The following is a 144,179-nucleotide window of genomic DNA, read 5'->3' on the forward strand; positions in this document are numbered from 1 at the left end:
AACACTCCTGTGGGAAGGTGAATGCTGTTTGTGATATTCACCACAAAGTGACAAGGTTTTTAATGCCCAGAGGATCAGAATTAATAAAACATTCTGAGTAAAGTTCAGCCAGAAACACTTCGTAACATCCATTGTGCGGGTGAGAGGTAGCCTCCGCAGCAGTAGTCATGTTCAGCTCTCTCTATTGTAATAATGCCACATACTTGTCCTTCCTCCTCACTCTCCACAGAAATCAGCTTACCAAAAACGCCAACACTATCTCTGAGGGATATACAAGTATTATTTTGTAAGCCAGAGAATGGTGTACAGTAATCTTCACTTCCAGATTTAAGCATAAGCTGGCATCTTTGTATCTTCCCTTTTTCTCAATTTGTAAGATACAGTTTTACTTTAATATGCTTGAGTCCGTTTAGCGTTGCTGTTTGTGTGTGTGTGTGTGTGTGTGTGTGTGTGTGTGTGTGGGCGGGTGTGTGTGTGTGTGGGCATGTGTGTGTGTGTGTGTGTGTGTGTGGGCGTGTGTGTGTGTGTGTGTGTGTGTGTGTGTGTGTGTGTGTGTGTGTGTGTGTGTGTTTATTGGCTAATTTTCTAAAAGCAGTGCCACACATACATAGATGACGTCACAACCAATTGAAGGTTCAATTTGACTTAATTGTGTGGTGACCTGGACATATACCCATTCCAATTAGTTGATGAGTTTTTCCATGCAGTGGGTCAGTATTATAGAGTTGTAATCAGCATGATCACTTTGAGGCTTTTGAGAAGAGGGTCTAGTGAGCTATTTAGGAGTCCTTGCTGCAGTACTTTTGATTAATTACAATACAATAATGAAATGGCTTTGATGAAGGAGAGGCAAACACCAAACATCAGACTAGATTTGCAACAATCACACATTAAAATGAAGGATACAATTCTGCATCCCAAAATATCTTCATGAATTTTACATAGATTTTCTAATTTGAACATTAGAAAATTATCATTGAAACACTTGAACACTTCTATGATTCTTCTCTCAGTCTTTCCCCTGTAACATATTTTGGGGTTTCTTGGAGCTGAATGGTGAACCAAGGTTTTTGGCACTGAGAGTGTAGACCCTCAGACTGTCGCCATGTGTCCCAAACCTCCACACCACGAGCCATGAGGCTCTTTTGTTTCCCTCCTGAAGAATTATCCCATTCATTCTGCTCCCAGATGCCTGGCCCCTAGGCAGAGAGACAGAGAGACAGAGAGAAAGAGAGAGAGAGAGAGAGAGAGAGGGGGGTGTGTGTGTGTGGGTGTGGGTGGGTGGGTGGGTGGGTGTGTGTGTGTGTGTGTGTGTGTGTGTGAGTGAAAGCCAGTGAAACAACAAACGGGCCTGCGCCCTACAGGCCGTACCCATCATTATCTACACGAGAGATTAGGTGTTTGTAATGGAGTTGACCGGCTTTATTCAAATGTAGGGAGTTGCATGCTACAAAGCCAGTGATAACGGATTGCAGCTTTCCTCTGTGTGGTGTTGGACACTGAAGCAAGCTGTCCCTGAGCAGTACTAGATCAGTCACTCTTTGAGGGCAGGCTTAGAGGGGACCGCCAAGTCTCCTCAGTGTAGTGTTGTGGTGTTTGTCAGCAAGTGAAAGACTCATTATAGCATTACCATGGAAAAGCTCCGGTGCCACATTCCTTTAATGAGGGTGTATGTTGTTGCCCGCTCCTTTATAGCTCGGAAAAGCATCGGCTCGGCTCGACATGACCATGTGATCAGAGATGTCTGGCAGGCTGGCATAGTTTATCCTTGGAATGAAGATATATAATACAGAAAGATATAGATTGTGGACACTTGCCTTTGTTATTACATTCGTCAATGCTAATGAAGTTGCTACTTGCTGCGCTATGCTACCTCAACTGTGAATAGTCAGAACAGCTACACAACGTAGATGCAGTAGGACCTAATTCATGTTTATCAACACGAACACGGTAGGATGAAGCAATGTGGTACACCCACTGATACCACCTGAGTTGTGATATTCCTTTAAGATGGCAATTATCAGAAGATTAACAGGTTCAAGCTGCTACGAGTGGATGCTGGGAGAATGGATTTCGGTCCAAGAGTTCTTGGCCCCGTGCCATCTCTGAAGGTGACAGAAATCTTGCCGATCTTGCACGACAGGAATGGGGGATGGACAAACCAGGCGGAGAGTAGGGAGGAGGCTGTAGATCTGAAAGTCAATGCTGTTTAGGGCTTCCACCACCACCCTGCCCTTACTGGCCTAGTCTAACAGATCAGCTTTACTCAGCAGATTCCTCTCCCTGTGGGAAAAGGAAGAGAGGAGAGGAGAGAAGAGGAGAGGCGGGGGAGAAAAAACACTTTAACATAGCTTGGTCAAAGCCCACACTGTCCTGGCGCTAATTATTGATCAGATGATTAAGGCAGATGAAGAGATGTTTTCTCTCCGTGCACGGAGAGAGCCGCCCATGAGAGATCAATACTCTCAATCACGCTGGAGAGCGCTCTGTCAGTCATGCTGAGTGAGGTGATTAGAATTGAGTCTTAAGACAATGAAGACCTTCGTGGGGCTTCCACCGGCACTCGCAGCCTCCTCACGGGGAGCCTAATGAACTCAGATCCACTAAGTGGGCTGGCCCAACGCACCGCCTGAGAGAGATCGGGCCCTGCCGTCCTGCTGCTGAGCTGCCTACCTCTCACCTGCACACGTGCACACACACACACACACACACACACACACACACACACACACACACACACACACACACACCTAGAGACACAGACCAGGAGCAGCAGAGCTGTAACCTTTCATTATACAACACAGAGAGATTAATAACCAACAGCAGGGATTCCCATTGGAAACTCACACAGAGCCCTTTCAGGTAGTGTTTTCTCTAGTATAAGGAGTTTGGAAAAAGAAAGCTATGTGTTAGAGGGGGGTTGAATGGGCAGTCACAGCAGGGTTGACTGAAAGGTGTTCTCTCCTTTCTTTCCCTGCATTCATTTCAGAATCACTATAATAATAAGCAGTGAAGCAGATTTATGAAAAATGTTTTCAAACTCACATTGTGGCAGCTACGGTATGTCAGGGTTCTAGAGGTTTATGCTTTTGAATCTGGTAGAATATTTTCCTCTTTTGTCTACCTCTCAAAATTTGTCTTTTTAAAATATTGAATATGTTAATTAAAATGTTGGATTTATGAAAAAAAAATCTACTAATACCATTTCTGTTGGTGAGATTGACAGAGAGATTACAGAAGCCTCTGTTGCTGTCTCTTTGTGTGGTGCCTGCCTGTCAGAAAGGGACAACGACGACGACGACGTCTGTGCTCCCTTCTAAAGCACGTGTGTGTGTGTGTGTGTGTGTGTGTGTGTGTGTGTGTGTGTGTGTCCTTGTCAAGCACTGAAAAAGGACTCTTTGCCAAAACTCCCATTGTGAGCAGACGATTTTTAAATCAGACACCACAAAACACGACGAGCGTACAATGAGTGAGTCCCCTAAGCCCAACTAAAGGCACCCAGGACCTCAGCCGAGCGATTATACAGGATAAAGCTCTCCCACAAGTGTGGAGAAGGAAAGGATCTGATGATTTCCTTCCCTGAACCCTTCCTGTAACATGCTGCTATGTCTTTAACAGGCAGCATGCATCAACGTCGGCCCATGCAGCCTTCTGCGGCTGACACCAGCCTTTCAGGGAGCGAGTGACTTGTTAGTACTCTAAGCAACAACGGGAACAGATGTGTCCCTGACAGGGGATGGATGGTCAGGGTCCATCTGGTCAGTGCAGCCCTGGACAGGAATGATGAATACAGCTTCATCAGTGAATGGCTGTCATCAATCGCACGCCGTGGCTATCGGCAGTGACAGCCACACGCCAGCCCCAGGCCCCAGGTGTGGCAAGTGGGAGAGAGGGGGGCTGGATCCAGAATGCAGGTCAATCAGCCCAAGCCAAAGCCAATATTATATCTCCCAATGTATATAACCTGTATGTATTACTACAGCACAGATGAAGTCCATGCTAAGCCAGACTGGGGAGAATCAGTGGGGCTTTGATTTAGACATAGACTTGGGGCGTAGATTTATTCGAGCGCCAGGGCTGTTACTGCGCCGTGGGTCTGAGGGCGAGTGTCAGGTGTCTAGACAAGTCATGGCTCTACATTGTCTTCTCTGGCAGTCCCAAATGAAATGTGCCGCATCCTTGCCTGCCTCGGTGCATAGACGTGCAGAGGGATTGGAACACTGACCTTGCTACGGACCATTTTGAATATGTTATGGGTCCGTGTTCCCTTGAACTGTCACAACTTCAAATCGAGGACTTGTAATGCTTTTATACAGTGTGTAGGTGATGACAGATACTGTTGCTCTAGGGCTGCATTTAGAGAGGGCATTTCACCTGGTTTTTAATGAGCCTTTGAAGCGTATGAAGTATCTTTTTAAAAACAGTATATCTCTACAATTGTCTCCAATTTACTTGTTGTCATCGAGAAAACTATTGGAGCAAAGCCTGCTGGTCCTAATGACTAGGCAAGCCAGGGGAGGGTGTGTTCTAGGACCTTGATGTCGATGAAACGAGGACACTTGAGTCCGTAAAGGGGTGGTTCAATAAACGCACACATTTCTAAATGGCAATTGCAGCAGCAATGGTAAAAGGAAATGACAGGCAGGGACCCTGAACCAAACATACAGTACCATGTATCTCCAATATGACTGAGCAACGACATCACAGAACAGCTTCTAGATGTTTCTAAAATGGGCTACCACATAAAGTATGCCATGTTTTATGTGTTGATTTTAGGGCTGTACAGATTAATTAGCTCATTCTTTAGTTAACAACTAAAGCATCAACAACTAAAACAACAACTAAAGCTTGGAAAAAATAATCTGATTTCTATATATCAGAAATGAAATGTCAAGAAATGAAAGCTAGAATGAGTGACATGTAGTGTAGTGTTGTACCAAGGAAGCTTGGTTCAAGCAATTAGCACCCATTGTCTTCATCTATGGGATTGGGAATGGCAATTCACACCTTTGATTTGGAGGCCATTATTTTATTGTTACAGAAAATTGTAACAATAATAGTACTTTATTATTCCCCCACTCATTCTTTAGGCACCACTTTGGGCTTCTTGTTTAGGAATGTCGCAAGATGAACAATAATGTGAAGATGAGATTAATCAGCATATTAATCCACTAACAGGAACATTTTAATCAACAAAAATGTTAGTTCATTTTGATATTTTTGAGAAAAGCTACTTGTCAATAAAAAAATAAATAAAGTGTTATATGTCACATCTGTCCAGTTGTGTGGAAACCCTTCCTTAATGTCACACTGAATGGATGTTCTGTCAATTACAGATTCATCCTCATCTTTATACAGCTGTTGTTGATGTCACCAAGGCTTCAGTGTCAGCTATAAATAGCCTGGCCATATATAGTAAGCTGTCAAGGAGAGGGCCTAAAAACAAGTTCCCATATAACCTATTAGAGAGCTGGATATTAAAGTCTATTACATATTTATCGGCACGTTTCACCTCCAGTCCTGCTGACAGCAAACCTGAGCTTTAAATGGCAGTTTCAAGTCCGCAAGAATGATAAGCCTCACTTGAGGCTGGGATATTCAGTAATACAATATACTCTATACTTCTACATGTAGAATGAGTATTTTTGCCAACGCAAATTTCTGTGCAAAAATGTTTCTCTTATCTTATCTACTCCCTCTCTCAGCTCCTTCTGAATGTTTTTTATCTCGCTCATAACTGATCTTGTCCACTAGATTGTAATTATAACAACTGAAGAGCTGAATAGGAATGTAGAAAAAGAGAACGAAAACTATCCTGCTTAAACTAAAACAAGGATAATGATGTTTGCTTCAATCTTGAAAGTGGATTGGCATCGGTCCAGAAAAGCAAACAATTCTCTCATGATAATAAATTAAAAACTAACACATTTGAGCAGTATAGACAACATTCAACAGTATCTGCTTCCAAAATAATATGATGGTTTTCAAATCAAATTGTGTTCTTATAATGCATTAGGAGTATTGGTATATGGAATTATTAGTCTATATAAGTATTCATGTGTGTCTATAACTATGTTTATACCACATTAGTACATGTATAATGTATTGTGTATATGGGCTTCATTGAAAGTGTTACCCTAATTTTTCCTATCTATGCATTAAACACACTTTATAATGGCATACATATAGTGATAAAAAAAACAGCTAACGAAATTGAAGGAATGAGGAGAACACCGTGACAGATGAAGGTTCATGTAATATATACTCATTGTTTTGTCATATTATGACTCAAAATGAGGGTGTAGGAGTAAAAATTGCTCTTCAAATGTCACTTTTTCCCCCTTAGCTCAGCTCAGACATTCTCTCTAAGAGAAGAGAGAGGTAGTGCCAAGAGGAGAGAGAGAGCTGGTTTTGTACATTTTTGCTGCCCTGTCGTTTTCTCAGCAGGATGTCTCTTGGGAAAATCAGGAGGAGGAAGGGAAGCCATAGGGGGAGGGTCTGGCAGAAAACACACACAGCCATCACATCTACAAAACACCTCGAGATGCAGGGTGTCTAATGCTGCTTACATGTGATTAAGCTCTGGCTTCTAAAGAGACTGTGTGACTGCAGTGTTTGATGACCCTGGTGGTGCGTGTGTCCCTGAGCGTGTGCAGTGCCAGCCCGGCACTCCTCAGGCTCCTCAGATGCCCAAGTCGGCAGGCGAGTGCCTTGAGAAGAAACAGGACCCGTGTTCAGCGCTCCGCTCCGCTTTGTGAAGCCTCCCCGAAACTGTCAGTAATCCGCTTTTTCTTCTGTAGACTGACAAGAGCAGGGAATGGAGGTGTCACACTGCAGACAGTGGTGGGGGGCAGTGAGTCTCTGGCACCGGTGCTACAGCAATGCTGCTGTCTGCACCAGTCAGAGCACTGCAAATTGGAAATCCAGAGGAGATCATCTGTGAAGAGCAAGTCCACTGGTTGAGAAATAAGCACACTGAGAGAGAGAGAGAGAGAGAGAGAGAGAGAGAGAGAGAGAGAGAGAGAGAGAGAGAAAATAAGGCAAACAGACTAGCAGAAAAACAAGATAGAGCATTCCAATAAATCTACCTGCAAAATGTACCAGTGCAATTTTGAGGTCACAATACTACTATATACAGTGTATATATATATATATATATATATATATATATATATATATATATATATATATATTATATATATATATATAAAGGAGGCTCTCTGCAAACAGTTTCCCACAGAGACACATGTTAGCCAGAGAATGTGCAATGTGCACTGTTGAACAGGTAATGCGTTCTGTCATGTTTAAATACATGTAACCTCCAGCCTGTTGTCAGGAACGTGTGGTTCCCATCCAGAGAGCCTTCAAACAGAAACCCTCAATCCATGTGACATCTGCTTAGATGTTGAGTTTGACCAGAATCCCTGTGTATTTATTGGAACATATGGGGCAAATTGCATTACCTCAAGGAATTTGACCAGGTCAGATTGTCAGGGAACAAAGATAAACAACTAGTATAAAGTTCAAAAACAGCCTACCTCCTCTTCTGCTGCAGTGTATTCCTATTTAACCTAAACATTTAATTACCTTTTGAAAATAATTAGCTTTTGATCATATCTATTATTTCCTTTGACTGTACTGTACAGTAAGTACATAAAATGTGTTGAGTCAATAAACATCAATGCTTAAAATCCTCTACTATTCAAACACATTAGGATTTGTTGTACTGCTTAAAGGGTCACTTGCATTCTACAGAAAAATAGAGATTTGACTGCATCATGATGTGACATAAGAAATAGCTATGTTTTATCCAACAAGTGGCTTGGCACACCAGTGGCTGCAGCAACAGCCATGCCTCTGCCTCTGTGATCTAGGTTGAAAAATCTCTCCAGTTGGAGAGAGGCAGTGTAGTCATTTGGATGCCTTGCTTATCTAATGGTGTGGTGATGGCAGAAGCCTTCACCCTGCATTAAAGCACACATGAGCCTGGGAGGGAGTGGCCCGGGAGAGAGCCACAAACTAACAATGGCAGCTCCACTTTTTTTATATTTATAGCGCCCAGCAGGTGTCAGCCGCTGCAGTCTCGCTGCCCCCTCCGACACCCTGTGGATGCCTTGCTCCGTGCTATGAAAGAGAGGCGCGGGGGAGGGGGGGCAGCTGCCGACTGGGATTAGGTACCTGAATCCAATCTTGAGGAGCAGTGGGCTCCAGTGGCGTTAAAGTGTTTTCTGGAGAATTTCTCATGTTCCCTGCTAGCTGATTACTTCCAGATTTTAGTTCTGCCTCAGCGGAGATGAGCTGCACACAGTTTTGTCGGCTGTGGTTAAGATGTAGTTTGACACACTGGGCGCCCTGAGATGAGCTGTATAATCACATTTGGAGAGCAGAGAACCATAAGCTAATCATCAATCCAAGAATGTACATTAACATTACATTTTCCAAAAAAGAGAAGTTGCATGGGTTAGGGGTCTTTTGGAAGGCCAATTAATTTTGTTTGCAAAATTAATTATATTTCTATTGAGAAAAACATGATATTATCTTTCATACAGTAAAGCGTCACTCCCTGTGGTTAGCTTATACAGTGTATTTCATGATTCCAGTTGTGTAGTAATAGATACAATTTGATAACTGATATGTAGGCGTAAACATAACATCAGAATGATGTAAATTAAAAATGTTTTTTTTTTCTACATTACACAATACATTAACTATCAGCTATGTTTCTGTAGGACTACACAGTTGTAATTGATGAGTGTGTAACTAGTCTACGTGTGCATCAATACAACCCAATCTCTTATCTCTGTTTCAGCCATCTAAAACCAAAGGCTGTCCCTCCTCCCCTCTCCTTGTGTTCTTTATTCTACCAATGTCAGCACTGCTCTTTCTACTCTCTCTCTACTCTCCCTCATTAACCTTGCTTGTTCTTCCACTTCATAGCCTTCCTAATACACCCCCTCCTACACTTAGAAGATTCCAAATCCCCCTAAAGAGGCTGTGGAAGACAGTTAAGCTACACACAAGCTTTGCATTGGACTCCAGTAACAATCTCTTTCCAAAATGTTTCTAGGGCCAATGCATGTTATAGGACAAATATCTACTCTATTTCCTATTACTCTCCTATTTCCATTTTTCTAATAACAAAAGCCGCTCAAATTAATCACTATGTCATTACGTGGCAAACTCATGGTCGAGTAATTACAGGGTTAGTACACATTTAAAGATAAACTTGAACAATGAAAAGTGTCACAGATCGACAATTTATCATCCTCTGATCCCCAGATAGAACCTATTTTTCTGATTCCATCATGAGTTGTAAATCCACGTCTGACACATAATAGCTCACAGGTTGCAATGTAACCCATGCATCAAGATAATACTGTTTTGTATTAACAATTAGCTGCTATCAGATCAACATTGTAACATCATAGTTTAACAAGATTTTTCATCTTTTTGATAATCAACAACCGGTTGATAATGACACAATTAAACATAAGGAATCAAGTTAGACAATTATTTCCATTTATTATAAGCAGTCTCCAGCTCTTCTTTACACGTTATTTTATATCCAATCTTCATTTGTATCTATAGGCACATCTAATTGTGTTGGTGTGCAGTATAGTACATTCTGATAGACAGCATTTCTGATTTCCAGCATTGACAAAAATCTGTTTTAGTCCCCAGATGTCAATCTGTGTGCGTGATTAACTCATCAGTGAGTTACTATAGTAACTCTATAGCTACACTTGGGTGCTGTCATTATAATTAACCTCTTCCAGATTGTATTTTCTCATTTAATCTAGCTTAGTCTATGTAACTATCAGGGAAAAAACCTCTCACCCTGCGGCTGTGATTTTTTTAGATCAATGAATACACATGATTAATGGATTCACTTGTCCTGAGTTGATAAGAGATCGGCTGGTACTTGAGATGACACATTTATGACAGAACTCCTAGATCTCTGAAAACAGATGAAAGCCTTGTGCTGAAGACATGTTTCCCACAGCAAACAGGCAAGCAGGGGAATGACAGTATCATGATTCTCAACACAGCTTTGATAATCTATTGTAAATTGTACAGTGGTGTTGGAACACAAGGTTTTCTCTGATTGCATTTACCATAAGTCATTTTGTTGATTGTAAATGTATCATAATCTGATGTTTACTCCTTTACACAGTGCTCTTAAACAATAACAGACGTGACATTACTAAGGAACATGTCATTGCGATACATCACAATTAGTGTGACACAGAAATATACATGGTTTCATTTGATTTTCTTTGCATGATCATACAGTAAACTGTATCTTTGTGAGCAGGTGCAGGTGGGTTGTATCTGTTCACTGGGTATATACGCCACATAAACCAGACTCCCCCTGCCTGAGACCAACAATGTCCAGACACTATTCAGTCTAGATAAACTCAACCTGACAGGTACGCCACTGCAGGTACGTTTACTCTCCAGACGCCCTCAAGAAAGTCTCTGCATCAGTTGTCTAACTGATGTCAATATCAGTTCATAAAAGTTCTCTGCCTCATTCCCCTTTTATATCAAACTATCAGAAGTAGCTTTGAGTGAGCAAGTAAGTACACTAATCTAATTAACAAGTGTAGATTTGAGTTACAGAGTGAAAAAAAGAACATTACAACGGTACCAGATTATTATGTCAGAGATTGGAATCCCCGGGATCAAGACCGTCAGCCGTTGCTGTGGTTAAAGCCAGAGTGAAGAATCAGAGCTCTTTGATGTCACAGTTGAATGTAAAATGATGGCACTTTCACAACGTGCTGAAACCTCAATGTACTCGCTAATGATGACAGAGGAGGCCAATATGGCACACAGATTCTGGGGAATTCGACAAAACGCTCATTAATAGGTCTAATAATTAAAATATTGATTAATTAGTCCAACATTGATTTACAGTCACACTTTATCAAGTCGAGAGGCTCTAATTACTGTGCCATTATGCCACAGGCTGACCCGCTCATTTTAGTCGCTTGTAATGAAAAAGAACATTTCTTTAACTGCCTTTTAAATTTTTGACCTGTAAAATTTTAATAGGGAGTACAGTGGGTGTCGGATGTGGATTGGCAGTAAAGTCATGGGTGGCTAATGTCTGTGAGTCTGGTTAAGTGGCTGTACACCGAGAGCTGCAACGCCTCTCTGGAGGGATTGGTCAGGGCTGCTCTGCTTTAACGACAAGCTCAAACTGATCCAACAAAAGCCAAGCTTAAGAGTCAAGCACTGCCACTTGGACATTCTAATTATTACATTTGAAAATATGCTCAAATATACCCAAAATTCTCCAAAATGTGATTGAGATGTAAGGGATTATACAATTATCACTGTACTTTGATACAAGTACTTTTTTGTGGGAGGTATTCAGCGGTTAGTTAATGAAAAAGGCGTTGAACAGGAATTGAATCCTATTTTCCACTCCATAGAGTCAGAAAACTGTGCTTCAGACACTTGTGAGTGCAGTCAGGAATCCCAATTTGCCTGCTGAAATTGGAAATGTGGGGACATTGAGGTGTGATGCCAATAAAATCAGCTGGTTTCTACAAGACTGTGGCTGTGGCTGGCCAACAGGAGGATGGGCTGTTGGAAACTACAGTTCACAGATAGGCTAACGACACGGTAACGTTGGTCATGATGAAACAACCCTCCTGTCCTTGGCCAAACCATAACACACACACCCAACAGGAGGACATTTGAAGTTTCTGGTTGTTAATGTTTTCCCCATTAAATGTCAAAGTGTCAAAATTCAGTATTTTCAGGTTCAGGTTGTTTTAGCTCACCTTAATCCTATTATATCACATCAATAATTTGTCACTTGTTTTATAACTCTCTCAAAAGGTAATAAAAACACTTATGTAATAACAAAAACAATTTAACACTGTAACTACAGTTATTACAGTATATATGGGTACATATCAGCAACTTGATGTAAAGACATACATATACCCCTTAATTTGCTAGCTTTCATGTCTTTAGAGCATGTGATTAAGAGATTAGTTATAGTGTTGCCACTACATGGTCCTCTGTGGCTCAGTTGGTAGAGCATGGCGGTAACAACGCTTAGGTTGTGGGTTTGATTCCTGCTGGGACCATATTTACTGAAATGTATGCACTCACTGGAATGTAAGTTGCTTTGGATAAAAGCGTCAGCTAAATGGCATATATTATATTACATGTACTGTTTGTTTTTGTGGAGACATGGTTGTAATCATTTTATGAACACACAAGGATGCTCGATGTAGGCGTGACAGAAATTGACTGAAATAATGTCAAACCTGAAAGCAGAATTTAAAAAACTAATTGCAATATATCCATTAATGAGGGGCTGGAGGGACATAGCTGCTGTCTTTCACATTTTAATGAGATATAACCAGTATCACACCTCTGTGATTCTGCTGCATCAGAACCTACATCCACCCCACCTTTGTTTGCACTCTCTATTTGCATTTCAAAGAGAGCCCATGGGAACCTGCTTTGCATATTTACATCTGATTAACAACTTTAAATGAACATGTCAAAATCCGTAAAATGTTCATCACCGGCGGTGAGAAGACCACACTGATTCAACACAGAGCTTGATGATATAAAAATGCCAAACAAAGACTTTGATTAATGTTACATGGCATGAGACTACGACACAGAGAAATGTTGGATTAATCCATTTGCATGTCTCAGTTTATCAAAACACATTTCTTTGAGATTAGAATCTGTGACTTTTGAAGATTACAGTGACTAAATAGATAAAGAGGCATCATATTAATGAGTATATTTTACAACACAAAGTCTGCAGTATGAGAAAGCAGTGTGACAGAAATAAACATTGCCTTAGTGGAATGACACCAAGGATGACTGTTATGTTTTGCTGTGTATTCCTCCACAAAGACTGGATCATTCAAACTGTAGGACTATCCCTATCCCTCCGTGGTCCCATCATTATGTATTTTTCACACAATCTGTCCGTATTAGAGAATAAAAAGGAGGAGGGAAGAATGGCCTACCTACCCCATCGTTAAATAAACTCACTATTCTGGCATACAGAGTAGAGGAAAACATCAAAAGTTCAAAATGTTAAGGTAAAGCTCGGGCATGATGAGGAAAAACACACTCCATAAATTTCTGATGCAAACTTTGTTCCATTGAGCATGGTGCAAGGTATGAAATATGAACTAACTATGTGATTATTAATTGGGCCCATTTTAATTTGAGGATTCTGGGCTGCATATTGTTGGCAGCTCTCCACGGGGTCTGTCTGTGCAGGAGCGTGTCGGGGGGGGTACCAGCCTGGATGCCTCAGCCATTTAGAGAGCAGCTTGCCACTCGCACATCGGCATACCAATGAGTGGGGTTAAAAAGGCACGGCTCCTCTCGGAGACGGCTCTCCTTCTCCAGCTCGGCTCCAGAGGGTCTCCACGGACTAATTTCCAAAACCACCTCTTAATGTGGGCTTGTGTCAATCACCCGAACAGACAGCTTCATCCCCTGATATAGAATAGTCATACATTAGAACCAAGCCGACCAACCAACTCTACAATAGCGCCTGAGCGCTCACATATGGAAAAGGAATAAAAGGTTCTTTAATGCCAGTTGGGTCTGAAATCATACTTTATTCATTTTTGTTCACATTCACATTACAATGACAAAGAGTGGAATCAAAATGTGTCATAGAGTCACAACGATAAAGGCAAAAGATAGATTCTGTTTTTTCATTTATGCTTTTGAAAACCAAACAAAGAATTAAATGCAAGAAGTGAGAATTTCCGAGACCACAGAAGTTATTTTTCTTTTTCATAAATGACCAGCCCGTAAACGTTTCTCTTTTCATGCTGCACATTTACTTTAAAACTTCATCTTATGGCATGGCGCAGTGAATATAAACTTCAAAAATAATCTCTGGCAGATAAAAAAGAATTCTGTGGGACTTCATTTTACTCGTAGCTGTCTGTTGTAGTCATTTAATTCTAGACTTTATCATCCACTTTCTCAAAGCCTGTGGGTTTAAGAGAAGACTAGACCAGAGGGACAGACACAGTACTATCTTACAGACACACATAGATATTATGTTACAGTATGTCTCGTAATGTTAGGCCATATGAGCAATAACAATATTGAGTTGTTACTTTATTAAAGCCATCCATAAATTAACAAATAATTAGGACAATGCTAAATAGAAATGTGATTCTCTTTGTCTCAAATCTCTCCAAGTTAGAAATCTCATTAGTTTCTGTCAGACATATGTCTCTAGATACCAAACATGGTTACCTTTTTAAATTATTGTATTCCCCTTTTGGTTTTGGAAGGACTTTGAGAGGCTTTATATGAGCTGGAAAGGAATGAAAGATAAATTCTCATCAGTGTGCGTGTCGGAAAATGCAATAATAGACATGGAAATGTCCATTGAAACACACTTAGAAACAGATTATGAAAAGAATTTCAAGGACACAGACATTTTCTCTATAGAATTCACCTTTTTACCATTGACTTGAGAATGAATGAAAATTACATTTGTTTGCAGAAAAATACAGCATGTAAAAGTACACTCTCCTTGTGTGTGAGCTGTTGAATACAGAAATGTAAATTCAATTAACATGCTGTTCAATAGCAGGTCAACATTCCCCTTTCTGGAGCCACCACATTGAACTCACTTAACCATAGCTTTAATGAAAACCCAACCAGTCATGTATGTAAATAAACCGTAGGTTAAGTTCGAAATGCTTAACAAAATGTTGTGACATGTTTTATATTTTTCGAGTGGAATCTCCCCTTAAGATGAAAGGCTAATAGGAAAAGGTAGCAACCTGTTTGAACGTTGAAGTGTGGAGATGTGAGGGGTTAATACATTAGTTGTATGGAATTTGACTGGTGAACGATAGAAGTCTTTGACGTGTCAGCACTAAGTGTAAATATTGATTACAATACGATAATGCTGAGTGTGTTCTGGTCCCCACAGTCCAATCTGCCGATCAGCACATTCTGAATGAAGAAACAGGGCACAACAAATGTGGCCACTCACTGGGAGAGGTACATGGGAAATCTCAATGACTTTGTGTAGAGAGATGCAGTACATGTCCATGTCTGTATCATTTCTCACATGATTTCCCCCCCAAAAACAGGAAGAGTACACACACTAAGTGCACACACTCACTCACACACTTAATGCCTAAAACACAACTTATCCGTTTCTTCTAGTGAATCAAAAGCTCTTTCACGCTCTATCTTCTCTTAACATTGAACGGCCCAGAAACCATCCCACATACTGAGTTTTGCTTTTCGTGCTACAATCCAAGATGACATACGACACGAGAAATGATGGGAAAGCTGTGGGGAGGCTTCCAGTAGATTGATTCTCCCATAGCCTCATTCTTTTCTAGTTAGTCTTTTATTGACTACAAAGGTACAGTGGAGGCGAAGCAGAGAGAGGGAAAGAAAACCGGCCTGCCCTGTTTAATCCTGAGGGCATTGGAGGAAGGTGATCACTTCTTAAGAACGCAAAGGCCTACAAGGAAATCAGTGCCGCGTGTGAGACCCTTAAGCTGATTTAAACAAGAGATGGCCCCAGTTGAGCTCCTGGGCTGTTCAGGGGAATAAGGCCATCCCATCCTGCAGAATAACTCTGGGAAGCTTTAAAAACAGGCAATATGGTCAGACAAGAAGCAGTTAGTCTGGATGGCAACCTGGTGTAAGAAAAATTTCATTGTGGATTACTTTACTCTCATAAATATGTTTTAGCTGCCGCCTTTGATGGTGTAATATACAAGCTAATGAGTACGCTAACTAAAGCCCCAAACAGGATAGCACAGGTCTTGAATAGCACTACTAACTAAATAAAGCCCTGAACCTGTACAGTTGTAGAAGTTTTTTAACAAGCTCTATAAAGCTGATATTATATAGTTCCACCTGATTTCTTTTAATTAATCACTGGTATTTTCAACATTACTTCAGCTATTAGTTTCTTTTTTTTTTTTTTGCTAGCATGAGCAATCAGGACAGCTATAAACTAGCTTACATTACCTGTACTATTGAAGGTTATATTGACAATAATTTCAGCAATGTTTTTATTTCACAATTAATTTCATGACATTTTGATCTGAGGAAGTTGACATAGCCATTTTCTAAAAAGTGAAGTGCACATTCGGTGCACGTCAGCTTACCATGTACAGTAAGTATAGTAGGCAATACTTCCCCACCGTGTGAGTCATAGAGATGATGATCTTATATTAGGGCCTTTCCGGCAGTCTTCATTGTTTTTTACATGTGCGGAGCATAAATTGTACAATTACAAACTAACCAAACATATTTTAAGTTGGAAACCATGTATATATTACTTTATATACAGCACCAACTACATAGATATTTCAAAGGATCCATTATCTGCTACTTGGACTTAAGTAGTTTGCAGACAAGTCTGCTTTTGACAGAGCTGCCCTTTATTATGTCACTGCAAAACATCCGGTTTTCTTTCTGCATCATATCTAAACATAATTATGTATTTCCATGCAAAACTTTGTTGTTGTTTGATATCAGTGATTAACCTTCTGCCTTTGTCAACTTTCAATTCAAATATAGTATCTCCCGATGGTCATGTCACGCACCTCTGATTACATCAAAGCAGTCTGATAGGAGGGGAGGAAATCCTATAAACTCTGGCTATACGGCTAATGCTCTATTCCACTTCCAGGCGGATCAAGTCAATATTTATTCAACACCAAGCAAAAATGTGTTTCCAATTGTAATTTAGTCATCAAGCCAGAACTGCAGAACTAGAAGTAAGAACAGGAAGACGTATATCTGTGGAGAAGGGGAAATAGGCTTATTTCTCTGGATGTCAAATGTACAATTATCAGCTTTAAAGGGATTAGATAACAGTTTGCAGTATCAACACAGCATACTCCTTGTATGTTGTATGTCAACACACAATATTACTCTGGATAATCAATATGAGTTAAATCATCTTTTTTTGTTTATGCTTGCTGTAGGCTAACTATCTTTAACAGACTTTCAATTATGATTCCAGTATCGCAGCTGTACAATATATTGAGCTTATAGCTTGTGTCTACAAGTGTTGTTCAGTGTCTGCATTGCTCAGCTCGTGAGAGCCCTACAATAAGACGTATGTCTCTAATAAGACTTTTGTGTCTATTTCTTATCTCTAGTGGTAGGGGAAGTAGTGGTGATGTGGTCAGCTGTGTTAAATATCTCCATGCCAGATGCACAGTGAAGCACATTTATTTACTCCTTCATAGTTATATTGATAACTGATATGTTAGCTTGAATTGATGCCATATCCCATTTCCACTAACTTTGATATTGGTCAGAAGAATGTCATCTTTGTAAGTAGAGTATGAACAAGATATCAAGAGAAACCTAAACCTTCCTTCAAAAGGTATACAATTACAAGTTCAAAATTCCAATTGAGTCCAATACCACCTATTTTTGGCAAGGCTGGTGTTGAACCATTTGGACCGGAGAGACTGGTGCTACCGTCTACCGTTGCGCATTTCCAAGTCCAAGAGAGTGACTGTAAAATTAATGAAGGGGGAACTCTGACTTTTAGTCAATGTAAAAATGTCATTAATGTTATTATTCAGTCATCGGGATGGTCCTGAATTTATATCACTGAAGCTTCACGCTTTGAATTTTGATATCCTGTACTCTCAACATCAGGGGATCTGTCTAGTTGTCCACCAGGGATGAGACATCGTGAGATGGGTATGAGTGATATCTGTGTAGAGGAGAGGTCCTCTCATGGCTACACTTTTGTGCGGTGACTCATTTGTGAGTCATTTGCACCATTCATTATCTTCATTAAGTTATTACACTTGTTTTGTGTACAGTTAAACTTCTGTAAAATAATCACACATGCGGTTGTGTTAAAACCTTTTTTTTTTTTTTTTTTAAAGCTACAGCTAGCAGCAAAATATCAGGTGACACGCTCTGATACTGTACCTATGTAAAAAGCATTTGTTTACACTGATGTGGATGACACAGAGAAACGTGAACAGAAATAAATATGGACAGAACAATTACAGCACAATCAATCAAACACTCCAATCAAACACAGATCTTAGTCATGCTCTCCTTACAGACAAAGTAAGTGAGAAACATACTAACACAGAGAAAGAGAGAGTGAGAGAAAGAAAAAAAGAGAAACAGAGAGTCCTCTTCAGAGGCCCCTGAATCTCTTCAGAGTTTCTGTATTACATTTGAGTCTCAGTTATTACTGGGTTTTCCCCCTCAATTTGTCTTTGAGTGCTGGGACTTGATGGAGAATCTTTAAACAAATCAACAAAGCAAAAAGCCGCTGAAGAGCCATGAATCAATTCTCCACAGAGTTTAGGACACTGGTGACAGATGAAGTGCATGCTTGCACTTGGGGAGTAAATGGTTTTCTGTCAATTGTGTTGAAATGTCCTTGTCTCAAGTACTGCTTCACATCTCAGAGGAGTGGCCTATTCTGTGGAATTGATATCAATGTTTTGTAATTTCATTTCCAATAACAGGGCTCTTCAGTCGGTGGAAAACAGTGTGCTCTTGATAAAGTGTTTCATAGGACTACTTAGGGGAGGAGGCAGATAAGAGTTAATTCAGTACACTGTACATTTGTGGAAAGTCTGAAACAAGGTCCTTGTTAGACAATGTAGTTTGGTTGTGAACATAGGGAAAATAAGTAAGTTAAGTACAGTACAAACTTAGTTAAAGCTTGCATAAGGGCACTTGGTTTCACAATATGGTTGGCAGGTTACTGTAGCTGGTTACTGTGTATTTCTGAAAGCAAGTAATTGCAGCACTGATACCTTAAGAGTAAGACATGCAATTTAGACAAACACACGCACACACGCACACACACACACACACACACACCACACACACACTTTACTATGGATATGAGCCAATGCACTTAAATACTATTGTCCTTCTACCTGGAGGTAGTTCTCAGTGTGTGATAGTTGTCAAAGCTACAGTCTATTGACCCGGAGGGTTCTCCATTCCCGCACTAACACACTGTTGTCTTTAATCTTCTGGATCAAAGACTGATCAATAAAAATCATCTTAGCATTTGATGTGAAGAGGAGAAGCACATTTGGTTCAGCACTAATTGGGGCAGACAATATATTTATCCTAAAGAGTACGTAAGCCCATTTAAATCCTAATCAGTTTGTTGATAAATGTTGGTTTATACACCTTCAAGATAGCAATTGTACTGTATACCTTGTAATGTGTATTTTGAGAAATATCTACAGTACAATGTAATGTGAAATGTAATGTGAAATGTGACGTGAAATGTGCAGTCATAGCTTTTGATAAACCTTTGATAAACAAACTGTTGTCAGAGGCAACACTGCTACAGTACAAGCTACTATGACCACAGTCTAGACATCAGTTATGTAAGCTGCCCTCTAATTGCACTTACAATAGATGCAGTCGAGTGCATACTTGCATTCCACAATCTCTAATATGTCATCAGTAACGGTTAAAGAATAAAGCACTATTCACAAGCCCACTTCCAATGCATGGTCTACTGATGAATGATCTCAGAACTGAATGATTCCACTTCAAGCCAAAGGTTGCCTGTGTGGAAATAGCCCATGTACCAGTGTCTTCATGAAAGTACATTTTGATGAAGTCAAACTATGTGTGAGGCACTTTAACAAAAGTCTTTATCCGCAACACAGTGTGTTATGTGTAGTACCTGCAACATAACCTTTTGGCTTGGTGGCTATGGATCATTCCCCAGGCTGAATTCACGTCAGCGGGCCTGAAGCTTAGAGATGGAGTCAGTTCATAAACAAAAAGGACCATAAAGAAAGTAATAGTAATGATGAATATCTTTTAGTATGTCGTTTTTCTGACAGAATTAGAATTGAGGTTAAACCTCACCTTGACTTTATGATCATAGAAGTCTACAACATTCTATCTGAACTTGAAATGACTGTACTATAGTATACTGTAGGTAATTGAACATCTTTGTGCAATTAAAGAATGAAATATCTGTCACTCAGTTAGAAAATTGTTAAGGGACTCATAAGTTAATGGCGTTGGTCTCACAATGTCAAAAGATCAATCAGTATGCCACGCTTTTGCTTTGCACAGACACACACACACACACACACACACACACACACACACACAAACAAGCATTACAGTATAACAAACCAATTCAACTGTATTGCACTGAACCTATCTTTTGTTGTGAGGAATGTGACTGCAATTACTGCCATGTGAGTTTACAGTAGCACCTCTGCAAGGCAGCATAAACAAATCTGTGATGATCTGTGTTCAACACTTAGTTATAGGCCAGGACACATTCCATTGCTCCTAATATGCAGTGGATTCCGCGGTCACGGCCATTCTGCCCATTTCCCCATTAGCAGATCAGTGTTTGTATATCTGTATCACACCATGTTTAGAACGCGCATTGTGGCTAAGATTGAGGCCCCTCTTCCCGCTGCATCAAAAGATTGGTGATATATGGTTCAAAGTGGAATCTTTTGAGAAGAGGATGATAGAAAAGCATATAAGCCTAGTGGTAGAAATGAAAGGTATTTACAAAGCCAAATATACCAATCTTTCAAATGAATGACCAGAGCAAACTGATCCTCAATGGGAATGAGTGTTAACATTGCTACACCTGCTCTATCACTTTTATGTCTGTGTACAGTGGAGCATCTGGAATGGTGCTTTGGACTCAGATTCAATTAACTTGTCTTATAATAAGGGGCAACATGAGTGAGCTAGCTATACAAGACTAAGGTCCAAAGGTATGATTGATGTTAGCCTCTATTCAACCCCAGCATGAAAGGAAACGCCTACTGTAAGTAAACAAATAGCATTCTAAATGTTCTCTGAAAGTCCAAAACACTTTCTCGAGGAAGGAACCTCATATTTTCTGGTATTTCAGAATACATACATGTCCAAAGACAACTATGATGAAGTAACTGTCCAGAGGATCAGAACTGAGATGGGCATGTATTGTGCTTGGCTGATGAATTGAATACGTCAGTGAGCTATGCCATAAATCTCCAGGATGAAGGACACACCTTAGCTTGCATTGCAGGGCCTGCTGCCTGATGGAGGAGAACATACAAGAGGAAATGTTTAAAGAGAGAAAGGCAGAAGGAGCTTTTACTTTACAGTAAAAGTCAAATACAGTGTACTGAACAGTATGGTGTTGTTTATCGTCAATATCAGCAGAGCCCACAACATGCTTATTATTTTATTTTCTGCACAAACATTACAAAGACTTTCTTTGATGATATTTGGCATAGCCAGACATGTGTTACTTGTAACTGCTTGGACAGTAAATAAGTTGCAGGGGGTTTTGGTGACGAATGGGTTTTTATCTGTATGTTGTTGAATGACACAGTGTCAGATGCTGTCTGGAGCCTTTCATGTTTCACTCCACTGCACATTTCACAATCCTTCCCCTTCCCTAGGCAGCCGCAGAATACATTAGTCTTGTTGTTCTGCCACTTGTCATGTTTTGAAGATGTAGAAGTACTGTAAAATGTAGAGTGATAACGGTAACCAAAATAAAGTAGTTTAGGGTAAGATATTTCTTTCATTCTTTCATCTGTACACTGATAGTATTTAGCATGGAATTATAGGTAACAATTACATTCAGCTGCTCTTACTGTATGCTTGTGTGGTGATGCTGTAATTACTCCAGTGACAAAAGTGTTTGGACATGTTGTTACAAGATAATTTGGTTTATAATTGGATAGTAATGAATAGTCTTTTTATTAGAAATGTGGTACATGCTTTTTTAAGCTTTTGGTTTATATTATAAAACATACAGTGTTACTCAACACAATACATAATCACATTGAAAAGGACCCTGCACAATTTTTTTGGTGTTGTTTGCAGTTTTCTTGCAATGTGTTACATGTAATATTATTCAAGCATTTGGTTAATCTTGTGTTACCCAACACAATATCTAACCACCACATTGACAGAGCACCGTTCACCATCAACAGATGCGTAGCAACAAGCAATCACCTTCAACAGCTAGCCAACGCACCAGCCAATGGATGGCTGTTGTCCAAGACCGTGTCATTAGAAAGAAAATAATAGCTAATCAATTGGGCTGTGTAATATATGGGTGTGTTGCTTTCATTCTGGCCATTTTCCTGCAGCACCTGTGGGACAGTATCCACCCCAGAGGACATTGATCACTATTGGGGCTGATCAGTCAGCAGCACAATCAGGGCTTTGTCAGAGAGGACTGGAGTCTTGCATAGCGCTACACTCACACTGCATGGCCATACAACACAGGAATGGAGAGATGCTGTTTCTATACGTTCTATACATAGTAGTGCCAGTTTGTGTTTCCTCTAGTAATTCATTATAGGAACCCATTTTCATCCCAATTTTTGATGATTTTGATGATTTTTGCCAAGTTTTGTACATTTTCCTTTTCTCCATGTCAATTTTGATAGAGTATATAAATGAGTGTTAGAAACACAAAACTGTTCTAATCTTACTGTTCTATTTTCATATTCATATTCAGATTAATATTCAAATTCATATTTATTTGTTGATATATTTCATTTCCACTCCTCATTTCCAGAGCTACACACATTCACACAGTTGGAATGATGATATAGTATTTAGTACCACCACAATCACCCTTTTAATAGAGTGATTGGGTATTTGTACTGCATACAGCTGTTTGTTCACATGTTATTTGACAACAACATGTGAAATTATACTCTTACCATCCCCTTAAGAACCATTAAACGTTGTGAGCCCATCATCTTGACATCTGTTCCACCCTAGCAATCTGTTCCATAGAAAACCTCCTAAAATTGACTGCAACCACCAAGCAGGTTGACAACAGGAGGTCATTAACAGTCATTTATGAAAATGATCAATTATTTTTGATGTTTCTTATGAAATTATATACACAATATGTGTTATATCAGTGTTCTTTGTTTCAAACCTGACAAAATGCACATACTGTAAGCACTCTAAATATAATTTGAACAATATAAATTAAATTTGTTTTCTGAAAACAATCATAAAAAATAATTGTTTCAAGCGGTTTTGTCTTTAGGTATAAGAAATGTAAGTAGTTTGACCATATTGTATTATTATTTGATGGAGTTTGACGTTTTTCTGGTCTGACTTGCTTGTTGGGCATTTCCTGCCCTCTAGTGGTGTTCTGTGAAGCGCAGACAGACAGTAAAGTCTCAATCACAGGAGAGAGGGGGCTGTTAGACTGGCTGTTCTCCAAGGTAGCACTGGAAGAAACATAATTTACCATGCATCAGAATGAATACACTGAAATAATAATAATAGGCTTCTAAGGGTAAAATCTTGAAGAAAAAGTACATACAATACAGATACAGTATGTCTTTCAACAAATGTGTCCTTTGTTTGTTAAAGTGTAAAAAATAGCTGTAGGCATCATTTTGTAACACACTTCCATAGTTGTTTAGCTCCCTCTGTGTTTGATTTGTACCTTTAAGTATTAACATACACAGAAATATCATGAACCTTCCTGCAGTTGAGTTTGCATATCCTGACTTCTCACACAAACAGAGACCAGTGTTCTCATTACAGGAATAAACATTTGCATACCTTTCAGAGGTATCTTTGTTTACTTTGTAATACTGCATTTGACAAGCCATTGTAATTAAGGTTACTTACCTTTAATTATAACATTCAAAACATAGTAAACCTGCAACAAAAACAATACATAAATTGAGCAGTTTTTCTGGTTTGTTAAATTAGAAACAGTACCACTCAAAAGAGAGTATGATTGCGTTAGAATCAGCGTACATGGTGCTGTGATTCGCCATGCCTCAGAAACAGGGGAGATGGGGAGACGGAGCGTTCACAAATGCCCAGTGAAAGGTCAGCTCTTTATCGAATTTCTTCGAATATTTTTCAAAATACCTCCTGGCGTTAGAAATATTTTTGACTACTGCCTAGTACTTTGGGGAAGGATGACCCCCCACACCCCCACCACCACCACCACTCTACAATGCTGAGCACTGTTCTACCAATCCGGCCAGAAAAACAATGCTTTGGGTTATTCATCGATTGACTATTCAAATCCCAACATATGCTGCTCTGCTTCCACTCGGCAGCGCTCTGAGAAATGGTCTATTTCCTAGCTCTTCCACAAGGCTTCTTGCTCGGCTCAGGAGTCACTCGCACACCATGTAAATGAGAAAAAAAAAAGTTGGTAGAAATGTAAATAGATCCTATGTGGTGTGTGTGTGTGGGCTGCTCTACTGCTCTACTGTTTGTAAACCTCAAGTCTGTCTTTGTGTGTGTGTGTGTGTGTGTGTGTGTGTGTGTGTGTGCGTGTGTGTGTGTGTGTATGTGCGTGTGTGTGCGTGTGTATGTGCGTGTGTGTGCGTGTGTGTGTTATTATGTACTTTATGACCTTTTTTCAGTGATACTATAGAGATGCTTTAGTTATGAATGCATGTTGTCCCTTGAGGTATCAAAGTAATTATCTTGAAGTGATTGTTACATAATATCATATGTCATATAGTATTCTACTAACCAGTTGTGTTGATTACTCACACAGTACCATAAGTAAATAAGCATTGATTAGGGATTCAACTCAATTTGTTTGTTGTTGGTCTCATAATCTATGGCAATTATGCCGTACTCTAACTTTGATCACAAGAAAAGCAATTGGTTATGTTTCCAGTTGAATACTAGCTGTGGTTTTCATGGTGATATACTGTACAGTCATACTCAGTATCCGGCTGTCAAAAATCGAAACTTTGTTTTGCCTTTCAAGTTTTATCCTATAAAATACCCGTAAAAATCCAAATGTTTCTCTTCAAGACCCCTTCCTGTGTTTACCCTGTCATTTTCCCTTTTTTATCCATGCTTTTGATCACCTAAAACATCAGTCCATCTCGGCTATAAGCTGTCTGTTATGTCTCCCCGCTGTCCACAGCTCACTCTTGGCCTCCCAGTGAGTGCACCTCCCCGCTGGGCCACGGCCGCGCTGCCAAACTCAAGTGTTTGTGGAAGAAGTGAGCAGGTTTTACATGGAGGACTGCCTTAATGTTCCGCAGTCGGTGGGCAGCCACACAGGGAGAAGCACTTCTGGAATCACTGTTAGTCTCTACCTTGTCTGGGGATGGAGCCTCTCTCTCTCTCTCTCTCTCTCTCTCTCTCTCTCTCTCTCTCTTCCTCTCACTCTCTCCCTCTCTCCATCACAGAAAGAACCTGCCCAGTCCAGACAATAGGCGGAATACTGAGGATAGCCAATAGATAACCCTGTCTCGGACATATCATCTATTTGATAATCACTGAATTATTGTGTGATCTAACAGTAAGAGTAAGAGTCCTAAATACAAATATCCTCTTCACTCACGTCGGTTCATATCACACAAACACTTGGCTTGCTGTGATGTTTCTATCTCCTTTGAGTGGTAAAGGTATGCCTTTCAACTGGGGATTAGGAGGGGGAAGTGGCCTCTCGCCGGGCTCCCTCAGTGCAGAGCTACTCTTCCCATGTTAATTTCTCAAGGTCAAAGATGCCCTCTGTAATGTTGCTACTTTTGAAGGTGGACTGAGAAGACAATAACAACTTTCCAACAACAACACTAGGATTTGATATGAGAAAGCCCATTTGATACTAGTTTACCAAGTCAGAGGAGGCTACTAACCACATTTACTCTTATTCTTACTCTTATTACCCTTATTCTCCCCAAATAAACCATTTTATTTAATATGTGATAACATTGCAACCATTAAGTGTTATTATTTTTGTAAAGACATCTAGCAAACTGCCTATAGCTAAAAGATTAACGGACAAATTAAAGACAACATTTTATATTTTATATTCATTCTAAATGGCTGCGTTGAACAGAGGATCTGCAAGACAAAATCAGTCTTTAAACTATCATTTTGTTTTTATCTTTTTGTAAGAACTAGCTCTAATATGGCCATCGTATTCATCACCCACCACCTTAAACAGTATTTCACAACCTGAACCGTCCAGGTCTAATTGAGCTACTTTACATTGTAATAAGGTAAGGAAATGCATCGCATTGAAGCAGAAGCTGCTCCCTTATGTATTTAAAAATAGGGCTTTGGAAAAAGCCACATTACGTATGTCTCGCCTTTTGAGATTTAATGACTCTCTTGTGACTCCACAGAGAATTACTGTCAGTAATTGATTATTAAAACTTGAAATTGCAAACCACATCCATTATTTGACGAGTGAATGTGTTATCCTTGTAATTAACAAAGCTGGGTACTTGGCGTCCACCAGTACCAAGACCCCTGGAAAAATATATCTGGGGTTAGCAGGGAGACCAGAGAGCCAACACTGAATCTGGGCAATTAGCTGAGACACAATATATCAGAAAAAAAACTCTATGAGGTGAAAATCACCTTTATGAAAAAAAGTCTAGTACAATATGATAATATAACCATAGAAAACTTGCAAATGTAGCTGTCCATTAATCTTACCATTACCACTAAACTAGCCCTTTCAAATTAATGAAGAAAATGATCTATATTCAGCTATTCAGCTTTTCTTTTTTTTTTACCTTGTCTAAAAGTGCAATTCACATTATGTTATATAGAAAGCAATTTATGTTGGTATAAATTAGTCAATTACATTGTCCCCCTTATATTTTTCTCAAAGTCATACTTTTAACTCAGTTCTGTACTTTGCTGCTTTGGTTGACTGTTGCTGTTAGAAGAATGTGACCTTCTCTCATTACCAATATGTTTTAACTCCGGTGTCTTCATGCTGTTTAACTGTAATGATGCCTCCTGCAAGCAACTGCCTTTTAACAGATTTCTCTGTCAAACAAACACTATTTGTGCGCCAAATCTGTTTTTCATCTCAATGTCTAATACCAATTAAATCTCTAAATAAATGGACAGGTTATTATTGACCCATGACAGAAAAAATCAGCGGCTCAATCTGTGAGTCAGTATGCTCATTAATAATGTATCACTTATTTTAAGCTACACTGTGTGTATCCCAGGGTGGATAGAGAGGTTCAACACAAGTGTTGCACTGAGGAAAATGTCATTAGTACAACGTGGGTGTAAATAATGTGTTGAGTGGAAAGAGGTATTTTTGAAGAATTGGTACACACTATAATTTAACAGTCTTATTGAGGTCTTAGGATGCATTGCTGTAGTAATATAATGTCCTGATACAATACTAACATAAAGATGCACATATACATGTACTGTACTGCATTTCTAGTTCATTAGTAGAATTGTCTCTCTCACAGATATCTGTGTTATGAAAATATTATTTCTCAAGGCAAAATAAAGGTGAAGCTGAGAGAAAGACAGGAAAGACAGGAACTCATTTGTGTCCATTTCCTCCAATCAACCTTGATGAACTTTGTGCCAGTGCTGCTCCTGCAGGGCTATAGTGGCCTCAGCTGAGAGACAGAGCTGGACCTGCCTATGGGTTTGGCCTTGGCCTGACCTGCTGGGAGAGAGACCCTCCTGCTGAGGCACAATGGAGTCAGTACAGTACAGTACAGTACAGTACAGTACACCCACCCCCAGTCTACATTCTCCTACAGACACCAAGCGTAGGCACAGGCCCAGGTTGAACTCCTTATTATGGTCCGGTAGAGTGTAGGAGTAGAGAGTAGTAGAGAACAGGGGAAGATAAGAGCAGAGACTAGGTGTGGGGAACAGATGTAAAGAACAGCAGTAGAGTAGAGTAGAAAACAGCAGAGAACAGGAGTCAAAAACAGTAGAGGCGGAGTAAAGAGGCGGAGTAGACTCCAGTAGTAAACAAGAGTAGAAAACAGTAGAGACCAGGAGTAGAAAACAGAAGAAGAGAACCAGAGTAGAGGCCATTAGAGAGGCGGAGTAGAGAACAGTAGTTGGTCATGTGGGCCCAGACACAGAGCCCCTGGCTGGGAAGGGAGAGGAGAGAGGTATCCACAGGCTGTTTGGGCTGTGTCTAGATGGATGAATTCATTAAGGGAAGCACAGTCTCTCCCAGCTGCCATCTCTCTCCCTGCAGCCAGACGTGGATCAATGGCAGGAATACATCCAAGAGAGCGTTTAGCAAGAAGACCTCGGAAGCAGGGGTGCGTTTAAGACTTCAGTGTGCACAGCTCCCCTGGATGTGAGAGTGCAGTTTCAAAGTGAGATATTGAAATAGCCGTGGTCAGGAAGCAGTGAGGCGATTCGTTTATCTGACTACAGAGACACTTTTGTTTTACTGGTGTATGTGCATGAAGTGCCTCAAGACAAAACACTCTGCCGTCTGGAATGTACAGTACAGACCGGTAATCCATTTAGCTATCAAGGTTATTCATAATCTATCCATACATACCGTGATAAAAATTCAGGTAACAAACATATAAAGGAAAACGGGTTTGACTGGGTCCAATTCATGAATTGTTTCCTGTAATATTGATTGTCACATCAATAGTGTAATATGGATTGGATTTCTTATTATTTACAAACATTTACTAATTCCAGTAAAACGACATGTTATGGCGAGAAGGATCATTTCTGATCTTTAGAAAACAAATTGGGAAACATTTATGTTAGTTGGATAATTAAAATGAATTGAATGTTTATAGTTCAGTAATTCACCCCCTTATCTTTCAGTGATTTGTGTCTATCATCACCTTCATATTATAGACTTACTGACTCTGTTTATTAATCAAATGTGTTGCCTAATACGTCCAGGGAAACAATATGAAAGTTAATGTCTGATCATTCTGCTTAAGCCATCTAGTGCCATCTAATGGAAACAACATGAACAGCAGTGCTTTCACTGTTGAGGCCAATGGGTAGGGATGAGATCAAGGAAGCGCAATAGGCCTGTTGCCATTTGCCCAATCTGTCTATTAAAATATGTAAGAAGTGTAAATATGAACGTACTATAGCCAACAACAACTCGGCAGAGATGCAGATTAAGAAAATATTGGACACATACAACGGTTTATACTGTAGAAGGCATAAAGTATACATAGTAATTTTAAAGAGATACTCTAGACTATATACACTCACCAAACACTTTATTAGGAACACTATACTAATACTGGGTAGGGCCTCCCTTTGCTCTCAAAACAGCACAAGATGTTGGAAACATTCCTTTGAGATTCTGGTCCATGATGACATGATTGCATCACGCAATTCCAGCAGATTTTTCAGCTGCACTTTCAAGCTGTGAATCTCCCGTTTTACCACATCCCAAAGGTGTTCTATTGGATTCAGATCCGGTGACTGGGAAGGCCACTGAAGAATACTGAACTCATTGTCATGTTCATGAAACCAGTTTGAGATGACTTTTGCTTTGTGACATGGTGCATTATCATGCTGGAAGTAGCCATTAGAAGATGGGTAAATTGTGGCCATGAAGGAATGCACATGGTCAGCAACAATACTCAAATAGGCTGTGGCATTCAAGCAATGATTGATTGGTATTAACGGGCCCAAAGTGTGCCAAGAAAACATTCCCCACACCATTACACCACCTCCACCATGAGAAGGTGTACAGGTGTTCCTAATAAAGTGTTAAGTGAGTGTAGATTTGTATAAAATGGGAGCAGAGTTTGTATGACCTGGTGCACTAGGGAAAAATGCAAGCATTAAAAAAAACGACACGTTGTCTTTAAAAGTCAGTGTAGCTCATTGTTATCAGTGTTTCAACTACAGTGCAATTAACATGATGTCATCTACAACAAATGCAATCTTTTCATGAATGTAATTTGTGTTCACCTTGCAGCTTAACCTAAATACGTAACAATTATACAACTGAAATCATACAGTGCAAATAACCATTGTTTTTCTTTTCTTTATAAAACATTGGAGTCCATGACATTCATTACTGTTCAAATGCACTGGTCTCTCCCTCTATGTTAAAAGAAACACATGAAATGCATTGTTAACATCTTGGTTATTTCACTTATTTCAAAGTACATTACAACTTGTTTCATGATGTCTTACTGGTAAAAGTTGCTGCATGGTTACCTTTTCCAAAAATCACAAAGCAACAAACAGTACATGATGTAAGTCCATGGTAGTGATCTTGACATCAATATTCAACCAATCCAGGTGCTGCACAAGGTTTACCTGAATCTTGGAAAAAAAAGACTACAAAACATAAATTTCAATATACAATAATTCAGATATGATCAATGAAATCACAATATATTTCTATCTTAAACATTGTGGTTTTTGAATCTCAAATTAGTCAAAGATATCTTCTGCTGCTCCTCTAACAAAGGGAGCAGCCTACAGTACCATTTATCGATTCAAATGCAATCAATACATTTCGAATGAATGTACAGTGCGGGCTAAGTCTGTGTGCTGTGCATGTTCTCTCTCTACAGCTTATACAGCATGCACCCACTTAGCATTCTCCTCTGGTGGTCAGCATACCTCTCAAATAGAAAACAAATAACAATCATATTTTATAGAAAATACCTGAATACCTTGAGATGTGATGAAAACAACAAACAGCTTAGTTTACCCAAGAGATGAAGGGCAGAGGTCAGCTGTAAACACTACAGCTCCCAGCATGCCCTCCTCCCCAGCTTGATAGAGATACCCCCTGACTAGCTAACTAACAGGTTCAGCTTTACTGTGCCAATAACGCTCAATGATTATGGCTATACCACACCAGTCATTCTATTCACATGGTGTGTGAACACAGTCAAATAACCAGCTCTCATTCTATAGTTTTAACTGTTCCCTACGGTAGATTTCCGTACACACAGACAGTTCTTGTAACGAGCGAGTGAGCTGATTACACAATGCAAACATATTCACCTCTACAGTATATACAGTACATGAACAGAAGTTTGGACTTTTCACACATGACTCTTTGTGACGTTGGTGATTTTGTCTCCACATCTAGGCTAACCTGCAGCTATCAGTAGACCCTCAAGTCTACAGTAGATACGCTTTACCCAACTTTATCCAACAACGGCTTTCTAAGCAACTTTCTGATACAGTATCTTAACCTCTAATTCATCTTTTATTGAAAGTAAAAAAGTGGTTACAAAGACAGGTTACCACGTTTCCATTAGAATGGACTATATAGTGGGTGATAACAGTGGTTTCAGTTAGTATCATGGCTGCGTTGTCTGTGTGTCTCCTCTCTTTTTGTCAAGGCACGGGGCACTGGGGTGGTTCTCCAGTGAGGCCCTGTGGTTAAGGTGCATGTGGGGCCCTGGGCCCCCCAGAGGGGCCCTCTGCTCAGAGGGTGATGCGGGCACAGTGGTGTTTGAGCTTGCAGGGCAGCACCCCCCGGTTGAGCTGGTAGAACTCCACCAGCTGGATCAGGTCAGTGAACCGCGTGTGACCGTCGTCAAGGCTGTAGAACAGTTCCCCCTCGTCATCCACCTACATAAACACACACACATGCACACACACGCACACACACGCACACACACACACAATCTTGAGCAAGATGTTGTGTAAGAGATAAGAGAAGCACATAACAAAACAAGGGGTTCTACTCACAGGTAAGATCTGAAAGTGTTTGATTCTCTGTGTGTGGCACAAAGACAGTACAAATGTCTTGGGGTTGCTTTGGCTATCCCTTAGAAGAAATACTCTGAAAACAAAGAAGAATCTCTCAGCATTCCCAGCAACAACTTATGACTTTTATACTGAATATCGACTATATCTGTTTGCAACAGGTGTTGGGGGAGGGGGGGGGGGAGAATACAAACATTCCATGTCTTTCGCATATCACACTGAGTCACATGACTGTCAACCTATACCTGTAGGTAGGCCACACAAGTAGAATTACATTCTGCAAACCCTTACATTACAGTACGTGTCATGTAGCAACCAAACACTGATAGAGAACTGCCTGATGCTTACCCATCAATAAGACCCTGTTGAGTGATGAGACGTTGAGCTTCGTCTCGAGACAGTTTGCTGTGGAACCATGGCTGGGCCATATGGATGGCTGGAATACAGGATGACACATCAGACGGAGTGGACACTGGATGAGTTAACAGGTTCACTGTATCCTGTCTGGGCAGTTAGTCCGATAGTCTGATTCAATGATGCAACTTCTACTCACCGATGGGACTCTGAGAGGTGGAGGGGCTTCCATGAGAGCTCAGACGATGGCAGCTTTTCCTCTGAAGGAGACATAAGTTCAAGAGTCACATGCTTTGACTACTTCCACATACTTCACCATAATTACACACCTTACATACATTCAAGAGACCCATACTTAATGTTTGACATTGATAAAGTATCTGTAGTCAGGTGTTCAGTCATGGTAAAATAATAGTCTGTGCTATGGTGCCCTAGAGAGGTGCATGATAGGAGAAAAGCATGGCGTACCCTCCATGACAGCCCTTCCTCCACGGCAACAGACAGTGCCTCTGATGGGTTCTCTATCACCCTGCTCTTCTGGCCTGAGAAGTCCATCGCCACCAGTGAGTTCTCTGAGATGCTTCTCTGGAAAAAGACAGTCATTGGGAACTTATTATGAATTTAGGTTTAACAATAACAATGGATATTAAAATGCCCATATACATATCTAGTGGTGCCGCAATTACTCAATAAACTGGAGTAATAATAGAGTTACTACACCAGTTTGACAGCAACTTAATATAAAGGTATTTGTTTTCAATTCACAAATATACAGCATACTGAATAGTTAAAGGAGCGTGTGTCAGCTCTGCTTTATCTGTGCAGTGCTGTGCTGCCCTCTACTGTCTTAGAAATGTGGCTCCATAGAATTTCTAGATGATTCCAAGCAGCAGAGTATGCTTCATTCAATGGGGATTAGGGAGCATTTGAATGGAATGACACATGGGCACATAGCATTGATTGTAGTCCTATAAGCTGTCATAGTCAGTGGCTCTAAATAATCACACACGAAAGACAATGCTTCTTATCAGGATTACTGAGAAGCCTTTAAATCGCCAGTTGCCTCTCTACCACCCCTAAGCTCAGGATCCTTAAGGGCAGTTGTAACAAAGTGGCCAGTGTTTACTTTAAGGATAGAAACATTCCAAGCCGTCTTAGACTCTCTGCCCTGATTCAGAAGATGTAAAGACAGCTCTGGACCTGGACTGGCCAGACAACATCATGACACAAATAAACCTATTGCTCCTTGACATGTTTAAATTTTCCTTTCACTTGGGGTTTTTGATTTGATTCTTGGTTGGGCGGCCTATGGTTAGCAGAGTGCTGAGCTCAGGGCTGTACTAACACTATGTCAGCAGACAGTGGAAATTCAACCCCCCTGACCCTACTCTACAGATCCTGTACCCTAACTTCATATCCATCATATCCAAGCCTGTTCCCAGAGACGGTCTAGCCCTCCTCTGTACCCTTGCAGGGTTCAGGATCCCGGTCGGACCACGGTCGCCCCTGCTCATCTCGGACACTCTTTGCGTTCCTCTGACAGCCAACCAGAGGTGATGAGTTGTTAAGTCTGAGAGCAGCTGATCAGAGGCTATTTTTAGAATGCTGAGGCTCCTCGAACATGTTCCAGTGCCATAAATAGATCATGTGTTTACTCATTCAGAATACCCGCATTTGAGGACGAAATTCTGGCTATTCTAGGACATGAGACACTGTATCAATATGGACTGGGGTTGCTTTGTCATGTCGTTTTCTAGTGTATAAGTACGTTGGTTCAGTATTTACAAATCAGTATTTGCAGTTACAAATCATAGCATTGACCATAAAAGTACCTTTTTCAGAAGAACTAAGATACCAACTACTTCCTGGACCATAGGATAGTCTGTATCTTAACTGCAAAAGGAAGAAGATGATAAACATACCATGGGTGAAGCTTTCTGTTTCTGGTGTGGCTGGATGAAGTTTTGGTACAGCTGCATCCCATACTGCAACACAAAACACAAACATGTTTCCGACCCCAGATGAACTTGATACACATTGTACTATAAAGGACAACACATGTTGTATCTAGATCAAACATGATTGGGGTTACTTTTATTAAGTGGCTAGATGGAGTTAGGAGGGACAGTAGATGCTGTGCTAGATGTGTAGACAGAGGGATGGTGTGATAGGGAGAGAGCAGCTCGGCTAACCTTAAACAGGCGCATGGCAGTGACCCAGCAGGTCCTGGTTTGCTCGTCATCTGCACACAACAGCTTCAGGTCCCGGGGAGAACCACACTTACTAGACTGGCCCAACACCAGGATGGACAAGAGAGACATGAGTTTAGAGAAAAGACAACAACATTTTCAAACATGCCAAATCTACTAATGGCATGATATCCAATGCCGTACAGTATTTGTGATATATATATTTTTGTTTTTTTTTGTTTGGTAATACTACTGAACTATGATACAATATGCATGACATTTGGAAGCAACTATAGCCTACTGTGTAGTGTAGCCTATAGAGGTTTGAAAGTTTACTGAAAGAAAAAGCAATAATACCTTGACACAAAAGCCATAGTCTGTAGGTGCTCCATGTATTTTTCTTGCTGATAGCAAAGTGTATACATCACTGTCACTGAACTCTGCAATGAATTGGAGATGTCGTGGTTCCTTTGAATGAAACAGAAAAACTGCTTAAGGTCTGCACATCTTTTTGTATTCATTATCCTTTGCCCTTCATGTCACAAGCTGCCCACTACTACAATGTGGGGTTGGGTTCTCCACATTCCTGTGCAGAGTAGACTTGAGTTCCATTTCAAATCCAACTATGCGAGGGATGGAGGTTAACATGTGAACCATGCAGGGCTGCCCTCTGCACAGACAGATGCTAAGTAAATAAAGACTGTAATATAATATGGCCACCACCATCACCATACTGTACAATCTGTGTGTGAGTCAGTTTGTCTGTGTATGGAGAACAGGGCAGCTGAGGCATGGGGTATGCTGGTCAACAGTAGGTTGGTCACTCTGAACGCAGAGGAACCAGCTTTGACTTTCTAATTTTCAACCTGGTCTTTTTGCAGTCACAGAGCAAACAAGCTGGATGTTTTAGCCATCTCTACGCTGGAGGATTTGGAGTATTGTTGGCAGGCTTCAACGTAGTTACGCAAATAATATTGGCCTATCAGTTACACCTCAGGTGTGGCTAGTATGTAAATGCAGTGTAAGAGATAGGACCAAGTATGTGACCCAGTGATAAGGGCTTTATTTAGACATTATGCATACTGTCAAAGAGCCAGGGCCATATAGATTTCCCAAGCAGAGGAGCACAAAGGCGGCCATTGTTTAAGCCACTTTGCGAGACGACATTCTTACTTCCTTATTGCCGAGTGTAAACCACAGGACAGGTACAGTAGTCAGAGTACATGTTGACTGACTGACTGACTGGCTGACTGGCTGTCTGTGTATGTGTTTGACAAAAATGGACGAGCAGCCGTCTAAACTGGAGTCTGACTTCTCTTAACTAATTGAATAGCCTATATTGGAGATGGCAAAGTAGATGGCCTTCGTTTGCTCTGTACAAAAGCTCTTCTGTTGTTGGGAATGAAAAAAACAAGAGAGGGAGAAGTGGTTGGCAGTGTTGGCACAGCACTATGCAGGTATAAGCTTCACCTGTCAGCAGTGTTGAGGGCTCAGTCCCTTTACTCCCTTGGCTTGGCATGCCAGCTGACCTTAGGGAAATCTAGCACAACCAGTTCTACCATACAGGGGACAATAGAGAGAGACTCCCCACCAAACCACACAGGCACATTCAGGCCCACTGTGCATAGACTGATCTATGATCCCGTACGGTAGATAAGCCGGTCAAATAAGTTCCATTCTACCCAGATTTAAATACCATATTAAAGCTATTACACTTCTGTAGATATCAATACCTACAATACCATGTCAATACATTACCGACAAGCATGTGAGATGCAACAAAAAATCTAACACCACCTTTTAAACTTTTTTTTTTTTTTTTACCACAAACAAACTAAATGTAGATGATTAAGCTATGTATCAATGCTCTTTACTGACCTTTGAAGTCCCCTTGTTGGAGAAGTAGAGACCAGACCTCCTCAAGACAAAGTAGAACTTCTTCCAGGACTTCCTGCCTTGCTCTTTGGCATGGAGGTGGCCATGGATCTCTGGACAAGTGCTCGAGTTGAGAAAAGTCTGAAGGACCATAAAACAGTCCATAAAAAACGCAATCAACTGGAATTCTATACCTTAACTATAAAATGTGTATGGTTGCACAAAGTGTATACCTGTATAAGCTGAGAATGATTCATCATCCCATTGGTTTCACTGGATATGGACACCATGTGATCTGGGAAAAAATCCTACCAATATGAAAACAACATCAGTCATAACAACACTCAAGGTCTTTTACTTCTGCTGTCACTTACTGGTCCAGCTGAGTGCATAGAGAAGATGATGCTATGGAATACATAGACAAAAAAGCAGGAAGACACTGTACTATGGGTACATTTTGCAACACAAAATACAACAATAAATAAATAATGTATATAAAAAAAGGACAACACAGAAACAGCCTAAATCAACATTCCACAATCTACTTACCAGGGGTTTGTTGAAGAATTCATATTTGGCAAAGTTCTTCCGGAAATATAGCCGACTTTCCGTGTCCATGCCCCAGCCAGACAGCACCTCCATAACAGATTCATGGTCTTCTATGGTTCTCTCTGAACACAAGAGAAAAGACAGTCAATACGGTTGTGCTTTTTTTACAGTCTGCGGTGAACCAGGTATTTACAGTACATGTACATAGAGGTTACATGGTATAAACCTAATAATTACATATTAATTACACTTTGGTTTGTTTGGCACTAATTCTTTCACACAAGCACTGTGTACCATTTGGAAACAGCTTGTTACCCAATTGTGTGTAATTCTTTGAAGTAAGAGGGCCTAATGACCACATGAGTAGAACATGAACGAGGAGGGGATAGAAGTGAGAGAGAGGTGAGGAAGACAAAACGATCGCACCAGGTTCCTTCCACAGTACCAGCTCATAGAAATACAGAATCAAGGTTTAAAATAAGGTTATCAGTAGATCGGTAGATCAATCTGACAACAAAGGAACTCTCAGAGAGCATAAGCATTATAAACCTACAGTATAATCGGTTTTCATTATAGATATTACAGTAGTTATAGTGGTTCATAACAACAACATCATACACTCGCGCCCACACACTACTGTACAATCAGACTGGCATCATAGAGACAAGTGTCACATAGCCATGTGCCATTATGCCATACAGATTAATTATTACAACCTTTAGATAGATTGTTAATAAGTAACCTGTAGAGGGTATAATGACTGCTGGGTCCATGGCCATTATTTCTCTTGTATTATTGAACATTACTCAATTCCTTGAAACCCAAAATGAATATTTATTGGATCAGTGGAATCCTGCTGTTTGCAGGCAGCCATCTGGAACAGTGTTGGAACTGATTTCATAGTATGACCACATCCAAGCCAAGCTGGTCAAACCACAACCCTTAGGGTGTATTACAGCCAATAACACAACGACTGTATTTCACCATCGGTCTCTGTTGATACGCATACATTCACCAGTGGCTCTCATCCCATGTCTAAAAAAAGCATCCGATCACCCCATGGGAATCACACAAGCACTACATTCAGCCGTGAGAGGGGTCACAGATACAGACTGAATGAATAATGCAAGAATTCAGAACTCAAGTTGAGCATAGCACTTCATTAATTCCAAACTCTGAAAAAGCAGATACACAAAGCGACTCAACAGTACTGTATATCAACAACAGGGGAACAAGCAGTTGATTCCATCCAGATGACGAGGGAATCAGGCTAGTGACTGTTAGTTTGACTGTGAGCAGAAGTTCAAAGGGCTCTCAAGGCTGAGCGGAACTCAGTGTTGTGTTGTGTTGTGTGGTGTTGTGTTGTGTTGTGTTGTGTTGTGTTGTGTTGAGATAATGGAAAGGCAGTCAACCAAGTGCTCATCTATAAATATGGTGTAGCATAATTGTGCCCACAGATATCATAATACAGTCCTTGTTCTTAGAATTCAGTGATTGTTCCATGGCAAAACAGCCTTGAGCTTTTGTGAAATTAATATTTTGTGATTTTTTTTTTGCTATCATTTACTTTAAGATAATTTGGACACAGTAGGAGCTACATTCATTTCATTTTATGAAACACGTTTAATTTGAGGCATTTGCTTTACTACTCTACTCAACATTCATCACGGATAATGATGACATATGAGGAGGAATGTAATTATTAATTTCACAATTATACTGTAATTTACCTTATAATTGTTTATAATTTATACCATTTACAGACATAAAAAAGGACAGAAACAGGGGAGCAGTGCAGACTTCAACATACACTTTAAGGTACTGTTTGAATGAGAGCAGCACATATTTCTCTAAAAGACGCTGACAGATAGAATGAAATTAGGGAGAGCACAGATGGGTGAATTACGCAATGTATGCAACAGTGTGAAGAAAATCTTCCTCTGTGATTGGCATCACTGCTCCTGAACATTAACCCTTCACTGCTTACTGTAAACCAACCTGTGGTGTCATTCATCCATTCACGCTCATTAGAGGAGCGTAAGTGCACTGCAGTAGTGATGAGACTACTGTGTTTTTTAACCACGTTTCACTGGAGGACTAATACTCTTGTTGATACAGTGATCCCATTGGTGATTCATCTTTAGAATGTCCGATGCGTAGTGTTATGGACCTACACATATTAGCATCAGTTTGAGCAATGTAAAAAAGCGTAAAACGTGTACTGTACTCTATGTAGAAAAACCTGACAGTCAACAAATCAGAATTATTTTCTCAGGACTCTTCAAACACTTAGGCCTAGTGCATAATCACTACGCAGAATACAAGATGACAAACTGGAAAGAAACTCTTACCTATGCCTAAATGGGAGAGATGCTCGAAAAGTGTCCAGCTATGGTCATCAATGCAATGGTTCTTCAGGACAAACAGCTGACATATGTCCCTGGCCGTGATGTCAGTGGGGACCTCTACTGCTCTGCTTGTGTTGTCTTCACTGTACACTTTGATTACCTGCAAAGAAAATGGAATGAAATCGTTAGGAAGAGTTATCCAAAATATTTGGGATATTGAAATGTTTCTTAAGCCTCTTAGGATATCGTATGAGGCATCTATTTTCACATCATAACACGTGTCCATGACACCTCGACCTCCATAAGTGTTCAGCCCGCATATGTACAGCACAGCACCAAATTCACACAAAATACCCAAAAGTCAGTCAGTTGGTCCACGTATCCTTGACAAAGTAGTATAGCTCAAATGACCTTTGTTTTTATTTTGCATCTATGTTATAGGTCTGTGGCTCACAGAGAAACAAGACTGTTTTGCAATATCACAATAAAACATCAAAAAAGGATATACAAATAAATCCATCTATCATTCCAACTTACCCCTCTGTTTGGTGCCAAGCAGACCTGTGAATCTGGGCTAGCTCTGCAGCCTATATAGGGCTGAGTGCACAGCATTGTAAAAGAGGCTTTTTGAGAGGAACATAGAAACATGCATCAGACAACGCAGCGAGTGTCAGCTTGGAAGCGACAAGCCCTCGCTCGCTCTCTCTCTCTCTCCCTCTCTCTCTCTCTCCCTCTCTCTCTCTCTCCCTCTCTCTCTCTCTCGCTCCCTCACTCTACTGCAGTGGAGCTAAAATGAGGTAATTAGACGGCACTGCCTCTTCGCACAGCGCTTTCCTGACTCCACAGATATATGTCACCAGGGCTCTGCCCAATCACCTGCCACCTTTTTCCTAACTAAAAGAGGCCAGGATCAGTCTGCTCCACAGGAGGATAAAAAAAAAAAAGAGAGTCACAAGGCTGGCTCCCCCTCCCTATTCACATTCACACACCCATGGCAAGTAGAGCTCCCAGCAGAAAGCCCTGCGTGAGCTCACAGAGCAATTACAAAGGTGCTGGTTAAATGTAATGCTAGTTGGGTCAACTCTGTCTAAAGTTGACAGAGGTGGGCGGGGAGAGAGGGAGGGAGAGAGACACAGTTAAGATAAACTGGCTGCCTGGGCTCTTTCTCTGTGAGCCTGGATCTTGGTTTTAAGGCGGATCGGCGGGGCAGGACAAGCCAGCCCTCTATTGTGGAGAGAAAGGAGGTCAGAGCGCTCCAGCAGGGCTGGGGTTAGTACCCTTAAGGAGCCAGCAGCGAATGAGAGCCTCCAGCTATGACATCACCCCTCAATGAAGTAAACCATCTAGTGTTTAATCAGTCAGTGTGGAGATTTACAAGACAAAAAACCCCTGAAGGATCTCCCTTTGCAGGCACATAACAAAAGCCAAGGGACTGCATTACCCAGATTACTTCTATCTGCCAATGTTCCTGTATAGTACAGACAGGCTAGTAATAAGACACGGTTATAATGCCATATGTTGCACGACACATATATGGTGCAAATTAGATTAGAGAAATGAAAAGTCCAAAGCGAAAAAGCACTTTTAGGCACAGTGTAAAAGATGCATTTCAAGTGTGTAAATGGTAGCAGAAAAGGGGTGGAAGAAAGCATGAATAACCCTCTAAATCAGGCTGTGGAAAATGCAGCTCGGCAGGACTCCAGTTGTGTCCCTGTGTGGAAGTCACTTCCTGAAAATTTGCCAAATCAAATCTCTGAAGGATCGTGTTTCATGAGGAACAGGGCAGGGTTTGTGAGAAGGTGAAGAAGCCTTTTAGTGCATTAGTCTTGCAGATGTTGGGTTGATGTTACTCAGCACAATTTAACTGAAAATAATGCTTTTACACTCACTGTTAGCTTTGACTATTTGCCAGTTGGATGTCAGAAGTCATTTTATAGTGATTTAAATTCGTATCATAAAACCATTCAATAAAGCATACAAACCATACAGCATGTAGACATTTGAAGTCATTGTTTTCTGAGAAAGATTAATAGAGAGCTGCATGCAGTCATATGCACTCACTGAACACTTTATTAGGAACACCTGTACACCTTCTCATGGTGGAGCTGGTGTAATGGTGGGGGGAATGCTTTCTTGGCACACTTTGGGCCTGTCAATACCAATCAATCATCGCTTGAATGCCACAGCCTATTTGAATATTGTTGCTGACCATGTGCATCCCTTCATGGCCACAATTTACCCATCTTCTAATGGCTACTTCCAGCATGATAATGCACCATGTAACAAAGCAAAAGTCGTCTCAAACTGGTTTCATGAACATGACAATGAGTTCAGTGTTCTTCAGTGGCCTTCCCAGTCACCGGATCTGAATCCAATAGAACACCTTTGGGATGTGGTAGAACGGGAGATTCACAGCTTGAAAGTGCACCTGAAGCACAGGAATTGCGTGATGCAATTATGTCATCATGGACCAGAATCTCAAAGGAATGTTTCTAACATCTTGTGGAATCAATGCCACAAAGAATTGAGGCTGTTTTGAGAGCAAAGGGAGGCCCTACCAGTATTAGTATAGTGTTCCTAATAAAGTTCTCGGTGAGTGTATACACTGCATGCAGTTTGCCTCTGTATCTAACAAGTTATGCTTTCATATTCTCATTAGCCAAGCTGGATATAGAGTGAGTATCTCTCCGTTCATATATATGTCTATCACCTTCTGAGGTCTTTCAACAAATATTTGATGAGGTACTTAAAAATACATTTAACAGTGAGAAATGATTATGGCTCTCTCCCCTTTTAGTATCTTATTTTAGTACTCTTCTCTTTTTTGCAGATGCTGCAGAAGAGGTTCATAAGTAAGAAAGAAAGTGCTAAGTCAATCTGAATGAATCCCTCTTTACATCTGGTGTCCTTCGATGAACAACACTGACTACAATCGTCTCTGGAATTACAAGCTTGCCGGCACTGTAAAAGATATTGCACAAAAGTAATAAAGTACATTGTTCATTCATCTCTTATTCTTTTTGACCCACCATTATTTTACTGCGGCTCTTATTATTTGAACATTCTTTTTATCAGTTGGATGTTTTAACGAGGGGTGAAATGACTACTTGCATTATCCCATGATAAATCATTGAAACACAGAGTCTAATGAACAGACGGCCAGGTAAAATGTTGCAGTGAACCACTCCTGCCTGTATCAGTGAGTACAAAGAGCTGCATTCATTAGGGAGACCTTCTCCATGTGCAGACTTGCACTTGCTTTTATTTCAACAGTCCAACTATGTCTGCCAAAACATGACATACTATATGTATACTGCATATACTGTGCAGTTATAGAGGTTTTAGAACCTTTTAAGGTTTTAAGACACACTTAAGACACCTTTTTCAAATTAACCAGCCTTTCATTATACAATATACTAAATTAAAGCATGCCCCTTAAAAATATCCTGAAGAGGAGTGCTGTTTAATGTCTCCATTTAAGTAAAATGCAGTGCAGGTGCAATGGGCAGGGTTCAAACCTGGGTCTCCCACATGGGAGAGCAAATCATCTACCATTAGGCCAAGAGGGCATCCTCATGGTCTGAGTGCCACATTTGAGTTGAAATGTCTCAGGCAGGACTACCTCATCATGAGAGCGTGATTCCAAACCACCTCCACTACACAGGCAACCCAGCCTGTGCAACTAAATACCAGAGTGCATTTCAGTCCAAAGTAAATGTGAAGTGTGTCCGCGATTAACTTGAGATAATCACTGTGGTTCTGTAACTGTGGGACTTAAAACAATGACACAGTGTGCAGGAGTTGACAGAGGAGTGGGCTGAGGGAAATAAGATAGGAGTTGGGCAACAGTGATAATGGTGATGACAGAGCTAGGCAATGCTAGGAGCTAGGATTCAAGACTAACTACTGCAGCCCAGTGTCTACGTACCTCCAGTGCTTCCCCTTACTGGCCCTGTTGTTGAACGTACTGTACAAGTTGTACCTCATTCAGAGCGGAATGGAACACGATGTGCTGGATTTCAACATTCTCTCTCAATAAACTACAAAATAAAGACAGGATGGGGAAAGTAAGGGAGGAGAAATCCAGACATATTATATATACTGGCCTAAATATAGCTTGTAAACTGTTCTATAAGTCTTCTCATCTCAAGGACAGGATTGCAGAGACCAGTTCACCAATTAGTGTGTTGTGGTTTTACCTTGAACTCTGCTCCCACAGCTGTGGCTCTATCTGTGAGTGGCACAACAGTGGCCTCAGGCCTCCTGTGTCTGTGGAACCAACCACCACACATCCACAGTGCCCTTCACTACAACACATCTCTGGATAAGCCCAGAGTCACTCTTCCAGATGGACACTGTTTTTCTACGGACACAGAAGTACACCTGGGCCTGTGCAGGCTGTTTCTCTTGCTCAAGTTGATTTAGTATGATATTGCGTGACCATCTGTTCTATAAATATGCCACAAAATGACTCATCTTCTATTTCATAGATGCTTAACGTTTTTGATAGGTACTAAAGCTGATTATGAAACCAAACCAAGAGTAGCCTATTTCAGAGTCACCATATACTGTAGCTAGGCCGAAACGTCAAATATGTATATATCTATCTTTTTTAATGAATGTTAAATGTGGAGGTTTTACTTGTAACTCTTCAGTGGTGGTTTAACAACCAACCGCCTAACATATAACCTTGAAATGGTTCACACTCAAGTGTCAGTTTTGTCACACAGGTTTACAGACCATTATAGACACATATCTAAACTTGTCAGATGGTTTGCATTCCAAATAACCTCTACAGTGACTTCATTGTTAGTGTGATATCAGCATAGCATAAACTTGTCCCAGTCATGGGTTCACAGATTTTTTTGGTGGAGGTTTGAGAATAGAGAAAAAAGAATCCTGGCATCTTCAAAGGGGAGCATATCCTTGAATTACGCTTAGCTACAGTATCATTGACTACCAGTCAAAGCTAAAACTTTTCAAGTCATCTTGTCCAACCGTCAACGATTTCAATTAGTGCTTAGAGTCTGAGCCAACGTGAAATTTAACAGATTATTCTGCTACCTCCACCCAAACACACAATCCACAACACCCTAACCTTAGGCCCTGGCCACACTAGTCTGTCAGATAACTGACAAAAATGTATACTTTTGAAGCCACTATCTGATTTGATTCGTGGAATTCGAGCATGACGCTTAAAACTGAACACTGTGTCCGTGGAAAAAAAACGACCAATGGACATGTACTGTACTGACCCTTGTCATCTCTGTTGTCCATCAACGGATGACTCCCATAGAGAAACCATTGGTTCAATCCGTAATTAAGGGATACAGTGGACCAGTGTGGTCGGGGCTTTAGACACCATGCAGATTTCTCCATTATGAAACGCTCAAGATTCTTGACAAAAGTCCCCTCTGTCCCTTTTGAGCACAACATGTTCCAAGTGTCATGTTTAATCTTTGTCATATCTAAACTTTTTTCACATGGCCCTGGTCTTAAGATTTTGGTTGGTTCTAATTATGCGCCTTGTTAAAGTACGGTACAGTTTTGTATTCATATTAGTAGTTCACAGTGTTGGATCAAAAATAACACAATTCAAAGGATGCTGTCAAAGGCCTAAATTGGGCACCAAATGGTCTTTGACAGCTTTCACACACAAGACCCTCAACAGGTAGCAAGCCTCAAGGGAAACACCAGAATTTCTACCCATCATTTTGGAATTCTTAGTCTCAGTAATTCAATTCAGTTGTACAATTTAGAGATGGAAACAATAACAAATAAGTCAAATAAAGAAAAAGAACAGCCATGCACATGAGAGCAAAGAGAGCACATTCCAGGTCCATTTCCTACCCGCTTCTGAAGACAAAGTGGAGTAATGGCAGGCAAGGTGACTCTTCTTGCATGGAAATTCATGCTCTTCTCTTCAGTACACAACTATGATGAAAAAAAATCCATATATTTTAATTGCAAATACTAGTATTCTATGAAATATGTCTTTACAAGAATCAAATAGCAATGTTGCACTGGAAACATTCAGACCCAAACTCTGACACACTATCTACTGAGTGATTCTTCTGTACGCTATACTGCAGAATACACCTTATCGTACAGTATGTGCTGAACACTGGAAGTGTGAGACACAGACACAGAAAAGTCCTGTCCTAGAACTCAAACTCCTCCTTTGTCCTTGGAAATGTAAAGTTTGTTTCTCTCTCTCCCTTACAGAATGTAATTTTTGACAAACAAGACTTGATAAAAATAGTTGTGTCGGGGAATAGAGAAAAGGTCAGAGAAAGTGAAACTCATTTTGGATAAATTGTACCCAAACGTGAATAGATATGATCTGCTCATTTCTACAAGCTCAGAGAAAATGTGGAGCTCTTACAATAACATGCAATAAAAAGTTAATTCTTATTGCTAAAAGAGGAAAACTACAATGTTAATTAAATGTTCAGACAATTAGACATACATAAATTACACGTTAGTGAAATGTTGAGCTTCATAATGAACCAGAACAATATGTATACATTAACAGATTTTTAACAACAATATTTATCAAAACAAATATAGTGTACAATATCATCTAATTTTCCGAAGGCTTGTAAATTAAAAGCAAATGGATGATTTTACACATGTGCAATAAAAACAGGACAAGATGTGCTTGAAGCAGCTTTAAAAGACTGAGAGCTACTTGGTCTGACTACTAGGCAGGCAGAGAGGACGGGGGAAGGGTTGGGGTTGGGTGGGAGGCTGCGTGTGTGAATTGGGGGGTTCAAAATAGCTCTGCACCAAGTTGTTCCCACAGCCACAATTGCCACAATTCATTATCCCCATCTGTTTTACTGTAAAGATGAACAAAGAGGGCCTTATGAAAGGAGAATGCTGTTTGCATTAGAGTTAATGATGTAGCGACCAAGTCAATATCCATGCTCTGATGAAGATAAATAATTACAGATCAAATCAAGAAATTTCAATAGTGCGCTGTGTGTGAAGTAATGATTTAGCTGAGTCAAAAATCTAATTAAGTCCCACAGTAGGCTATTTTAGGCTCAATAATCATATAAAAACTCTTCAGGCTAGAACATTCTATCCAATTCACTGTTGATGGACATCACTTTTCACTCTGATGGTGATGGCGATGGAAGACAAGTTCACAGAGGAGGTAAGAAGGAATTTCATAATAATAATAATTATAGCTATAATTCTGTTGGAAGGTTCAGGCTTGTCTAACATAATGATGTATTAAAGCACAGCAGAAACGCGTCCTTGAACACAAGACTAGAAACATCCCGGAGTGATAGATCTCTTTTCATAAAACCCACTAATGCATGTACAAGCAACAAATGGTCACAGCCCACAAGGAACCAGAAATGCATTGTCTGATACAGACCACACATACACAGCCCAGTTTGGCCGGGGGACATATTACTGGCTCTCCAAGTGCAAAACATCCACAACTCATGTCAACAAGTAAAGGCACATATGATTATGAAGATCATACAGTATTAACCTTATAACCCAAGTGACTAACAGATATACATTTCTGTGTTCAACAAGAAGAATCAACATGCACCGTGATGCACCGTGTGTATATTAAAAACAGTTAACAACACAAGTGACCGGAACATACCATGTACTTTACGGCAATTTAGACTAAATATGAACACACTACAATGAGAGACCCCCCCCCCCCCCCCCCACACACACACACACACCTCTCCTTCACTCTAATTGTCCTGCATTTCCACTCATGAGAACAAAGAATGAGTCTGAAACCCACAGACTCTGAGTTTATCTGGAGTTGCAGCACAGACAAGCAGACGCTGGCAGTTATCACAGTGTAAAATGAATTGGAGTTAATGGAGCCAAATTGATAACAGAGTCTCCGCAACTCTCATAACAAAGCTGGCTCCAGACACACTGTCCTTGACCAACCCGGTATCATTGCAAAACTTCCTTATACTACATGTAGGCAATGTCCTATTTCATCAAAATAGAAGCCGTCTAGGGAATCTCCTTTTTCATCAAAATAGAAGATAAATAAAAAATAAATTTAATTTAACAATGAAATAGGTGAAAAGTGCTTGAGTGTCAATATTTGCACGTGCAGGTTATGATAAAGGGCTGCCTTGACCAGAGCTGTGTTCAAACAAGCCCCCTTCCACGGGCCCTGTCAAAGTACCAGGCCTGACACTCACCAATCGGCAGGATCACACACAGACACACAGACACACAGACACACAGACACACACACACACACACACACACACACACACACACACACACACTGGGGCTGGTGGAGGAACTGTATCTGACCTCAGATGATTGAATGCCTTCAAACTCAAATGGAGACAACGCATGAATGTCTCGAGGCATTTCAATTGTAACCCATATCACACAAATCGTCTCAACACAGTGCCTTCAGTAAGTATTCACCCCCCCTGGACTTTCGATGATTATTTGACACTGATCTACACAAAATACCCCATAATGTCAAAGGGAAAATTATTTTTTAGAACAAAACTGCTCAGGAATTCTACCCTGATGCCTGTGAAGACTTATAAAAATACACAAAGTTGAATGGCTGACAGGCAAACACTATAGACAGGATAACATACACCCAGTCACTCTACAACATTGGTCTATAGAAAGTCTACAGACTAATTTTGGAGAGTGACTGGGAACATGTTCTCCCATCTACAGTTTTTTCCCCCTCTCAACTTTGTTGATTTTGTTTAAGTCTCAGGGTAGCATTCCTGAGCATTTTGTTCCTCTCCATTCACTCAGTTTGTGACAACCTGATCCACACAGTGTGTAATTGATTCCTACTCAAGTCAGGGATGCTACAAAAATAAAGAAATCTCATCAGTTCCTTTCCTTGCACTCAGATGAACTCAATTTAACTTATTGAGTAAGTTGTTGAAGACATTTGTTTCATCTGAGCTAATTTTAGGAGTGTCAGCAAGACATTTCAGCTTCTTATTTCTAATTAATAATTATTTAAATAATAATTTGTAAAAATGTCAACAACAAAAAATTATATTTGACATTATGGGGTATTTTGTGTAGATCAGTGTAAAACAATGACAATGAAATCTATTTTAATCTCCACAAAATGTGGAAAAAGTCCAGGGGGTGAACACTTACTGAAGCACTGCACTGCTTTTGAGGTCTGAAAACATGTGACAAACTTTGATTTTGAAGTGAACTGTCCCTTTAAAATCACATCATATAGTCTTCCTTTTTCTTTTTACAGTTACTTGAAAATAGTGCCCCATTCCAGTCTCATGTCCGTGGCTGGTGATTGACTTGAATATGTTGGCTGAACCATCATCATAAGGCCATCAATCGTCTACCTAGACATGTGTACACAAGGTATAAGTTCCTTCTGATACGACACTGATAGCTTTAGACTGGTGCAGACATTCCCTGTGAGTCATATGGGTGAACTGAACACCGACACTGTCTGGAAGCAGCCGAGTCTGTCTGATGTCTGTCTGGTCAGAGGCCAGACATGACTGTCCCTCCACTCTCCCAGTCTGGTGCACCTCAAACGTTCAGCAGACGTGTAGTGTGAACATCTACTCATTTAAGTTTCTCTGGTGTCCATGTCAGAGTTACTCTCATTGACATGGATAGAAGAATTCTTGATAAAGTCAACATTTACAAACTTTCAACAATGGATACTAAATGACTATGTAGAAAAGTAAACATAAGTTATAATAAGTTGTAATACAGTATTACCATCAGAATTAATAACAGAATAACAATGACAAGCCTGTAAGTACAGTAGGTGTATCGACTCTCTCTACATCAAGATTTTACATTCTCCAATGGTTGGCCACATGATACAGAAAGTTCCATACCACAACAACAACCATAGCATCTACATAGCGTAGCTTGCTAATGCTACTGCCAAGTATGGTTGGATGGATTGAGGGGCTTTAGTGTTGCTGAGGGCCCTTGGTGCTGCATAGACATGGTAGGAGGCTAGCAGCTATGTCCCTGGCATTGCCAGTGCTACTCACTTGAGGTCATGCTCCAAAGTGCAAAAGGATTCTTTTTCACAAGGCAGTCACATAAGTGCCTGTGATATGGCTGAGGGAGCAGAGGTAGTATAGGACACATACTGATTCACTTTGCTCCATATCAACACAGCTTCCCTCACAATTATTCTCTGCCATTATACCACTTAGTGACTGTGTTTTTTACATTTCAGCCTTTGATATACGCAGACTACAGGAAGAAAAAAACTGTGCCAAACACCATCACTACCAGCATGACACATCAAAAGCCATATACAGAAAATCAATATATACTGATTATTATTATTAGATTGCAATAATCAGTGAGGACACTTTAAAACACTGAAAAAAGTACAATATTCATGAAGTGTCTTGAAGGAACTATTATGTGGAATTATTATATAATATTGAGTGGGTCTTGACAAACATAACTTCTGCTTCATATCACTTAGAAGACTAAATCACATTCCTCTCCATTTTAAAAACAGATATCATGATCTATAGAACACTCTCACACAGAAAGCTATGTAGCTAGACTCTTGTCTCCCATAAGATATCACATAGAATTGATATGGACTGGGAATAATATTGTGCCCAACAGAAACTGATAACAAATGAACCCATCCATGTGTAAGAGAGAGAACAAAACCATGGTGTATTTCTCTGAGTGGTATTGAAGCTGATGTGATGACAGCAAATCTATTTACCCACAGAGGTTTGTGGCAGTCATGACTTGGCTGCTTTGTTATGTAAATGCACCATGACACTGCAAACGCATGCAGGGCTGACAGGGTCTCAGGCAAACTGCTTCTCACGACTGGGATAGCTTTTAAAGCCCATGTAAAACAAAGCCATGTCAAGCAATGGGGCCTCGCAACAATTCAGAGAACCCATTCAGTTCAACCCCAGTAAACTAAAAACCCCAATAAACTAGTCAGTCAGGCACACTGGCTGTTGATATTGCCACGGCAACTAGCACTGAGGCGCCGGCCACACCAAACTATCAGAAAACTGATGAAAAACGTATACGTATAAAATCACTATCTGATTTGATCTGTGGAATTCTACCAACTGAAAAATGTAACCAAGCACCTCAACAAGAAACCTCATTTCTAATTGGCTAAAAAAACTGCTAAAACGTATGAAATAGAGATGGACAGACCCTTGTCATCTCTGTTGTCTGTCAACAGATGGCTCCCATAGAGAAACAAGTGGCTCAATCTGTAATTAACAGATAGTGTGGATAGTTCTAGTGACATTACCACTAGAACTATCCCTATCAAGACAATTTACCACTATTGTTGTGTTTTGGTTGCTTTTTTGGGAGTATCTGTGTGTCAAAACAGGGACGTTTAGCACCGTTTTTAATCCATTGCTTTGCTGATAATATAGGGCTTATACTGTATGTGGCTTTCATTTTGAAAGACTTTTTGCCAAGAGAAAGACTACCTTTTAAGACAAAACAATTCAATCTTGCAGCCCCCATTTATGGGGTTCAGGGGCTAGAGGGCTAGGGGGGTTGAGGGCAGTGATGTCATTGGTTTCTCAAGTGCTGCTGAGGATGGGTCGCGACCCTGCGACTCTGGGATTGTGACAAATAATCAGCTGTTCACTCTGACATATTCCCTTTGTCTTCCTCAATGGTGCAGCTCAAAAGGCTGAGTGAAAGGCTGTCAACCCCGTCAGGTGCAAGAGCAGCGCTCGCCCGCAGGGTTATGTAAGGATCACATTGAGACGGGCTAACAAGGAGCCACACTGTTCACGCCTGAGGTCACTGAAGGTGTCATTCTACTCCTTCGCTGAGAAACCTAAGGATTTCACTCTCACTCATCCAAAGAGAATGCCAAATCCATGCTAATCCCTGGACTGTTTCAACAATAGAGCGAGGAGGGCATTAGAGAATTGCAATCACTCTCTAATTTTCCAATGTGAATCCTGGGTCAAGTAGGGAGGGAATCGGGTAGCGGGGGCTCATTTGAGACTCCCATATCGAGTGAAGACATTACACTGAGGAAGGATAATCAAACGCTACAGCCATCTGATCAGACTATATACAGGAGAACAAGCAACAATCTGATTAGCCTCCCTTTACAAATCATGCAGTATTCTGAAGCGCACAATGACGGGCTCCAGAGTAGACTGGCTGAGAGAGTGATAAATACAAGCTGAGAGCAACTCATTAAAAGCTGAGCGAGGTCTAATACCGCTGATATTCTTTGGTTAGCTCTGAGCACTGTAATTTCAGGCTTTACCATGAGTCAGAGGTCTGAGCTGCACCCCCTCCCTCCCCTGAGGACTGAGCTGCACCCCCTTGCTCCCCTTACACACACGCACACACACACACACACACACACACACACACACACACACTCGCACTCGCACTCGCACACGCACACGCACATGCACACAGACACACACACGCACACACACAGACACACGCACACTCACACTCACACTCACACTCACACACACACACACCCTCTCCCCCTGATCCCCAAAGATACAGAGTAACTGTAATCAACACCTGCAGTAAGAAAGCCACTGCCAGGGAATGGCTGGTTTGGTCAACCAGCCACAGACTGACTTGTTCTGTTACACAGAAGGCAAAGTTTCAGTCTTGAAATTCATTCATTTCTAAAGCATAGCCATAATTGTTAGCTTTTCAACATAATGAATGTGCTCCCTTTTTAGTACATGGCACAGAGCATGAGTTCTGTAAACTCTCATAGATCATAAACTAGGCCTGGAGATGAAACCTTGGCAAGAATATAATCTAATCTGCACTGTGGAAGGAATAATATCACTCCTGACCTGGAGGAAAAGCATGTTTTATCAAAATCAAAATGAGTTTCTGTTTAATTTCACCCAGTCTGACAGGTTACAGAACATTAAAACAGAAACAGTCGTAGGCATACATCTTAAAAAAACCTGATGTTAGTTCAAGTAGTCCATGTGTACTGCAAGGCGTACTGTATGTCTGTGGTGAGGTAAATCAACAAACTTTGGCTTGGTTTATGATCTCCTCTCTGTTTCAGGTGGGAGATAGCTGTACAGTACAGTATCTGCTCTTACACAAGCATGCAGTGAGGAGTTATTGGCTTGAGGACAGGAATTCCATGTAGAGTGATCAAGCAGAACAGACCCAGAGACCCTGGGTCCAGTGAGGAGTGAAAGCTGATCCAGTGCCAGCAGCACTCCTTCACATTCATGTCCTTTCTAGTCACCACTCTCCATGGCAGGGTAAGTAACAGCATGGGTGGGAGTGAGACCGTACTGTACCTACATAAGTACTGTGTTACCACAACCACCATTGACATACTCTACATACATCATAATAACGTTCATGTATAAAGCGCTTTCATTGCGGAAAGAATTGCTTGAAAGCACTTGACAAGAGAACAAAAATAAAGATTAAATATAAATGAATCAAAACAACAAAGTACCAGGGAAACCGTTGGAGGTGTGTCTTTAATCCTGCTTTGAAAACTCCAACTGACTGGGCAGCCCTAAAAACTACCTCAGCTTGTCTGAGGCTTTTCAGACACGACCAGGTGTGCTGTTGATGGTGCGTCCGGGTACTAAGTCAGGATCTCATAATCACATGGTCTGTACATTCTGTAGGGAGCATGCTGACATGGCATTTTCATCCCCTCATTACTTGTCATTTGCCTACTCACACAACCAGTTTCCACGTCTCATGCCCTGCAGTTCCAGACTGACCAAGCGCCAAACATGACGGATGCCTAAATTCCGTCTAAATTGTCTAAATTTCAATTTACACATGTCTTGGTTGTTTTTCTGGCATTCGTCTTGTGACTATAACGCCTGAGGTTTTCAACAGTAACATACAACAGGGGCATTATATTATGATATATTATGTGTGTGTGTGTGTGTGTGTGTGTGTGTGTGTGTGTGTGTGTGTGTGTGTGTGTGTGTGTGCGTGCGTGCGTGCGTGCGTGCGTGCGTGCGTGCGTGCGTGCGTGCGTGCGTGCGTGTGTGTGTGCGCCAGGTCATGAGTAGAATAAGTGCCTCACCTGAGTTGCACTGCTTTTGGTCCAGGGTAACAGACACTCAGACACGAGGGATGAGACGGTGGAGGGAATGAGCTCGGGGAAAGGATTTGGAACGGGGGCAGCCTGCAACTCCTCTCCTTCTTTACTGTTACTGGAGGGAGAACACAAACATAAAACATTTACTGACAACCGACTGTCCTCCATTCCTTCTAACACAAACAATATGCCGTCAAGTCTCCCCATCTGGCCTGTGAAAGGCAGCCGTGGTAATGTCATTGTGATGATATATTAGATGATTGGAGGGGCTGTCTGTCTGTTTGTCTGTCTGCAGCTGCCAGGGCCTACAGCCAGTCATGGGATCTTAGCGTCTATACCTGAGACATCAGATTTCACATCTTATAGCCCTGACTGTAGCTTGAGAACAAGGCCAGCATGTGCTGTATACTGCTTAGTTATTGTTAAGGCCTTTGTTGTGGAGAATGTGTGTTTTCTGTACATTAGAAGGGTACAGAATGCTTGGACAGTTGATACTCTCAAAGACAACACAGGCGTGGGTAACTGTGACGCTGGCTGTCTCGGCACGGCCCCCCTCCTGCTCTCAGCCCTCTCTGGCAGACGACACGCCCAGGCAGCACACAGACAAACAGACATTTGATAAGACGATAGATAACAATGCATAGAGAGCTGCCCTCAGCACTGAGCAGCTTAGAGATAGGACTTGGGAGCCTTTCTCACCCTATAGGTTAGCTTTCAGCCCCCTTAACCTTACGAGATAATGAACTTGCTTCATTAATTTCTATGAAATCTCTTATATATATATATATCCATGTCTCCCTATTCATTCATTGCGAATCAACACCTGAAATACAGTGTTTATAATCCTTCTGCGTATCTGCAGCGTGTTTGTGATATCAGGGAGCGGCCATATTGGCTGTTATGTTGTTTACGTCTGAAATGCACCAAGCATGTCCGCTTAATCCGTTCACATCAAATTTAAGCAGAAAAGGCTGCCCTGTGTGGGAATGGTAGGCTGACAAAAGCATCTACATAGGCATTTTCCAATACCATGAGGAGATTATAAAATCAAGATGTAACACAGGTTTAGATATGAAGGCCTTGAGCTCTAATAGGTGGCTCACATTGACATGCCTTGACTGCTCTGTAAACACAGCAGTTACTAAGTTACTAATTACCACCAGCAAAGTAACAGGTGCTTGATTCAAGTCCAGTACTTTCAGTGTACTATCAAAAATGTGGTAGAACTATTCACTGATAGTTGTGTGTTCACCGCGAGTGTTTACAGGTACAAAGTCTACAGTTATTTTTCAAATGGACCTCCATGCCCTAGGAATACAAAGGGTACTATTCTTCTGTAGAGGAGCACATTGTATGAGCTCACAAATCACATATGTTAAAGATTAACTTTAAAGTAGTAAGTTACAGTATAAACCAAGATAGATACACTGATGCCCATGGTGGAGAGGCAGAGATGTGTGCTACTAACATTCATTTATAATGTGTGTGTTTTACATCTCAAAACATTCATCAAAACATTGCTAAAAAAAGGAGATGTTTTCAATCAAGATCATTCATACCATCATCACCACCACCTCCAAATGAGAAATGAACCATACCTATTCCCCTTGCAGACAGCTGTCCTGTTGTGCTGGGCATTTGGTGGTAGTAAAGGACCACGCAGCGGGATGAGGGCTGGGCTGGAAAAGCCACTCACATTACCCTTCCCACTCCGAAAAATCTCTGCTTTCTCTCCGAGGCTTCCAGAGGTGTGTATATCTTCCAGTGCGTTATTCATATCACTCGCGGGGGCCGGCTATATCCAAGGCATCATCTGGAGCAGAGAGAAGAGACGAGCTGTTGGTACTGGGGAGTGTGTGCAGAGCAGAGGCACAGTGTGAGAGCTGGCTGGGCTACCCTCTGCTCACAACTCAGGCAGCACATCACACAGACAAGCCTCTCCAACTCATCTGCTGCCCATGAGGCTGGCCCAGTGGGGCAAAACGATCCCTCCTACCAAAACATGATCCACCACAGTAAAGTTATTTTTAACGCAATGACTCCCAAATGAGCCAGCCTGGCTCTGACACAGTGGCGTATTAAAATCCACAAATGTGTTCTGTCCCTGTGGTCTTGGCGTCTTAAGCCTGTGTTTTTTGTTTTGTTCTTGCTGTTAATGTTTCTCTTTTTTTTTTCTTTGTTTTGTTGTTTTTTGGTTCTGTTTTTTTTTCTTCTACTACCTGAAAACTAGCAGACCTGCACACAAAAAGCACACTTACACAGGTTCTTCGTTGTTGGTATGCAACTTAGCTCTGTAATGAGTCCTGGAGGGCAGCCAGTACTATAAAACCAACTGTTCCTTTGTCACAGACTTCGCACTGAGGTCCCGACTGCACTTTAAACTCAGCACTGTGCTGTAGCCCATGCATGTGGACGGACACAGAGAGTATCTCAGCCAGACAGAGGGGTTGAGCTGTGGTGTGGGCTGTGTCATTCTGTAACAGGCTCTATGCGGGGGGATGGTTTACATGATAACATCTATCTGAAAGGTAATGTGTAACAGAGCCTGAGTTGGAGCAGAGAGGCTACTGTAGATAGTGACTGACTCACTGCATGTGGTTAAGGGAACATCTGGCTTCATTACTACTGTAGTTTACTTTGTCTGCTGAAAGATAAATGACGTGACATTGGTGAACACTTAGAAAAAGTGACTGTCTCTTGGTATTAAAAGGAAAGCAATAACACAACGTATATTTTATGAGTAAGGATGAAAAAGCAATCACTTGTTTGGAGTGAATCTGCAAAGTTATATAGTCAAACTGTAATTTCTTAGAAATGGCTTCATTGGACTGAAAAGTGAATGTGAGACTCATCAATCTATTAGTTAACTCATCAATTAAACTAATAGTGTGTCCCTTGAACATTTCACAATTAAAAACAACCAATAAAAACACATTAAAACAAAAAGCATCCATCTATGTTATGTCTGACCAATTGTTTTACCACAGTTGGGTGTATTGTCAACCAAGTGCTTTAGTTGGCTAGCCAACTTGGTGAGTGGCAAGCATAATCTAAGTTAGCTCTCTGTAACAACCGAATTGAACTGCTTAAATTACCAGAACCTGTTGGGAAAGCAATGGATTTTAAATGCTTTGCTAGTGTCTCAGAGTTCACCACTTTACGAACAGCAGAATATATAGGACTAGAAAGGCCAGCTATGGAATTTCAAATGGGCTTGTTCTATATGCTCGAAGCACCGGGCTTTGAGCACTAGCTGGCCCCTAGTAAGCCTTGGCACGCACTGGCACCACAAATGTTCTCGTGGGCTACAACACTCTAAATACTCTTGAGTAGGGATAGGCATTTGAAATGTTTTGACTGTTCGAGTACTCGCATGATTATACTCGAGAACAAGAACAAAACAAAAAAAGATACACAGCAACTTTAACACTTACGCAGTGTATATCGAGCGGATAGACAAAACGGAGATGAGAGGAAAAATGACTTGTTTTTCTGCAATCAGCAAAACCATCAGCCGAATATGGGAGTCTATCCAGACACCTAATTTGCTTTATTTGTAGCCTAATAGAAGGTACTGAAGCTGCTACACCGAATCAGAACTCATGATTAGTGCATGGACGTGGGTTTCTTTAACCATGGGTCCTCCTCACTTTTTGTGATAATAATGTTATCCAATAGTTTAATGTTATCCAATTTAAAAGCCAAATTATAGGATCAGACCTGGCTTAGCCTACAAGCGGCCCAAGCGAATGCTTGAAGCCTCGCGATTGCCAAAGAGCGCCCTGATATTTCATATAAATATGATTTAGTTTACTGTAATGTTACAGGATTCCAATAACGTGACAATATTGCCACCGCAACCCCAACACGCTTGCCGCGGCCGTCATATAGCGGGTGGCTTTTCTTTACCACTGCTAGATTCTAGTTCTAAAACGGCATGTCAATCGCTCAATATTGGGGGCGTCATTTTCGCATTATTGCAAAGGTGAGATTCAGTTCTTTTCAGCAGTATGCATCAGATAGATCATGAGACATATCCAAAAGAAACAAGGAAAAATAAAGCAATCAAAATCACCTCTTCTTAAGGAGGTATGTTAAAGTCATGTCTACTTAACTTTGACTCCCATGACGTCTCTACGACATCATTAGGGACCAAACCGGGAACTTATTGGGATGTTCTTACAACCATTATCCACTCATGTCCCCCAGGACGTTCTCAGGACGTTCTAGGGACGTACAGTACTGTCCTGGGTACATTCTGGGAACCTAGCTAGACCAATGTTGCACAGTGAGTGTTTTGAGTGGTTCTCACATACTTTGTATTTGCATTTGGGCGAGGCATTTCTAGAGATGCTGAATATGGAACGCTAATAATTTGGGTGAGGAAAGGTGGGTTGCTAGACCATTGTGTAAAAAAAATGTGCTGGGGATCCCCAGACTCTCAAACGTGTCCCCCCACATAAACCAAAGCAACGCCGATGAGTCTAAATATCTAACTAGTCAGAAGGACAACCAACTTTAGAGTAACAGCTGACTCTGTCAGGAGGCAGGAGCTGCAAAGATGTGTTATCTGTGTGTGCACACAGGGGTTGAGAGCAAAGGAAAGGAGAGGCATAACAGCAGAGAGGGGAGAAAAAGGTTAAGGCCTATTCAATATCCAGCTCATCATGGCTCTGCCTTTTCTTACCATCAGATCACTCAGTATGGCCTGAATTTACAGTAATGAAGAACAAAAAGTGACCTCTGGTTAAAGATCGAGTTTTAACATCCGTTCGAGTACTCAAGTACTCAAGCACTCAAGCCCATCCCTACTCTTGAGATTGACACAGCATCCATTCCCAGAACATGGCTTCACTCTAAATAGGCTCCTGTGTCAGTGTTGTTGAAGCAGCCCCTCTAGCAAAGAAATGGAAATCAGACAGATCTGTATGGACTTGAGCTGTGTCTCCATTAATGCACTCCCCATGCAAAGAACCCTTAGTCTAACAGGACAGTCACAATAACACAGCTCTGCCTGGGTTGGGTTACCTTTTCACTTAGACACCATCTTATGAAAGGACCTCTCTCTGGAGAGACAGACGTAGCCTACTCACAAAGCATGACACCAACAAAACAAGAAACAATCAAATAGAGGGCAAAACTGACATGCTACTGCTAAAATCTCTATAAAGGTGAATGGGAAAAGTATCCCATGCCTGTTCAACGTAGGCATTGACCAGTACACAATAACAGCAGAGGGTGTGTGTGTGTGTGTCTCTGTGTGTGTGTGTGTGTGTGTGTGTGTGTGCGTGTGTGTGTGTGTGTGTGTGTGTGTGTGTGTGTGTGTGTGAGAGTGTGTGAGAGTGTGTGTGAGAGAGAGACACAGAGAGAGACACAGAGAGAGACACAGAGACAGAGAGAGGAGGAAACAATATAGCTGAGGTCCTACAGTAGCAGTGACTGAGACAAGGACACTGAGGCCAGGCAGCATGGGCAGCCCAAAAATAACCCTGGCCTGAAACACATTCTTCGGGTATCAGTCAATGCAAATGCTTTCTAATTACATTAGTATAAGATGAGAGCCAACACTATTTTAGGACTCAGTGCTACCTCATCTAGTTTTACCACCATGACTGTCCCTACACAAGACAATAGCTTGTGAAATCCAGTATTAATCATAGCTGTGAACAGAAGTGCAAGTACTGTACAGTAGAGTATGAGTAGGAGTCAAACACACACACACACACACACACACACACACACACACACACACACACACACACACACACACACACACTCAAATGTTGTATTACTGCAAAGTGAACAGGCCAATTCCATAGCATTTTCACCTGTTTCATCCCCCATCTAGTCACTCCACTCAATGCATGTACCGTACCCTACTGTATATGAACTGAAACATTGCCATATACGTGCTTTCCCCAAGGTCATATTGCATTCTCATACATTCAGCAGCCCACTGAAAGTGATCCCCTCTCAGTTCTCAATCCATTGCTAAGACGGTCTGGCCCTGGCCTGACCTTGTCAGAGAGCTCAACGTTGTCTTCGCTGGAGCTTTGGAGCTACACTTTCTCAAGAGTTTCTATTTAGAGCTATAGTGTTGAGCAGAGCAGGATATTGTCGGGGAATTGTAATCACAAACCTGTTGGTAGTGATTTATTAGTGCCTTATTCCTCTTCTACTGTTCTGAATGACTGATCGTCCTGGCATCACTTCTCTGCTACAGTATGAGTAACATATGAGTTTGCAAAGTTAGCCACTCCTTCTGAGAGAGTTGGGCAGGTAATGTATTTACAGTGTCACAGATAAGTTATGACACATACTGGCAAAGACAAAGAACGCCTCTGTCTTAATTCAATGTTGTGTGGTTTTGGTCTAGGTTATTAAACAGGTGTGCGTTTGCACAGCAACTGCTATAAATCTATGATCAACATTTTTTTTGTTCGAGGTGTTGGCAAACATCGTCATCCTCATCAATAATTTGTCTTCCTGGCACACTCCCAGCTTTATGTTCAGCCCCACATTCAAGTGGCACTGCACTTACGGAAACTGCAAAAACAGTTATTCTTAGACTGTCACGTAGAACCATAATTGCATATTAGAAACACACAGCACACATTACACAGTATCTCACTCATTTGACCTTTAGAGCACAACTGACTAAGCAGTCTGACCACAGTGCCCGTCCCAGCTGGCTCCACTACACTACATCAGCTGCTCCAGTGAAAACCTCACAGAATGGAAATAGCAAGCAGTATTTCCAACACTTTATATTCTGTCGAAGCAAAAGAGAGAGCAGCGATAACAATATCATACACTATTCTACGCTTTTCTACGACTCATGACTTATATCATAACAAATATTCTATTTCTAGATTCTTAGTTGTACAAAATACTGTTGTGCTTTCTGGTTTCACAAACTAAGACATCTGAATCTAGTTGATTGGAGAAAAATGTTGTATGAGCCATTATGTGCATGACTGACTGACCAAAACACCTCATGCTGCTGGATTAACAATAGACAAAACCTTGTGACAAAACAGTTTTATGTAACTCGGCAGTTTTGCTGAAACTCAATAAGTTCCACAGCTAAATAACCAGATGAATGTAATGCTTGATCCAAGAATCAGATTATTGTCGTAGGCCTATGGTGTAATAACAGGTCATGTTACTGTGCAAATATAATGTTTCCTACGACTGTATGGTAATATTTCACTAGGCCATACTAGCACTAAGGTAGAGAAAGAGACATATGCAGATAGACTGACAGAGACAGAGAGAGGGAGAGGGGGAGAGAGAGAGAGAGAGAGATCACAAAACATATTTTTTACAGGTTACAAATCGTGTATCTCTACAACTATACTATGATCGATTTTCCACTGTTTGCGTCTACATCAACTGAATAGTTTTAATCATGGGAGATGAAGTATGGAAAAAGAAATATAACATTGCATTCAGTACCAATGACATCATAGGTGAGTTCAGACTGTAATCTTAATACTGGACCTCTCCTCTCCTGTGATCCGTTAAATCTCAGTAATCTCCCTATGTTGACCATTACTGTCCCGTAGTTGTATGGTTGTATAGTTTTTGATAGTTTGGCAGAAAGTAATAGACACTGTATGTATAGTAGTAACAGGGGGATAGTTTCTCAGTGCAGAATTACCATGGGTGATTCCAAATGGACTGGAGAATCTAAAGCTTGAGGCTGCTTTTCAACCTTCCTACTGTCTTGTTTCACAAATCTGAATTACAAAGCTAGTTTCTGCATATCCATTGTATCCTGTGTAAAGAGGAAAACACAGAAATTTCAATAGAAAATACAGTAATTATTTGATAAATGATCATAATTCATTTGTCAGTAATAATCTATTGCAGTATATCATCTCAATGTGTTAAGCTTTACAAATCCCATTTGAACCATGGATATTAAGGCAGGAGAAAGAATGTTAGTTTAAGTGAACCCTGATTCATGGGCCTACATGGATAACAGATTTGCCAAATGAGGCAAAGAATTGTAAAACAAAGGTAAACTGGGCTTTCTTTAAACCATAATCTGTCTTTTAAAAGGATAATCCATGCAATCTAGCATTTCAATGAATGTTGTTTTCTTCAAAAAAAATATACAAATACAGTGGGACTTTGTGAAAGGCTTTTGTGCTGTATGACTGATTGACAGGTATTCAGTAGCGGACTGGCTATCTGGAGCACCGGGAGAATTCCCGGTGGTCCGGTCGATCTGTGGGTTAGGGTTCGGGTTAGGATTGGAAAGTCAGCTTCAAGTCCAGGGCCGTTTTGTTGTCAGGGTTAGGGTAAGTCCGTCCCTGCAGGTATTCACATCAACTCACGGTACATAGAACTGCATATTCAGTGATATAGTCGCAGTTAAATCAATATTATTTTGACAAATTCATGTGTTGAACTGGGATGTGTAAAACCAGTTCTCACTAAATAACAGGTTCACATGGAACCGGTTGAAGTGACTATCACATGCCCTCTTATTTCACTGCATGAACTCAGGCAAACAAGAGACAGACAGAATACACAAGGGTATAATTACAGCCTACTGTAGACACTTCTAGACACTCAGACTCATGCCTGGTGTCCTCAACCACTATCTATATTCAGAGATACTCCTGCCTATAATGTAACGTTAGCATGCAACCATCGAGCAAACACACTCTGTGCAAGTCTAGGAGAAAGAGTAAAATCTGTACCGCATAGCTGTACTGTTATACTGCCCAGGACTGAAGAGGTTTCAGCTGGCATGTCTATTGTTGAAGATAAGTGGGTATTTTAGAGGCCTCCTTATCAATTGCTAAATATACACACACTTTCTTGCTGAATTTAAATGGAGCAATGTATCCAGCAATACATTTCAAACCCATTCCTAGATTAAAAATAGAGGTAGGCCTACAGTATACTGCATCTACTAGTGATAATAATAATAATAATCATAATAATCATAATAATAATAATACACTTCATTTGTATAGAACTTTTTTAAAACAAATTTACAAAGCGCTTTATGTGCACAGGTAAACACAGTAAAAGCAATGAACATAATTAAGCATACAACACCAAGGGATATTTAAACAGCAACAGTACCCAACACTTTATAATAACCTTACTTGATATGCATTCATGCATATGCTTATAATTAATGTTTATGTTTACAAACGTCGAAAAATGCTGGAATGTATCTATTCTCATGAATAACCATTTATTAATAAGAATAGATACATTAGGTCTATATGATTTTAGTTTATCAATGTTTAGGTCTATCAATGAAACTGAATTGGTCTAAGAATGAAGCACCGTCATCTATTACTTCAAAGTCTTCGAATGGTAAATTATTCAATGATTCTGATGCTTCATAATTTCAATTTCAAGCAAAGACCAATATGTTGGCACAATGTATCCGTTGGGTGGATTTATAGAACTCAAATTGACAACGTTACAGACGTCAAGGGTTGATATGCATAGTTTCCAACGCACTTCAGGGATGGAACAGTGGACTGGGGGTAGGCGACAGCCTATATTTCACCTCAACAGGTAGGCTACATCTACAGTATGCATGCGTAAACGTACCTTTGCTGAAACAGTAGGCAGGAATATGCACCCAGACGTCGACTGTTAAAAAAATATTTGGAGTCAATTTATTCAAAGTGACTATGAGCCGGATGAAAAACTGGTTAGCATGGACACAAAACCACCGGCAGGAACACAGTAGACTCGTTTTAAAAAGAAAATCTAATTCACTTGAATATTCATTATTTTAGGGACCTGTCTTAGTAGAATTTTAGGTATCATACCTGCTGTTCGATGAGATGATAATGTTATGTTGGTTGTTGCTTCTCTCGTCTTCATCGCTGTCCTCGTTCTGCCACTCCAGGCGCACTCTCTAAAGACAGGTGTTCATCGTGCAATTACGTCATGCACAACCCTCACGTTTTACCTGAATGATGCCTCTGACACCCAAGCATGTTGATGGCTGGCTGGGGAAAGTATCAAGTGACACTCCAAAGTAGCGTATGTAGTTTTGCTTTATAAGTCATGTTTTATTATGTACTGAATTCAGTATAGGCTTTTCAATGCCCTTGCTGTTTATGTACTGTATTTTAGGTAACATTGTATTTTACAGAATGGAGCCTCTTTGCATAATACCTCTACCACGTCAATTCCTTAAACCATGCCTCCTTTACATAATGCAGATGGAAATTGGTTGAGCTCATGTGAGGCACAGTCATTTAAACTCCAAAGTTGGATGCTGTGGTGATTTAATCAATACTAATAAAGAAATAGACAAGGTGACATACTTTGATTGTCAATACCATACCATACTTTAATATACTGTAAATGTAGATGACAGTACATTTTATTTTGACAGCATTACTATGTTCAGAGAAATACTGTTCATACCAGTGTATGTCCGGGCACAGCTTTATTAAAACCAAATGAGTAAAATTAAATAAAAAGATGAACTTAGGGACCAACAGATTTAAGTACCACTTCCAGGTCAGTAATCATCTGTCTTTTCAGGATGAAAATTACAACTCAATAATGAGACTAATAATTTACTTTGTTTTGACAAAATAAGACATCTGCTCACTCTAATCATTTCACATATAATCTATTGTCATCATACAGTATAAAATAGGAAACCTCCAATATTAATATGCATATATGTGAAATTTGAAACACCACCAGGAAAAATACATATATTATTTGATAACATATGGTGGAGAGCATCTACTTACAGTGATTTCTCTCATTAACAAACCTTAAAAGTAATCTCTTCTTCAGTTTTTACATTGTGATTAAGACAACCAAACAAGAGGTCATAGAACAAACAAAGTTTCTAGTCCTCTTTGCTGGGCTCAGACTCTGACGACTGCGAGGGTAGATCATCAGGCTCCTGAAAAGACAAAAGAGGGAATGTGACACTTACATTTTGGAATGATGACACATTGATGATGTAAATATGAATGTCTTTATATTATGACACTCCACCTCTCTCCACCTCATGACAACATGTTGTACTGTATGGTGCTGTACTGTATGGTGCTGTACTGTATGGTGCTGTACTGTATGGTGTTGTACTGTATGGTGTTGTACTGTATGGTGCTGTACTGTATGGTGCTGTACTGTATGGTGCTTACTTTAGACATCTCAGTTGATCCATTACTACTCAGCTCATCTCCACACATACTGAGGCTCTTCTCTGGTTGACTCCGGCCTGCCATCTGACCAGTCACGTCAACGGCTGGGCGACATTGTGGGTCGTCCTCTCCCTGCAGCTCCGGACCTTTTTCCTCCTCCCCCATCCCATTGTCACTCTCCTGTGCTCAGCAGAGAAGAGCACACAATGGCACACCATCATTCAAAACTCAGGACTGAGTGTGCCAGTCAACACAGAGAAGGAACACGAAAGAAGACACTGCTATACACGCTTTATACGTGCAGTAAAGCACCTGTACGAAAATGGTAATCAGAACACAGTCCTTCAGGAATAAATATGTCCAAAAAGGAGCGTGTGCGTTCTGTCAACAAAGAGTGTTCCCCTGGCTCATGGGGACAACACCATCGTAGCCACGCATGCAAGCACAGGGCCCACCACCGCTCAGGGAGGAGACAGTGTCACAGGTCAAGGTGTTTAAGAGGTGGGATAAACAGGCAGAGTTGTTTGGCAGGCTACACGGCTGGCCATACACTCAGCCCTGGAACAAAAGCTTATTGTCCAGTGTGTTCTAATTCCATTGAGAGAAAATTGTGTATACATTCTCAGAGAAAGAACTACACCTCCCCTTTCCTGTGTTATTCAACAGGCTCAGAGCTGACCCTAAAGGACATGGGAATACAGTAGAGACAGGAGTTCATCTCAAGGTAAAAGTTAAAGGGGTTGCACACTGACAGTGAAAGATGGACTGCTTTAAATCAACCACAGACATCATGTTTTCCAGATGTTATCTTTAATTCCTAAGATATGTATAAAAAATAAAAATTGAACCTCAAAACAACTATAATACAGTAGCAATAAACATGTAAGAGGAAAGCAGCTACTGTATTTGCCTTTTTTTCTTATTTGTTCAAATCAATGCTGATTCGAAAGTGTATGGGCCAAGACAAAAAAGAAACGCAATAGCTACAGTATTGTTGTTAGCATATTATAGTATTTAACATAATCACAAAAGCATCTGAAACAACTCACCTTAGGCCTAAATAATCCTTTTGGCTCTTTCGTTGAATAGCGGCCAATGATTGGGTAGAAGGGCGGGGAGATAGGAGCTTGTGCATTGGACCCAGGGGATACGGGCTGGGACCTTTTGACTGCAGAGGACACAGCCTGAGCGAAGCGGGAAGGGGTGGTAGGAGAGTAGGGTCTGGGAGCTGCAAAGCTCCTCAGTTTGACCAGGCTCAATCCCACAGATGGCTCTTTAGAGGGCAGACCCACTTGCCTGGTTGGTCCTGTAGGGGAGGGCATAGCCCTATTCTCCTCTCCTTTAGGGGTGTGCTCGACATGAGCGCCCCCTGTTGTCTCCTCTTGCCACTGCACAGGAGGTGGAGGAGGAGGGAAGTCGCCCTCTACAGGCTGCAGGGGCTGGGACTGGGGCTGGGAGTGGAGCTGGGGCTGGGGCTGGGGCTGGGGCTGGGGCTGGGGCTGGGGCTGGGGCTGGGGCTGGGGCTGGGGCTGCTCTCTCTCCAGACTGCCTGGAGCCTCCCTCTGGCCAGCGCCAGGACTGGCACTCGCATTCGCACTCTTCACTGCTGCTGAGGTTACATAATACCCAGGTGTTCTTTTGTGCTGTGGCAAGCGGAAAGAGCCAGGTTTGGGTTTAGTTGCGGGTGGAATTTTCATCTCCTTGACCTCTGCTATTGCACCTGCTTGGAATCCCCTGTTAGTAGAGGATGAGATCTTGTCATCTCCTTCAGGAATCATTGGTGGCGTGGAGGGGGAGTGAATTGGCTCTATCACGTTGCCATTTACAGTGCTCTCACTCCTAGTAGTATAAGCAGTGCTATCAGTGTGCTCAGAGTCTTCCCTGGGTTTAGCAGGCTGTGGCTCCGTCTGTTCTACTGGGGCCTGTGACTGCTCCTTCTGTGCTGTGCAGTCCTCCAGTTTAAGTGAACTAATATCTACTTCCTCCTTGTCTACAGCCGCAGGGGGGACCTCCAAAGTCAGCTCCACCTCAAAGTACCTCAGTTTCTCCAGAGACTTCTGAGGCACAATGGTATACGTAGTCATTCCCACTTTGGGGATGTAGTCCCTGGTCAGTTCGTTGCATGGCTTTGGCGGGGCTGCTTTTGCTGGGGAGGCACTTGGCGTCAACGCTTGGCACAGAGGGGTGTCCAAGAAACCGGGCGAAAAGGCAGGTTTGATGTGGGAAGGGTTCAGCTCCTCTGTGGATGTGGCCATGTCCCTCTTCTGCTCCACTGGGCCAGAGGTAGAGGGTTTAGCCATGGGAGGCACTTCAAATTGTTGATGCAGAGACACAGGACATGGCTTGACATCTGTTTGGACCTGAGCGTCCTCAACTGGGGGGCAGGGAGTACTGGTGGACACTGGCCTTTCCAACAAGTCCGATTCATCACAGGGGGCTTCAGTGTTCACTTGACCTGAGGCCTGTGTTTCTGCACTCTGTGTCGCAGGCTTGGCTGGTCCACCGGGAGAGGAGGCAGAGCTCTCAGTACTGCATTCACCTCTGACTCCATCTTGTGTGGTGGAGTCTTCACCCGACAAGCCCGTCTGCTCACTGACTTCCTCAGCTTGGCACAGACAACTGTCTGTGGAGACCAAAAACATACATGATTTAGCACAAAGAAGGTGTTTACTGAATCTTGCCAATGTTGCCTCTAAAGCTCTAGCTCCACAGATTATTCTTATTATTAATTTAATACACACATGAATAAATAGATTTTTTCCAATTTGAAACCCACCGATATCTGCCAGTTTAGAGGAGCCCATCTCAGCACTCAGCAATGGATCAGTGTTCTCAGCACTGTCCATTGTACTCTGCACTACAGGTAGTCTGTCAAAAGACAAAAACAATTAAAAGCATTGCAAAAAACTAAAACCGATTGAAGCATCAACTCATACTAGAGGATTAATCTCTGCAAGAGTTCGTACTTGCCATCTGAGGACAGATCACTGGACTGATCTTCCCCTGTGCCCTCCGACGGCGGCGGGGAGCTCTGCATCTTGGCATCCTCCGTGGGTGGAGAGAGGGCCTCAGCCTCGGCTCTGTCATAGTCCATTGAGATGTCTGGAGACAGGTTGAAGCTGCTGTCTTCCTCCTGGGCATCGCTCATGGTGCCTGAATCTAGGATCACAGAGGCTGACATCTCCTCCTGCTCCACTATCTCCTCCAGGGCACAGGCAGGTGGGCCTCCTGAAACAGGATGGGAAAAAAATATTAGACACAAATACATTCTCTTAACACACCTTTTAAATAAGGGTCTAAAAAGTGCATTACTTTATTCTGAAGTACTTCTCCTTTTCTGAATGAAGGAGCAGGTTATATAATCTAATGGAAAGGGAGTTCTACTTAGTATTCTCAACATTTGTTTCACCACACAGTATTTTTTACAGACTACTTCAGACAAGTGAATCCCACTTAATGAAGACATCTTGCATCTCCTATTCCCCTCTCTGATGTAGTTCTCCAACGTGCACTTCAAGGGCTACCACAGAGGAATGGAGAGCCGAAGGAATTTTCAGAGGCTCGTTATACAAAGCTGAGAGCTCCTCACTTCTCAGCCTGTGATCTCTAACTCAAGTGAGCAGGAGTGGGACATGAGGCACACAGAGAGATAGAGACATCCAGAATATGGGACTGATCATTCACTGTGAAGTTGATTATGTGAAGTCAGTGGGAGAGGGAAGGGATGATTTATACACACAGGGAGCAGTCAAATCTTTATGAGGACACTTTTTTATTAAAACGATCTGGGAGAACAGGCTAGTGGGGTATCTGAAATAACTTACAAATTAAGTCTCTGTGAGATGCTGTGCAACACAACAACACTATGAGCAGATGCGCAAAGAATGTGTGGAAAACATGAAACTGATATATGTTACAAAAGACACGAACAGAACAGAAACAATGTTGCAGGAGAGCCATTTAAAACACAAAAACAGAATCTAAAAGAAACAAAACAAAATCCTCCCGGGGCAAAGTGAGCAACAGGGAGTGCCTGTCTGTAGATTAAAACTTCTAGAATGCACTTGGAGTATTGTATGTTTTTTAAAGGATTGTTATTTCTCTCTTTACAGAAAACATACATCCTTATCTACAGAAAGTAAGTCAGTCACTTGAGTGCACTGAAAGCTCCCTCAACAAGTAATGTGTCACAATCAGAGTTGTTATATCTTTGCTCCCCAGAGTAAGGCACACAACATGTATACTGTACTGTTGTTATGAGAACATAGAGCACAGCCTTGAGTCTGGCAAGAGAACACGGGAGACATTTCTTACCAGAATTACAAAAATAGAGTAGAAAAAAATGTGTTGAGAAAATAGAATGTTATGAAGCCTCTGGGAATTAAGAGGAATAGAGTCTCTTTTGACCATTCGGAATGTGGGAACTCAATATGTCTTTCAATGTATTTCAAATCCTGGCACTAATATTGATGTCAGGGTTGCAGTTTACTGTACATTCTACATGTCTGTAATCAAGTGCATTACAGTCTCAGAAAGAGACAAATGCATGTCCTGCCCTACTTATTCCTTAACATAAGTTTGTACGTTGAACGAGGAGCCAATGGAAACACACACACACAGTGAGAGGTAAAGTGACACAGCAAGACAACAACACGGAGAAGAGCACATACATCTGACAGAGAGAAAGAGGAGGAAGAGGAGGAAAAGCAGGCAACCACCACAGCAGGAAGAAGAGGCAGCAGACAGCAGGGAGAGACAAGAGGAGGCTGGAGCAGAACAGACTCTCATACACCCTCCACTGGTGACATTGAGTCTGAAAGTTTTGTAGAAAGAGAACTACTTCTCGAAAAAAAAATATTTGACCTTAAGGAGAAACACAAATACAGCACAAATAACAAATGGATCAATTCTGACTTCTGACACCTCTCAACTTGGCTTCAGTATCAAGATTAAATTATAAATCCTGTTTATATGTCAATGTTTATAAATGACCACTAGGAGGGATTAGAGTCAAACAAAATGAGTTTGTGTTGCTCACTGGCCAAGCATTTGTCTTATTGACTATTTTCAATTGTTGACCTACAGACCAAAGTACAAATGTCCAAATCTCCTAAACAGTTGCAAAATATATTCTAATGGTAATTACTAAAAGGCACTCTCAAACTAGGGAATAAATAAATAGAAAGAGCTTGAAGGATAGTTTAGACAGATTGTTTTCCAGTGAAGGCTGTTAAATTAAACACAAGTATAATCCAACCTTGTATACTCCCATCTAGCGAAGCTTCATCTTGGACAGCCACACTGGGGGACATGGGTGGTGGAGGAGCCTTGCGTTTGGGTCTATTCAGTGAAGACCCTGGACTCAGACCAGCCTTCTTCATTACAGAAAAAAAAGATCCAGCTACAAAGTTAGTTAAACTATGCACATTGAATAACCTACAGTACCCACAGTATAACAACCATGAAATAGTCTTATTGCTCCCAAAATGCTGCATGACAAATAATAGATTTGCATGTCTGGAAAATCAGTTTAAATACCAACCATGAATACTGTATGTGCACATATGGACAACTTATTTCATGAACATTCAGATTCAGAATGCAAGCAAATGTGCAAATTGCCCTTTCTGTATCCTTTACACAGGGGCCTGCTGTAGACAGATCATCCTGGTGAGGAGCGGTCCAGCCACCAATGCCACTCACCTGGTCTCCGTCTTGCTGGGCCTCAGGTTCAGAGTTGAGTCTCTGGCGGTGGCTGAGGTTTGAGGGGCAGCTCTGAGACACCAGTATGGGGGGCAGGGGGGCTCGCCTCTTCTTTGGCACATCAGAAGGCATGGTGTTGGAGTTGTATGGAGAAGAGGGGCCGCTGAGAGAGGCCATACTGAGGGGTCTAGGCTTGTTCAGTAGGACTGGGGAAGCAGGTGCACTGGCAGTCATTCCCTTTAAAGAGCAAACATCCAATCAGTTCAGGATGACCAAAGGCCAGTTTTCTGCAGTCAGCAAAGAGGAAAACCTCCCCCTCCCCCTCGACACACACACAAGACACTAGGTGTGCAAACACACACACACACACACACACACACACACACACACACACACACACACACACACACACAGACAGCACACAAATATTGTCAACTGTACACACCTGTTCAGGTTTCTTCTTACTTCTCCTAAACATACTGAACAATCCTTTGTTTTCTTTCTCCTTCTGGATTTTGTCCTTGCTGGGTGGAATTGTATCTGTCGGAAACACATATTCAAGCATACAGTCTTAGCTTTGAGCTTTGTTCATAAACTTGATATCAACTATAATTTCAGCAGAAAAATCTAGAGCTGAATTCAATACTTAGACGTTAATGTTTTGTGCTTGAAACAAAGTCAGTTATGTCGGTGGTGCTGAGGATGAGTGACATTACCTAGATAATCTAGATGAGTTGGTGAAGTAGGGGTGGTTGGTGAAGCAGGTACGTCTACTGTGTACAGAGCTGTAACAGAGAGGACATTTATTATAGCAGCAGCAAATGCAGCAATTACATAAATACACTGGCATCTGTGTACATGTGAGGCAGACAGGACAGACCAGTGTAACAACATTGGATAGGAACAGTACTGAGAACATGTCATGCTGGTAAACTCAATAGGCCTACAGTATCTGATAAGCCGAAAGTAGTTGTTTATGAGATTAGTGCTTACCTTTTGTGTCCCTTGCATAAACCACCCTTATCCCAAAATCATTGAGAGAACTTGTCAAATCCAACTGATCTTCTGATTGGACATCTCTAAATAAATGTGTAGTCTGCTGGTCAAATTCACATTTTTCACAGATAGCTGGAAGGAGGTCTTCGAGGGGGACTCGAGGGCTGACTCTTAGAAATGTCTTCTGGGTCTTTCTATAGTTTATAATCAGGCGGACGGTTGCCTGGAAAATTATAGGAACAAGATGATCAGACCATGCCCTTCACTCTTTCAAAACTATTGCATGTATCTACAGACACAAGAGTACAATGCATGCATAACAAGATACAGTCATGCAGCAATTATTAAATGCCCAAAATGAGGAAAAGCAGTTTAGATGACAGCTTGAAGAAGCATTCCTATAATCTAGCACTGAGAGGTCTCATGCCTACTGCACCTCTGGCATCTGTGGGCCAGACTTCTTGTTCTTGTCCTCTACTCCTTTGGGCTTGAGCAGGATCCTCTCTGCCTCCAGGTTGCCTATCAAAGCGTTCGGCTTGAACTTGATGTGGTTCCGATTGGTGGTGATGAGCTCGATGGTGTGGCCTGATGGGTTCAGGTGGTACTTGGCACAGAGCATCACTAACACATCCATCATCGGCTTGCTGAAAGACAAAATAGATGGCACAACATAACACAACATTCGGTGTGGTTCATGACAGGAATAAATGAATAGTGTTGAATCTGATTTAGTGCCTTTTAGAGTTTGTGCCATCACAGGCAGTGCCAGAGGGAGTTTGTTGCATCATGTACAGTATGGTCTCTTCATTGGTCCAATTGTGGGTTTAAAGCAATACATCACTTGGCATACAGTACAGAAGAGAACAAAGACCAGGAAATGAAATGATGTGTAGTCATTTGTTCTATGGTCTGTGAAGACATGCAAATACTTGATCACTCAATAAATGTTTATGGGTAAATCACTTGTACTTTATGTAACAACAATTAATTATCATAGGAATTTTCCATTACTGACAAAGCACAGAGCAAAGCATAGCAAAGGAGACCCAATGCACAATGTGTGCTGAGCACAACATTTGGTAGCTTGGAAACGCCTTTAGCAACAGCATCTATACAAAGCCAACAGTTTCAAAATTCCAAGACTTGAGAGGGTAATGCCAACCATTTAATCCTTATCATAATGAGTTCACTGTACTCCAAGGGGTCTTTGAACACATTTAGAAAAAGAAGAGAGGGTGAAGAATTTGATGCTATAATCCTTTTATATTAAAGTCAGTCTCAATTATAGCTTAGGAGGGCAAGGGCCAGACGATACCTGCGAGGCACTGTTTGTGTATTGTGAAAAAAGGTAGAATGATATCTTAAGTAAACTTTGGTGATGGAAAGTCGGAGTAGTGTGTGTCCGTAGGTTCATACCAGGAGACAAAGTCCTTGGTCTCCCTACATGTAAGCCCATTGACTCTAAGCTTGTTGACTTTAAGATATTAACCTAAGGTTTGTCTGATTAGACTCTTTAGTCTCAGCTGCATTGGTGTGGACAAGAGCTACTGACCTCAGAAGGCTTCAAACTTCATTGAATGTAGAAGCAGTGAGCTTGCATCAAAACAACAGTAAGCTTAACCATAAAATGTGATTATATGGTGCCTTAAACAAAATAACATTATTCAATGTTAACAAGTGAAGGGGTTCGTAGATGAAGTGCCATCATAAAACACACCAAACCCATTTTTGTTGCTTCAGTAATGTTAAAAGTGCTGCTAACCAAAACCATAGCTTTTTTTGCACCACCTACACTATTTGACCCAATCAAATGGAAATTACATTTCAAGCTGTGGAAAGATGACATAATGCAGGAAAGATCTGCAGTAATTCCATACCGAAAAAGAATGATGAAATCCATTTCAATGTATGAAACCCATATTAAAACTGGTGAAAATCTATTTGATATACACATACTTTGATCATAATATGTCAACGTATAAAACTATAGTGTGAACCTCAAATCGAATCTCACCTTCCATGGACCGTGGCTGTGTTCTCCACTCCGCCTGGCAGGACCACCACAAGAGTCAGATCTTTCTCTAGCAGGTTCTCCTTCTGGTCCATTGTCATATTAGGGAATCCTGGGAGTCTCTGGGAGAAAGCTGGACCATCCAGACCCTTCAGCTCTGCGGGGGGAGAGGGAGCTTTGCTTTTGGTCGACACTCTGCTGGTAGGAAAAGGAAAGGGACATTAGATGAGCCTCACGGTAGCTTGAATAACTGCATATCAACATCTGTGACAACAGTACTGCAGTCGGTGTCACTGGTGTAAGTTCTGCTTCTTGCCCTGATGCCACCCAGATAGACACAGTAGGCAACTCTGAGGAGGTAAAGGATACAGGGGCCTTGAGTCATTTCTTTCAGGTAAAACAATAACCACTTCCTGCAATGGATCTTAAGAATAATGTAATCAGATGTGTTTATGTTGTCACAACAAACAATCTGATTAAACATAACATTGCATGAAATAGCATGAAAGGGGTCCTTTCTTCCCCCAACTTCAAGTAAGCAACTAGGGCTATTACAAGAGATTGGGTCCACTTTGCAAACAAGTCACAAGACACTGAAGTGGAGTGATGAATTAATTGAGCTTGAAGAAAGCGCTGTGAAAGGAAAACCCATGTGAGATAGTTGTGATCAAAGTCTCTTACAGTGAGCTGCTCTGTAGATTACTCTCCTGGTTTCCTCATGATCTAGGCATTATTGGGAACTTATGTCTTGGTTGTGATATAATTAGGACATGGTGATCAAATAAACGTTTCCTATCTCGCTATCTATTCATTGAGCAGTTTGGGGAAGACCTATAAACTCTTCTGGTAACCAACCATGACAGTATAAAGAGGGAGAGAACAGCAGGAATTAGAAAACTACAGACAGACCCAAAGGTTTTTAAAAAGGTGTCCCCTGAATTACGGATCACCGAATTACGGATCGTTTCCTTTAACTGAGGATTTTGTGACCCAGAAATCTGACCATCTGTCTGCAGAGATTCATGGTAAATCCTTACTCTGTAACAGTGTGCACTTTATACTAATTAATTAATGCATTATCATTAAACTGATTGGACTGCCCAGAATGTACATTAATCATATGCTCTAAACATTCTTTAAGAGGCCTGCAGGCCTACAAACAAGACTATCTGAAGCAAATTGTGTTTTGTTCTCGTATTCTGTGTTCTCTTTAATCTCTTTTGATTGCAACTGCTAATATAGTCAGCCAAAGCAAACATGCATGTCTTTTAAAAGGACAAATCACCTGACAGGTGATTACATACACTGACCTTGAAAGAAGGATCATACAGTATGTAATACTGACTGTATACTCAACTACAACTGCAATGTAAAGATACGTTCATAAAATGTGTCAATAAAAATAATCCATATGTTGGAAGTTATTTCCAATAAATTATTCAAGTGGTTATTCAGGCGGGGAGAAACGACCAAGGCAGGCTAAGCTGCATGACCTGTAGCCTATGGAATTTCTTCTCTGGGGGACTACTTACTCTCAGAAGAGGAATTTTATTCTTAACTTGATGGGCTCAGTAAGCCACAACAGTGAAAGGGTTATTAGTTTGTTTGGGGGGAGGGGGAGTTTCTGTCCTCAGCTAGCTATGGTTAGAAAATGTAATATCACTCCAGTAATTCAGAACAGTGTGGGACCACATTCCTACATGCATAAATTGTACCCTATTGCATTTACAAGACCCTGAACTACCGTGGCAGCATTTTTGTAATAACATTTTTTGTAATAATGAGTGTTGTACTGATCTAGCCACATAAAGAAACAAAGTTGTAGAAGTAAGTAAGTAAGTAAGTAAGGAACTTCCATGTTGTTCTCTCCAAACATTTCCCAAAGACTAGATCTCATTCTCAGACTAAAGCCTCAGTAACGCAACATGACACAAAGCAGACAGGGTAGTAGTGTTATATAAACAATAATATACAGCACACACACGGACAGCGCTGGTCTGGAACCACCAGAAACTTCCATAAATAGGTCTTGCCCTAAAACACATACACTGTGGCCCACACCAAGGTACAAAGTCCAGATTTCATGGCTCTAGTCATGAAAGGCAAAGTCATTATGAGTATGAGGTACTCTCCAACTATGTATGACTACATCACTACACCATTTTCCGAAATTGTGTCCCTACTATACTTACATTCTTCCACACATGGGAAGCAGCAAAGGAGTGGGCAATTAGCCTACTATCAGTAGACACCAGAGTTCTAGACTTTGTAAACAGACAACAGACAAAACAGAAGCCCCTATAATCAATTAGTCCTTAAACTAACTGAATATTGTGTGGCTTATGAAACAACCCTGCTTTGATCACTGACCCTATCCAACCACATCATTAGGCAGAGGCATGTGGCATGTGACAGACATGGAGACAAGGTCTGTTTTCATCATGCAAGCCCATGTTTCTCAGCAGGCAGTGCAACAGAGTGGTGTGAATGAAGACAGATACATGTTGCAGCTTGACCTGGCTCAGTCCTCATTCACACAGTTTCCCTGCATGGGAGGTCTGACACTCCTAAACAACCCCATTCTAAACCAGAGTGCATACTTTACAGACATGAGCATACACAACCAGGAAATGACAGGTCTTGTTCTTTCGTTTGCTATGCTTCGTTCCTATACAGTAATTACACTATTAACAACATAACCGCTTCCGGTGTCTTGAAAGGCGCCATAATGAATGCAATCAATTATTAGCATTATTATTAGCATTGTATTAGTCTAATATGTTGTTGTTATTGTTGTTGTGGCATACAGTTACCTAATTAATGTTTAAATACATGGAGTTGAGTGTTTTTGATTTATTGGAATAAGGACCGGTTCAATCCACTTGCATAAAAACAAACACTGTTCATCTCAAGCAATTGTGAAATCACTTTAAACTCACTTTTAACTAAGTGTAACAGTCCTGTTACTAGAGTAATAAGAACCCCAAACAGTAGCTGCATGAACACTGAGGCAAGCCAACAAGTGCTGACCATCAGTTACTGTCTGTCTGGGGCTGACAATTGATCAGTCACTGCAGTGGTGAAATAAACAGATGTGTGTAAATACAGACTCCCTCTGATGTTCTTGTTCACACCTGGTACTGGTACTGCACAAATGTGCAGTGCAGCTGTCAGCAGGTCCACAGTCTGTCTCCCCAAAGCAAGCAAGAACTAAATATCCAGACTACGTAATAAGAAAATATGTTGCGATTATGAGACATGGGTTGTTGTACTGTATACATGAGGATGTACACATTATGATGTCTTCTATGCTATTCATCCTTAAACCTTAAACATCCTCCTTGCTTCGTTATCTTGAGCTGTATCATTTGAAAACTTCTAACAGACATTTTTCCTCAACATTCCCTCTAAATTAGTGATCTGCTGATATTCTACGTGAAAAATTCCACAGGCCTACTTGTTTTGAAGCAATAAAAAATGGCATAAATAGTATATTGACAAAAGATGGACAGTTGAACCACAAGAGATTGCCAGATTCCTTAAATTCCGGTGTGCATTGTTCCAGCTGGTATGCAGAGGCATGTTCCCTTGAAAAGCACATGAAGCACTTCAATTACATTCCTTCGTCAAATCAATGGGAAACCCTGAGGGATAAGATAAACACTGGCGGGACAATATATAGTATGTGACTGCAGAGAATAAGGCAATGCTAGAAGTTGCCAGGCTGAAGTAGCGGTGAATAAACACTGTTGAATTTCTCAGGTTTTAGGAGTGGGCTAAATATTAGCTAGCCCTACAGGACCGCTATGGTATGGTATGTCAGTCACCAGCTGGTGTGTAGTAACAGGTCCCTGGGGAAAAGGTGGGTTGATGTACAAAGAACCAAACAAGTATGAAAAGAGGCCTTCCTGCTCTCCTCCGGAAAACACCCTGTGTATTTTAAGAACTGAGTGCAACAATGCATACCATCATAATGACTACTACAGTACCTCCTCACTGCCTTTTGATGGCCTTGCGTAAGTAATTTTACGAGCTCACACATGCCACAAGACAGATAGCCAACTTTACTGTACTGTATGCAAACGCTTGAGCAATAATTATAAAAACAATCTTATCCATGCGACCTTAACCAGAAACGACCTACACAAAACAATATATTCCAAACAACAACAATCATTCTTAATGACTAAATATTAATTTGTGTTCTTTATAAGCTCAAGCAGGAAATGTACTGCCAAGAATGTGATAATAGCCTAGACAGGAGTATGAGACTAATGGCACATAACGGTAGGAAAAGCAGTTCATTTAATATAATAAATCCAACCAGAAAGGTAAAACATTCGCATTCTGGATGAAGACAGAACCAGACTGTCTCAGGAGAGCCCTGTCCACTTTAAATGTCAACAACAGGTATGAAAATGATACATTCATTTCAACAGATAATCTCCTTCAATCATTATTACGCTACACCTTACCTCTTCTGTTCAGTGTTGTGTCGGTTCCCTCTTAAATACCTGCCATCTCCCCTGAGCTCAAAGGCAGAATTCAGCTATGCTTGCGCAGCAAAGGCCCTACCTTAATGCCACGCCCAGTCCCAGTGTGACATCAGAAAATCTGTCTCTTGTATTTAAATCCTTTCACAGTCAGCTGCCACCCCCCTCCTCACTGTCTCAGAAAGCTCTTAAGCACGCTGTGTCAGTAGAGGCTCCAGAAAGAGAGAGAGAGAGAACTCCCCCACAGCCAGTAATAAGCAGAGCAGTAATCAGCTTTACTTTACCTCCCTGTACAGTCATGAACCTGTGGGCAGGGCAGTGAAATAACACTGCCATCCATCACAGCGTGTTTAGAGACTTCCTTTTATATCCTCCTAACTGTACTGGGTCTGCCTGGCTGAGCCGCCTACCTGAAACAGGCTGGGAATCTTTCTCCCCAGGCTTAATTCAATCAATTCAATGTTGCTTTGTCTATGTTGGCTTTTGATTACTTGGAACACTAACACCACTCATCACCACTATGTCGTAAGAGGTGATTCACTCTGAAATCATATTAGAGACACTGTGTTGTTTTATACAAACATGATAAAAAACTACAATGAACAATCCTGCCAATGTGTGAGATCACACACTAGCACAGACATTGTTTCACCTAGAGTGCTCTACAAAGACCTCGGTTGCTGAGACGATAGTTTACATTGCCATGTTATCATGTCTGACTGAGAGTTGTCTGATGACTTTATTAACATACAGTATCCTAAGATAACCAGACTACGCCTTGAACTTCTGGTTTGTTTTAAATGTACACAGAGCTGTCGAGATTACGCTGACTCCATCAGTGTCAATCTGAGATAACAAGCGTGAGCTTTACATATCACTGGATCCAGATTACTCCGTTATTATACACTCTCTTATCCCACATCTGATCCATATTTTCAGTTAATCAAACCAATTGGTTGGCTTAGAGTTATAGGCCATAGCTATACAATAGTAATTTGCTGCACACATGGGGGCATAGTGTTGTTGTTGTCATTGTTGTTGTTGTTGTTGTGTAGAGTGATTTAACATTTAAATTAACATGGGGCCTGTCAGCACAAGTCTCCCCAGCATGTCAGGGCCAGTCCAGCTTTAGTATCATTCTGCTTCCCAATGTTTTAATCGCACTTCCACTCTACACATTATAGATTGTGTTGAAGCAAATCAACAAGATTATGAGGGAAGGTACGCCTAATAGGGAAACTCAACTAGATTTAGAGAGTCATAAATTGCAGAAAAACTGTGTGACATCTGAACTGTTTTCTTTATAAAATTTGACACACCTCTTTCTAATGTCAGCAATGACTTACAGGTTGAAACATGATTTGAAACAAACTCAGACTGAAATGCAAGGATCACATGCAGCCTTTTAAAGTTTATAATACTCACAGCAGCTTGAGTTGTCCAGTGCTGTATCTTTGTCCATCTCATAGTTGTTGCAATGGAAAAATCCAAGCTAAAGGTCTGCCTATTGAATGTGTGACAAAAACCAGGAAGCTGTGACCTTGGTATGAAATAACCATATGATGACTCATGTGTATTGTCTATGTCTTGCAATGAGAGCTCCAGTTCAAGAGACTTTCACCAGGTGTTTCCCTGCACCCTATACCCTGATATGTGCTTTGTAGAAGCCACTCTTGCTGGTTTTCATTGTCTTTAAATAAGGAACTAAATGCTTGGAGTTCAATGCTCAAAGAGTCTTTCACCTCATGTTGAGTACAGGCAACACATGGGTACTTTTCTACTCTGAGTAATAGAGAGCAGAGAGTAAATACACTTTTCCCTTGAGACTTTGTCCTTCATTGAAAGAAAAAAAAGTCCTATCAGATGATAAGGGGATGACTTGTGGTTGGAGGTGGTTGTGGGTGGGAATTTGACAGAGAGGCTGGGGAGGGGGGTGGTTGCAGAGTTGCCAAGAAGAAGGGGGTAATCCCTGTGGAAAGACAAAACACAGGGCCAGGGACACAGCTGGTAATTTGGTAAGAGGTCACTCACAGTAAACACAAGCTGTTTAGAGAAGGTCTGGAAAGGCCATTACTCCAGGAGGGGAGCTGTGTGGGATGGAAAGAGATTAGGGGGGGAGAGCACAGCAACTCTATGAGAACTCCCCACTTCCTATGGGTATCCTTTATTATTTTAGGCATAACAAAACCATTTTCCCACAACATACCGCACTGGCTTTAAACTCACTTGGCACATTTCACACCCTTATTTAGACAACTGATAAGTATCTAGGGGACATTTACAACCTCAGAGTGGCATTTTATTTTATATTTACAGTGTGCCTTAACCCTCTGTTATGAATCGCCTCATTTCACTTCAGCATACACAGCGTTCCATAGTACATACTGCTCTGCACTACATTCTTACTACCACAGCTAAATGAATGATGCTGGAAGTCAGTCAGTCAATAAGATTTGAGATCATCCTGGGAGATCTCGGGAGTTCCATGTACAGTACATGACCCTACCAGCGCAGGTCAACCTAGTCTGTGACCTGTGCTCTCTCCACCTCTCACACACCTCATTTCAGGGGTCAAATATGCCGCTGCCCAACATTCCCAGTACAGACTAGTGACTTGGCACAGTCAACCACAGGGTAAACATCTGCCAAGCATTAAGATATCCCCACAAAAGGCTATGTGTTCCAGTTCAAGCGTATGTGCAAATCCATTTCTTTCTACTTGATAAGAAGGGGGGAATTAGAGGGGCAGCTAATGCCTGAGGTATCTTAAATCCATCTGATACACAGCTGCCTGTGTATATGTGAACAGCACTGAAAGAGAAGGCCATTGTCGCTTTAAAGAGCTCTGAATTCTCAGGACAGGAGTTTGTTCTTGACGCATTTACATAACCTTTACATAAAAAGACTGGGGAAGATAGAGAGAATTTCCCCTGGAGTCCTAATTATAACTATCACACTGCATAATTTCTTCTGAGACAATGCAGCATTGTTTATACTGGAGCATCTATCAAAGAGACACCAGACCGTGTTCATCCCTGTTGTTGATCACATGCACTGAAGCTCCAAGTCATCAGGAGGGAAGGCGTTTTAGACTGTAAAGTAGTGACATCCCAATGATCTCGCTATGGCTGTTGCTTCTCAACAAACTAAGTTCTATAAACATGGAATGTGCAACATTGTCTAATATTGGCCAACGAAAATAGATGTTGGAATAGTTTAGAATTTTAGTTGGAAAAACATTATTCCACACAACCCTAACTCTAATAACCCTACCCAGTTTAAGAACTTCTTCATCAAAATAAGCGAAATTAGACTTTCATTACTGTAAACTCATTGGGTTGTATGCTTGTAGGCCTTACCTGGTTATTACATTCAGCAGTAATGTGCACAAATATAGCGCCATCTAGAGATTTGTTCCATGCATGTTTTGTTTTTTTTGCCCAGTCTCTCATGCCTTTAACCTTCTGAACAGACATGGACCTGCCAGACATGGACCTGCCAGTTATGGCAAAATCATGAAAAAAGATTAATTCAATTGAAAACATACAGTAATGTGAATTTATAAGATATTAATATTGCATATTGGCTCTTGGGCTTTCATAAACCATAATTGAATCAGCATCATGTGATAGCTATAGTAATGTGTTATCTAGCTGCTCATTTAAGGGCTAGCAATTTCCTTCCAATTCTTCTGGGTCAAACATACACTAAACTGGGTGAATGTGATCATAGACAAACATCTAAATAATGTGCGTTTTCAGTCAATTGTTCTACAAATATTTGAGGGAAAACAGTCCCCATAAGACTGAATTGAAACAGACACTGTAGCTAGTTCAAGCAACAGTTAGCCAGTAATATCACCTCAACTTGCCAATGGTCTTTGGTCTTGACTGTTGTGTTGGCCAACTCTATCTGTTCTCATTAGGGTCAACTCTATCTGTTCTCATCAACAAATGTTCTCTTGGACCCAGTATCATTTGTGACAGAGATTTTATCTCAATTGGATAAACACTGATAAAAAGGTTAAATAAATAGAACCAGCGTGTGTTGTTTTGAAATCATTAGTCATCTAAGACTTCTGCTTATGTTTAAGATAAGCATAAGCTTCTATTGATAACATACAAAGAACACATTCAATTTAACTCATTCACAAAGTTATGGGGGTGGAGGGTGGGTGGAATTCAACTGCTGAGTGCTGGAAAACTGGACAACAGAAAGAAAGCAACGGCCAAGATTTCAACCAGACAAACAATGTATTTACTATTAGTATTCTAGTTATGTACATTCTGACATGGGTATTAGGACACCACTTGAAGACCTATTGTATGAAATCTCCATGTGTAATACCTGGCCTGCTATATACTGTAAAACATTCAACAATGCACATAAATGCTACACTTAAAACTGTGTATTATCAATTAACTTGTAGCAATTTCAGCAAATTGCTCCCTGATTTTTTATACTAACTGAGTGCAAGTAATAAGCATTCACTGGTATTTACGGTCAGTGCGTTGGCTTCGACTGCATAACAAAGACGACCCATTATTCCCTGTTTGCTGGATGATAGCCATTTTGTCTGTTTTAGCCCTCTGAGGCATGAAGCATACCATCCATGAGACATAAAAGGCCCTGTATTCCCAAGACACGACATGCTTTACGAATACAAGCTTGTCTTAAGTATCAATGCCATTTTTGTTCCAGCAAATTGTTACTTTCCTACTGACCAAATGTGATTCCACCTCTACTCTCCATTTACATGTATGTAATGCTGAGCTACTGTTACAGGTATGTTAATGAGAGGACAATACCATATTTTATTATCTACTGTACAGAATTGTCATCATGGGCAATGTGATAGACAGCATTGCACACAAACGGTATGTTATAGTGTATAACCAATCTCATGCTGCTCTCTAAAGATAATTTGTTTAAAATTGGTTTATTTTGTAATTAGTTTATTACATTTTGTGAGCTATATTAACTTAAATGTCATTCTATATAGGCCTTATGAGTTTAGTGACAATGTTTGGACAAGAAATATGGTTTATTATCTGTAACCTAGTTTCTGCCCCAATTGGGAACTCTTTTCCTGGCTGAACAGAGAGTCTTTTTATCCCTCAGGAAAGTTTCAAGGGGAAAATGTTGCAAATGAAAGAACTCGTTTTTTTCTCTACACTGAATCCCAACCTAACATTAGTCGACTAGTAGACACTACTCCCTGTGTTGCTCTCTGCTGCAATCTGTGAGTCTAGACCGACAAATGAGGACACAGTCACACATTTCAAAAGCCTGAACTACAGTATGTGTTTGTTTCCATTGTACTGGTCTTTCCTCTGACTGCAGTATACTGTATGTAGTTATTAGATGGTTATCCTACGAGAAGCAATGATCAGTGCTTTCAAGCTGTATTTTACTCAGATTTATCAGTTGTAAAATTTGGCCCCATCTCTCTTGCCGTAGCTTTCATCACTGGATTCAGAAGAGCAGCTGTGCCCTTGGACTGCCCAAATGTCTGGAAACAGCTGTGGGGATTCACAATACCTTAACCAATGCCACGCTCCGCCCTGAGGGAAGCCAAGCCAGCCATGTGAGATCATGGTTAAAGGTGTGTCCCATCATCAGGAATGGGTTCGTACAGGAATGAGCATGGATAGAAAAGAATGTCACTTGTAAAATACACAACAGTTATAGGGGAAATCGATAAACCATGCCCTACACACTCCTTTAAATGAAGCTCTACTCAGAAAGACAGTTGCCAAGCAAACACTTCCAAAATGAGACCAGATGTCAATGGCGGCTGTGACAAACTGATACTCTGTTTTGGAGCTCAGTCAGTTTTCCAATGACCAAAGCAGACCTAGTAGACATAAAGGCATTTAGTCCTATTCTGCAAATGTCTGAAGTTGGTTTCACTGTTTTCATATGAGGAATGATGTGCACTGCAAACTGCCCATCTTAGATAATGGCCAAGCATATGTTTCTGCAGTGTCAGTAGTTGGATAACAAATACAAGATAGCATTGAGGGTAACGTGAAGTCTCCACATATCATTGCAATTGAAAAGTGGGTGAATTTTCAGAAGCAGTGGTCTTATGGCTTCAAGTATAAGAAGCCACAAATAAAACCGGGAACACGTGCTTTTCCACCCGACACAACAGCTTATGGAGAGAGCGGTTTTCATTTCCAAATAGCAGTCAGACCACAGACAGACTTGGGTAGTCTGCTTCTCCCTAATGCCAAAGAGAGTGGTTCGCTGCCGAATTACACAATGCTATTACCACATATCAAAGGATCATGCTGAAACAATACGACTTTCCTTCAATAAAGTGCATTGGTGATATGCATAAATATATTTCAGAATCAATATGGAAACTTGAAATTAATTGCTATCAAGCCTTCAAATTCTCCACCTCGCTTCTAATTAAAATCACAATAAGTCTGCAGCCCTCCCTCGCATGCCAAAGGAGTGAGCAGTGACTGTAAAAAAGCTTGCAGAGAACTTTGGAAACTCACTCCCCCAGTTTAAGAGCACATGCTTCCAACCACTGGAATACAGTCAGCTGACATCATTTCTAAGCAACTGGTCCTGAACCAAATAGATGGGAAATTCCAAGATTCCACAGTCATAACACTTTCGGAGAGATCATCTTTGACTGTTATTAGATATAAAATAAGAAATAGACACCTCTTCATGGAATATTCTGTTTAACCACCAGTAGGCCAGTTTTGAATTACTGTAGGCCTATGCTTACCACATACTGTATTGTACCACACACTGATCTATTCAAGTCTCATCTACATATGATTTATCTTTCAAGTCATCCATGCCATGCCATACATAATACTAGTTTGAATTTGACAGACTGATTTCATAAAAGAAAAGTCAACAGCCAGAAGTGCATCATGATGCACAGAGGATGCACAATGGTTTGCCTCCAAAATGCTTCCCATGACCCCAACATGTGGTCAAGGCAGAGTACAACTGGAGGCAGGAAATGAGTGAAGTTCAAAGGTTGCTGAATTGTCTGCAACAACTGTGACTTCAGTTAAGACTATATTTACTCACTATAGTTGAAGAATGTGGGTTAAAGTTGGTTATGGAGATGCTCATCTAGCCCCTCTGGCTTTGACAGTATTGAGTTAGTCAAACCCTTTGACCCTAGACATGCAATCATGTCACCAAATTGCAATTTCCTTGTATTATATGGAGGGTCCAGAACTTGAGATGTAGCACATTTCAATAGAACAGATAACAGAAGGAATTTATATACTGTACCATGAGGAAGACTTACACTGGGGAAAAGAAATATTAGTTGCAAAGGGAATGAAATATGGGTTACAATAATCCTATTTCCCCACTCATATCAAGATTAATTCACATGTTGTAACACTCCAACATGCACCTTTTTTGTGTCAGCATATCAAATATCCATACGAGCATTTCCAAACATGCTGACTTAAACAATACCTAAACAAATGCTGTACCAGTAATAACATATTGCATAATGAATATTGCATATACTGTACAGTATCTTGACAGTTGACAGTTCTAAATACTGTACACATACCTAGTCCCAGAGAGTCGTCGATGTGGGGTTCCCTGGGGTCCATGCCCATCCATTTCTAGCTGCATAGGTTTAACAAACTCCCTAGGACTGGCAAAAGACAAACAAAGGGCACAATTATTCATATTTGTTGACAAAAAATGCTCAGGTCTGCCTCGACGGCTGCCTCATCGGAGTGTCTGATGCGGATGGGCGAAACCCTGATTATTGACAATGAGGTCATAGTTTCACAGAGATTTTTTTCTATTTTGCAAGGCATGCAGAGGGACACATGTTGAAAGATAATTGCAACAACATTGTAACTCGTCATCTCTTACCATGAATGCCCCTGGCCCTCGGTCAATTTGTCAACTTTCATCAGTCTTCAAGTAGAAGAAGTGACTTAAATAACATAACCACAAAAACTGTTTAGAGTTTTGATTCGTTCAGTGATCCATATTTCTTCTTCGTTCTTTCAAAATCAGGAACTACCACTTTAATTTCCAGTTGTTGATCGACAACAGTTGGTCCAAAACCCTGTCTCAAAACGCCGGGGAGCAAAGCGATTTTAATAAAGCCACCACATTTCTAAGTTGTGACACGTCTCTAACGAACGTCAAACTTTGCCAACTATTTCTGAATGTGCACCAACTGCATCGAAGTCAAACGTATCGGTGGAGTCATTGCAGAGCGAGTGTAGGCTACAACCCTTTCAGTGGGGCGTCGAATTATCCAGTTTTTCCTTCCCGCGGTGATTTCATCTCTCCGTTCCAGAGGGATTACGGAGTTCTGTGCCTTCATTGTGTCGATAAAGCACGACTAAAATCGTTATGTGCCCTTTCTCGTTTGATGTTACAAAGTAGGCTAGACTTCCAAAAATGCATTGTAAGTACAGTGGCACTACTATGATTCCACTTCTATTATGTCTATTGCTCATATTTCTCACATAAGCCTAAATGTTTAAATGCACTGAGGCGAGTAGGGCTACATTAATAACTGTTTGAAATAGTCTATTTTGAAACTGATAAAGGCATCAAGCATGCTTTCCTCCCTCCCCCTGACTATTATTCTTGCATTTAAAAATATGACATGATTACAGGTACAGTGAACGTAATGATGACGTGTACAGGGTATGTAATTGCAACCTTAGTGACCTGCGAAGGCCAGATGGAGGATATGAATGTTTTCTAGAGACACATTTTTTGTGTGTATCCAACTTGTAGCGACATCATGCGGCAGGTTTTTGAGAGGTACAAGAGGTAGCCTACTACACAATAATTGTACTGTTAAATAAAAAAAATAAGGCACAACCATAGCCACAACGTTAATTGTATTTTTATAGAGATACACAGAGATATTGCATATGGCACTTATTCGACATAGATTCATCTATGACATTGTTAATACAAACAATGAACATACAAAGTCATATCCATACTACAAATAAATGGCACCAGATGAAAATGCTACATTAAATCATGTCAGGCTGTTGAGTTGAAAAGAAAGAGCTGCCCTGTGGATGGTGTGGTGCTGGTGGTTACGGAGGCATTGGAGTCTGAGCAGTAGAACATCTCGGCACCATGAGAGCAGGTTTGGGGGTACAGGACAGTCAAGGTCATACCAGTTATCATGACAAAGACACCAGCCAAAATAAGGATGCATGGGATGATGTTTTCACCCTGGAACCAGCGGCCAGGGGAGAGCTTGAGGTAGCAAGCTGATGGGATTATGAAAATCAAAGGTGTGGCACTCAGAACTCCCTAAAACACATGGTTAAAAAATAACTTATTAAACATTAACACAACAAACCATTTAAATGTAGCTTTATGTGGTCAAAATAGAAAAACTAAGGGCAACCTTGTCATCACTTGTCCTTAAAGGCAAACTCTACCTAATCACTATCAAAACTTGAACACAAAAATGTCTTACAAAGGTAAAAAAAGAAATAAATACAAATAAAATGCAGTAAAACAAGATACAACAATCTAACAATATCTGGACTTACATTTAACTCCAGAACCACACCGAGACAGTCATAGGCCAGGGATAATACTGTGCATGCTGCAACTATAATCAAGGTGACAGCAATATGGACAGGGATGGAAAGAGTTCCATTAAAAAAGGTATTGGTTACCACCTGAAAACATATGGAGAGAATGAGGGGCTGGTTTTCACAAGTGAATTGCAATGCATAGAATGAACATCCAACATTAGGGGATGAGGTCCCATAGGCTATGCACACTTAAATTAGTTTGGGATGATTAACTTGACTTCTACACAATATAGTATCTCATCTATCACAAGGGGGGACAGTCATTCTGTACAGTACTGTACCTCTCGTGTCACAAAACACTCCAGAGGAAACGTGGTTATGATACTGATCCCAAAGCAGAAGCGGCCAAAGGTGGCCAGGTTATCGTTCCTGCAGTAGTTTTCAAAGATATCACCTAAAAAAAAAAAAAACATGATTATTTGTTTAAAGAACATCTCAGGCTGCATACAGTATATGGATGTGCTTCGGTCTAACTCCATGACATTGCTCTAGTCCACAGTGTGATTTGTTACAGTATTTTACTACCTTGTGTGTAGCCAGTGAATGTAGCATAGCCAGTGGCTGCAAACAGTCCACTGACGATCACAGCAGAGCCCACAGAGACATGAGTGACACGACACCAGTTACTCAGACTAGGCTCCTCCAGAGATCCATAAATCATAAAACTGTTGTGATGGCAAATGAATGCTGCAAGACACAAGGGTATCATAGAAAACATCTATTATTCAAGTAACATATCTGTGTGTGCTTTTAGGCATCTAAATTCACTCAAGCGGTAGTTTTACAATTGTGTTTCACATACAGTAGTGACTGTAGTGCGCATACCAACTTCCTTAATAACCACTGTGTGTCTGTTTTCTTCCTCAGGAAACATGGCTCCAGTTTTCGATTAGATCCAAGGACACCACACCAAAAAGGCAGGTCCCAGGGCCTGCCAGAATGGATGTGGTCATGCACGGACCGCCGTCCTCCACTCCTCATTCTGCGAGCTATGTGGAGTGGCTCTCGAGGATCTGGAGGCAAGAGTTGAGATGCAAGAACAAGGGGGTCTACAAAACCGTCCTTCCTCTCAAGGACCGACCGAGGTTAGTGAAGGAACCCTTCCCCGCCCAGGTCTTGACCATGAGACCTCCTCCTCCGCGCTTCAAGATCCCGAAGTCGCCCTCGACAGCCCAGTCACATTGGAGATATGTGCTGCTGCCAGCCGGGCTTCTCCTCATGCCTTTCAAAGATTTTACAGCCTGGACGTGACTGTGCCCTCTGTGGTGCATACCATCCGTAGTGCTGGTTTGGAGATTACGTGATGTAGACAGAATACATTCTTGTATACGTACAGGTTACTAGTTTGGACCAGGCAATCGGGGCGTTTTGCAGGGTCCCATATAGTGAAGGGTCAAACCAAGTTGACTGAAAGAGAACTAAAGGTTACAAATGTAACCCAGGTTCTCTAAAGGAGATGAGGGAGACCCCTCACCCTATTGCCCCTCTCGCACTGAGCTTGTGAAGAGTGGTTCTCTGGATGAAATGGCATGCTTGATATGTCCCTTTATTAGGACAGGTGATGGCGGGGATCTCCTTGCAAGCATCACGGCCTGTACTCGGCGTGATTGATTAGAGATCTTCAGCAAAGGGTACACAAGAGTGTATGTCCCATTGTGAGGAGTCTCCTTCATCTCCGTCAGAGAACCTGTGTTACATTTGTAACCTTTGGTTTTTAAGCTATAAGTGTTTGTTTCCAATTATATTGAGTAAAACAAGCTTATATTTTGGGTTCTGATGGGGTAAGACAGTTAAACTAAGCTCATTAAGCATTTATAAGTTTTATTTTTGGCTTGGAGTGGTCCAGTGGTCTAGCACCATGGCCTACAGTGCACTCATATGCCCACACATATGTTGACAAGGGTTCGAATCTGGCCTATGCCCTGCTGATATACCCTGTATTTCTCTTCTATCCAATAAAACAACTGCAAAATACAAAAGTGGGACTACCACACTCCAAAAGAAAAGTTATGTTCTTCAAGAATCAATGGCTATATGTCATGAATTTAAAAGTCGAAACATTGATGTACCAATCCCAGATTGTCCCTTTAATGTAATCAGTATTTGTATCTCTTACACCAGCAGCTTTATTCAATTAAATTGTTCACACAATAGGAAGATTTACATATTAATATATAATAATATAGGGATAGAACTCACCAAAAGACATTACACCAACTGCCTGAATAGCATTCCATTTTGCAAATACCCATGCATTCTCTGAAGGGGGGCTGAGGACAAAGTCATTGCAAGAATATTGCAAAGTCATTTTCAATTAGTGTTTGTTGATAATTACTTGTTGGTTACTTGACATATAATATGATCCAATTTTATATTTGATGTTTTCTCTATTACTTCCATGTACTTAACAAAATACAATTAAGCACAACTTGCTATTTGTGTTATGTAGTTACATCTGGGGTCCTAAGGTGGCTGATCTGATGATGACTATGATGAGGATGGCAACAGTCAGCACCATGGACAGTAAGGACACCTGGGAACACATAGACACAGGCTTAACTGTTTCTCACTCTACAAAATGGGACTAAACCAATATGACTTTTTCTGAATTCCAAAAAAAACTCACCCAGTATGGTGAAAAATCCACCCTGCCAATGAAAGGCAAGGTGAAATACCACATAACGTAAACCAATCAAATCTTTTCAGATCGGCACAAGTGTCCTGGCGGTCGATTTGGAATTCAGCAAGTGTCTGATCAACAGTCCTGCTTTTAGATATTGCATTTCACTCTGACAACAATTCCCAACATAGAACCAATCCAAACCTCCATCTTGTTCGCCTACCTTTCCCAGCTTTGATATATCTCGATACAGACATAGAGGTAGTGTAAATAGAATGGTGGATATTAATATCACAAAGTGTCGGTCTGCGAGGATATGATCTGGACCAACTGCAAACAGGATAAATGGAAACAATTAAACTGCACAACAAGTCTGGCCAGTTTGATAGTTATCATCAACAAAGCCGAGAGCTTTACTTTTCTAAAACTGAAAATGCAACAGAATTTTAAAGTGTAATTTGGATCAAAATTACCTCCTGGTATTCTCTGAAATACTTTAGTTAGCGTATCACCAGTTATGATGTTGTAGCTGATCATAGCTATGGAAATAATTGTTATAAAAGTTATGTTATTGTTACAATACACAGTACAATCACATACATTATCATGATTACACTGTAAGGTAAACCTTATTTTAAGAGCTCAGATAAGCACTTACCTATGAAAGGGTATAGGAACTGCAATGCAGACAGAACCAAAAATCCGGTGAACCCAAAAGTTCTATGTACCAGTGATTGGTAACTCTGTGTCCCTGAAAGATTCCCTCCTTTTATCAGCAAGATGATAGAGTAGTCTGCAGTGAAGAATACCACCACTCATTATACCACCATAATACCACCACTCATATTACAATCATTATCACTAAACAAAGTTCCACCATAAGCATACATACACCCACCTGTAATAAACGCTACCACTAGCAGGAGTAACAGGCCAAGGGGAAGGCCTGCCTGGTTCAAGGCGTATGGTAAACCTGAACAAATGCATAAAAATGGAACTTGTGTACATTTCTCATATCACATCTAACACAAGGAATTTGAGATGTAACAGACACAAGCATATATCTTTTTTAGATCATGATCCTATATTTTTCATATGAGAAAAATTCTAGATTTTGTTTCAGAAATGGACAGAACTGGTTGAGTCTTTGTGACCTTTCTTTTGGAATGTTGGAAGTGCATGGGGGTGGAAACCCCATGGCAATAGTCATATGATGCAGAAAAGGCCTACAGCCCAAGAGCTTGTTGACTAGCTATGAGTGTTCAATTACCCACATTTTAGACAACAATTTTTTTAACAAATAAAACAAGATCCAGCATTATCTGAACTAATAGGTTGCTTGTTTTGGGATGTGATTTCATAAACTGTATTAACTGCATCACATGAATAGCTCTTCTCATTAAGGGTATTTATGCCTATATATTTACATCTGATTATTGGCCACAGTATTCTGCGGCGGTGAAACTGCATACACCCCAATAATGCAGCTTCAAATGCAATGCATTATTTACCTGTTATTCCAGATCCTATTATCGAATTGATAAAATTAAAAGAAGCTGATGACATCGAAGCTCTTCCTGCTTCTCCAGCTACTTTGAGTGGAGAAATTAATAATTTCATGTCGCCATGGTCCAACTAAATGGGTAAAGTGAGGGTTTGAAAGGGTAAATTACAAACGCAAAAAGGTAACACTGTATTACTTGATATTTTTAGTTATATATAGTTTGTTATTATAACTTTTTTCTAGAAATTAGCAAACATCATCCGTCATCAACTCTCTAAGGAAGCTAGCAGCCTACCTGTTGAGCCATTGTGAGGTCCTAATAGTCCGCTTTTCCTGCCTTTCCAGTGTTTTAGCAGGTGTTCCAAGTGTTACCGTGGAAAATCTCAGATTTTTTTCCTCGGGTCTTTGCCATGGCATTGAATTACTTGGCAGAACAGAAGTTGTCTGACTCTGCCCATAAAAAACGATGGTAACAGCGCCGCTAACTGGTCTACTGTGATCAACTTGAAACAATAAGCTACATCCGACACACATACCCCAGTGGAGTGAAGTATTGTACTAAGGCATTAAAAGATTAGTTTTCAAATTTCTAATACCTATACTGTAATTCCATTCTGCAAAAGGATCTAAAATTTACAGATCTTACTGGGGGCAATTAGGGATAACTGAACTGAAACACTTTTGTAATACAAAAATTGTCATTTTAGGGTTTTAAACTTAAAGTTGAAGTAATGTACAGTATTAGATATAAATTGCTCATTTATGTTTTCCATGTGACCAGTCAGCTGACATGGGGAATGGTTAAAAGGCCTTGGGGTAATTTTGGCCAAACAAGGCTTTTTTTCCTCATAAAAAAAAATATTCTCAAACATGAAAAAAAGCATACGATAAACACAGACACTGCTTTATTGTGATGAATAGGTTAAATCAAATCAAATGTTATTCGTCACTTATCGCATACAGTTAAACAAGTGAAATGTTTTTGGATCTCGCTCCACACTCAACAAAGCAGCAACAACAATTCAATAATAAGTAATGATTTGAAACATCTGTAGCGTTAGCTGGAATCACACTCATCACTGCATGTTTAAAAGTTTATTCTGCATCACTTGCTATGATGCATGCTGTACTGCCCAGGAATGGGCATTTAACTCGGTCCAGGTTACATTGTATGGTGCCTTGTCCTAGAAATTACTGAACGTGTCAGTGTAGCTGCTGATGATTCAGAGAAGTGGGTCAAAGTGGAAACTCACAGGCCAACCATGCAATAGCAACAGAAACCCAGCCATGTGCCCTGAATGAAGAAAAGCTCCCAGGGAAAAACAGAGATGTCTGTAAATGTCACACAGTGGTTTGTTACACCCGCTTGGCCCTTTTGGCAAGTTGTTGTATTAAGTCAGAAAAAAATAGTTTCTCGTTTGAAAGACATACACACACACAAGACAGGCATAGGCCACACACACACACACACACACACACACACACACACACACACACACACACACACACACACACACACACACACACACACACACACACACAGAGAGATCCCTGAACAATGCTGCTTGCAGCCACCAGGTGCCATCAGAACACATGGAAGTCAAAGGTCTGAGGAGGATATTTTGGTAGGGAGATTTGACTGAAATTCAAACTTATTTCATTTCTATATCTGTGCCCTCCTATTTAGTAGATGTCTGTCATATAAGCTAAATGTCTGAATAATTTACATATCAATAAGGAGGCTACATACAGCCTGTGGTTTCTATAGGCCTTATGTATATGAACTTCTACTTTCCCTTCAACAGGTTAGATGAACTGAATGGGTGTACACATTGTTGTGAGGATCTTTACTCTTTCCATAGTATTGATGACAGTTGTTATTGACACAATTACGCAAAGGCGTCAAATAAGAGTAGCATATATTGGAAAATAACCCACACTCAAGAAACTCGCATTCAAAAAATAATAACGGAAATGGTTAGAGTCATCTTCAGTTCACCATCACCTCTTCCCGAAATCCACGTCCACTGACGAGCATATTTTCTCATACCGTAAATCCCAGTATCTCTGGCGTCAATGGTAACAACCGGAAGCGCACCAGAATGCGCTGGCTTAAAGACGAACAGAGCAACAATTTGATCACGCTCTCCTGTTAGTCTCTGGGAAATACTCTATTGAGTGGAAGAACCATTAGAATAAATCACAAATTCACATGCGTTCTTCAAACATATTTTTACATTGGAGAAAGCAACATCAAACCGTGAGTGAACGATTATTTTGACGGGGTCACCTGCCTTGGCTTACTAGGGTGAGTAGTCTATAGAGGTGATGTGAATGGGTGCCATGGATGCCCAATGGCAGTGAACATTATTGCTGCGTATTTTAGATGATTTCCATAAACTGAAGTTATTATGTCGACTTGTTCTATTATTCAGTAGTAGATATAAAGTGCTTATAGGCTGCCATGGTCTTCCAAAAGTGATGCGTCAAAGCTTCTGTTTGAAAAAGAAGGAGTGGTGCTATGTGTTTATCATAATAGCCTAATGTAGAAAACTTTAATCCGTACAAAAGTCATTTTGAGACGGGATTACCGGATTAAACTGACTTGTAATTGCAGTTGTGGGTTTCAAAGAAAATTAGTCTTTTTTGGTCAAATAAGATGCTTATATTTAGGCTAATGCTGTGATCTCACTAGTTATGACCGATTAGTGTGATAGAACACTAAGGACAAGCGTAACACATCCCCTCTGACATGGTGTCATTTGGCATATCCCAGGGGAAAAGTACTGTACCCTGTTTTACCCACCGCAGTTATGAGAAGAGAATTTATTATTTATCAATAATATTGTCCCCTCTGTTGGTGTTCGTATAAGAAGATAAAACATGTCTCAGATTTCAACAAAAGATTGTTTCAGATTGTTTCATACTGCCTGAGCGTCATTGCCACGTAGGCTACTCCAACCTATTAGATTCATATTAACAGAGTGGTTTTACTGAAGGCCATACCACCTGCAATAAACTCGTGCACTTGGGTATCCACGGATAGGCCGTGGTATAAATCATGTACTGTATCATGTAGCCTATGTGTAGAGACTACAATATGATTATTGGCAAAGAAAGAAGAGAGGATCGAAAAGGATTTGGAGATGTAATACACTATGTCGACTTTCACATTGATAATGAATGTTTTTTATTGATTTATCTGCGACATATGCCACAAACTTTACAGTCTGAACATAAATGATCTTAACGAATCATACACATCAGTTTATTCAAACTCATCATACAGTATAGCCTTACATTATCGCCGACGCCCCTGCTGCATCGCTCACTCATCGCCAACATTTGATATTTATTAGAGAGGGGCATGAAGCAAGCAGTGGCTGTGAGCGCTTAAGGTGTTGCCCATACTGTCGTGAATGAGAAGGGAGGTTCGGGGATGTTGGTCCTATCAGACTCTCTGGGCAGGGCGGGGATTTAGCTATGAGAAAGGCGTTGGAACCTTCTCTGAGTCTATGGAAATAATTGAAGCCTCCAATATGGCGACAGCCGCTGACTGAACCCCCCCATTCGTATTGAATATCTGGATAAGGTAACCTGTTTGATTTAGGCTACTCATCTCCATTTTATGCGGCCAATATTCAAAATAAGAATTAACCATTTAATGTATTATCTGTTTCCGACCACCTTTTCTCTTATCTGTTGTGAACAACTATTTACTTTGAGCGCTCGTGCGATAGATGACTCTCAAAAATAGCCTACAGCTGTCAAACAGATGTGTTGATCACAAGTGACAAAATGAGGTTCCTGGATATGCATTAATCATAATGTTTTAACATATGACTTATTTATCTGTCTGATTGGTCAGAAAATGGTTAATGTATATTGCAGCAGCAACACCTCAATAGGCTATCTTATTATTGTCTCTGGTGACAACTGTCACGATGATAACAGTTGGTTGAAATCCATCTTTTTAACCCTCGGTTATTTTGCGTGTATTTTTTTTACTGTTGGTGCAGCTAACTCAATTTGCACATTTACTCATGCAATGTAATAGTTTTGTAGACTATTGTGAGGAATATGACCTTTAGATTTTTCCCCTCTGCTGGGCGAATGTCTTGCGATTAATCAGCAGTCATTCCGGAGGTATATTAGGCATTTCTGAATCTAAAAAATCTCGTCCAAACTATTGTGCACAAGGGGGAGAATATAGCCTCTACAGTATGTGTGTTTTTTTCACAATAGCATACACTTTGATTTAATGGATTTTCCTTAAAAAAACTAATGCAAAACCAAGTGACGTTAAACTTTCAGAACCATGGACAGCAGCGACACGTATCCGGTCGAATCTGTCAATCTTTGAGCAGCAGCACCGTTATTAGGGCTCTGTCTTGCACATCTTCTCTGAAGATATGTTAAACTGAATGTTGAACTATCCATTTAACTCCATACTGAGAGAAAGTTCGACATTTTGTCAATTAACTTTTTCTACCTACCCATAGTCAGATGAACTCATCTGCATGCAATTTAACGGTAGTTACGGGCTGTCAAAGTGATGCATTTCTAAATGCCTTAGCACAATGAATGGAAGTCTACAGGAGCAGCTAGCTACTGAAGCTCCTTTCAAAAGCAGGGAAATATACCTTCTAACTAATCCAAAGCTGGTTGGTTAGCACAGTCTGTTGACTTGAGAGGCAGCGCACATCCTATTCTTGCACCAACCTTCAAGGTGGATGAATGAAATGTGTAGTGTAGGAGAAAATAGTTAAAAGGCCTTGTAGCTAGCTCACATGAGGAGACCTCTGTAAATGCTACAGTGCCTTCGGAAAGTATTCAGACCCCTTCACTTTTTCCACATTTTGTTGTCAAATAGACTCAATTTAAAATTGATTAAATTAAAAGAATTTGCCATCAATCCACACACAATACCCCAGAACGACAAAGCGAAAACTGTATTTTTTTTCTCTGATTTGCATAGGAATCAATTACACACTGTGTGGATCAGGTTGTCATTACAAACTGAGCAAATGGAGGGGAACAAAACTTGTCAGGAATGCGACCCTGAGACCAGGGGAGACTTACAAAAATCTACAAAGTTGAATGGTGGAGAGGAAAAAGCACAGTCGATGGTACAACATCATCCCAGTCACTCTACAAAATTGGTCTCTAACCAAGTGGCCAAAAAGAATCCCTTAGTGGAAAATAATCTATCTCATATCCATAATTGTGTTTTCAACAATCAATGCAAGTGATACAGCAAAGAAAGTGGCTGGAAATGTGTTTATTTGGTTTTACTACAATGCATTAAGTTTGGTGCAAATCTAGCACACAATGCAGTTTCCGTACCGTCTCTCGTGTGAAGAATAGTGGTAGTTGCATTAAGTTATGGGTATGTTTGTCACTGACAGGGACTGGGGAGTTTGTCAGGATCAAGAGAAAATTATGAAATTTGCTGAGTTGGTAGTGACATCCTAATCTCCATACGTAGTGTGTAATTGATTCCTATGCAAATCAGAGACCCTATAAAAACAAAGATATTTATTACAGAATAACTTTAACTATTATTCTTCCATTAAGATGGACTCAATTCAACTTATTGAGTGATTTGTTGATGACATTTTTGCATTTAAGCTCATTTTAGAATTTTAGAGTGTCATAGCAAAGGGTCTGAATACTTATGTGCATGAGGTATTTCTGTATTTCAATTTTAATACATTTACTGAAATTTCAAAAGCATCGTTTTCGCTTTGTCATTCTGGGGTATTGTGTGTGGATTGATGACAAATTCTTTTAATTTAATCCATTTTAAAATGTAAAATGTAATGTAGTCTATAACACAACAAAATGCGGAAAAAGTGAAGGGGTCTGAATACTTTCCGAAGTCACTGTGTATGTGTCCTGCCACTTTCTCTAAATACGGGGAATTGTCATTACCTGGTATGCCGATCAGGTATGTTTTTATTCTGCTCACAATGTGGAATATGATGTTTGTCGGTTTGATTTTTTAGGAATTCTCACTGAGAGACCTAGAGGCTGGTTCATACTAGGCCTACAATTAGTGTGCGTGTGTGAAATTATAATTGTCTGGAACAGTATGATGGCACACCCAAGGGGCACACCTGCATTATCACAATGAACTTGTTTGTGTTCACTTCAGCTCAGAGTGACTCTGAGCTGAATAGAATGAGCTTGAGGCATGAGGTTGGAGATCAAATTGAGATTTGAAATCAGGCCCATGGGTTTTCTGTCATCTCCCTCTGAGTGGGAGAGAGGCTGTTCGAGTTGTTGAAACATGAAGGGGAAGGCTAATGGTGACCTGAGGTCAAGGCCTTTCATCACTATCTGTTGATCAACAGGACAAAGCTATTATGTCCAGTGAATGGTTGAGAAAACAAATGTGCTGCCTGCCATTTTCGATCACTGAATGACAGAGGAAACAAATGAAACCGAACAGCCATTTTGGGTCAGCCACCTCAAGGTCATGATGTCAACAGCTTGCTGATGAAGCTTGAATCTCAAGTTGTTCATTGTGAGTGGAGGCCAGATATCTATATATCTATATATATATCTATATATATATATATATATATATACTGTGTCTGTGTGTTTTAGATGCTGTACTATATATGAAACCCCCTTTATATGTGCTGGGCAGCCAGTCACAACAGCATTTATGTTAGCTTACATACTGTGGGCGTGTTGTAGTTGTCAGCCACCCAGACTGTGTCTATTCTAGGGAGTTAAAGCATGTGTAAAGAGTTATTGAGGTAAATGCTTGAGTAGACCTCTCTGTAAAAGAGTTATTGAGGTAAAAGCTTGAGTAGGCCTCTCTGTAAAATCAATGAACTCCCCACCTTTTGATATACAGCAAATGTAAAGTTTCATTCAGCACACACCCAACATGAGATTTTCAACAACCATGCACTCTTATTTGGTACACACAGTGTACGTTCTCTGTGCCTGTTCTTTGGATCTTGAGTGTTACTCTCAATAATCTCCTTTGGTAACCTCTAGAGCTATATCTGACTCAGTGACCATGATTCAATCCCAAACATCTGTAATCCCCTCATTAGTTCACATATATAGTATTATCCACACGAATCAACACAAACTATTGAACAAAAAATAAGGTGAAAGCCCTATGCACAGCAGTGCCACTTCTTCAAGGTGCTGGTTCTAGCTGGAACAACTCAGTATCCAATATACAAGGAAAACCTGCACACTTGAAAGGGCAATGGCCTACCTTAGATATAAATCAGGTGCCTGCAATATGAAATTAAAAACAAAGATTTATATCTATAGTCAGTTGTTGTCCTTTCAAGTGTGTGGTTTTTCACAATGAGTACCAACATTATTGGGCGATCAACGTTAACTACAGTATAACGAAGTTACGGCTTTGTTATAGCTACCATTGAAAATACCAAATTGCCTTGGCTAATTTCTTAGCCATGTGACCACCGATTTTTATGCCATTTTGTATGCCTGCTTCTACACATCATCCTAAAGACCTCTCTTCACCCCCACTACCCCCCAATACAAGTTTCTCTCCTGTTAATAAAAAAAATGGCCCCTGGTCCGAGCATTGATTACTTTATCTTATGATGACTGATGGATAGATGATTCACTTACTTAAACAAATGTAAGTCGCTTTGGATAAAGGCGTCTGCTAAATGCCGTAAATGTAAATGTAATGACTGCACTCCTGTGTGCTGGGGTAATGTTATATTTCATCAGATGCACTGTTACAAGAGATATGATTGATTGTGCCAGTGTTTTTGTCTTGCAGCTCGATTGTGACTCCTATTCTCTGGTAGAGGCTTTCTAACAAATATGGAAGGCAAAAAAGCAAATAGTAATGGGGAGGCCAGCCTCCCTGAGCCTAGAGAAAGGTTGGTACCAGGTTTCTGGCATGACTTCAACCTGGCACTTCATTAACCACATCGGAATCTAAGAGATGCTCCCACATGCCATTCAAGCATCAATTAAGCTTTAATAAAGCTTAAAGGAAGTCTTAGGTTCATCATATTGCATTATCATATATCTGTTGGGATGTGGTGCACGGATACAAAAGAAAATAATCCATACAGACATTATGCATTCACCATGGCATCAATGTGTTCTTGTTTGGTTGATGAACAAGGTCAGTTCTGAAAAGCTACAGTACACAGTTACCCAAAACTTGTATGTAAAACATATTTAAACTACCTCATGTGTTATGTAGACTTTTCACACCTGCATCTCTTGAATACGCAATTAATCATTTTATAGCTGAGATTATTTTAAAGGGATAATTCACACAAAAAATAGGTTCCTTACCCTGAAAGGACAGACTTCAATCCACACTTTGGTTCTGTTCATTTGGGCACTGTAACAAACAGCTAATTGTTAGCATTTTAACCAAAACCCAATGCAAGTCAATGGACCCTAAGTTAGCATGTTTAAATGTCATCCTCAAATCATCTCAAAGTCATTTAAATCAAGTAAATGAGTCTCTTCAGAGAATTTTAGATGATTAGGGCATGCAAATTCAAACATGCTAACTTAGGGTCCATTGAATTGCATTGTTTTTTTATTTGGGTGAACTATCCCTTTAATAATCTTACAGATTTCATTATGAATGATGATCGATTCTGTTATTCAGAATGCAGGCGCCAGCTTCATAATTTTTCACCCTCCGATTCACAACTGCTGCTCTACTTGTGCATGTGTGGGAATGATGCTCTGCTCCATCAGTGCATGCAGACAGATTTGTGGCACACCAAAGCCAAAGTGCATGCCACTGACTATGTACAGTACAAGTCATCCTATAAGGGCCCCTTATTGCCTAGTCTGGAACCAGCCCTGTTACTGACTACTAACTAGACCACTTGCAGCCTATGGTTCACAAGAAGAATCTCGTCAGGGCAGTGTTATCAATATACACAATTCTATATACTATCTTACCTTTGGGAAGATGTACTGTATGGAATAGAGGACCCTGCTTATCTCGCTTTGCTTTTGATTTTATGCAGTTTTAGTCATTTTAAAGGAAGAAGCAGGTACAGTATAGATGCAAGGACTGACTGTCCATAAGATCAAAATGATAGTCTTCATCATGTTTTTTTTTAATTAACATTAACAGTGTTTGTTTCCAATGACATTGTTTACAAAGAATGGCGTAACACAAACACATTTTGGGTTCTGAAGGGCTAAGACAGTTGAACTAACCTCATGAGGCATTTCTAAGTTATATTCTTCTTGAATCAATGGTTATATATCATTACTTTAAAAATCCCAAAATGGATGTACCAATCCCAGATTGTCCCTTTAAATGTTGGCTTTCGTTTTGAGGTTGACGTGTCAGATGCAGTCAGCAATATAATGAATTGGAATAAGAGACCATAAAGTACAGTAGCTGAATTGTATGCACAGCTGCACATGATTCAGATACTGTGAAGCGTGGTAAATGGTAAACAGGGTGGTAAATGGTAATTATGTAATTAAAACTTATATTACTTTTTTCTCTCATTTTAACAAGCACCGCTAGACACAATTGAATCTAATGAAAGGAAATTAGGCCTGGCTACCAGCCATTAACATTGTCTGTGAGTCGCAGATCATCGGTACTTGAAGTTCATAAAAAATCCAGGGTCGTATCGATTTGCATTTTTGTGCTGCTGGTTTAACGGTCAACCTGGTAAATCATAGCTGTGATAATGTTTCTATTAGACCACTATCTTCTTAAGCATGGGATATGTTTTCTATCTATTGGACATTTTTAATAAAGGTTCACTATTTTAATTTCTGTAAATTCCTATCCAGGGAGTTTTTCTCTGTTTCTTTGACTTGGCATGACATAGTAGTAGTCGTAGACATAGTAGACATAGTGATTTTTGTGATTTATATTGAGCCCAGACTAATGCTGAAGCATTTATCAATGGCACACTTTACATGTGGCAGATGAGGAGGAATCTCTTTGTATATTCAAGCTCAAAATTCCTATTGGTTCATCATGTCACAACAGTCCGAGCCTATCTAGAAGATCAGCCACTCTCCCTGTCCTGTCTCTGATCCTGACTCGGAGATGCTATGCTTCAAAATGCAAACTCTGAGCTCAGAACAAGACATCGTATGATATAGCTGTTGCCAGGGGGATAGATGGCATTGAGGCATGGGTGAAGGTGAAATCCTCATTTAATCCCCAGCAATATAGATTGTGTGATTCCACTCAGATAGTTGGTGTGGATGAATGTGCATGGCAGGTCTCTTAAGACTTATTAGGTCTTGCTGTTTGTCTTCAATGTGCCCTGTCCAGATCCCATATGTGATCCAATCTGATAGTAGAGATGTGTGATTATCTTGTAAGTATCTTGTAATAGTAGCTTCCTCAATACAGTACATTTCTTCAAGTCTGATTTAAAATGGCAGATGTCGAATTATTGTACCTACAGTATAAATACCTTTTTCTGTGAGATCTCAAAAGAGATCATTGATGGGCTGGCATAGAGATGCAGTATGGAAAGTATTTGTTACTTTCTTACTGGTATCTATCTGAAGTTATGCCTGATTGAATCCGGTCTAATTGTAACACACGTCTCACAGTTTATCGTAGAAGATTATTTGTAAGAAAAACAAATCTGCATTTCATGATATGTCAGTAGTTGATGTTTTGTAACCACATGAGTCTCTAATTTGATCTCCTCCCTCTTTTCTCCTCAGCTCTTTCTCATGCTGGAGACTCGCCGGTCACTCTGAAAGTACAGGATGAAAAGATGGCACAGCTGCTTTTACCGCCAGGACCAGACAGCTTCCGCCCGTTTTGTCGTGAGTCCCTCGACGCCATCGAGAAGCGCATCGCCGAGGAGAATGCCAAGAAGCCCAAGAAAGAGCAGAGCAATGACGACAACGAGAACGACCCCAAGCCCAACAGTGATCTTGAGGCGGGCAAATCGCTGCCTTTCATATACGGGGACATCCCTAAAGGACTGGTGGCCACACCGCTGGAGGATCTGGACACCTTCTACAGCAATCAGAAAGTAGGTTTGTCAAAAAGAAACTGGTCTTGGAATGCAGGGAAAGGTGTTGAGATCAGTTGTTAATGCTACACAGTTTGAAAAACAATATATTCCTGTTCAGTGTTGAAAAAGCATACACGTGGTTCAGTTTTCTGTTAGAACACAGCTGAATGAATCTAACATAGCATAGACAGTCATGGAATGCCTTTGTAGCTGATTGCTACATTGCTATATTTGCGTCTTTATGAGTGTGCAGACTGCTGTCTATCCAGCCAATTGTAGGCTGTGTTGTTGGAGAGCTCTATATGTGTCATACTCAGTTTTTCTTTACTTTCTTCTAGAGTTGTAGTGGGGGCTTTCTATGTTGTCTGGTCTAAATTCAGCTGTCATCTTTGAGGTGATGAAACACGTTGTTATCCACCCAGAAGCTTTGTGTCCCAGGTGACAGGAAGGGAAGGCTTTGAAAGGGCATCCTGTATGAGAATCGCATGGGAGGCATGTCACCACGTGACAGCATACGACTGTGTTAACTGTTCACTAGAGATTGTGCTACAGCATACAGTAGCAAAGACAGAAACTATAAATATTGCTATCCTTTTTAAAGGGTATTTTTCTTGTTCTCATTTCACAAGTGGCCAGTGAAATCTGTTGTCGGTCAGACTTTTAAATCAGTGATGCTTATTAGCAACCGTTTGACTACTTTAAGGTGACCTCAAAACAGAATCTATGGTGCATTTTTTTTTGTATGGATGCTGAATCATTGTGTTTTAGGTGTGTTGTTTACTACACTACCCCCCCTCTCTCTTTCTCTCTCTCTCCCCGTCCACCCCCCTTCGCTCTCTCAGACCTTTATAATATTGAACCAAGGGAAGACCATCTTCCGCTTCAACGCCACATCTGCCTTGTATGTCTTAAGCCCCTTCAACCCTCTTAGAAAAATATCAATGAAGATTTTGGTACATTCATATCCTTTCATCATCAAAAATGAAAACCTCATGAAATGGTTAGAAGTAATATCCTGTATCACATATCTGTTTCCTGTTTGCACAGATAATTAGTGCAGTATGATGAATTGTATGCATAAGCTAACTGAACATAACGTGGGTCACCTGATATGTTTTCTGCCTAAGCCAGGTCTTGTATGTCAAGTGTAAACAATATTAAATCAACCCATCTGGACAGTTTGGTTTCCTTGACAACTGCCTCCACATTGTTTAGCATGGTAATCATGTGCACTATCCTTACCAACTGTGCGTTTATGACCATCAGTAAACTGCCGGAGTGGGCGAAGAATGTAGAGTAAGTCCTTTTTGAATCCCAAAATAGACAATACACACATTCACAAATACTGTTATCTCTGAGCACTAACGAGTCATCTTTTGTTTTAAACAGGTACACATTCACTGGAATTTATACATTTGAGTCTCTTGTTAAAATTCTGGCAAGGGGCTTCTGTGTAGGGAAGTTCACCTTTCTACGAGACCCATGGAACTGGCTGGATTTCTGTGTTATTGTCATGGCGTAAGTATCTACTAATTTGTGTTAATGCCCTAATGATGTTACTAATGTTAACACTGCATTCACTGTAACTTTGGGAGCTCATGTTGTACTGTCACACTTTCACAAGTCCACCACTATACTGCCAGAAATGTCAGCATTTGTGTTACTAACGCCCATTTGTCATACTGGAAACATGTTGTTATATGTACTTCAGTACCATCTGTTGTTGTTGGAAGGCAGATGAGTTACAACAACTATTGAACAAATGTTGATTTAGATTAGTAGTAGATTATTAAGTTGTTGAAATCAACAGGTAAAAAAAAGCCCCTTGGATAACTCCTTGTATTGTCTTTATTTGGACTTTGTTTGAACATACACAAGAACAGATCATAAGCAATAATGCCACCCCTTGTTAAAGTGGTGGTCCTAATGTTTTACATTAGTACTGTATCTGCTATGATATTGTACGCCAGAAGTCATAACAAGACCACAAGCATATGATGAAAAATGTGGTATTCCACTGTCCAATCTCCTCAAATGTGATATACTGTACAGTAAAAAACATTTTCTTACCCCCTTGTAATACTGTTTGAGGAGTTTAGGGCCTTTGCCATGTTGCATGTATGTAATCTCCTGAAGTACACAAGCTCTATTGTAATTGTGAATTTTCCTGCAGGTATGTAACTGAGTTTGTAAACCTAGGCAATGTTTCAGCTCTTCGCACATTCAGAGTACTGAGAGCTTTGAAAACAATTTCAGTAATCCCAGGTAAGGAGTTGCCTGCTGCCAAGTGTCAGTAGCTACAGTCGCTAGCCCCCCTGTGTGATGTTTCCTCCTGCGACTGCTCTCTGTTGTGCTGTCATGGCGTCTGTATATCATCCCTTATTCCAGATATGTGACAGAGTTTGTGGACCTGGGCAATGTCTCAGCCCTGAGAACGTTCAGGGTTCTCCGTGCATTGAAAACTATATCGGTCATCCCAGGTGAGAGACAGGTTAAGGGTGTAAAAGCTACTACCTGTAGTACCTCACACCATCAACGTTAAGATTCACCTCCCCTTATACGCTTTCCTGATTTGATGGTTTGCCTCTCATGCTGCAATATAGCCAGTAAAAGTAGGAATCTGAAGCAGTCCATTGAAATGGAAAGGATTCCCTGCTTTTAGACATACTATTTTATTTGCGTTTTCTTTTCTTTTTTTCAAACAGCCTTTGGGTGGGTCTAGTTAGTCGATTCTGTTTGCATGATGTTGCCAACTCCAGCCTGTGTGATCGTGTTTGTGGTGTTGTCTCCTCTCCTTCCTTTGCTGGGATGGTTGCTGGTCAGTGTTTCCTTCCTGACTGCTGTCTGCCTTCATTGAACTGCTCCTGTTCAATGGAGACAGACTGGGATGTTTGTCTATTAAGGGTGTGTCATATGCCAGACTGATGCATGCCCACCCTCATAGATGTGCATGCTGTTATAACAGTCTAAGACATCTTTTCTGATCCAAGCTCAGTAGGTATTAATAACAAACAAACACACACAAACACACACACACACACACACACACATACATATAGTATATCTGCATGTCAATGTGTGGCAAGACCAGACTGGTCACCATTACAACTGAGTAGGACTTCTTAGTTACTGTTTAGAATACCCAGAGTTGTGTACTATATTCTTTCTACAGTATGGAATGTAGAATCACCGATAAAAAGTAACCATGGAGATCATCATCTTGGTAAAGATGGTGAAGTGATACTGGTTCAGACTTGACCAGTTCATTTCTTAAAGATGTACAGTATAGCTGTCTGCTATAAACCTGTTACTGGGATTTGGATTCTCTCAGAAAAGATGATGCTTCACATGGCTCATATAATGACAGAAAGTAAGATAGGATAACATAATGAAACCGGATATCGATTTGAGAAAACAAATAAATATAATGATTTCACAATTATATGAGCTGCTTTTTTGGACACATTCACAGTGTTTTCCATGACATATTATGTATGAATAGAGCTCATCTGCTTCAGCAGACCGTTTCATGCTGTGTTGTTTACATTATACTTCTGGGTGTGATGGCCCCTTCACTGTCATACACTGTATACTAAACTACTGTGAGAATAACAGACTCACTCTGTTGTGTCCCACAGGCCTGAAGACCATTGTGGGTGCCCTGATCCAGTCAGTGAAGAAACTGTCAGATGTGATGATCCTCACCGTCTTCTGCCTAAGTGTCTTCGCCCTAATAGGGCTGCAACTGTTCATGGGCCACTTGAGAAATAAGTGCATACGGATACCACCTAACTCCACGGACAACAACTTGAATGATACACTGCTGGTCTTGAACGGGACAGACTATAACACGACAAACCTGACAGTCGCATTCAACTGGACAGCATACATAAACGATAAGAGTGAGCGTTGTATTTGTCTCCAGTCATTGGAGGGTTAGCGGAGGCTACTAGCCTGGGACTATGATGAGTCATTGTTACTGTAGCTCATTGCTAACATGGCAAACCAAGCAGGAGCCTGGATGGAGAGAGTAATGAGGAGTGACAGGGATGGCTGAGAGGGGTCTGTTAGAGGTTTTCCTGGTGGGGAGTGGTAATGTGGTGGATGATCACAACACAGTCTGTTTGTGTATGACACTAGTGGCATGTTTAGCTGGTGAGCATAGAGGGCACTGAGTCACCACCAAGTGGGAAAAATAGCACCCAGATGGCCATGGCACTAGGACCTGGGCTGCCGTAGAGTGATACTCCTATACTGCCACTTTATTAGTAACAAAACCTTTTTAAAAGAGCATGTTTCTCCTTGATGTTTAGTTATTCTGTTTTTCTTTATGTTTGCATAAGCTTTGTTCGTATATGACAGTGAGGTGATGAATTGAAAGTCATTCCTCCCCACTTGGCAACAGATTGACTTTCTCTCTCTTTCCTGTAGACAACTATTACATCATGCCAGGTAAAAGGGATGCTTTGCTTTGTGGAAATGGCAGTGAAGTTGGGTAAGATCAAACCCAAATTACTGTTTGTATCGAACAGTCAGGATGTGATATTGATTGCGTGTGTGTGTGTGTGTGTGTGCGCGCGCGCCTGTGCGTCTGTCCACGCTTTTGTGTACATGTGTGTGTATTTGTGTAATGAACAGTATGTCTGTGAGTTTCATTGACGTTGTGTTTTTTTTGTAGGCAATGCCCAGAGGGTTTCTCGTGCATCAAAGGGGGTCAGAACCCAGACTACGGCTACACCAGCTTTGACTCGTTCGGCTGGGCCTTCCTTTCTCTGTTCAGACTGATGACTCAGGACTACTGGGAGCTCCTCTACCAACAGGTCTTTGTTTATAAAACTACCACGCATGCATGTACTTCTTATTCTGAAAACAAGAAGCATGAGTGGGTCTGTCTAGTAGAAGTACTGTACTGTAGGTTTTTCCATACATTAATTTGTAATCTCCTTTGGCCATTGAAAAAGAGCTACTGCATACTGTGGTTTTGATTGAATTGGGCCGCTCTATTATGTTGTCATGGTAGGGACACATTTGTGTTAGCTTTGTGCTCTGAGACTGTGTGTGTTGTGAAGGTTTTGGGTATCACTGAGTGACTGGTCTTTGCCACTATGGACCTCCCTCTGTTCCTCTGCTGTTGGCTACTCTTGTGGGGAACACCATGTTTAGTATCAGGTTAATGAGATGTTTAACTTGATGGGAACCTAAGGTGTGCCCTTTCTACTTTATCCTGTCCTCAAAAACACAAATAGGCCTGCACAGAGGCGGTGGTGGTGTCTCCAATTACAAAATACAAATCAAAGAATGGATTGTCTGTAGCTTGTTCAAACAGACCTCTTAATGGACGCAGGTGCATCTTCACCTGAGGAAACAAAGACGATGACTTGTTTGAACGCAAAGATAAAGTGAATACCCTTTAGAGCAGATGGATTGCAGTCTCTTGAATAGGGTGTAGCTAAGCACTCTAGTCTCAGCAAATAGGAAAACAATACCCTCACAAACCCCCAGATCAGGTCTGCAATCAATGTCACATGGTTGGAAAAGTGTGTCCAGAATTGCTTGTTATTTTAGCATGTTTTATAATGGTTCCAGTTATATTTTGCTAACATTCTCAATTCAGAGATATGTAATAGTAGGGTTTTTTTACCCTACATATAAAAAAACTGGTTCTCTTCCAGACCCTGAGGACAGCTGGGAAGCCCTACATGGTCTTCTTTGTGCTGGTGATCTTCCTGGGCTCTTTCTACCTGGTCAACCTGATCCTGGCTGTGGTGGCCATGGCCTACGATGAGCAGAACCAGGCCACCATTGAGGAGGCCAAGCAAAAAGAGGAGGAGTTCGAGGTCATGCTGGATCAGCTGAAGAGGCAACAGGAGGAAGCACAGGTGCAGTACTATGACATCTCAACATCAGGGGAGGCTCATGGAATGGAATGAGGAATGGTATCAAACACGTGTCAAACTAATTCCATTTCCATGCCTAATTCCATTTCATGCATTACAATGTGCCTGTCCTCCGATTTCTACCTCCAACCTTCCTCCCCTGCTCAACATGTTCCCCATTTCAACCCTGTACTCTACCAGATCGTCTGCTCACTCACCTCAACCTGTATGGTATATATATATATGATTGGAGGGATATTGATATTGATATTGATAAGATATATATATTGTCTTATTTTCAGTCTGAAAATGGCTTACAATATACCTTTATACATTTCCATGTGCAATAATGTAATCGAAGTGTAAGTAGTGTCAAGTGTAGTTTCTATTTTCTGCTGAGCTGCTAAATTCTGTGTTACCCCTGACGACCGTGGGTGTCTGTGTGTTGATTGGCTGGCAGGCGGCAGCGGTGGTGGCGGCTGCGGAGAGCGCGGAGTGCGGTGAGAGAGGGGGGCTAACTGATGAGTCCTCTGGGGCCTCCAAACTCAGCTCCAAGAGTGCCAAAGATAGGCGTAACAGGCGTAAGAAGAGGAAGCAGAGAGAGGAAGAGGGGGAGAAGGTGGACGATGAGAAATTCCGCAAGTCTGAGTCGGAGGACAGTATAGGAAAGAGACGCTTCCGTTTCTCTATAGATGTTAACCTCCTCAACCACGACATGAGATGCTCAACCCCGTACCAGGTCAGACTAGCTCTGTCATCGCATATAACACGCTGCTTTCTCCTTTCTTATACCTACCTTCGCCTTTGTTTACCATGTTTGTTCACTCCCTCCTGTAAATCGCTCCCATTGTGTTACCTCTCTGTTTCTATCATCTTTATCCTTTAATGGTGAACCACGTGGTCTTGTACTTTGCTGCCCTCTTTGGCCACACTGAAAATTTGAAAATGCACATATGCTACGTTTTCTAAAAGCAAATATGTGCGTATCCTTGTAAACAAACTAAACGTAAAATAGACATCAGATTTTAGAAGAGCTTTGTTTGGACCAAAAACTGCACTCTTTGCTGAACATTGTTGTTCATGTGATCCAATTTCTTGATCGCTACCTATTTATCATGGCCATTTAGCACTATTTTAAAGCTTAAATCTACATACTGGACCTTTGTTGCATTTGTTTTATTTTTGGTCAATTTTATCATCATCATCATCATCGTCATCATCAACATTATCATCATTATCATTATCGTTCTTATCATCTTCATCACATTCATCATCATCATCAACATGATCATCATCGTCATCTTAATCATGTTCATCATCATCTACCAAAACGGCAGCATCGTGGTTTCCATCATTATCATTATTTGGTATGCTTCTATCATACGTGTTGTTATCACAGAGGTCATGCTCGAGATAATCAGCATCATCATCATCATCATCTCAAGACATGATTTTTCATCTTACAATGTAAAGAAAAGGGCTTTAGATGGAATTCACCTTTGGTGTTTACATCGGAGTAAGAACTAGCCCCAAAAGAGATAAAAGAAACATCTCCATCTTCCACCTCATCTCTCACCACGTATGCTTGTACCAGTGATAGGCACTGAGGACTGTTTCTCTCTCCCAGTCCTTCCTGAGTATACACGGACCCCCGTTCTCATCCAGACGGAACAGCCGCGCCAGCCTCTTCAGCTTCCGGGGCCGGGCTCAGGACTCGGATAACGACTTTGCAGACGACGAGAACAGCACGTTCGAAGACAACGACAGTCGCCGGAACTCTCTGTTTGTCCCGCAGCGGTTTGAGCGACGCAGCAGCACCGTGAGCCAGAACAGCATGTCATCACATGTCCTGCTGCCAGCCAATGGGAAGATGCACAGCTCGGTGGACTGCAACGGTGTGGTGTCCCTGGCGGGCGTGGCCTCGGTCCCTACTTCACCTGTGGGACTCCTTCTACCAGAGGTGACAGTAGATATGGCCACTTCCGATGACAACGTAAGGAAGTCTAGTCTAGCCTGGATGGCCTGATCTCTCTCTCTTTCTACACCAGCTCTGTGATGTCTCCACCTGCTGTGACTGTAGCTTTGCTGTGCGCTTGTAGTGTGCTTTCCCTTCTCTCTCCTCCATCTCTCCCTTTTTCTCTCACAACTCAACTCAAAGAAGATTTATCCAAATTATGTCACTTCCTGTAACCCGTGAAATGTGTGTGTCTATAGGGCACCACCACTGAGACAGAGTACAGGAAGGCCAGGTGTGGCTCCTACCAGGCCTCTATGGACTACCTGGATGACCCAGCGGCCAGACAGAGAGCCCTGAGTGTAGCTAGTATTATAACCAACACCATGGAAGGTGAGTAGCCCACTGATATTGTTTGCTCACTAGACTCTCTTACCAGACTCAAACCTGACCAGGTTTAAAGTCTAGCAAAACACATTGCTTTGAATGCTGATTAAGTTATTCATTTGCAAATATCCCCCATCCATACAAAAAGCATGAAGAGCCAGAATGAGAATGTATCGATTTATAAACATATACATTGTATTCTGTTTCTCCCGTATGTATATCAGAACTTGAAGAGTCAAGACAGAAGTGTCATCCTTGCTGGTACAAGTTTGCTAACACCTTCCTGATCTGGGAATGTTCTCCAGTTTGGATGAGGATCAAGAAGCTGGTCAGACTGATTGTGATGGACCCATTTGTAGACCTTGCTATCACCATTTGTATTGTTATGAACACAGTGTTCATGGCAATGGAGCATCAGCCAATGTCCCTTGAGTTCAAATACCTGCTGAATGTGGGGAACTCGGTAAGTCATATTGCTGTGTACAGTATGTTTTGTATTTTTTTTTTATGCTCTTTCCTTTTTATCTCTTTTATGTAAAGCACTTTGAATTGCCTCTGTGTATGAATTGTGCTATATAAATAAACTTGCCTTGCCTAGCCTTACCATTGGTCTATTTATTTGGAATGGGCCTTTTTGAACGGATGAAATGCTCAAAAATACAGTAACTGTCACTGTTGTATGTTTTATACAGGTGTTCACAGGTATCTTCACAGCTGAGATGTGCTTTAAGGTCATTGCTTTGGATCCATACTATTATTTCCAAGAGGGATGGAATATATTTGATGGGATCATTGTCAGTCTGAGTTTGATGGAGCTGGGTTTGGCCAATTTTAATGGGATGTCTATCCTCAGATCATTCCGATTGGTAAGTGCTATAAAACACCATCACACACAAAATAGTCCACTGAATGTAAAAACTAGACTGTAAAAGTACTGCAGTAGCAAGTAACAGTAATTACATTGTAAATGTGGGTCAAAGTACTATGTTACTGTACTATGACTCTCATTTACATATGTTTTGTCAAATCACCTATTTTGTTCCATTTGTATCTTTACCTGCAGCTGAGAGTGTTCAAATTGGCCAAGTCCTGGCCCACATTAAACATGCTAATCAAGATCATCGGCAACTCTGTTGGTGCTCTGGGCAACCTCACCATCGTCCTGGCCATCATTGTCTTCATCTTTGCTGTGGTGGGCATGCAGCTGTTCGGCAAGAGCTACAAAGAATGCGTGTGCAAGATCTCCACAGACTGCACCCTCCCACGCTGGCACATGAACGACTTCTTCCACTCCTTCCTCATCGTGTTCCGGGTGCTATGTGGGGAGTGGATCGAGACCATGTGGGACTGCATGGAGGTGGCCGGAACACACATGTGTCTCATCGTCTTCATGATGGTCATGGTCATTGGGAACCTGGTTGTATGTTGATCTCATCTCATCTCTTCTGTGTGAAAGGAGATTGGATAGCTAAGGGGAACATGCTGGACCTTTGATACTATTCTTATGGTGTTGGGAACTTAAAAAAGCTGTGAGAGCTTAAATCAGTTTTGATGGTTTTACTCAGATTTTTGTGTTAACAACATGTTATCCCATAGTCTTTTGCCATAGAGATTCACACTGTATTTTAAATTTAGGTCATGTACATGTAAGTGAACCAGCCGTGTGTGTGTGTGTGTGTGTGTGTGTGTGTGTGTGTGTGTGTGTGGGTGTGTGTGTGTGTGGGTGGGTGGGTGGGTGTGTGTGTATACTGTGTATACTGTGTATACTGTGTATGCACTATGTACTATGTGTCTGTGTGTTTGTCAGGTTCTGAACCTGTTCCTGGCCTTGCTACTGAGCTCCTTCAGCGCCGACAACCTGGCGGCGCCAGATGATGAGCGTGATATGTACAACCTGCAGGTCGCCATCAGCCGCATTCACCGGGGTGTGGCCTTCATCAAGGCCCTGCTGAGCCGCTCCTTCCACCGCCTCTGCAGGAGGCAGAAGAATGCCCGGAGCGAGCAATGCCCAGAACCCATAGAGAACCGAAACCACACTAGTGGAGGGTGTAGTTGCATCATAGACCCTGACCACCGTTGCATCATAGAACCGGAATACCCTAAAGACGGGAATGGGACGGCCAGTGGCCCAGGCAGTAATTCAGGGAGGTACATAGACAACGGCTGTGACCACATGCCCTTCATCCACAGCCCCAGCGTGACCGTCACTGTGCCCATCGCGATGGGAGAGTCGGACTTTGAGAACCTAAACACAGAGGACTTCAGCAGCACCTCCTCGGACGTCGAGGAGATCAAAGAGGTAAGGACGCTCACTGGGTTTGTTCTGACTTGGTACCATGTGGACCAATATGCTGTACGTAGTTTGACATTGAGTTCTAGATCTACAGATTGAAAGAAGTTTGTCTGTCTGTGTGTTTGCCACATTATAACTAATATAGAGGAAATTGCTGGCATCTTATGGCATTGTATTGTAGGGTGTTATTCAATTAAGTGATAGTGGACCAGCTGCAATGACTACCTGCTACCAGGCTGCCAACATGGGTTGTAATAATGTACATAGTTTGTGTACTTACAAAGGAATGGACTTTTAGTCCCTCCATTGTGATATTAGATCCTTATATTACCAGTTTAATAAGATACCAGTTTAATAAAGGATTTATTGAATGGCAATTATATGGCATTAATAAGCCTTTGTGTACATTAATAATGCTGTTTGTGTACAATGTACAAATTACTCTGAGATGTTCCCTTAAAACCCATCCATCACTGTCTGGTTACGGTTTTACGGCCTGTTAGAAGGCAGGGAGAAGGCGGTAGAGATGAGTGATGGATGAAGCACTGATTCCAATATTGGCTACGTTCCTTTGCGGATACATTTGTTGTTTTAGATAAGTAGGATGTTCCAATGCAGCGGTCGTGCTGGTGCACTTACCCACTGTTCACAGCTCCCCAAGTATGAGCATGTGACGTGACATATCCCCTGGAGAGCCCATATACCACGACCCTTTACCGAGGAGAGGCCACAGAGACAGGAAAATACCAGTCTTCAGATTACATTATGTGCCATTTAAGTCTGAGTGCTCTGAAGCTTCATCCTCTTTAGGCAGATACTGTATTTGCTTTCTAGAAAGGCTCTTTTCAGTGTAAAAAAAAAAAAAAAAAAAAAAAAGTTGTCAGACAATCATAATAGTTTGCTGTGTCATTGTTGTATTGTGCATATGTATTGTAGTGTGCTGTTTTTTTTTTTTTTTTTAATTGTTTGTGTTACTTTCAGTTATGAATGTACAGTAACTTTAATCTACTCTGTGTTCAAATGTGACATTGCTTTTCTTACAACTTACAACTTTGCTTTCAGACAGTAGTACAGTATGTGGTATCTTTTGGTGTGACTCTTACCACACTTAACCCCATTTGTTATTACAGCTGTTTCACAGACGCTCTCAAGGTTTTCAATGAGAGAGGAGACTTGTAAGACCACTTTATTGTACATAACACCAACCATGGAGATTGCCTATCCCATTTACAAGAAATATACAAATGTTTCATTGGATTGCTCATCTATTATTTTTTATGCTTGGTCATACTTTACTCCTTTATTTGGATTTGGTTCAGCAACAGGTCTGATGCTGCAAACCCAATTTGTTTTTGTTTCTATTTCAGTTTGATATAAAGCTTATTTTCTATACTGAAATATGTTTATGAATGAGCAACACCACCATATTCAACAGATCAACCCATGGTTATTTTATTGTTTTGTCCCTTTGGTTGGTTTGATTTTTGGTTCTGGATTGCTCAGCAGCCAGCGAGCACCTAGAGCACGACAAATCAAATTAACATCCTGTAGAGAAATGGATTTTGCTGTTATAATGTCAAAATTCATTGGAGGAATGGCTGACAGCCAAGCATTTACGTGGAATTTCATTTCATGAATATTATCCATAATGGAGTGATGAAAGCAGATGATAATAAATGCTTGTGACATTTCAGAAAAGCTTTAGACTTTGGATCAGCAGGGATGCAACATGGTGTTGCTACAGTAGTACACTGTGCAGGTATTACACAGTGACTGAAGATTTCAATACATATTAGTAATACAATCATTGTAATGCAGTTCGATAGATAAATTAATACATCCTAAAAGTACATAAAACATAACGTTCACATGGAATGCATAGATTATTTTACAGGAATATTTTGCTTGGGTAACTGTATACAATTTCACTCAAATGCACCTGAGAACAGGTGCAACTTCTGAAGTTTTTAATAGACCATAATTATATTTTGTCGGGAAAAGAAAATTCAATAGTGCCTTTCATCAGTCGTAAAGTCGACATCAAACGCATCCATAATGATACTAAAGAGATGTAAAGTAGCTTGATGAGTGGTAGCTTAGCCCTATGGAGTTTTGAGTGCGGTTCATATATCATTGTAGCATGCTTACATCATTCCTCATGCTGCATTAGCTGGTCCCATGACAGTCAACGCTGTTGCACTCTCCAGGAAGGCATTCAAGATTGCTCTCATCTCAGGGTTTCAGGAAGAAACACACAGTACAGACGGCTTGAGGAGAGACACTGAATATAAGTTATAATACCTTCCCTAATAGTAACTTGCAGACATAACATTAACTAATAGACATTAATTTCTCAAACTTGCTTAGCTTAGCACTTTATGGTTATCTTATTCTTAGATATACACTGTACAGTATACTGCATTAGAGGCATAGTACTGTATTATCCACATTGGTACAATAACCACATTGGTCTGTCTCAAACCATACTGTACTTTAGATAGAAAGTAACTAGATTGTCTCCACAGCTTTATCACATTACTCTCCTACTGTAAGTTATCCTGGCTGGGGTGTTTAATTTCATTCAGTCTCCTAGGCAGGTAGGAGTGATCAGGTGACCTAGACAGCTCTGTTATGCAGACTCTTTTGATGCCCTCCTTGGTCAAGTGCACAGCATAGTTTTTCTGCTGTTAAGCTAATGTGGGTATCCTCTTTTTGAGATGACTGAAGCTTGTTTACTGTGTCGTAGAAACTGGACATATGTGTTTTCATGTCATGAGGGAAAATGTATCTAGGAATTTTGTCAAGTCGTTGTTGATATAATATATATGCCATTTAGCTGACGCTTTTATTCAAAGCGACTTACATTGCAGTGAGTGCATACATTTTTCTGTATATATGGTCCCAGCGGGAATCAAACCCACAACCTAAGCGTTGTTAGCGTAATGCTCTCCCAACTGAGCCACAAGAGGACCACGTTGAGCGTAAGGTTTGGGTCAAAAAAGCACTGGACATGAAAACAATGGAGCACACATGTTCTGTAGTTTAAAATCACAGGCTTTGTTACTTTTTAGAGAACGCATGCCATACCACTTAAAGATAAATCAATTTTACCTACAGCCTTTATGGGAGTATAACCATCTCTTCCAACAGTAATCAGCGGTAGCTTATATGTTACAATTTGACTTTCAAAACAAAACATATGTGTCTCATCTGTAGGTAATTTTGATTGATTCTGCATGCAATGATATACATTCATTTTAGCCAAAGGACAAGCGATCAACCCTGTGAGCTTACATAATGACAAGCAGCCTCACATCACTGAGCCATCCATTGTCATGAACACAGAGGCTCAGTATGTCAGCTCCTGGGCAGATGCTAGTGTTCCAGACCCTGTCAGGGCTGTGCTATGCTAACGGTGGTTTGGCTCTCCCTTTTCAGAGGCTAGATGAAGCTGATGACCTCCAGCTAAGCTCCTCAGAGGGCAGCACGGTGGACATCAGGCCGGTATGCGAGGGAGGGGAGTCTGGGGACTTTGAACTAGAGGATTCCATTGATGTCCCTGATGGCTGCTTTACTGATGGTGAGAGATATTATAGAGGACTCAGGATGGAGGAACTGTGATGCATTGAAACTTCTATTAATCTTTCATGTTGTCTCATTTTAGGCTGTGTCCGTAGATTCCAATTCTGCCAGGTGAACACTGAGGTGGGCAAGTGGAGGATCTGGTGGACAGTGAGGAGGACATGCTTCAGAATAGTGGAGCACAACTGGTTTGAGAGCTTCATCATCTTCATGATCCTGCTGAGCAGTGGGGCGCTGGTGAGTCAGCAGGTCCTTGGTGCTTGTATGACAGACACGGTTCAAACCTGGGTCTCCTACAGTACGTGTTTTATAAGACTGGGTAAAACTGCTCTCGCAGAAGCCTAGGCATTAACTAGAGCTAATTCGTGTTTTCAGGTCTCTGGCAATGTCAATCATCACACAAGCCGAGTTCATTGAACCACTTAGACACTTAGGGGAAGGATGTGATGAGGATTAGTTATGGAGCAGGCAGATGATCTGCCATGTCTGACTGACACTGGCGAGGGCCTACAGTGGTGTAGGCATGCTGTTGTTTTGTTGGTTAAAGTGTTTGATGCTCTAGTATGTAATAATAAGCCTAAGCGTTATGTTCTGCCATGACACAGAATAAGCTTTTTATTTATTTTACAATGTATTTGTTTAACCCCTAATTATCTTTTTTACAATAACGACCTTGACATACTGTATCTGATGAGGTTATTGTCAGCAGCAGATGTAGCGTATGAGATTATTGTGGAGGATATGAGATAGTAATCAGATCTGTTTGCGTTCTCATGCAGGCGTTTGAGGATGTCTACATAGAGCAGAGGAAGACCATTAAGACTGTGTTGGAGTTTGCAGACAAAATCTTCACGTACATCTTCATTTTGGAGATGTTACTAAAATGGGTGGCCTATGGATTCGCCAAATACTTCACTAATGCCTGGTGCTGGCTGGACTTCCTTATTGTTGATGTAGGTTCTCTTTGGAAAACACCTCTCAATTTACACACACACATGCATGCATGCACATACATACACACACAGCACACAAATATATAATAAAAAAATATGCTAATGCTTTCTCTGTAATCATTGAAAAGCTGCATTGATTTTTCATAGTATAAATGCTACTATCATGTAGTCTAGCCAAGTTAGTGACCTATTTAAACTGAAACGATTTCCTCAGGAGAGAGATTGTTCTGCCCACCACAGTGAGTACCAGCCAGTCCCAGATCCTCGAATGATATGATGTCTTGTCTACTCCCAGGTCTCTCTGGTCAGCTTGGTAGCCAACGCCATGGGCTATTCTGACCTGAGCACCATCAAGTCCCTGAGGACACTGCGAGCACTGAGGCCCCTGAGGGCACTGTCGCGCTTCGAGGGCATGAGGGTAAGAGTCACCAGTGCCTCCGACCTGTGCCCATTCCACCTCACAGTTCACTCCACCATCACAGCCTTTTACCAGGGGTGACATCAGGTGACCAGACAGCCGCAGAGCACAGCCAGCAAAGGCCCACAACACAGGGTCTTTGCTCAAATCCACCAGCTGAATTAGTCCGTGCATGTACATTAGAGATCCCTCACCTCTCCTATTCCTCCTTGTCCAACTCAATGTGTATTTGGGTTTTTCTAACACTGGATGTTTCATGACAAACAGAAGTTGAGCGAGTCACCCGTTATACACTATGCATTGATCAGTGGCTTGCATGTTGTGGTGGGCTAGATTTCCACAGCTACTGTGACAATGGTCTCTCCTCACATGGTCACCACTGAATTCTCCCATCTGTATGACTGACTTCTCATTACTTCTCTCTCTCTCCCTCCCTCTCTCTCTCTCTCTCTTTCTCTCTCTCTCTCTCTACTGATGTACAGAAAAAACTGTATTGTGTTTGTATGCTGCTCGCTGGGTGCCTTTAACGTGAATTCATTCTCTCTTGATTTATGTGTTTGTTTTTTCATTTGCAGTAAACAAAAATGTGTGACTTCATCCTGCCTCTACAAGGTTTTTTCTGTTTCGTCTTTCTCACAAAACCACGTACTGTACATAGTACAGTAAATAAATAAACACATAGACATAGCTAGTATGACCTGTAGTTAACTTCCCCCACTTCTCCTTATTCTTTCCCAACTTCTTACCCTGCTGTTGTCACTGTTGTGAATGAGCTGTGGTGTTAGCGGTACTTGTGTTGAGCTTATACCGATGTGTACATTGGCATTGAAATACTTCACTCTTGTGTTTTCCTATTTGTTTACCATTACCAGTCAATGTAAATATAGCGTCATAATTGTCAGTGCTCATAACTATGATCATTACCCAAGCAGATATTTATCTTGGGTCCTATATCTGAGATGGTGTGGGCTGGTGTGTGTTTGTGTGCAGGTGGTAGTCAACGCTCTTCTGGGAGCCATCCCCTCCATCTTCAACGTGCTTCTGGTCTGTCTCATCTTCTGGCTTATCTTCAGTATCATGGGGGTCAACCTGTTTGCCGGGAAATACTATTACTGTGTCAACACGACCACCGACGAACGCTTCTCTATTAAAGAGGTTGCCAACTCTTCAGAATGTGAGGACCTGAAGTCGAAGGGAGCCCGCTGGAGGAATACCAAGATCAACTTTGATAACGTTGGAGCAGGCTACCTTGCACTGTTACAAGTGGTGAGTGGGTGTCTCTTTACACCTTGAGATGCATGAGGAGTAGGCTGAGCTTTGCTTTATTCTGTATCTACATGTAGTAGTTACTCTGTCAAGATATTTTAGCATGTTAAAAATTGGGCTTATGTCAACTTTTCAATTGCATGATTTCCACATATTTGACAATATCATATTATTTTGTAAGTAAATCGCTAAAAAGACAGCAGCGTCTGCCATGTGATCAGTATCAGTAAATGTTTACCATTGAGGTCGTAACCTTTCTTACATTCTGAAGGCTACATTTAAAGGCTGGCTGGATATCATGTATGCGGCTGTAGACTCTCGCAGTGTTGTAAGTAATCTTTAAACTCTTCAATATAAATACCCAGTAATCTACTCTTCAATATAAATACCCAAATACAATATTTTAAAATAATAATAGATCATTATTGTTTATTAATATACAGAATCATCATGTTGTTGTTGTTGTTGTTGTTGTTGTTATTGTTGATGATGGTGTCATTACTGGATGCTAATGCAAGGTTACTCCATTACAGTTGAACGAACAACCCAGCTATGAATTCAGTCTGTACTGGTACCTTTACTTTGTGATTTTCATCATTTTCGGATCCTTCTTTACTCTCAACCTCTTCATTGGTGTCATCATAGACAACTTTAATCAGCAAAAGAAAAAGATAAGTATTTTATCTAGCTTTTTAATGCAAAAAAAAAAACTGGAGTGCCGATATACAATAGATGATTTAAAACTGATCAGGAATTTAAGATGTTTTGTTTCCCCTCTTTACTTTGGAGGTCAGGACATCTTCATGACAGAGGAACAGAAGAAGTACTACAATGCCATGAAGAAGCTTGGATCAAAGAAACCCCAAAAGCCTATTCCTCGGCCCACGGTACGTCATCCGACTTAACATAACTGTTTCCCAACAAATAACTGATCCATTTGTTAACTCTGGGGTCTGTTTTCTGGGGTTTCTAAATGCTTTTCTCCTGTGTTTCCTCCAGAACAAAGTTCAAGGATGTGTCTTCGACTTAGTTACGACGCAAGCTTTCGACATTCTCATCATGCTTCTTATATGCCTTAACATGGTCACCATGATGGTGGAGACCGATGACCAGTCTCCAGAAAAGATTCATACTCTTTACTGGATAAACCTGGTCTTTGTTGTGATCTTCACTGCAGAATGTATACTGAAGATGATCTCTCTCCGCCAGTACTATTTCACGATTGGTTGGAATGTATTTGACTTTATCGTTGTTATCCTGTCAGTCATTGGTAAGATCCATATCTACCTGTATTTGTTGATCTTGAATGTTCCATTTTGCCTTGGCTATTATGTCTTATTTCTCTTTTTACTTTCCAGGCATGTTTCTCGCGGATGTGATCGAAAAGTACTTTGTTTCACCAACCTTGTTCAGAGTCATACGACTGGCCAGAATCGGCCGCATCCTCCGCCTCATTAAGGGTGCTAAGGGAATCCGCACTCTCTTGTTTGCCTTGATGATGTCCCTTCCTGCCTTGTTCAACATTGGTCTCCTGCTCTTCTTAGTTATGTTTATCTATGCCATCTTTGGCATGTCGACCTTTGCGTATGTCAAGAAGGAGTCAGGTATTGACGACATGTTCAACTTTGAGACGTTTGCCAACAGCATGATCTGCCTGTTCCAGATCACCACTTCAGCAGGCTGGGATACCCTCCTGGCCCCCATCCTCAACAAGAGATCACCAGACTGTGACAGCACTAAGGAGAACCCAGGCAGCCCCCACAAGGGAGACTGTGGGAATGCCCCTGTGGCAATAGTCTTCTTTGTGAGCTACATTATTATCTGCTTCCTCATTGTGATCAATATGTACATCGCCGTCATCCTCGAGAACTTCAGCGTGGCCACTGAGGAGAGCGCTGACCCTCTAAGTGAGGATGACTTTGAGATGTTCTACCAGGTTTGGGAGAAATTCGACCCACGTGCCAGCCAGTTCATGGAGTACCATAAACTATCTGATTTCGCTGATGCCCTGGACCCGCCACTACGCATGGCCAAGCCAAACAAGATCCAACTGATCTCCATGGACCTGCCTATGGTGAGTGGGGAGCGCATTCACTGCCTGGACATCCTGTTTGCCTTCACCAAGCGTGTCCTGGGGGAGTCGGGTGAGATGGACGTCCTCCGGGGGCAAATGGAGGAGCGCTTCATGGCTTCAAACCCCTCCAAGGTGTCCTACGAACCCATCACCAGCACTCTGCGTCGCAAACAAGAGGACATGTCTGCCAAAGTCATTCAGAGGGCCTTCAGACGGTATATGATGATGCGCATTGGTTTGAGGGCCTCCAACATGTATAAGGAGAAGGTTAACAGTCGGGAGACGCTGCTTGATAAAGAAGTCCATGACATAGAAAAGTTTAATGAGATCTCTTCCTCTGATAAAAATGACTTGACGCCCTCAACTGCCTCTCCACCCTCTTATGACAGTGTCACAAAACCAGACAAAAACAAATATGAGAAAGACAAGAGGGAGAAAGAGGTTGGGAGCAAAGATGGCAGGGAGGGGAAAAAGTAAATTAAAGTTGGAAAAATGCAAGTAGACATTTCATTCAGTGACATTGTTTACAGCCTTGAACAGCCTTGAACGTGACCTGTGTGTCCAGTGGACTCCCTTCTTTGGTATGGATATCTATGCCAAACTGACCACGCTTACTTGAGTCTAATTCAAGGTTGGTGCCTATTATGAGGAAGTGACTCACATTATTAGGCTGTAGGGGGACCAATTTTTCCAAGTGATATTGCTGTGGGGACAAGAAAAATGGTTACACACACTAAATAGGAACAGGTACAATTGTTCTTGTAGGTTTTGTTACAATCTGAAACATTTAGTTATGCTGTAACTTCTCTTGCAGCTACTTCTACCAGTGCTGCATCCAATGTCTTGCATTTTAACTGCCATATTATTTACAAACTTATTTTTCTTACAGAATCTTGTTTTTAATCATATTATTTTTAAAGCTCGTAGGTTGGTTGTGTGTAGTACTATTTTTGTAAACATTTTTTTTTTCTGCAAAAAGAGGGGTGTCATGTATTGCTTTAAAAGTAGTCTTGTTTACTAATATGTTCATATGACTTGACTGCTCATGACGACCAGTATTGCTGCAGTTAGGGATGTAGCTGGAGTTCAATAGAAATGTAGAACTGCATGAATCACCCATGATTATGCATGTAAGCTTCCACTATCGCCAACATCCATTTGTTTCTCCTTCTCCTTGATGTCTGAGTTGCACACGCTTTGACGAGTTTAGCAGTCATCCATAACATTAGTGTTTACTCACTCCATTACAAACCAACAACAGAACATTCCTCCTGAGCATGCAGTCCAAACAGCATGACTACAACTGTTATGTAACATCAGTTTTCGAACAATGACCTCATACACATAGCCTTACATCCTCGTAAAAGTCATACTCTCTGCTTTGTTTCTTTCATTCATCATGAAATGATTGTACAGTACAACATGCAGTAATCTTTAATTCCCTAACAGCTGAATCACTGAGTTGATACAGTGTTTTCACAATCTGTTGAGCTATTTGGCTGGTACCTCACAAGCAGTATGGTCTGTGTTGTATTTAGTTATCTTTAGTTATCTTTACTATCTTTACTATGAATGGTAGAACTCAATGTCCTCCTCACACCTCCTCCTAACTATCAGATGTAATTCTCCTAATGTAGCCTACAAACCTCCTACAGGTGAAACACTGTTTTCTTTATTAGTACATTCTGTGTACTTTGTGTTTTTGGTACTGCAAGATCATTGGTCAGTGCTATCAAACAACTCAATCATTTACTAAACTCAAATGGCTTCTTCATGTGCACCTTCCCCTCTCATTTCCCAAATGATTTTTCATTGTTATTAATGTACCTGTATGTACATATTCTATAATATATGAAATATACAAATATATTTGATATATTATGTGATATTTTATGCGTAATGGAATATATTAAATTGTTAATGTCATTATATGATATATTCTACATGTTCTTCTCCGTATGTGCAGACAGACCAGAGTATGATGCATTCAGCTTGAGCTGTGACAAGACCTTAGATTTCACTCACTGTCTAAAGAATTACTGTAATTTTAAAATTTTCTTTGTAATATTCCACCTTTTTGTAAATAATTTGCTTTAAGATATGGCCGCACTCTCTGCACCACTTTGGTTATCCAATCTTCACTGCACTTTCATTCAGAAACTCCCCGTGTGATCTAGTGAAGGGGAAATGGATCTCTCGTTTGGTTCTTGCATATTTTTGTGCAATTTGTAAACTGTGGTCACAGTTTGCCTCACATGCTTTATCAGAATAAATATCCTAAGATGGAAATTATGGTTCAGACAATTCTGAATATGATCAAGGATAGTGTCACAGCACCAAGTCCTTTGTTGTTTCCTACATTTGTTTACATTTTTATAGTTATTGAACTTCAGGATGTTACTTTTGTCAGCTGTTCCCTCTGTATTAGGAGTCCATGGTATGTGTTACAATATTATGGTATAAAGTATGCATTTATATAAGTATATTTTGCATGTAATAAAAACTATTACATGTATTGTATATTATACATTTATACACAATGAATGTTTTGATTATATAACATTTATTAGATCTCATCTTTTATATGCATTATGCTTGTAGTGTATGAGTAAACTGCATGCAAGATATTGCTATAACCCATCTCACTGAAAAGCCAAAAGAATAAAGAATACATGTACCTCAGGTATGTCTGTAAAATATTCATTTATTCCATTGCATTTATTCTTTGAATGCCATTTATGACTGCAAGCCATACATTAGCACAATCAATTTACATTCCAAGTACGTTGTTGTCCAAGTTTCTATTGTGGCACATGCTAAAATGTGGGCCTGTATTGACCAGTTTGTTACAGTATATGGATTATAACATACTGTAGGATACTGTACTTTATTGTGGATGATTAATTGAATACATACTGTAAAACATTATTTATACACATTTATTTTATATCTATCTCAGTCATTACTCTGTATTTCATATTCACTAGATACAGTAGTCGTCATGCAAACTGGTCAAATTAACCTTCATCCAGTTTTTGTGGCATTTTCACTGTTTCTTTTTTCTGGAGGAGAAACATGTTTCTCTTCGTTTCATTTTTTGTCTGTCTGCAGTATGTCAGCTATGATTTTCTCAAGTGTTTACATTACATAGTTCAGCATTTAAAGATGGTATTGCTTTAACATGCCTCTCAACAGAATACAGTACTATTTTAATAACAATAGATGGAGGACAACATATTGAACACATTATATTGTGCTGGAAGACCCTTTCATGTTGAACTGAATACCAGTGTCTGAATATATTGTACCTGTCTTTGTGTGATATGCCACTTGTTGATACTATAAATTCCCTTATCATATCATAACTCTTCGTCCATTATATGATGTAATGTTCTTGAAAGGAAAATTATATATAAAAACATATTTTATACAACATCCCTTTTTAGGTACATTTTATTAATGTCTTTCTTTGTTTCCCTGTAAAGTACTGTATGTAGCATTCAGGTGAAATACTTTTGAATGAATTCTCTCATCTTGAAAGACAGCAACTTCATAAATCAGGCATGAGACCCACTTATAGGACAACAGTCTGGTTGACACGGTTCATCCCATCTACAACAGTAGTTTACTGCTCCCCCAGTGAGAGTTCAGGTTTGTCTGGCCTGGTATGATCTTGTTCTTCTGGGTGGATGGTGAGGAGCAGGTGTTGCCTGGGAGTGGCAGAGGACCCCTGTCTCTACAGCCAGCTAATGCCAGCTCATGTGTTCTGCTCAGCTCCCGCATCAAACTCACTCCTCAAGTTCAAATACTCCCACCCGCGCGTCGAATAACTCGTTTTTCGATAGTTTAGGTGGTTAACGTCGGGTATTATAGGAGACCGTCATGTGTGTTAGTAAGCTAAAGGTCTCAAGTTCGAGGGTCGGTCGAAGCAAGTCCAATTGCGGGCTACTGTTTGCAACAATTTGACGTGTGTTTCATTGGTGCCTGTGATCCGGATACGTAGTTGGGCACAGCTCGACGTTGTGAGTTTGGAGGGGTGAGTGTAACCGAGTTGTAAATGGTAAACTCACTCCTTAAGTTCAGATACCCCCACCCCATGGCCCTGCTGGGTGTGCAGCCTGATGTTTATGAGCACAATGAAATCTGAAACATCTGCGTTTTAGTACGCTCGGAATGTGGACAAATTAACATTCATTTGGATGATGCAGTGATCTCATTCTGAATTCGAGAGTTTCAATTAACAATTCTACTCCACCAAAGAACTCCCAACTGTCTAGAAATTGCCTTTTTTACAAACAGGACATGCCTGTTTACAGGTGTTATATCGTGGTGTTAACCACAAGTATACCAGGAATCCATTTAAATACTGAAAGATCCACTCTGAGGAACATCTGTTGTTACAACAAAGTCTTCCTCTCATATCCCTCTAGGTCTGAATCCTTACACTGATGGTGACCCAGGAACTCATCAGTGTGTCGACCTCCTTGCCAGAGTAGCTAAATTATTCAATGATGTCTCATAGAGCCATTGAGTTGTAATTTTTCCGTTTCTGTTTCTGTCTTTAGCAGAATATGGACACTCATTTACAATAAGCAGTGTGTTCATGTTCATCCTTAACAATATAATTTATTTAAGAGTAAGAAGGGGATCACTTATTGGAAAGATATTATACTTACTGGATAGATAATTGCAAAAGCATTAGCCATAAAGCTTTTCCAGTCACCATCTTTATGACTTTTACCATGCTCACAACACCCAAACCACAGTCAGCATTTAGTCCCCCACTTCAGAATCCGGAAAGGCCTTAATTTCTCAAAGTGTCCATTTCATGTGCCAAATGTAATGAGCACTCAACATTAAATGGCTCATCTTTGTAGAATAGAATGCATGAGTTTGTTTGATTGGAGAAAAGTCTCTCTTTTCTCTTGGGGGGGGGGGGGGGGGGTGTAGAGAGAAAATGTCACAGACTAATGTCTCATGTCCTGTCTAACTAAATTAGCTTGAATCATATTACATTCTCCTAATGGTATGTGGTAACAGAATTTGCACACTGGCCTATTTAAAAGACATTTGGTCATTGATTTGACAATGAACATTCAAAGCATGTTTCCGATAGAGGTCTCAGTCAAAGGGTCTTTGCGGATACAGAATAAGAGCCAATATTAGTGATATTTTAGTGAGTTATAAGTGACAACGGCTGTTGGTGGGGATGATATAGGCTGGTTTTTGTGGTTCAGCAGAGGCTGTTCTGTTGGAAGCTATTAACATCTTGAGTGGGTGGAACATTTGATTAATTATTAATCATAGCCCAACCACTGGCTTTTACCTTCAACTGCTCAATCTTGAGGACAACAAACAAGAGGCTGACCGCAATGTGCTGATTATTCCTGCCACTTTTTTTTCCACATTGATGTGATTATCAGCCTGAACCACACCCAATCAAAGTGCTCGGTTGTTGTTTTTCCCAGCAATGTCATAAGAAAACATTTTAAGCTTGTCTCTATATTCAGAAGCATTATGTACTGTGTGTTACTAATGCTCTCAAACGTATCTTTGGGTGAACACCTATTAGCTGCTCTATGTTCTCACTGTAAACAGGTCATGGAATTATTTGAATGTACTGTATATGCTTATCATTGCTGTGTCTTTTGCCCTTTGTTAAAATTGCTTGGTCCAGAATTCATCCACAATATTAGAATAATAGGCCATGGTGTGTGTGTGTTCTTTAACCTGACCATTGACTGAAAGAGCAGGCAGCCCTCCTCATGGCAACCTTGGCATGGCTGGGGAGCTCTTGTGTTGGAGAGCCATTTAAATGAAGAGTGATGCTGCAGATTCTCCCTGCCTGTTGCCTGGCAACCTGACATCACGTCTTCTCTGTGTGACTGATCAGCTGGTTCCTCATCACTCAGACCTTTGCTGCCTCCCAGAGTGCTCTCTGCTAGGGGATGGTCGCCCTGCCCTCCCCTCCCCCACCCTTCCCCAGCCTGGCCACATGTTTGCACATGTCTATCAGGAGGGTAAATGGAATATGAGTGGATAGGGAAACTGATAGGCATATAGAGGAACCTCCTCCTCCCTCACACTCCCACACAAGCACACACACACACACACACACACACACACACACACACACACACACACACACACAGTCATGAGAACTTGAGCTCATAATATTAATTTCAGCCAGGTTAGCTGCAAGTAATGAGGCAGGGGGATTTATGTGTAATTGTGTCCCATGGTGTGAAATGCTGCCTTATTATGTTCTTTAGTCAACACCAGGCAAAGACCAGTCCAGTTTATGCCATATGCATTTTCTCTCCAATAACAATCAATAACAATCAATGATGACCTAGTACTGTGCACCTGTGATAGTAATACATTATTTGAATGTATATATATTTTAGGTTTAGGATGTGGCTACAGACAGGGATGTGTTTTGGAATTACCATAGGCTAAAAGTATATTTTTAATGACACAAATTCATAATATACCTCACTCATTGGATGAGCACAATGTATGGGTGGCACTTACATAAGGGTAAAATAAGATAAGCCTCAAGTTATTAATGAAATACTGTATCCTTGAACACAATGAGGGAAACAATTATAATGTACATGAGCAAAGATGGATGTTTGTTATTGAGCATGCCACTTTGATCAATTAGGACTAGAGAGAAAAACCACAATGGACATTGCCACATGACATTATGTATTCTAGCAGGATAGTCCTCTGGGAGACATAACAGGCAGTACCCTCTAACAGGTTTTCAAATGTGGTCTTTTAATGAGCTAAAGCACTCTGATGTTGCAACAAGCTAATGCTTGTAGCTGCAACACTGCAATTCATAACTAATAAATATGTCCCACAACATTAGTGCTATCGTTAATAGGTACATTATGTTATCGGAAATAGGCTTTATAGGTGTGCATGTGTCCGTACGTGCGTGTTCTACAACCATTAATAATCAATCTACCACAACATTTGAACAATACTTCACATGCACTGCCCCATTCATTTAGCCTACATGATCAATGGTTTAGTAGCAGAGATCATTTAACTTCAGGGCCTTTACAATCATGCAGGAGATGTGTGTGTTTCTCCTGCTGATAACCATCACAAATAATCAATGCTGACCTGTGAATCTCTGAAAGTAACAAATTAATACTGTAAAAATAATTCATTCTGGTGGTGTTTGGACACACCACACTCATATGCATACGTAGGCCCAATCTCTACGCTACAGACATTTGTACTGTATATGTAGGCCCAATATCTCTATGCTACAGACCAGCTACAGCTGACAGCCGTTTACCGCTGTTGCCCATGCTCAGAGCTCGATACCAATCTGATTTTCTCTTCCATTGACGTTTGCTGCAGAGAGTAATGATTTTGTGCCAGTGCTTGTGTTAAATAGTATCTGACAGGGGACAGAAAGGTCTCCCTTGGGACAATTGTCCTGTGGCTCCACTGGGCATTGGATGCTCCTGCTATGGATTCAGTGTTGTCTGCCTTGTACTCTAGACATCAAGGGTTAGGATTTCACAATCAATCTTTCGTGTTGTGTAACATTGTGCCACCAATTAGTGGGCTGACTGGATGCAAATATGTTTCCATCGTGTGTGAAAAGTGTGAAAAGAACTACTGTGTCTACCGGTATGTGGGAGCTTAGTGATTGAGGAGGTGCAGTGGACTATTACTGTATGAGTAATTGGAAATGTAAATTCTGATCATTATACTTGGATTTGTGGCACCTTGCTACCGTCTCCGTTAATCCTACCTGCAACTCCTGACTAATAATAATCTCTTTCGGAATTGCCATTTCCTGACATTTTCATGTTGATCATCTATCTAAATTGCTTTGACTGGGCACCCTCTGGACTGGAAAATGTGCTGTCTGAAGAACAGATGGCAGCCTCTGGAATCTTCTGACCACACAGATTCGTAGTCTGTGAATGAGAGCCATTGGGAAATCAGAGCAATGACCAGAATCATTTCCATACATTCAAATATCTAACCATTCTTTTTACATGCAATATATCTCAGAGTGTCAATGTGCCGTGGTTCAATTGTGCCACTCTAAAGATAACCAGTTTCACATGTGAACCTTTCATAGGTGAATTCAACTTAGGCCTACCTTTAATATTTTTTACTGCATCCTACAGTAACAAGGTCTGTGGATGACACAAAATATGTGCATTTATATTGTGTAACTATATCTAGGGGCTTTTTGGTCAAACTGGTTCCTTGTTAACATACTGGAGTGACCTGTGGAGGGAGTACACCAAACATGAAGAGCAACACCATCGATAATAATAAGCCTTAGGGGCCAGTATGCCTACAGTCAATTGACCTTTTCCCCTGCTGTAAGTGCAAGGCTATCTCTACTATAAATATAATGCCAATGTATTCCTTGCTGCAATCAATGATATACACTCACAACACCCCCAAGACATCCCAATATATAAGATTAGGTACAGTATGTATACTCCAGAAATACATGTATGTATTTTGACATATACATGATGAACATTACTTAGACAGGATTTGTCCATAGGCCTACAGTTGGATTGTGGATTGAATCAAATATGACACATTTCAGTAGAATTTGTGAATTTGCGAAGTTGGACTTGATTGTGCACTTCAACCTCCTTGCAACCCTATTTTGAGTGTCCATGAAGTCAACAGAAACAGTCAACTCTATAAATCAACAATTCTTTTTACATAAATTCATCAACGGAAAATCATCAGACTTAATGAAGATCACTGTAATTCCACGTGAAAATGATGTGGATACATTGTAGCGAGCATCGTTCGAGTATCCATCATCATACAGCGTGCCTGGTGCGCCACCTTGCGAATTATTAGTGTAGAGCTCAATTTCCTCCTCCTCCTTATCCATTGAAAATGGCGGCGCTTGTAACTAAGTTACAGAGAGACGCCAAATAGACATTGCAAGATGGCGAAAATCAATAACAAATGTAGTCGTTTTCAATCTTCCATTTGTTAACCGATAGTGCGCGATGCTGTAGTATTATCCAGCGAAAATAGTGGTCTTTTCGCTTATTTAGCGTTCGATCTCAAGCTTTACCATGGCTGAAATGGAGGATGAAGAGTCAACACTGGTAAGTTGACATGTAAATACTCTGTCCACAATATCTCAATCAAAAACAACAATGCACCTTTGTAGAAACGACTACAGTGTTGGTAATAGTTTGCTACAGTATGTCACTCTGGTGAACAATCAGCAGTTTGCAGTGACGTTATTGACGTACATAAAACGTGAAGCGGAGCACCTTTTCGTTTCGTAGCATTTTAAGTGCAACATATTCAATCAGTAACTGTTCAGGTGAAACTCCTATAGCTGTCCAGTCAGTGCAGATGCAATGGCTTGTTTTGGTGCATAATACAGAATGTGCTCTTCAATATCATAACAAGAATTAGCTACAGGAGCTTCATGTAGCTTCATTATGCTTTAAACTGATAATATCTCCTCAACCATTATGGAGCTCTTGACCATGCCTTAGCTCTAACTTTTGGTGTTGTATTTTTATTCCCAGGCCTTGATCAACTACTATTGCCATGAAAAGTATTACAATCATGTAATAAGTGCTGCAGCTCTGGCTCAAAGGAAATTTAGCAATGATCCGATCTTCAGTTTTTTCCATGCCTATGGCACTCTGATGCAAGGTAAAAGAGGACTCTCTAGACAGGTGAAATAGGCTCATACAATGAGTGTGCATTATCTGTCTCTATAGACTGTCTTATTTGTCAATGTAGATCAAATTCAGGAAGCCATCCAGGAGTTGGAGCTGATCAGAGACAGACGAGATGTGTCTCTCTGCACATTGATGGCTCTAGTTTATGCTGAGAAGAAAAAGTCAAACCCAGGTACAGTCGCATCTGTATGTACCCATATCATATCCCTTCTGGTTTTCTATGCAGGCGTTGTCATATCTTCTACATATAATATAATTTGTGTCTGTCTACTGTATGTCTGTGTCAGATCGAGATGTCGTTCAGGAACTGGATGCCAAGGTGAAAGACGATCGCAAAAGTTCATCTCCCAAGGGCCTCTACTATGCTGGGATGTTTCTTTGGCTTTTGGGTCGCAATGATAAAGCAAGGGAATACATCGAGAGAATGATCAAAATCTCCAATGGTTCCAGAGAGGTGAGTAAAACAACTACAAATCACAGTTAGCCCTTTTGCCAAGTTTCCTTTTTGTGCAGCCTTTTATAATGTTTGGATTAACGTCTGTTGTTCAGGGGATTATCCTGAAAGGCTGGATAGATCTGACATCTAGTAAGGATGCATTTGCCAAGAAGGCTGGGAAATACTTTGATGAGGGACTGAAAGAGAGAGCAGATCTTTTCGCTCTGATGGGAAAGGTAAGCAAGACACACAACCTCTGTGTTGTCATGAATGGTATTCCGTCACTCTAACAATAGTAAGAGATATTGGAGTCTGAGTCATTGTTGATGTCTCTGTCACTTCTCATATTTCTCATGGTGCTTCGGTATTGTGTCTGAGTGGTAATCCCCCACGTGAAGGCTTGAATGTGTCCCACAACTTCACTCTGATGGCTGAATCAGAGATTTTCTTTATACTGATAGAGGCTTTGGCTGAATCTATTATTGACTTACACAAGATAGGTCTCTGTTTGTGCCATGTGAAATATTTTCTGTTGAGATTTTTTTAATGTTATTGCTGTATGTCGTTGCACCTGTTCTGTTTCTGTGAAGTGTCTGATAACCCATTGCTCTTGTTTTGCAATGGATGTCAATAAAGATTCTTACTCTCACTGAATCTGTGATGTATTGTTTGTTTCAGGCGCAGTACTACGAGTTTCGCCAGAATTACTCTGGAGCTTTGGAGACAGTCAACCAAGTCATTGTTAGTTTTCCTAGCTTCCTCCCTGCCTTCATCAAGAAGATGAAGCTGCTTCTGAGCCTTCAGGACTGGGAGCAGACAGTAGATGCAGCACAGAGGTGAAGCAGTAATTTCAACTGAACTGCTTCTTTTTTTTCTAGTTTTGCAGAGTAGTTAATGTTACTGCTTAAATCCAATTGTTTTTAAAAGGGTTGTTTCGATACGAAAATACGTTCATTGCTGGATTTGGTCAATCAATGGCAGCCGTAAAAGGAAAGACACAGAGTGGGGTCTGTATTCAAGTGCAAATGAAAATCGAGCGTGATGCCTGGAACCAGAGCACACTGACTAAAACCATTGTTCCTGCCTGCTCTCCCCTCTGGATTGTAGCCAGCACCAGGGAACATAAAAGCCTTTGAGCCGAAGCGCTAGAGCCACACACGTTTCCCAGGATGCACAGCTCAAGGTTCTATGAACAAGAGGAAGGAGAATCACTCAGGTGGAGCCAGTCTCCTTTGAGCCAAGGCCAGAGGCCCTGTTGTAGCCCTACTAGTACTTTGTGAAAAGGGATGGACACATGTAGTGCACAGTCCTGATCTTTCCTTCCTTCTATTGTCTGGTTCATTGTTAAGTGGGTGTTCTTTCTTAGATTGTATTTTCTGCTTTGCCTCCACATTGTGAAAGATTTAAGCCATCATGGGATTCAAATGTATACAATACAGAGATAACATCAGATTTATGTGGGCATGAAACAAACTGTACTTGGTAAAATGGAAATGTGTCTAAGATGTGTTTTAGAGAAGGTATTGTGTACAGTACTTCATGATGTTGTCTATGTCATTTCAGGCTCTTACAGAGGGATAAAAACAACCTAGAAGCCCTTAGAATGCTAGCTCTTCACTCCTTATGCAGAGACGGTGACATCACTGAGGTAATGTCCAAACAGTACCAGTAAATCAGCCAACCAGATAGCACCTCCACCTGTTGCTGCACAAATTGGTGGGTATTAGATAATATTGTCAATGGTGTGTACTGGGAAGAGTGTGATTGAAAATATTATCTTTTTTCCCCCAAAAAAATGTTGGCAGTCAGTGAAGCAGCTCTCAAACCTTGTCAGCAATTTGGACTCTAAGGAACCTCACAACCCTGAGCTGTTCTACAGGATGTCCTTGGCTTTCACTCGGGTGGTAAGATCAATAGTCCAAGTTTTACATGGAAGTTACTGGGATAAATGATGTCTGAAGATAAAAGTCCATCAATTTTGTAACATTTTACCATTATACAAACCCAAGCGCAATGTTTCTGAGGCAAAATGGAATTTAATTTTTTAATCCTTTACTAGTGTGGGAGAAATGAGAAAGTCATCCAGCAGACCCACATCATGGTGGACAGAGCCTTCTCTCAGTCGTCTGGGGACTCTGACCTGGCCACAGAGCTGGGCTACCAGCTGGTCCTGCAGGGAAAAATCAAGGAGGCTATGAAGTGGTACAAAACTGCCATGACTCTGGACGAAACTAGTGTCTCAGCTTTGACAGGTGAGGCAGGATACATTAATTTTAACTACAATTTCAAATGTATTCAGTTTTATTGTGTGCATGTCATACTATCTGTACAACATGTTTTTTGAAAAGTGGCTTTGATTATAATAATAATGCATTTATGTTTCATAGAGTTTTTCAAGGTACTCAAAGACACTACATTCCATGGAGAGAAAAGAATAGATTGATAAATAAAAAGTAAACAAAAGCACAATCAGTAAAAACACAATACAAATAGTTAAAAATAAAAAGCAAGTTTAAAAAGATGGGTTTTGAGGGATCGTTTGAAGGAGGAGAGCATGCTGGATTCTTTGATATGGTTTGGGAGAGTGTTCCAAAGAGTGGGGGCTGTCAATTGTGGAAATCTCATTTTCAACATTTTAACCGCATTACAGGTATCATTAGGTGTCAGCTCATTGAAGGACACCTAGAGGATGCAGAGCAACAGCTGGAGTTCCTCACTGAGATCCAGCAGTCGATCGGAAAATCAGGGGTAAGAAAGATGTTGCTCTGTTTTATCCAGTTTGAGGGCTTTCTCAAAGTATTGGGAAAGTATTTCCCATTTGCTTTTTGTTTACGTTACCATGGTTCCTTTTGAAACATTGGGCTTACTTGTGTTTGTAAGCTCTTAGCAGCAGTGACGTCCGTTCGGCAAAGTAACAGCTGGTCCTGAGTATTATGGACTCAGCTCTCCTGTAGTCTCACCACTGTGTGATGGTATCTTAGCTGCCCTTCTGAGCTGAATTCTGATTTGTAATCCTTATAACACCCTTGGGTAACTCTCTCTGTCTCACCACAGTGTGATGGTATCTTAGCTGCCCTTCTGAGCTGAATTCTGAGGTATTGTCCTTATAACACCCTTGGGTAACTCTCGCCCCCCCCCCCCTGTCTTTCTCTGTCAGGAGCTGCTGTACCTGCGTGCAGTGCTGGCTGTGAAGAAGCGCAGGCCCCAGGATGAGGTGACCCACCTGCTGAACGACGCGGTGGACACCCACTTCTCCACGCTGCAGGGTCTGCCTCTGGGGGTGGAGTACTTTGAGAAGCTCAACCCTGACTTCCTGATGGAGATCATCAAGGAGTACCTAGCTCTCTGTCCCGCCAAGGTCAATGTCTGGGGGAGATGTCTGATCACTGATTCCATTACAATATCATAACACCATACATCAATTCATAGGGATCATGTTGTGATTATTCACACCAATCTTTTTCAAATTCAAAAACAGTAAGACGACATAACTAGCTAACTTGTAGCCACTTGTAGCCACTGACATTGCATTCAGTCATAGTTTATTCTACTCAAATTTTAAACCAGTTGGACTACATTGATATGTACAGTTTGTAGATAATCTTTGACCTCCTGTCCTCCTCAATGTCTCAGCTTCCAGCCCAGGGCCAGCCTCCTGCCCCTCAGCTCCAGCACTGTGCCTCTGTACTGGACACTGTGGTGAAGATAGTACCCGGACTCCTACAAAGCGTCTTCCTATTGGCCAAAGTCAGGTTCCAGTCAGGTGAGTCGTAACTGAATTGCCTATTGGAGAAAGCTGCAGTTCCCTTGCCATTTTGGACAACTTTACTGTCAGCATTCATGGGTTTGATGGCAACGATGATGTCCTTTAGGTGACATTGAGGCGGCTCATAGCAGCCTCCAACATTGCCTGGATCAGTGTCCTTCCCATGCTGAGGCTCACCTGCTCATGGCCCAGATCCACCTCTTACAGGGCAACTTTAAACTCTCCTCCCAGTCTCTGGAGCTCTGTCTCAGCCACAACTTTGAGGTAAGAACAGCATCCTAAAAATTTTTATATCTGGCCAAAACATCCAACTCTGGCCAAAACATCTCTATCTACACACACACACACTCTGAAATGATCATCCCCTGTCTCCTGTCAGGTGCGAGAGCACCCTCTATATCACTTGATCAAGGCCCAGGCCCAGAAGAAGATGGGGGAGCTTCAGGAGGCCATCCAGACCCTGCAGATGGCCATGAGCCTGCCGGGGGTCCGCAGGGCTGGGGCCTCTGCCAAGTCCAAGAGCAAGAAGGTGGAGTTTAGCTCTGCTGACTGTGTGTCCGTCTTCCTGGAGCTGGCTGAGGCCCTCTGGCTCAACGGAGAACAGGTAAGAGGACTCTGAGAGAATCTGCTCAGAAATAGTGAGTGTATTCATCCTCATTTGTGTTATGCTACCCATGCTGGGAAATATTATTATTTATTTTTAAATATTATTATTATTATTTTAGTCATAAAATGCAGACAAGGTCCTTTGCAATGACAACATTCTAAAAAAAAAAAAAATCATGTTCATGTTTCTGCTGTCTTTTGCCCCAGTCATGTTAACCCAGTGTGGAGTAACTTCTGACTCATGAATGGGTTTGATGTTTTTAGCATGAAGCAGCTAAAGTGATGCAGGATGCCATCAACGAGTTCTCTGGCACTCCTGAAGAGCTACGTGTTACCATTGCTAACGCTGACCTGGCTCTGTTGCGTGGTGACACTGAACTAGCACTGAGCATGCTCAGAAACATCACCCCTGAGCAGCCCTACTACATCCAAGCCAAGGAGAAAATGGCCGACATCTATCTCAACCACAGGAAGGAGAAGCGCCTATACGCTAGTTGTTACAGGTGAGGAGGGATGAAGTCTTTCCGGATTAAAGTCTTGGTAAACTTGTCTGAATATGTTCTGAAACAAATTGTGTTGTTAGTGTAGTAGCAGTTGATCACATGATCTGAAAATGCATTTATAGTGTAGGCCTACATTATATGACCTTTATGCACACAACAATGTTTCATAGTGAGTGACATATTATTAATTCCCAATTGCAGCCACTTCTCTTGCTTAATGCACTAACCCCCGCTTGCTCTGCCAGCCCACCCAGCCATACTGTGGCAGCAGTCTAGACTGTAGCCATGTTCACAGCCAATCAAATGTGAATTTCTACTGTAGGCTACCCACTCAAGCAGCAAGGCTGTAATGTACAAAGCTGCTTCCAGTGTTCCAGAAATGTGCTCCTTCCCTGATCTCTGGTACTCTACTTGTGTTGACAGGCATTACCACACAGAGACACCGCTGTTAAGTAATTAGGTTTGAATTAACCTCAGAGCAGCACAAACCTGCAGACACATGTCTATACTTTATAATGTATCTGTGTAATGTCTAACATGATATCTGTGTCTTTTCCTCAGAGAATTGGTGGAGAAGCTGCCCAGCCCCCATACATATCTCCTCCTAGGGGATGCTTATGTAAATATCCAAGAGGTAGGTATTTGTATTTCTATATTTCTATTTGTTATCACCCAAATCAAGATGAGTCTTGGCTTGCAGAGCTGTTGCTTCACAGGAAGTGGTGAATATAAGTTTGTTTTCTTCAGTCATGTAAATATTTAGAAAAGATAGTAAAACATCTATTATCTGTCTGTGTGTTGTCCTCAGATGATGTTACACAGGAATGTTGAATCGTCACAATTTGTGGTGTATACTGTCTGTAGCTGAACATAGAATATGTTTACTCACAGCCAGAGAAGGCCATTGAGGTCTATGAGCAGGCTCTGAAGAAAAATCCCAAAGATGGTGCTTTAGCCAGCAAGATTGGCAAAGCTCTCGTCAAGACTCACAATTACGTCAAGGTTTGTATGCAATCCCAAGAAAACAAAAACTTGCAAATCCACTGTACAGTATTTAAAATAGGTGGTCTTACTCCTGTTACTACTTACTACTCTCAGGCGATAAATTACTATGAAGCTGCCCTGAAGACTGAGCAACAGAGCTTCCTCCGTTACGACCTTGCTGAGCTGCTAATGAAGATGAGACAGTATGAGAGGTGTGAGATGGTTCTACATGATGCTCTCGCTCATGACCCAGGTATGGCTTGTTTGAATTACCCAGGATTCAGAGTGCCTACCCTAGTCTAGACTGTACCTGACTGCTCCTGTTGAATGAACAGAATGTACCGTATGTATGTTGTTTAAATTGCGTTATTGTCTTGTTTTTGTTTTGTCTAGTGAATGAGCTGCCGGCGTTAACAGATGACTGCCGTTACCTGGTCTTGTTAGCTAAGATCCAAGGCAAGGTTGACAAAAATGATGAAGCTTTACTTTCCTTACAAAGAGTGAGTACTCTGATGACTCTGATAGCTGAGTGATTAGGCATAGCGGTAACTAGGACCATATACACTCACGAAACATTTTATTAGGAACACTATACTAATACTGGGTAGAGCCTCCCTTTGCTCTCAAAACAGCCTCAATATTTCATGGCATTGATTCCACAAGATGTTCGAAACATTCCTTTGAGATTCTGGTCCATGATGACATGATTGCATCACGCAATTCATGCAGATTTTTCAGGTGCACTTTCAAGCTGTGAATCTCCTGTTCTACCACATCCCAAAGGTGTTCTTTTGGATTCTGATCCGGTGACTGAGAAGGCCACTGAAGAACACTGAACTCATTGTCATGTTCATGAAACCAGTTTGAGACGACTTTTGCTTTGTGACATGGTGTATTACCATGCTGGAAGTAGCCATTAGAAGATGGGTAAATTGTGGCCATGAAGGGATGCACATGGTCAGCAACAATACTCAAATAGGCTGTGGCATTGAAGTGATGATTGACTGGTATTCACGGACCCAAAGTGTGCCAAGAACACATTCCCCACACTATTACACCACCTCCACTATGAGAAGGTGTACAGGTGTTCCTAATCAATTGTTCCGTGAGTGTATACTGACCATATATACTGAAAAATGAATGCACTCACTTCAATGTAAGTTGCTTTGGATAAAAGAGTCAGCTAAATAGCATATATTATTTATTATTATTATTATTATTATTATATTAACTGAAATGTATAATAAATTACATTTCAAGCTGTGTGACTAATGCCCAACATTACCATTGCATGTGTAGATGACCCCTTTGTAATGCTGTCCTTAGGCGAGAGATGTGCAGGCCAAGGTTCTCAAGCGGGTCCAGTTGGAGCAGCCGGACGCCGTCCCCATGCAGAAGCAGCTCGCTGCCGAGATCTGTGCCGAGATCGCTAAACACTACACGAGTCAGAGGGGCTACGAGAGAGCAGTCAAGTTCTACAAAGAAGCTCTTGTCTATTGTGAGAGTGATAGCAAGGTCGGTGCAGCTGAATCAAACGGTCACTGTGCTCCCTGCAGCTGTACTTGTGAAGCCTAAGCATCCCTACTCTCCCCCTTCTGTGAGGTTGCATCCCTGTTTTTGTACACACCTATTTAGGCTTATTACGGGTGTTTTGACTTATTTATAAAATATCTGCAATTAAACAAACATGTTTATTTGTGAATGTGGACTGTATGTTTAATGAAAACAATGCTCATTGGTTTATGCTTTTGTAATTGTGATTAGGAGCTACCTGCCCAGGAAAAACTCTAGGTCTACTGTAGCCAAACCATTAAATCTCCTTGCGCTATTTGTGATAGTTGCAAGTAATAAAGCTAACAAAGCAAAAAATAATTTGATATTTGATTTGAGCTTTCCTTGTTGTTGTGACTACTGTAGGTGATGTTGGAGTTGGCACGGCTGTACCTGACTTTAGATGATGTGGATTCCTGCCAGCAGCAATGCAGTGTCCTTCTCAAGAGTGACCAGGTCAATGAAGACGCCACTCTGGTTAGTTCTGTTTATAGGATATTTTATCTAAGTCTTTCAGTAAGTCTGTAAGGGAAAATATGAGTTACTTACCGTAAGTGTTTCCCCCCTAGATGATGGCTGACCTGATGTTCAGGAAGCAGGACTATGAGCAGGCCGTTTTCCACTTTCAACAACTACTGGAGCGCAAACCAGGTGTGACAGAGTTCTGAGGGCTTGAATACACAACCTCATACCCCCTCTGAAATAATGGAGATTTGCTAGCTTGAAAGGGAAACTTAAGAACTTAATGTAAATATCTACTGCTGATTTGACCCATTCTGGAGGGGAAGTAATGTCTTTCCCATCTGTTCTCCCTAGACAACTACCCAACACTGTCACGTCTAATAGACCTGTTGAGGAGAGCTGGGAAGCTAGAGGAAGTTCCCAGGTTTCTCGACATGGCTGAAAAAGACTCCTCCAGGGCCAAGTTTGATGCTGGGTTTAACTACTGCAAAGGACTTTACCTGTGGTCAGTTCACTCATCTCAGTTCGATCTATTCAGAAGGATTACAAGGCAGTCTGGCAAAGACAAGCTTAAAGAGTTGTATGTTTGCTGCCCAGGTACACAGGTGAACCAAATGATGGGCTGCGCCACTTCAATAAGGCCCGGAAGGACAACGACTGGGGTCAGAATGCTGTGTACAACATGATTGAGATCTGCCTAAACCCAGACAATGACACTATGGGAGGAGAAGTGTTTGAGAACCTAGATGGTGACATGGGGTGAGTTGGGTGACATGAACAGCAGCAGTCAGCTCTGTCCTTGAACTGTCTAGAACATGGGGATTTTCACTGAAGTATATTACGTTGATGTACTGTACAGTATATTCAATGATATGAAATGAGACAGAACTCTTTATCCTCTATCCTCCTCACTTGTGTTCAGGAACTCCACTGAGAAGCAGGAGTCAGAGCAGCTGGCAGTGAGGACAGCAGAGAAGCTCCTGAAGGAGTTAAAGCCCCAGACAGCCAGCGGCCAAGTGCAACTACGCATCCTAGAGAACTACTGCTTTCTGGCCACCAAGCAGAAAGCCAACGTGGAGAAAGCTCTGAATGTTTTCACAGAGATTGCAAACAATGAGGTAAGTCAACTCCAGATGGTGTACATGAATGGCCTCACGCCCTTAGTGCAAATTTACCCTCACGATGATGGCATGCATTATCTCAGGCTCTGTTTGCTTTTCAGTTTAGTTATGTTGTCTTAAGATTTATTTTAACTGTATTTGTAAGGAGTAACTTAAAATGTACTCACTGTACATTTTAGAGCATTTTTTTGCTGATTCATGGCATTGTATTTTCCCTAACCCTTTTGTACTACAACACCTAACCAGGGTTCTCTGTTCTCATTTAGAAAGACCATGTGCCTGCACTGCTAGCCATGGCCACGGCCTACATGATTCTCAAACAAACGCCCCGAGCCAGGAACCAGCTCAAACGTATTGCTAAAATGAACTGGAGCATCGTTGACGCTGACGAATTTGAGAAGAGCTGGCTGCTCCTGGCAGACATCTACATCCAGTCAGGGAAATATGACATGGCCGGCGAGCTCCTGAAGAGATGCCTCCGTCATAATAAGGTCAATATTGGAAGGATTGTCACATTAAATTAATGGCATTACTGTATCTCACTGTATTGCAAAGAAGGATAGGGTCCAAACTTGTATTATCAAACTTTTCTGTTCTATTTATGGATAGTGTTTCATGTTGAGTGTTTCTTGCTAATGTTCCCATTGTTGATAACATGCCATGCATTGTAGGTGAAATATCCCATTATGAGATTTTGACAGTCATTATGTTGTGTTTACAGTCCTGTTGTAAAGCTTATGAGTATATGGGCTATATCATGGAGAAGGAACAGGCGTTCCGGGATGCAGCACTCAACTATGAAATGGCCTGGAAATATGGCAATCAAACTAACCCAACTATAGGTATGTGGTAGGACATTTTACATAGGCTGTTAATTGTGTTTTATTTGTTTCAGCACACATTGATTTAAGTATGTATTTGTCCCAGGGTACAAGCTTGCATTCAACTACCTGAAAGCAAAGAGGCATGTTGATGCCATCGATGTGTGTCACAAGGTAAGAACATTTCCTGTAAACAGGTTTACGATATTATTTGTTTACATTTTGTTATTGGATAACACAGTATATATACAGTACAGTAACTAACTGTTCATGGCATGTCATCTGCAGGTTTTGGATGCTCATCCAAATTATCCAAGGATGAGGAAGGACATCTTGGACAAAGCACGGGCAGCTTTAAGATCTTAGCAGAAATACTTTAAAGAGTGTCTGTGTGAGTGTGTGTATCATTGTTGGCCCTTATTTGATGTATTATGTCAAGACATGTATTATGTTTTCTTATGACAGTGTTTTCATTATTAAGGATTTGGATGGAAGTGATGCAGAATATTTTTCTCAAACTGTATTTTGTAATACTCTTTGTAATCACTGTGCTGTAATTAAGTAAAACATGTATTATTATTGATATAATTGTTATTTTTACAATACAAATACATGGATTCAGGTTGAATCCACCACTCGATAAACAAAGAGATATTGCTATGTAGCTGGTACTAATGATTACTTTGAATTTAATCTCTAGTCTTTAATCGTAAATGGGGTTTTTTATCAATTGACACTTGTCTTTATCAACAAGTAGTCAACATTATACTATATCATAGACAGGATTTGTATAATTAAGAATTGATATGACCACCTAATGTCGTCTTGTAATTGAAGTTTATTATTAACTATGCTGTTCAAATTTAACCTTTTTAATTAAAGGAAATACCACTCTGGGAGTTGCCAACTAGAGAGCACCCTCCCATAGGGAGATTGATCCATCAATTAACTTTCAGAGTTTACTTTGCTACAGTATTTGCAGAGTTAAAAGTCTTGAAGAATGTGAAGTACTATAGCTCAACTAGTATCATCTAGTAACATTGGAAAAAGACACACTCTCTCTCTCTCTCTCTCTCTACAATAATGAAATGCAATAAGCGTTGACTCTCTTTTTATATCTAAATAATGTAGATCTGGAATCCATTTTCCAACAATTGCTGCATTGTTTGATTATGGGCTCTAGAGATTGGCTACTCTGTCATTCATTATTAAGATGCCTATTTCAAATGTAAGAAAAAGCAGTGAGCATTCCTGCATTTTTCACATAAAAGTAACCTGCTCAACTGAGTTGAGCTGCTGTGTTGGCGAGGTATTAACGAAGAGGGGGAGAACAGTCACGGTGAATTGTGTCACTACAAGACTTCTGGGCACCCGAGTATTCCTTCTCCGAATGGCTACCGTGTCCACGTCTTTTCTTTACCCCCTCAAGCACCGAACACTTTATGAATACCATCTGCCAGGGGTGGCTTGGCAAACGGGAATATGGTGGGGTATGTTTCAGAGGATCCCATATGCACGGTGAGTGGCAGATTTTCATTCATTCCATCTCTCATTCAAGAGATAAAAACTCAAGGATGGACGTTGATTATTGTGCGCACTAAATGTAGAGCGTTTATAGAATTCCAAACTTTTTTGCGTGCGGGTTGTGTTCTGAGCAAAGTAACTTCACTGAAACAAGATGCGCTGTATGGGTCTTTGGTTGAGTATCAGTTTGTCAATTTAGATTAATTATAGGCTACGCATAAGATTTCTTATTGATGTCAGACATAAACCAGTGTGTATCCGTGTGTAGGCTACAATCTAACAGAAACTATGTTCGATGTTGGAATTTAATGTAAGTGTTTATTCTCACGAGTTCTCCTTAGTCCCTATAGGAGATGCCCCGTCCCCTAAGGGCGACCTCTCGTTATTCTTCTAGGTAGCCTGATTGGATGCGGTGCCTATGAGAGAGGTATAGGATACGTTCCTCCGCTATTTGTAACCCAGCAACAGTCTCAATGAATGGCTGGCTAAGCAAATCCTATTATTTTAAGAATTGACACCACTATCGGATCAGACGTATCCCGCTGAGTGGACTATTTCCAATATTGCCCAGACAAAGTGGCTCTGCAAGCGACCAGAGAGGTATTAGCCCCAAATTGCTGACAGTATTGCGACTCTTTTAGTTTAATGCAAAACGTGTTGGTTAATTCAAACGTATAGCCTATGGAAATCATAAGTGAGTTTTGCTATGACACAAATAGACCGTATGTGTCAAATGACTTACTTATAAGGTGCAATGTTCTCCAGTTTTTTTTCTTTTTTGTAATTACGCCTATGCTGTTATGGAATACATGGTGCAGGTTTATGGATATCCACTAATGTTCCAGTCAGATGGCTTCGACACGAGGAGATACGCTCTACGCACGCGTGCCAACAGGTCTCCACCCTCTACCTGAAAGGAGCGCACCTGGATCCAACGAGACGGAAGTAGTTTGCAGAGATTGAATAGCGCAACTCAAATTGATTGTGCTGACTGTAATAGTTTTGGTAAACCGCCCTGGAATACAGCATTTCGAAACGGAATTCTTTGTGGCGATGATGGATTCAATTTGATGTTTTTTAATCTCCATTTTGGAGTGCATTTCCAGTCCTTATTATGTAACGTCCCAGGTAGGTCCATATCATTTTCCAGAATTGAATGTAAAATTAAAGTGTTTAGGCTACTTACAGATGTGTGTTGTCCTGCTTATTTGTAGATTATGTCAATTCTTTAATTATCAACCATTTTGTCACCACAATGCCAAATCTTGTTACTTTCCTGCGTTCACGTGTGGAATGTCACAGTTCAGTGTGAAGTGTGGTGACATGGCATGTAACTATTACGTTTTGTCTGTTTTCAGTTTGGAGACATACTTTTGTGATTCTGCTCACTGCATATTTGATAGTTATCAACTGTCATTTCTTTGTAATGTTATTGGTGATGTGGCTTAACTGTATGACTGTGTTACTATTAGGTGACATTTTGTCAGAAAGGAATACCCCAACCTGCTCCAGAAGAATGACTAGCTTTCGCAGATTTCTACGGAGGCGATTACACCCATTGAAACTGGTGATAGTGGCCCTTATTTTTGTCACATTTCTGTTCCTCATACAACGTGAGGTGGTGAGCCAAAGTCCACAAGAGGAGCCCTGGCTGAAAGAAATAGCAGTTAAACGAGATGCAGTGCTGGGTATGGTGATGGGGGCTGTCAATAACCTCAGGGACGTCATGCCAAAGATGCAGATCAAAGCCCCGGTGAGGCAGCAGGAGACCGGAGGTGAACTGTCCTGTTTACCAGGGTACTACACTGCTGCCGAGCTCAGGCCGGCATTGGAGAGGCCACCTCAGGACCCCAACGCACCCGGAGCCTCTGGGAAGCCCTTCCACACAGACAAGCTGAGCCCTACTGAACAGAAGGAGAAGGAGAGGGGAGATGAGAAA

At 41.0% G+C, this 144,179-nt stretch overlaps 6 protein-coding genes across 12 annotated transcripts in view; 3 read left to right on the forward strand and 3 right to left on the reverse strand.

Moving 5' to 3' along the window:
• Window positions 1-29,768: 29,768 nt before the first annotated feature.
• On the reverse strand, window positions 29,769-62,728 carry grb14 (growth factor receptor-bound protein 14). 3 transcript variants are annotated; one of them, XM_083681497.1, is made up of 16 exons: window positions 62,678-62,728; window positions 62,454-62,495; window positions 54,464-54,678; window positions 52,851-52,980; window positions 38,795-38,951; window positions 36,444-36,565; window positions 36,128-36,202; window positions 35,898-36,035; window positions 34,377-34,487; window positions 34,023-34,118; window positions 33,753-33,815; window positions 32,299-32,415; window positions 32,030-32,090; window positions 31,825-31,912; window positions 31,459-31,552; window positions 29,769-31,338 (listed from the first exon to the last, which is right to left on the reverse strand). In XM_083681497.1, the coding sequence occupies exons 3-16, from the start codon at window positions 54,640-54,642 to the stop codon at window positions 31,192-31,194; spliced, it is 1,578 nt and encodes a 525-aa protein (XP_083537623.1). In that variant the 5' UTR covers window positions 54,643-54,678; window positions 62,454-62,495; window positions 62,678-62,728; the 3' UTR covers window positions 29,769-31,191. The 3 variants fall into 3 exon arrangements, with proteins under 3 accessions (XP_083537623.1, XP_083537624.1, XP_083537625.1); XM_083681498.1 differs by lacking the exons at window positions 62,454-62,495; window positions 62,678-62,728 and having other exon boundaries at window positions 54,464-54,793; XM_083681499.1 differs by lacking the exons at window positions 52,851-52,980; window positions 54,464-54,678; window positions 62,454-62,495; window positions 62,678-62,728 and adding an exon at window positions 39,329-39,505.
• A 453-nt stretch (window positions 62,729-63,181) lies between these two features.
• Window positions 63,182-85,218, reverse strand: cobll1b (cordon-bleu WH2 repeat protein-like 1b). 4 transcript variants are annotated; one of them, XM_083682168.1, is made up of 14 exons: window positions 85,109-85,218; window positions 84,795-84,881; window positions 72,738-72,929; window positions 71,160-71,367; window positions 70,721-70,946; window positions 70,444-70,512; window positions 70,173-70,267; window positions 69,728-69,964; window positions 69,282-69,399; window positions 66,991-67,252; window positions 66,801-66,892; window positions 65,074-66,647; window positions 64,025-64,204; window positions 63,182-63,780 (listed from the first exon to the last, which is right to left on the reverse strand). In XM_083682168.1, the coding sequence occupies exons 1-14, from the start codon at window positions 85,147-85,149 to the stop codon at window positions 63,724-63,726; spliced, it is 3,438 nt and encodes a 1,145-aa protein (XP_083538294.1). In that variant the 5' UTR covers window positions 85,150-85,218; the 3' UTR covers window positions 63,182-63,723. The 4 variants fall into 4 exon arrangements, with proteins under 4 accessions (XP_083538294.1, XP_083538293.1, XP_083538296.1 ...); XM_083682167.1 differs by having other exon boundaries at window positions 72,738-72,932; XM_083682170.1 differs by lacking the exons at window positions 84,795-84,881; window positions 85,109-85,218 and adding an exon at window positions 77,210-77,309.
• Window positions 85,219-86,251: 1,033 nt separating this feature from the next.
• Window positions 86,252-91,254, reverse strand: slc38a11 (solute carrier family 38 member 11; the record flags this gene model as incomplete). Its single annotated transcript, XM_083682109.1, has 12 exons — window positions 86,252-86,530; window positions 86,776-86,907; window positions 87,105-87,217; window positions 87,349-87,510; window positions 89,023-89,093; window positions 89,277-89,356; window positions 89,667-89,773; window positions 89,917-89,982; window positions 90,102-90,236; window positions 90,342-90,416; window positions 90,955-91,078; window positions 91,243-91,254. The coding sequence occupies 12 exons, from the start codon at window positions 91,252-91,254 to the stop codon at window positions 86,252-86,254; spliced, it is 1,356 nt and encodes a 451-aa protein (XP_083538235.1).
• Window positions 91,255-101,698: 10,444 nt separating this feature from the next.
• scn1laa (sodium channel, voltage-gated, type I-like, alpha) lies at window positions 101,699-123,566 on the forward strand (the record flags this gene model as incomplete). Of its 2 annotated transcripts, none has more annotated exons than XM_083682372.1 (26): window positions 101,699-101,962; window positions 102,787-102,944; window positions 103,160-103,240; window positions 103,334-103,462; window positions 104,333-104,424; window positions 105,583-105,846; window positions 106,376-106,439; window positions 106,623-106,764; window positions 107,617-107,823; window positions 108,281-108,559; window positions 109,448-109,813; window positions 110,035-110,167; window positions 110,386-110,624; window positions 110,854-111,027; window positions 111,225-111,581; window positions 111,969-112,460; window positions 115,893-116,034; window positions 116,119-116,273; window positions 116,816-116,989; window positions 117,285-117,407; window positions 118,398-118,673; window positions 118,945-118,998; window positions 119,207-119,344; window positions 119,456-119,560; window positions 119,673-119,943; window positions 120,032-123,566. In XM_083682372.1, the coding sequence occupies 26 exons, from the start codon at window positions 101,699-101,701 to the stop codon at window positions 121,222-121,224; spliced, it is 6,072 nt and encodes a 2,023-aa protein (XP_083538498.1). In that variant the 3' UTR covers window positions 121,225-123,566. The 2 variants fall into 2 exon arrangements, with proteins under 2 accessions (XP_083538498.1, XP_083538499.1); XM_083682373.1 differs by having other exon boundaries at window positions 102,787-102,905; window positions 103,124-103,240.
• A 6,164-nt stretch (window positions 123,567-129,730) lies between these two features.
• On the forward strand, window positions 129,731-141,434 carry ttc21b (tetratricopeptide repeat domain 21B). The gene is made up of 29 exons (XM_083681348.1): window positions 129,731-129,872; window positions 130,308-130,437; window positions 130,528-130,638; window positions 130,754-130,920; window positions 131,016-131,138; window positions 131,581-131,738; window positions 132,466-132,550; window positions 132,708-132,806; window positions 132,962-133,154; window positions 133,553-133,650; window positions 134,060-134,260; window positions 134,536-134,665; window positions 134,775-134,932; window positions 135,048-135,272; window positions 135,539-135,777; window positions 136,339-136,411; window positions 136,669-136,779; window positions 136,876-137,014; window positions 137,155-137,261; window positions 138,088-138,276; window positions 138,679-138,789; window positions 138,882-138,963; window positions 139,129-139,279; window positions 139,372-139,533; window positions 139,697-139,892; window positions 140,162-140,386; window positions 140,617-140,737; window positions 140,823-140,890; window positions 141,005-141,434. The coding sequence occupies exons 1-29, from the start codon at window positions 129,840-129,842 to the stop codon at window positions 141,080-141,082; spliced, it is 3,963 nt and encodes a 1,320-aa protein (XP_083537474.1). The 5' UTR covers window positions 129,731-129,839; the 3' UTR covers window positions 141,083-141,434.
• A 1,766-nt stretch (window positions 141,435-143,200) lies between these two features.
• Window positions 143,201-144,179, forward strand: part of galnt3 (UDP-N-acetyl-alpha-D-galactosamine:polypeptide N-acetylgalactosaminyltransferase 3 (GalNAc-T3)) — an 8,187-nt gene continuing 7,208 nt past the window's right edge. The window contains exons 1-2 of the mRNA XM_083682362.1: window positions 143,201-143,368; window positions 143,713-144,179. The exon at window positions 143,713-144,179 is cut by the window's right edge and continues 74 nt beyond it. Of these exons, the coding sequence (XP_083538488.1) occupies window positions 143,311-143,368; window positions 143,713-144,179 (525 nt within the window). The 5' untranslated portion in view covers window positions 143,201-143,310. The remainder of the gene's footprint in view (window positions 143,369-143,712) is intronic.

This window comes from Argentina silus, assembly GCF_951799395.1.
Source record: "Argentina silus genome assembly, chromosome: 12".
NCBI lineage: Eukaryota > Metazoa > Chordata > Actinopteri > Argentiniformes > Argentinidae > Argentina > Argentina silus.

Excerpts from the sequence above, each read along its gene's own strand:
- grb14 (XM_083681497.1), bottom strand. The coding sequence starts at position 54,642 with ATGAATAACGCACTGGAAGATATACACACCTCTGGAAGCCTCGGAGAG. Across the intron at positions 34,119-34,376 it reads ACTATGGCTTTTGTGTCAAG|TCTAGTAAGTGTGGTTCTCC; the intron begins GTATTATTGCTT and ends GTGTTGGGCCAG. Across the intron at positions 32,416-33,752 it reads AACAGAAAGCTTCACCCATG|AGAAGCATCTCAGAGAACTC; the intron begins GTATGTTTATCA and ends GTCTTTTTCCAG.
- cobll1b (XM_083682167.1), bottom strand. The coding sequence starts at position 85,149 with ATGAAAGTTGACAAATTGACCGAGGGCCAGGGGCATTCATG. Across the intron at positions 69,400-69,727 it reads CCCAGCAAGACGGAGACCAG|AAGGCTGGTCTGAGTCCAGG; the intron begins GTGAGTGGCATT and ends TCTGTAATGAAG. Across the intron at positions 64,205-65,073 it reads AAGGATTATTTAGGCCTAAG|GAGAGTGACAATGGGATGGG; the intron begins GTGAGTTGTTTC and ends TGCTGAGCACAG.
- ttc21b (XM_083681348.1), top strand. The coding sequence starts at position 129,840 with ATGGCTGAAATGGAGGATGAAGAGTCAACACTG. Across the intron at positions 130,639-130,753 it reads GAAGAAAAAGTCAAACCCAG|ATCGAGATGTCGTTCAGGAA; the intron begins GTACAGTCGCAT and ends TGTCTGTGTCAG. Across the intron at positions 137,015-137,154 it reads TGCTCTCGCTCATGACCCAG|TGAATGAGCTGCCGGCGTTA; the intron begins GTATGGCTTGTT and ends TGTTTTGTCTAG.